Source organism: Podarcis muralis, chromosome 10, assembly GCF_964188315.1.
Source record: "Podarcis muralis chromosome 10, rPodMur119.hap1.1, whole genome shotgun sequence".
NCBI classification, from domain to species: Eukaryota; Metazoa; Chordata; class Lepidosauria; order Squamata; family Lacertidae; genus Podarcis; species Podarcis muralis.
In genome coordinates, this window is record NC_135664.1 from 57,221,343 (window position 1) to 57,341,831 (window position 120,489).

Sequence of the window (120,489 nt, forward strand, 5' to 3'; positions counted from 1 at the left end):
TGATTTTAAATTGTATTCCGATTCCTTCTTATACCTTGTATTCTATGGGATTCAAATGGTAATGCAACAAGAAGAGAAACAGGAGAGGCACTAAAAATACAATTAAAAACCTTACAGCATCTAGCACAGCGCATTGCAATTGCTACAACAGGCAGGAAAAGAATTCAGGTGGTCCGTCAAGCAAAATTTCACGCGTTTCGGGAGGCGGCTGAGCACCAAACCAATCCCGGCCTTGGGGTGCCGAGCCTCGCTTCGTGCGCCAAGCGTGGTTTAAATGTCCCGCCGAGGAGGCGGGGCGGAAGCGGGCCGGTGTGCTGCTTCTCCCTCCCGCGGCGCGGCTTAGCGTCTGACCGGCAGGGGGAGGCGGCAGAGGCGACGGCGGGACGGTGCCTAGCGGGGCTCGAGCGCCGGCTGCAGCCTCAGCTGACCGAGGGGCGCCGCTGCCACTGCTGTTGCCACTACCGCCGGCGCCGCGTCCTCGTCTTCCTCCCGCTCGGCCGTGCGCCCCTCGGCGAAGGAGGCCGCCACCCGGGCGGACTTGCGCCATGGAAGGAGCGCGGCTGCTGGTGCTGCTGATGCGTTAGCGGCGCTGCCCCTGCTGCTTGGGATCCTGCCCGAGAAAGATCGCGGACGCCGGCGGAGGGATGAGCGGCAGCGCGGCGCCCCCCGGGCCCGGCTCGGGCTCGGCGCCCTGCCGCTTTGCGCACTACTTCGTGCTGTGCGGGATCGATGCCGACAGCGGGCTGGAGCCGGACGAGCTGGCGGGTAAGCCGAGGAGGGAAAGGGAGACAAAGACGGGGGCTGGGGGGGGGGAGGGTCTGATCCTGTCCCCGTTCCTCCTTTCGAGGCACACAGCCCCTGCTCGGCCCCGGTCCGCCGCTGCCTTGCTCCCTCTCTCCCTAGCGCTGATCCTGAGGATCGGGCTGCTGCTCCGCTTGCGCTGCGCCCACCCCGGCGGAGAGAGCAAAAGACGACTCGGTGGCCGCGTGCGCGCGGTCTCCATCTGCGCCCGGGTTGGAGCACGGGGGTCTGCGCTCTGCGCGGCGACATTGCGCCGGCCAGGCCCCGCGCACACGCCGCCCGAGGCTCCATTGCTGGAGACTTTACTTATTGTGTTCGCAGCGCCCTTTTTGTTTTTATTTCCCTCGCCCGCTCCCGCAACAGCTCAGGAGGAGCCCTCCTCCAAACACCCCGATGGTGCTCCTTTCCACAAGCGCCTTCCGCATTGCTTTTCCATGCACGGATCTCCAGATCTGAGTAGCCAGCCTGGCTCTCCCTGCCCCTTTCTTCTTCTTCGTCCTCCACCCGCTTCCCAAAATCGTGATGCTTCCAGACTGCAGTGGCCAGGTTCGGTTATGTCACTGCCAGGAGGAAACCACGTTTCAGTGCAGTCCTCCTCCTCGCGGCTCAGGCTTTATTCCCTCTCCCCCCCCCCCCCAGTGCCCTGTGCTGCGACCAGGCCTTAGATAACGTGCGCTTGCGAAGGTCTTGAATGTTGCAATCGCCTCCCCTTCGAATGACCGCTATATCTTGGGTCCAAAGAGCAGGGAAAGCTACCTTTGTAACTACTTTGGGAGACTGCAGTGCTTTCTTCTGTTCTCTGGAGGGCTGGGAAAGGGTTGCTTTAAGCCACTCTGCGCTGGGATTAGATAGCCAAGTTAAAACTCCTTGTTGCCAGCAGACAGAATGATGCTAATTAATATTTCAGTTTTGTATTTTGGCTGGCTAGATAGTTACAAATGGAAAAACATATCTTAAGATGTTTTGTTTTATTTTTCGTACCATAGCTTTAGGTTTCTTTAAAATATATTATTCTTTTTGGAAGGGCAGTAAGAGGTATTTATTTACACATTTTGTTACATTTTAATTCCACCTTTTATCCAAGGAACTCAAGGTTGTTTGAACCCTGGTCTCCCAGGCCCTAGTCCCAACTCTTTAACCATTACAGCACACTAGTTCTTTACATAACAGCGTGAATTATGCATTACAAATTGCAGGTAAGCTTGTGATACTGTTTGGGCCCATGCTGAGGTTCATCGCTGCTAATATTACTCATTCTGTGCTAGTCATTGTATCAGGCAACCTACAAAAGTTGAGAGACATGGCTATGTACACAAGCTTAATCTAGAAAATTCCGGTGAGGAAATGTGTTTAAGAGACGTCTAGTGAAAAATTTCCGCCCCCCCCCCTCCAGGCTGTCATCCTACAATCCAGTGAAATCAATAGTTCCTAGTAAAAATCATTATTTTGCATTAGCTACCAATTTGACAAAGCCCCCCCCCCCCTATATTTTTATCTATCCAAATGCCTACAGACAGCAGACCAGTCTCTCTCCCCCTCATCAGATATCTGGGTATATTGTCCTTTTAGCTGGAATAGTTTGCTTGAGAATGATTAAAAAAACGAGTCTCTCCATCATCCCTAATCCTGAAAGTGTTTGTTGCATTCGGCTAAAAATACTGCTCATATGATTGAGTGATTTCAATAGGATTTGTCAAAAATAAATTGTAACTGGTTTAAAGCTGGAGAGACGCCAGAGGCTTTTCTCCGCATAGCTAGCTGTGGAAGTAGGAGAAAGTCTTTCAAAATATAGAAAGGGGGTTGTAAGAAACTACAAAGACACCTTTTAAAAGCAACCTGTGCTGGATACATGGCACTTGCATCTCTGAAAATAAAGTAGGTTAAAATTAAATTGTGCATCTTGTTCAGAAAACTCTCCAGATTCTGCAGTATGACGACTAGCCAATAAAGAAAAAGGGAGAGCTGTATTCAAACTGAATCGGGATCCATTTGTATGCGAAATAAAAGTAGCTGACTATTGTTGCTAAAGTGGTAATTCAGGTATAGAGAATCTGTGGTCCTCCAGGTATTGTTGAACTCCAACTCCCATCAGCCCCAGCCAGCATGGCCAGTGGTCAGGAATGATGGGAGTTGTAGTCCAGCAGCATCTGGAAGTAAACAGGTCTGCCCACTCTTGAGCTATTTACCTGCTTACCTTTTGCATGAACATTGTGGCCAATTCTGAAGCTGAATTTAATAATTTTAGTAAAGTTTTTGGAATGAAAATAGCTTCTGCTCTGTACTTGCCTTAATTCAGGGTTATTAACTTGACAGAAGGAAATTCTGAAAGGCTCTTAAAGATATTTGTCTTGAATAGCCTGTCTCATGATGGTGAACTGTTCTTAAATTTTCAGAAGCAATGGATATAAAGAATTCTTCAGCATTTGTTTGAAGTTGAGATCAGCTTCGTTTAAATTATTTGCATGCTCTTTAAGAAAACTAATTTGCCACTTATTGAGTGAGCTGGTGGGGAGTTTTCATTTAAAGTCATAATTGTACACTTGTCGTGTGGATGACATTTTTGACTTGAAACAGGATGGTTTCAGAGTAGTAATACCTGGTAAGCAATCAAATGATTAGGGCCATAATCTTTAACATGTAGCCCCTGATTCCATTGAGAGGATCCATGCATAAACAGGAATCCTTACCTAAATATAGATTTCACCTGTGTTCATTGCATTCAGTTGGATTTGATATTGGATAAGGGGTGATTGTGTTAATGTACCAGCACAGAAATTGCTTCCCCATAGTCTTCATTAGAAAAAGTTAGAAGTTATTTGTGTTTTGGTGCAATTACCGAAAGTTGCATGTAACTTTGTTTTTAAAGCACTGCTGGAGCTGAATCTGGGTTATGTAATTGAAGTCTCATTGAGTTGTTGTTTTTTAAAAAAGCAGTAATTAACAAATTGTTTCTATATAATTTTTAAACTTTACAATTGATTTGACATTGCCATTTTGTATACTTTGCACATTGTAACTTTTAGTAATTTGATGCCCATTTATGTGATTAAATGATCTAATGTAATGTATACATCTGTGACGGAATTGAAGCAATTGTAATAAGGTTTTGGTTTCCCACCTGGAGCCTGAATGTGTGTGTTGGTCTCAATCTCAAATATGGCTTCCGTTTACATACATGCTTGTTTCTGAAATAGAACCCTGCTGGTTCCTCTAGCATTGAAGGTGCACCAGGGTTGATTTGCATAGTATGACCTTTGGGAGTTTTAACTAGAGTAATTTCCAATTCCTCTTTCTGAAAATAGGGGCATTTACATGGTGGTGTTGATTAGGAAGTTCTCACTGCTTGTAAGTGTGAATAGTCTTGTTGCTGTTTCTTGAACTGCAAAAGAAGATTTTGCAGGCTAAATGCAAAGAAACACAGCATGTATCTAAGTTGGAGAACCATTGATCTAAAGTTACCTTTTATATGCTAACTTCTTTCAAACTGATGAATAGTAAAGATGCTGTTAGATTCCCCCCCCCCCCCCCCCCCCGCTGATTGCCTTTGCCAGGTTGGCTTATCAAGTTGGATATTACCGTTTTGCAGAATGTGTACAGATGTCATTAAGTTCATTACATTCCAAAACTTTATAATAGTTGGCCTTCTGAAGTCAAGTCAAAGGCCATGATTCTATCACCAGCTGCTTTTGAAGTTCAGTAAATGGTTTGTGCGTCTGACTGCTCTTCAAGATTTCTTTCCATCATTTGCCCACTTAACCTGGCAGTAAGCTCCATTGAACTCAATAGGACTGACACCTTAGTAGACTTGTACGGGATTGCACAATTAATAAAGTATGTGGTTGGTTAATTGAGAACAAGAAAAAACTTCTCTTGAGCCCGAGAATTTGGGGGAATCTCCCATTAGTCAGAATAGGAAAAACTGGGCTGCCTTGACCAGTGGTTTGACCCTGTACAGCAGTGTTTCCCAAACTTTTTTGGGCAACGGCACACCTGTTTACTGAAAAAAAATCTCACGGCACACCACCATTAAAGCCCCGCCCCGTGACGTCAGCGCGCAGCGTCACGCCGGGAGGGACGCACGAAAGTGAAAGTTTTTTCCCTCCCCCTTGCCGGGGAACCTCCAAGCTTTGGGGGTGGGAGGAGGCAGCAGAGCGAGGGACTGAGAGACGGCGGCAACTGAGGCGGCGGCGGCTGTTGTGGTGGTGGCGGCGATAGCGGGCGGAGGAGGGGGCGGCGGCGGGGCTTGAGGAGCCGTCGCCGGGAGTTGCTGCTGCTGTTGTTGCTGCTGCTGCCCGGACATGCCGGCCTCCTCCTCCTCCGCTGTCTCGCGCTCCTCCCTTTTGCACGCGCTGCCCCGCCGCTCGGCACCACCACCGCGGAGCCGCCCCCGGCTCGACGCGGATCCTCGCCGCCGCCGCCTCTCACCGCCCGACTCGCCCGCCTCCCTCCCACGGCACACCAGCCAATGTCTGACGGCACAGTAGTGTGCCGCGGAACACCGGTTGGGAAACACTGCTGTACAGTATAAGACAACTTCATGTATTCATGTTCTTGGTCCTCCCACCAAAACATCAGTTGCTTACAACTGGGCTGCAAGCTTTAATTGACTTAATTGGTAGATTAATCAACTAAATGGTTGCCTTTCAAGGAAGCTGTAGACGAGCTTGCTGTTTGCTTAAAAGTACAGTTTTAAAAATATTGTTTAGCTATAAATGCTTTTAATGTATTGATAGCCACCATGAGAGCCATTCCTAGCTGGTTGGCAGGATGTCAATTTCAGAATGAATGGATGAATAAATAATAAAGCTCTAGTTGATTAATTGGCCTGGCAAATTTAATTGGCGGGGTTGAGATTCAAGGGCACGCTTGGGTTTGTTTGTATTTGCAAGCTATTTTTGATTTATTATTGTGTAATGGGGGATTAAAAAGGGAAATATTGAAAACTCGCTTCCAATAGAAGTGTTCATATTAATGTTTTCTTTATTGCATATCTTCCTCAATGTGCACGGTGCTTTGCAAGCCCTAATGGACAGGTTCCTACATGAGAGGGCTTGCAGAGCAGAATCTGACATGGGAGGCAGTGGAGGAGAAGGAAGGGAAGGGAAGACAGTATAAACAAGAATAGGTAGTTATTTCAGCTACTGATGAGCACAAGGGTCCATCTGGGAATGTGTGTGTGAATCCTTGGAAAAACTGCCACATCCAAATCCCTGAGAGCTACTGGTGGCCAGGGTGGGAGGTGGACTCTTCTCTTCCCTACCCTTTCATTGTTCGTTCAACTGCAGTGGTTGGCATAGTTTCAGGGCATGTTTGGCATCATGCTGGGGGAAGAGGAAGCTGGGTCTGGATTTGGGCCTTCACTGCCTGCAGATCATGGATGGTGGGACTGTGGCGGAGAGCTGTGCTTTGTGCCAGGGTCCCTCTGGTGGCCCTTCTGCTGAATCCTGTGTAGACTTTCAGCTGCCTGCCCCCCCCCCCCCCAGCATAGGATTGGCCTCATTTATCATTTACATCCTTTCCATGAATCCTGGTGATTATTCTAGATAATAAATAAAACAACAATGAGACAATTAAAAAACACCAAAGGGTTATTCTCAAAGCAGGATATGGGGACTTAAGGGGGTTAGAAGGTTAAAACAGATCTATTTTAATCTACTTTTGTTGGCCAGATGAAACGAAAATCTTGCTCTAATTCTAATAGACCTTGCACAACTTTGGGGGACTGTGTTATAATGTGCTTGGAAAGGAGTCGTGCTTTGACACTTCAGTTGCTGACAGGCAAAGTGAGTCAGCATTCCTGCGTCATCTTGAACCGGGTGACCTCTGCCCTCCATGACTGAGGCAGTGAATGGAAGTTCATGTTCTTCTAGCATTGTCATTTGTATATGGGTAAACAGAAATTTACCCATTATGGGACGCGGGTGGCGCTGTGAGTAAAACCTCAGCGCCTAGGGCTTGCCGATCATCAGGTCGGTGGTTCGAATCCCCGCGGCGGGGTGCGCTCCCGTCGTTCGGTCCCAGCGCCTGCCAACCTAGCAGTTCGAAAGCACCCCCGGGTGCAAGTAGATAAATAGGGACCGCTTACTAGCGGGAAGGCAAACGGCGTTCCGTGTGCGGCTCTGGCTCGCCAGATGCAGCTTGTCTCGCTGGCCATGTGACCCGGAAGTGTCTTCGGACAGCGCTGGCCCCCGGCCTCTTGAGTGAGATGGGCGCACAACCCCAGAGTCGGACACGACTGGCCCGTACGGGCAGGGGTACCTTTACCTTTACCTTTTAAACAGAAATTAGCACTTAACTTTTGAAGGAAACCGAACGCCTTGTTTGAATAAGAAATCCAAGGTCCATTTTGCAGTTAATGTTTTATGAACCTACAAAGCTGAATCACTGGAGCATCTTATGAGAGGCAGCCAGCATGGTGCCCTCCAAATATTGTTGGATTACAGTTCCGATCATCTCATACCATTGGACGTGTTGGCTAGTTGGGTACTCCCACTGGGGTCTCTTTCTTCCCCTGATACCAGGAAGAATACCTGAGAATATTTCAATAGGGGATTAGAATTGGGAATTTAAGCATGGAAAGTATATATTCTCCCACTGAGCTGTAGTCCTTTCTCCTGACATATGGTTTGAAACCTGAAGAAAGAATTACAAAAGATTATAGTGTCAGTCTGTGCTGGCAAAAATAAAATTAAAATGTATTATTCAAATAACTTTATGCGATTTTCTGTTGATTTCCCATCCAGGGTCAGTTAGCTTAACTTCAGCAGTAGAATTGCATCATGTTCCTTCAGCCTCTTCACAGCTTGCATCATCAGATGCATTAAGTGGACTGTGGACTTCTGGGCTGCAGCACCCTGGAGTATAAACAGTGGGGGCAGGGGGAGAAGAGCAAAGGAAGTAATGAGAATGAAAATACTGCATCCTTATGGTTCAAGTGTCAAATGTGGTTATTTATCTGACTTCCCTACTGCCTCTCGATCCAGAAGGATCCCCCAAACAGCTTACCTAAAATAAAACAATACTGTACAGTAAACAATGGAACTGCTTCTGTTCCTTCCAACATATGGCATGGCTTTCGCGTAGCATATTTTACACCCCTCCACACCACTTTTTTTTATGTCCAAGGGCAGAGGAGGAGGAGCCTTTGGCAGTTGCCAACCCTTGGATAGATTGCTGAGTGATTGTTAATTTATTACAATGCTTGCAAGGTGTGAGCAGGGACAAAGTCTTGCAGCATTTTAAAGACTGAACACATTTTATAATTAATGCCTTGCTTCTTTTATTTAAAAGGCTTATACGCTGCAACTGTCGTATGACAAAACTGTCTGCAGTCACCAAGATACAATAGTTTTTGTATTTTAATCATTTTTATAGATGTATCTAATTACAATAAGACCAAATAACCACAGACTAAAATAGGCTAACACTAGCATTGGGTGCATGGTCCAGCCATTCTAACTGAACTGTCGACCTTGCATTTTCACCCCCAAAGTCCTTTGATGTATTAACTAGCAACAATGCTTTGCCTTGGTTATCACTTAATGATTTTCAAAAAATGACCTACAGGTTGCTCAGAGGTGGGGACCCGAACATATGTTCTTATGTTCTTACAACCTTATGTTCTTAGGACCTTGTGGCCCTCCAGATGTTGTTGGACTCCTGTCAATCCCAACCAGCATGACCAATGCTTTGGGGTGGTGGGAATTGTTGTCCCACAACATCTGGTGGGCAACATGTTTCCCTCCCCAGGTAGCTCATGCTTGCCACCAGAAGGGATGGAAAATGGATGGCTAATATCCTAATAGAATGGGGGAAACCATTTTGCAAATATATATGTTGTTTGAATATCAGAAATGCAGTATTCTGAGTTTCAGGCCCCTTTTAGTCGAAGTTTGGTTGGAGGAAAATTTAGGATTGGAGCTGAAAGAGGAAGTGGGAAAGAGACCACTTTTCCAACTTCCTCCTTAAGTTCTAGGAATTTTTCAGGAGACCAAAAAGTAACCACCATTGCCAACTCATAACCAAGATGGAAGTCATTTTTAAGGGAAGGAGGAACAGGGGCCTTGTGGGCACAGGAGTTCCATAATGGGGAACTCTGCCATAGATGCTGGGTATTGAACTTGGATGCCTTGAAGTAATTGCAGGTTTCTGGAGACTTTTTGTCTAGTGCCCAGTTGCTTGCTTCTGTGCTTGGTGCTTGTCATACAAACATGGTGTCAGTGGTACTTTATGCTGTCAGCACAGAGAGCATCACTTATTGGAGGCAGTTGCTATTCAGGCTGTCTTACAACAAAATTACTTGACCCACATATAAAGCGGCATCTCTTGTTCAGAAAGCTATAAATTGCTACGACCAGACTGGGAGGAATGACTGCACCTCTTGCTGTTCCATTTTCATCAATAGGATGTTGATTCTTGGAGCTCTTAGCAGAATCAATAAAGATGCTGATAGAATCAGACAGTGTAATACATTTCTTCACGCTTGACATGTTGTAATTTAAGAGTGAAATGCCTGTACCTGCAGTCTGCTGTGTTCTTAGTTTGAGGAATTCATTTTACCTTCTGAGTCTGAATTTGGAACTGAGTTCAAAATTTGGAGTAGCAGTACCGCTTTCATTGAACTCTTCTTACCTGCATCTTGGTCATCACCAGGACAATTGTTCTGTCCTGAATTAGTGTGAACTTATACAAATACCCTTCTAAACTGGGTGTCCTTAGTAGTCTGGTATGTGTGACTTGTATGAACTCGCATGATCAGAGCCATGTGACTGAAAATGTGGACTAGCACATACAGAATAATTTTCGTGTGGCTGCTCTTTTCAGGTTCCTTTCTCTCCTCTCTTATCCCAGGCCTCTTCCTCCCCTCTTGCTGGCTTATTTAAAATAAGTGCAGTGAATTCCCATAATATTACAGAAGTTCCTAGTCTGGTCTCCAAGCCAGTAGAACAGGGAGGGAGAACCAGTGGCTATCCAAATGGTGTTGGGCTCAGTAACTCCCATGATCCCTGAGCTGTTAACCTTGTGGGCTGAAGCTGATGGGAGTTGGAGTTCAACACTAGTTGGAGAGCCGCAGATTTAAGAGATTGGCTAAAGGCTACTGGAATCTATGTCACACTTGGGAAATCTGAGTTCTCCCTGTCTGATCATATTAAGAAAGCGTCCATGTCAAAGTCACAGTGAATTTAGCGGGTCTTGCTCCTAAGCATTAAAGTTCCATGGGGTTGTCTTCATCTGGAAAAATGACCTTGCTGAAATTCCATTCAATCCCTTGACTCAGCTCATAAATAGGCATGGAATGAACTTCTATCTTTTTAGCTTTCTTCTAAAATTTGCAATTGAGGTTAGGCGTGTGTTAACCACCTAGAATGACCTCAGGTAAAGGCACTTGAGGGGATTCTTTTGCACTGGCCACAAAATGATACTTTGTCGGTGTTGGTTGCTGCAAGTGTTAGGATGGCTGCAGTCTTTCCCAACCTTGGGTCTCCAGCTGATTTTGGACTACAACTCACATCTTCCCTTGCTAGCAAGGGCAGTGGTTAGGGATGATGGGAATTGTAGTCCAAATATAGCTGGAGACCCAAGGTTGGGAAACACTGGATTAGAGTGTGGTGCTGAAAACACCAAGGTTGCAGGTTTGATCCCTGTATGCGACAGCTGCATATTCCAGCATTGCAGAGGATTGAACTAGATGATCCTCTGAGTCCCTTCTGACTCTGATTCTGTGACCAGCAATATACATTTGCTTTAAGAAGAACAAGAGTTTGGATTTGATATCCCGCTTTATCACTCCCCTTCAGGAGTCTCAAAGCGGCTAACATTCTCCTTTCCCTTCCTCCCCCACAACAAACACTCTGTGAGGTGAGTGAGGCTGAGAGACTTCAGAGAAGTGTGACTGGCCCAAGGTCACCCAGCAGCTGCATGTGGAGGAGCGGAGACGCGAACCCGGTTCCCCAGATTACGAATCTACCGCTCTTAACCACTACACTACACTGGCTCCTTAACAGCCATACCGGAGGTGGAGTCTAGCTTATAGTTACTGGGAAACACTTTACTAGGGCACATTGACATTGCCACCACTGTTCAATAACAGGTTCTCCTTGATGCTTCAAGCAGGTGATTGGGGCGGGGGAATGTGGAGCCGCTTCTTCAAGATTTTTTCATAGTTCAGTTGTTCTGTTCCCAGCGGTGTTTGCTCTGCATACCAAGTACGTGGCGATTAGTTTGAAATGGGCACCTTCCTTTTCTTGTGCATCCCAAAGACATCACTTTTGATGCTCTTTTAAATCTCTCTTCAAACTAATTCCCCGATTAATAATGTCGGGAACCTGTTAACACAATGACATATCTGAAGAGTGAGCTTGAAAGGTATTTTCTTGCCAGTATTCCTGCTATGTAATATAAACATCAAGGATAACCTCGGTATAAATGCCTCTGCTTTGAAAGAGTTTTTGAAGTTTCATTTATCACTGAGGCGGGATGCTTGTTCTTGGAAATTCCTGAGAAGAAATAGTGTCTCTATATAGAACTTTTTTCAGTGCTCGTGTTTTACAGAAATATTGCTGGAAGGGGAAAATGTCATTTAGAAAGAAGAATTCTTAGGAAGGTAGAAGCCTAGTTTCAATTATAAAAGGGTCTGGAGAGTTATCATAAAGATTCCTTTTTGTAAAAAACATAACAAGCTGTGACATGTTGGCCAATTTATGGTGGGATTCTTGGGTAGTAGAATCCCCTTTTTTTAGGCTTATCGTGAGTTGTGTGTTCATAGCTTTTGTGGGCTTTTCACATAACAGGGAAACTTGAGACCATGTTGTATTGATGGAAGATGAGAAATAGGTGGCCTGGGGAGTGGTGATCTTTATCTGGATTTTTTTGAGGATTATCAAGACTCAGATTTTAAGCTGACAACGGCTCCTGTTGCAAAAGTGTTTCAGTTGCATCTTAGGTCATCAGGTGCCATCTTAGGTCATCTACAGATACTTTCATTGGCAGCGCAAGGCCTGCCCGCTGGGAATGTGAGAACTTTGCTGTTGATAATTTATTATTATGCAATGATGAAATAGATGCTGTGCATCTAAAGGCCATTGGAACACACAATTTGAACATCCAGCTTCTGGAAAATGGAGGTCTGGATAGGAAGCAAAAGAAGAGACCATCTGTAGTCAGCAGGGACTTGTTACCTTAACTAGAAGAAGAGTTTGGATTTGATATCCCACTCCTAAGGAGTCTCAAAGCGGCTAACAATCTCCTTTCCCTTCCTCCCCCACAACAAACACTCTGTGAGGTGAGTGGGGCTGAGAGACTTCAAAGAAGTGTGACTAGCCCAAGGTCACCCAGCAGCTGCATGTGGAGAAGTGGGGAAGCGAACCCGGTTCACCAGATTACGAGACTACCGCTCTTAACCACTACACCACACTGGTTGCTCTCACCTGTGAGCTGACCTCACCTGGAATCTTTACATGTCTTTACTAAATAAATGAAATGTATGGGCTTGTGGAGTCACCTGGGAAACTCTGACCTGTTGGTGTAAGGAGAGTTCTGTAGTTAATATGACTGACATCTGTTCTTTTAGCTGGTGAAATCCCTGTCTGGTATCCCTCAGACCGTCAGTTTAAGACTTTGTATGGGTTAATTCATCACAGCTGTCAGTTCTGGTGGGTGCAGCCACAGACTAACCATGAGTCACTACTGCAATGTGGTGGCTGAAATGCCTAATGCAATCCTAGACTGCATCAGCAGAAGTATAGTGTCAACAGAAGTAACAATACCGCTGCCCAATCCTCAAAACCCCCATGAAATTGCAACAAAGATCTACATTCAGCCCTGTCGCTGCAGGTTGCCCATCTGTGGTCATCTAGAAGAAGATCTGGGTGAGTTCAATAGAATTTTAGTAACTATCTGCCTAAAATAAAAGGTTGTGTAGATGGCAGATCAAAAGTTATATTAAAAGGGATTGAAGATTTCCTTCTGGGACTTTTGAAGATAAATATTTAACAACATAAATGGAAATCAATTTAAATGGTTCACTTGGCAGATAGTGGGTTTTTGTTTTTTATGTTGCTTTTTGGAAACTGTTTATCCAGAATACTCAATATTCAGTTTCTTTGTAGACCAGGCATAGGCAAACTCGGCCCTCCAGATGTTTTGGGACTACAACTCCCATCATCCCTGACCACTGGTCCTGTTAGCTATGGATGATGGGAGTTGTAGTCCCAAAACATCTGGAGGGCCGAGTTTGCCTATGCCTGGTGTAGACATTTGATATTTCCACAAAAGTACTACATTAGTAGCTTCTGCACAATTGCCATTCATCTTGATGGACACAAAGCACAGATTTCCATCAGATTGTTCTCAAAATACCTTCCTAACATATCTGAGTTTGTTTAGGTTCCCTTTTTCGTTCTCCAGACTTTCACGGGTCTGTCACCGTACAATGAATGTTATCATTCAGTAAGGGACATTTGACTCTTTTGTTACATGGAGGAATTATTTTAGGACAGCTATAACCTGCTGTTTAAGTAAATGTTAGCAAAACAGCTGTTCTGTTTTGAAATTGATTTAGTTTAGGTGTGGGGGACCTTTGGCCCTCCAGATGTTGCTGAACTGCAGTTCCCATCAGCCCCAGCAAGGATGGCTAACAGCTAGGATGAGAGTTGTATTTCAGCAACATCTGGAGGGCCAAAGTTTCCCTGCACCAGCCTTAGTGAAATCAAAATATATCCATTGTATGTCAAAAACACTGTCCTTTCAAATGCACATGTTTGTGGCCATGACCTATATGGCATTAAAGGTCTGAATATTGGAAATAAAATGTGCTTCCTTTTTCCTCTTGGGTGTGTTTAAGTCTTAAAACATTTTCATCCACTTCTCCAGATATTAAGGTAAAGGTAAAGGTACCCCTGCCCGTACGGGCCGGTCTTGACAGACTGTAGGGTTGTGCGCCCATCTCACTCAAGAGGCCGGGGGCCAGCGCTGTCCGGAGACACTTCCGGGTCACGTGGCCAGCGTGACATCGCTGGTCTGGCGAGCCAGAGCCGCACACGGAAACGCCGTTTACCTTCCCGCTAGTAAGCGGGTCCCTATTTATCTACTTGCACCCGGGGGTGATTTCGAACTGCTAGGTTGGCAGGCACTGGGACCGAACAACGGGAGCGCACCCCGCCGCGGGGATTCGAACTGCCGACCTTTCGATCGGCAAGCCCTAGGCGCTGAGGCTTTTACCCACAGCGCCACCCGCGTCCCTCTCCAGATATTAGAAGTAGCTTATTAATATTGCTAAAACAAATACAGTAAGTAAATGGCATGATCCATAAGAGATCAGGCTCCCATCCCCCTATCATCCTATTGTGTCTCTCTATCTGCCTGGGTGAGACTCCAGTGCCTTGTAAAAGGCATAATTACCACTTTATGGCAACACAAGCAAAACTACTTATTAGCTTGAGATTATGATGATGTGCATAGTCTACTGCAAGGGGGGGGGGCAGGAAGCGTACTTTAGTGCTTTTCTATAGTGACAGCCTGTTTATAGCCCTATGTACAATGTACAGTTAAAGTAGCATCATACCACTTTAAATAGCCATGGCTTCCCTCCCCAGCTTCTTAAGGGTCATGAGAGTTGTTTGGAGTCCCCTACTCCCCTCACAGAGCTACAGTTGCCAGAGTGGCTTTACAGTCCATCCTTCTTCCCAAGCTACAGTTCCAGGACTCATTGGGGGAAGTCCTGAATGTTGAAAGTGGCAGTTGTTGGCATCCATTTGTCTCAAGAGATAATGGAGTGCACCTCCAGGGGTGAAATCAAACTGCTCCTTAGCAGCACCAAAATGAGCTCCCTGGGGCACAAGCCTGGGCAGTGAGTATGGAGGTCATATGACAAGACCCCCCTCTCGGCATCACTGATGTGGTCCAAAGGAAAACGGCAATATCTTTGGCACCAGCATGGCTGCAGGAGTTTCCAGAAGGAAGGGGTACAAGACACCATCCAACCATCTTAGGGACTCCACTTTGGATTTGTGTAGGGTTTACTCCTTTGCCTTTTCATCTCCCAAAGGTATCCTGCAAGGCAGCAGAGGTTTAGGATCAGAGTTTCGCTTCTCCTTGATGGGCTGCCTTCCCAGGTTGTTGAGCCCCATCTGCCCCTCACTTCTTCTACAGCCTGTGCAGAAACCACCTTCTTGACCATTGGACTCACGATTGGTCTTGTCCACTCATTCTGCTGGAGCTTGTCTTTGCATGCATAGGAAGTCCCTAACTCACCAAGTGTGTCAGACCAATCAGCTACCCAGGCCATTTCATAGAATCATAGATTCATAGAGTTGGAATAGACCACAAGGGCCATTGAGTCCAACTCCCTGCCAAGCAGGAAACACCATCAGAGCACTCCTGACATATGGTTGTCAAGCCTCTGCTTAAAGACCTCCAAAGACGGAGACTCCACCACATTCCTTGGCAGAAAATTCCACTGTCGAACAGCTCTTACTGTCAGGAAGTTCTTCCTAATGTTTAGGTGGAATCTTCTTTCTTGTAGTTTGGATCCATTGCTCCGTGTCCGCTTCTCTGGAGCAGCAGAAAACAACCTTTCTCCCTCCTCTATATGACATCCTTTTATATTTATATTTATATTTATATTTGTATTTATATATTTGTATTTATATTTATATTTATATTTGAACATGGCTATCATATCACCCCTTAACCTCCTCTTCTCCAGGCTAAACATGCCCAGCTCCCTTAGCCGTTCCTCATAAGGCATCGTTTCCAGGCCTTTGACCATTTTGGTTGCCCTCCTCTGGACACGTTCCAGTTTGTCCGTGTCCTTCTTGAACTGAAGCCTTTCCTGGGGTGTGTGCTGCTTATAGGAGCCACAGGTGAGAGCTGAGTGCAGGGTGCGGACCAAAGGGGGGACAAACTACCCCAGAAGGAGCATGACGTGTCCCCCACCAGAGATACTACCCATCCCCTAACACCCCATACAAAGAGGCATGATACTGCTTTAAATGTATAGTGCAGATGGGGCCTAACTGGAGAGAATTTCCTTGTCTTCTCTGTGGCCTTTTTAGTGTCTAATAAAGACTTTTTTGTTTATCCAGGCTTTTAAATTGTATGAAATCTAGGATGTGTTATGCTTTCTTGGTAATATATATTGCTGCCTTTATTAGTTGGTTTTTAATCAAATGACATTGCATTTTTAGCATGTTTTGTTTTAAAGCCACCCAGGGGCGACCCAGGGACAGTGTGTATCTCCAAAACAAACTGATTTAAAAATAAAATAAAAACAAACTTGGAATATAATTGCCATTCCTTTAAAGATTCAGTTTGGGGACGGGATGTGTGTTTCCCCCACCCGTTTCTTTTGAATGTGGGGAATCCTGGCTGACATGTTCTTAAGCATGGAAGTAACCTTTTCAGGACAGATGTCTTGGGTGTACAAATACATAAAGCCAGCTCAGTCTCTTGCTCTGCCCTTAACAGCAGGTGCAATGCTTGTGAGAGAGGTTGTCCTCCCCATGACCGCAAAAAATGTAGTGCCCTGATTAATTCGACTGTTGTGCCCTCCAGGAGGAACAAATGTCTTTGTAATGTTTTGTGTATTCTTGGTAGATTCAAGACCACATCAGAACTAATGCAACAGGGAGCTGTTTTTTTTTTAATAAGAAAAAAGTCTTTGAAGCAGATGGGGAAGGAGAAATGTGTCCTTCTGATTTCCCCACCCCCCCACCCCGCCTCCCCGAAGTAGAAGTCTTTTTGGAGGTTGCCAGGTCCTTTGTCTCATTGTCACTACATTATGAATATTCATAGTAGCACTTCATTGCCTAAAAGGATGCTGCCCACAGTATTTCAGGAGTTCACAGGAAGTGGCAGTAATTAGTAATCTTTCCTATATTTCAAATATTACATTATTATTTATTTAATAGATGTGACTTAGGGATGCAATCGTGCAACCAGGTTTGTTTCAGAATCCGCGCAGTTGCATAGCTGAAAGGATTTTGAATGTACACTTTTACAACAGTTTTATGCATGTTTACTCAGAAGTAAGTCCCCAGGAGTAAATGGTAAATAACTCGTTTGAGGTCTTTTACCATAAAGCAGTGTAAAATTTTATGAAATAAGTAGGTAGATAGTCCCAATGTGCCATCATTATTCCCCTGTAAGTGTGTTCTCTGTAAGTACTCTCTGAAGCAATATCCTGTTCATGATTCTCATGTATGGCTACACTTCTTAAGTTGCTGATCTTGTGTACAGGACCATGTTTGGGAGATTGAGAAGTGCATTGTTTGTACTGGGCTTTAGAACGAAACCTGGTGATATAATCTGGGCAGAAATTTATCTTTCTGCTTGCATTACTCTGCAATGTGCAAGTCGTATTGTTTGCCCTCATATGGTGTTCTTCAATATTTGTTCCCCAGATGTGGTTGCACTATAATTTCCATCATCCCTTTCTGTTGGTTGGCAGGTTGGTTGCATTAGAGCAGGCATAGGCAAACTCTGGCCCTCCAGATGTTTGGGACTACAATTCCCATCATCCCTGACCACTGGTCCTGTTAGCTAGGGATGATGGGAATTGTAGTCCCGAACATCTGGAGGGCCGGAGTTTGCCTATCCCTGCATTAGAGTTGTAATGCAACATGCATATGAAGGATACTACTATGATATAAACTCTTACTGAAACTGAGTGAAGATAACTAAATTACTCCTCCCTGTTATCCCCCTGCTTTCCCCCCATCAGAGTGCTTTTTCTGACTGAATATATTATATACTCATGACTTTCTGCTACTTGGCAACATACTCGTCAGTCTCTGATCATTGTGCAGACGTTAACACTTAGCCATGGTTTGCACTAACCATAGTTTGTTGTAATATCTTTGGTTAAGATCTTCCAAGATACAACTAGGTTTTAACTTGCTAAGCCAGTCTTCCCCCTGAAGGGTATTATAGAGTGAAACCTAGGCTTGTGCCTTTGGAGGCAGAGAACCGGGGAAACTCTCTTAATCATGTACTGAAGAACCATGGCTTGCAAACCATGGCTCTGCATTCTAAATTGCAGGTAATCCTTAACCATAATTTTATGTACTGTGGTACTTGGTTTACAACCATAATCTGTTCCGGAGGTCCATTTGTAAACCAAAACAGGTTGTAACCCAAGGCGTGCTTTTGCCAATGGGGCCTCCCCCCCAAAAATTGGTTTGTAATCCAAAAAAAGGTTGCTAACTGGGACACACACTTCCGGGTTTGACGTGTTTGCAATCCAAAACGTATGCAAACCAAGACATGCAAACCAAGGTACCACTGTATTTGGATGGAATGTTTAACCATGGTGAAGGAAAAAATTAACTATGACTGATTGTTTATGTCTGCTTTGGGTCTGCGTGTTTATTCCATGCAGGACTGAGTTTGCCTCTAAAGAACCAACTTTCAGAAACAAATGCTCTTAACTACTAGTTGCAGCATCTCATGAATTGTGTTTAGCCTATTACCCATGATGTCATGAGTTCAGCTGTGCTGTTTAAGATGGAAACTCAATCTGTCAGTGTCTGCAGCTGCTGTTCTAAATAGAACGTCGTTGTCATGTGATGAGCAGCATGGCTGTCAAAACATGTCGAGAGAAACGGGTAACACAAATAGTCCTTGTACATAAAATATTTATGGAGGGAAATGCAAACTTTTGAGCAACCTGGCAGGCAATTGGCATTGTGGAGATTAAAGCGTTGCAGCATGAAGGTTAAGGAGAATGTAGTGTGTAATTTTGTTCAGTTCTGCTCCGGAAGAATGGGTGTGTGGGAAGGGGAGGAATCTGCATGCTGATTTCTGTTGGGCCTTGACTCATTCAGTTTCAACTCACAGCCATTGCCTTCCACCATTGTTTTCCCGCTGGAGTCTTTGTTTTCGAGTTGATCACGTTGCCTTCTGTGAGTCCCTGGACACGTCTGTATTTAAGGCAATAAACTGACCAGGCTGCCAAAGCGGTGAATCCTTCTATGCATAATGGTAAACAGGGATGCCATACCATTGATTTATTTCTTTACATTCACCCTTCAAATTGCTAGTTCAGTGGCAACAGCTCTGTATTTTTTTGTAGGAAGGGAAGGAATCAAATACCCCAAAAGGAATCTCCTTTAGCCAACAAACTTGGAAGTCAGATTTTTAAATCTTACTACAGACAGACAAAGGTTTATTAACTCCATGCTTATATAATCACAAAGAACTTAAAAATGCATTTTACGGGGATAACACTGGGCCAAATGCATTGGGTGCTCAAATTTAATAGAACATGATTAATGGTTGGGGATACTGGGGGTTTATAGTCTAGCAACATTTGGAGAGCACCACATTGACTACACCTGGCGAAGGCCACTTTTGAAAGTTCCATGGAAGTGAAAGGGATGGCCAGTTATCCACCAGCCATTTGCCTTTCAGCGAATTTTTCTTGGTCACCGTTACATCAGCTGCTGTTACCTTCAGAAATGACTCCCCCTCATTTCTTGTGTGGCTGCCTTTCAAAGTGAGATTCTACCACTGAGATGATAGCCATGGAACTTCTGTTTCATCTAGGAATGGTGGTATTTATTCTTACACTTCATAGTAAGGACATAACCAGTTTATAGGAGGCTTACAGCACAGCAGAAGGCAGTAGAGGATGCTCATTACTGCATCCTCGACACATACCTCTCTGATGTTCGCACGTGGAATATTTTGTGTGTACAAATAGGAATAAAAAGCAAGCCCTGAAGCAGTACTGTAGTGGACCGCTGTCATTGTATCCTGCGTTGCAGCAGATCCATCAGTGAACAAGATGTTGGAGTAGAGGACTTCCAAAGTCTGTATGAACCTTGGATCTATTAAAAAAGCCTGCTTGCTTCCAGCCTTATCAAGTAAGGGTTGGCAACTGCAGATCCCTGAGCCAAATCCAGTCCTCTTAGAAGAGCTTTGTGACCCAAGATACTACCTCTGTAGGTGCATTCTCTCACCTCAGCCCCGGGACAGGGGGAGAGAATGATGCACAGGAAGCATGCAGTGCTAAGCTAAGACAACCATGGCTTAGTCCCAGAGTAGTGATGCAGCATCAGGACTGATGGAGGTGCGCTGTGGCTGCAGTCTTCACTCCAGGAACCCTCGTTTGTTTGTTCATATTAAGCCATGAGGATTGAGAGGCCGGAACTGTTCTTCTATGAGGAACGGTTACAGCATTTTGGAGCAGCACAACTCTAGAAAAATATAAGTGCATCAGTCCAGTGGCTGTTAAACTGGGTTTGAAGTTTGGTTATGGTGAACAAGCTTCACTGAAATATTGTTTTCTTGCTGCTTTTGATTCCACCACCACCCTGCAATGTATAGCTGCCAGGAGAGTGTCTGGGTGTTTTCTCTAGGATGCCGTCTGTCTGTGCAGAACAGTCCTGAGGCCAAATGGTTCCTGTCCAGTGCTGCTAATGAGGCAACACATAGATAACATCTTCCAGCAACTATCCTTTAAAACCCTTACAGCATTCTGAGTTTTTAAATTGATAACTAAGCTGTTGAAGAAACGAATTGAGCATTCTACAAGCTGAAAAATGTAGGAGCTTGATTTCAAAGCTCTTGCAATGCCCTGTGCCCCTGGATAACTTGCAGACCAGATAACTTTGCAAGCACATTCTGCATTTTGCAGCTTGCAGGAGTTTTAAAGGTTTTTCTTAGTCTCCACACTTGTTATGCCAGATTCATTTGTCTGGTTCAGCATAGTAACAGAAAGAAACAAAATGAATTTGTTAGGGTCAGTGCTTCACAATGTGAAGCTTGACTTTGATAGGCAACGCGGCCGAGTTTGCACTCCAAACAAAGCATCTGTAGGACTTTACAGGCTGCCATCTGCTTCTGAAAACCTTTGTTAGCAAGGAGCGATAAAGCAATCTACACACAATTCTTTCTCCCCCCCCCTTCCCCGCTTGAATGTGGGGAGAATTATTACTTGTGAGTCTTTGTCTGTATGAAGTAAATCTTAACTGAAGACTATGCCAAGGGGGGGAAAACTCTCAGAATAAAAGAGAGGGAGATTTGTATTTGGTCAGTTTTGCTTGTAGTTAGGTACTCAATTTACCCTCGTCCTTTTTTTTTTTTTTAAAAGCAACAGTATATAGCATGCTCTAAAATAGTCATTTGAAAGCTGCTCAGTTAACATACGGGGGGAAACGATCCTTTTTCCAGGCCACACCCGAGATGTCTTCCCAAGTAACCTTTGCACAGGTCTAACATGAAGCCAAACCATGGTTTAGCAGGAACAAGTCAGTGTGTGGGTACCCAGAAGGAAGATTGCCTCCATTTTGCTCCTTCCCAGGTGCTGTTGCGCTGAGACGTAATTCAGCTCAGTGTTGCTTGCAAAACTGGGCTCGTAGTTTTTCTCATACAATTTTGGGGAGAATAAGGTTGTCAGCGGCAGCTACTCATGATGGTTCTATGCTGTATCTGGGATCAGACAGGATGCCTTTGAATACCACTTCTCTGGGTAGAGGGTAGTGGCAGTGGAGGGTTAGGGCAAGTGTGGGAAGCATCAGTCTGCTGGCTGAATGTGGCTTTCTAAGCTTCTCTGCTTGGCCGTTAAGAGTCTCTCTAGGCCACACACCCTGCTTGGCCCTGCTTCTCACCCTCCATGAGTGTTTTGGCCGTCTGGAATGTGCCCTTGAATTCTGATAACGCAGCTTGCATTATCAGTGTGCCAGTGTTACAAACTGGGATAGAAAAGTTGGGAGCCAAATGGCTTCAGCCACCTGGGTTGTGGGCACCAAAACAGAATGTCTAGTCACCACTTTGGGGGGTGGGGAGATCAGCAACACTTTTTATTTATTATTTTGATAAGCGTGAATGAATACTCAATTCACGTAATTAACACATTATTAATATCACATTTTTAGCAGAAATTGTTAATGCATGTTTAATTTGCTGTTTACAATAAAAATATTGATACGATACTTCAGTTTTCAAAACACTCTTACTCTTTATTGTTAAACTCCTTAACATATTGTCAGGAATCCTTGAGTATCAGCCAGGCGCAAAAAACGGCACCCAGACTTTTTGAGGTGCTCGCAATATGGATAATCTTTAGGCCTGGTGCCCTGCTAATTTCGAACCCTAGCATGTGCAGAAGCTAGCCTGCCGTACAGAGGTAATGTTTACATCCATTGCTCCACCTCCTTTTGTCTCTGGCCCTGCACACCATGGACATGTGACCCCTGGAAGGCAATGGGACCTTTGGGGTTAAAAAAAAAATTCTCAGTCCCTGGGCTAGGGCATCCATGCCTTCCTTTTTATGCCTTCCCTGGGCCTTTCGTCTGCTCTGGGAAGTCAGAGTTCTGGTCTGATCTAGCAGGGCTGCTCCTAGGTCCTTAAAGAAGGGCCATTTCTTAGTTCAGTTACACAGATTTTTAAGGATGCTTCCACCCAAAAGAGGTGGGCATTATGTTTTACCATGCAATACAGGTAATGATTCTTAAAATGAAATGCTATGCCTTCTCTAATAATATACTGTACATTATTTTTGTGACACAAACTGGCTTAGCTCCAGACATGGGAGGCTGTTGCAAAGAAAAGTTTCCCAGCATTTGCTGTGGAAATGCACAGTCTTTGATTTAAAGTCTCCCTGGGGAATGGGAGTTTCTATTCCCAACATTTACACAAATGTGCAGGGCGGACACACTCGCCCCCCTCCAAGGCATGGGAGACCTTTTGTGCAATTACACAAAAGGTCTCCCATATTTTGTGCAATTACATTGCTTCTATCACACAGTTCATTGCTCCAAATGCTGAAGCAATCTAATAATTACTCAGTTATTAAATCATTGTTGGTTTACCACAAATACGTTTGAAGGTAAGGGGAAGTTGCATCTTGTAGCTGATGCCCAATAATCGCGTCCTCAAGATGATAATTTGAAATATTTCCTTCCTTCAGTCAAAATCTCTGTATCTCATGGATGAGAAAGTAAGTGATGTGGCTCTCGCTAAATGTCTAAGCGGATTTGTCTAGATATGTGCCGTGGAGGGATTAGCCCATATATTAATTCTTCTGTGCTTAGATAGTCCAGTGCTAAATCTTTGTGAAGGTTGAAACCATTCCTCAATGGGGAGGAGGGAGGAATTCCTTTTTCTGTAGTGTGGCAGGTGTGTGTGTGTGTGTGTGTGTGTGTGTGTGTGAAGGGCCACGGGTTCCCAACTCCTGAGCATGACAGGATGTTGCTCGTTCAGACAGAAGAGACTAGGAATCCAGTTTGCCTACCTTTTCACCGGGTGATCTGTGAATTCTCATCTCTGAATCAAAATGGCACAGTAAGTGGAACACATTTAAAAAAGAGGAAACTCTGACAGGTGTTGCATTAGAATCAAGAGCTTGGAATTTCCAAGGTCGTATTTCCCCGAGTTTATTGTTATTGGTGAATAGTAACATGGTGCTTTTTGCTTTTTTTAAAACCTTGGGTATCAAGGAAAGATTTAGGCTAGATAAGGGCTCTTAGACTTTCTATCCCAAGGGCAGACTTGAAATTGGTTGGAAAATACTGAGGCCTACCTGTCACAAAATGGTGGTGCAGAGATAAAGCTAGTCACAAAATGGTGGCAAATGGAGGCAGAATTTGGCACAATCAACTGGCAATTTATTGCTATCTAACCCATCTTTGGAAACAGCTTTTTTTTTTTGGCCACAGCCTTTTCCATGTGGCAAGGAGTTTCATGGCTCAGCCTTCCTCAAGCTAAGGATGGACCTTTGTTCTGGAGGTATTTTGACTCAGCCTTCCCGGTTTAGGCAGAATTTGCTGATTTAAGACTCTTAAGTGGATATGGCTTTTTCCTCCCACCTTACATGCCTCTCAAAAATATTGGCACAACTGGGGGCAGGCCAGGCCAGTGGTGAGGCTACTGGGCAGGCTGTGGCACTGAAGCCCACCAGATAGTGGTTCAAGGCCCACCGGTGACTCCAGCTTCACTGTTTGAGAAACACAGGGCTAGATTATGGGGTGTGTTTGAACCCTATTCTGCACTTTCACAGCTGGCACTTGAAAATCTGACATGCTACTGCTCTGCACCGACACATCAAATGCCTCTCTTAGGCTACTGTCCACTGTGGTAGCTGGATGAGGACTCTCGGATGTAATTCGATCTTCTCTAGCCCAAGGTAAAGCTGCAGTCCCATGGAATTCAGATATGGATCAATGCATTGCTTGCAGCATGGCAGGGGAATATGAAGTCATGGTTTCTTTCTGTATTCCTTGTGTACCTTTTTAGCACGGCAAAATCTGGCCACAATAAGAGGTTTTAAATCAGCTTAGTGAAAGCAAGGCTGTAAATGCATGTGGAAAAAACTATGGATTGTAGCTTTTTCACATATAGTCAATAAGGGACAGGAAGGCTGGCGACATGGATCATCTCCATCACTTAGCTAAAGCAGAAATGCAATTACAAAAATGTTACCCATGGGAGCATCATATGGCTTTGACAGTCCTTGGAGGGCATGAGTTCGGAAAAGAAAGGATGGATTACTTTGTTCCATAAATCTAGCTTCTGAAGTGTGTTATTGATCCTTCACTTAACCTTTTTTTTCCAGAACTCCCATATCTATTGGAAAACAAATGTGGCAGAATGGAAATTACTCACTGAAAGCAGCAGGCAGTCGCTGTGACGTCTTGGTGGGGTGGGATCTGAGTCTTCCGTAATATATGGCTTAAAGCATCTTGTCTGCCTTTTATCTCTCTTGTTCTGATGGCTCTAATTTAAGGGGTGAAACACACTGTCAAGTTTCTTTTTTTGGTTTTCAAATAGTCGCTTGTGATCTGAGCTAGTGTGGTGCATTAGCTAGAGAGTGTCAAGCTACAGAATGAGGACACCTGGGTGAAAATTCCTGCTCATCTGCAAAGCTTAACTGGGGAATCTTGGCCCAGTCACTGTGTCTCACAACTCTTTGTTGCTGTGAGGATAAGATGGAGGGCAATGACCATGTGTACCCATTTATTTGGGTTTTCTGGAAAATTTTGAGTGAGCTTTCCACAGCCCTAAATCCAATGATGTTCTACTTTGACTCATTTCCTTAGTTCTATCTACTAAATGTATATGATTTTAATTGCACATACTGTGTAAAACAGGGGTCAGCAAGGTTTGCCAGCCATGGGCCAGATCACTCTCCTATGGAGATCGTCTGTGGGCCGGACTGGCGCAGCGTGATGCCGAAAATCGCACCTGCACAAAAGCGATGTTCGGCATCTGGACATGCGCAGACATGATTTCTGGTATCTGTGCGTGTGCAGACGCCATTTCATAGAAAGTAGAACATTGTCCAAAATGTGTCCCTTTTCCCACCACAGTCTTGTCGTGATTGGAACAGTGATAGCCAACATGGTGCTCCCCAGATGTTGTGAACTGCAGCTCCCATCATCCTTCACCATTGATTGTGTTCGCTGGGGCTGATGGGAGCTGAAGTCCACAAACATCTTCAGAGCACAACTCCTGGGTGTATAATTCTTAAGGGAACAGATTCCTTCTTGGGAACTGGACCTGCAAACTCAGCATCCAGTTCTTTGCCAAGAAAACCATGGATCACATGAGTGACTCTCATATTTTCAAAGTTCCGGAATTTCTGCCTGTGGCTGGGGAAGATCCTGTCGCAGAACAGACACCCCTCTTTCCTGATCTGATGACCAGGAAACCAAGATCGCCATACACTGAAGTTCAGTGCCCTCCCTTCACTGTGAGGTAAGCACAGAGTGTTTAAATATCTTGGCTCCAGGGCTGTCTTAAGTACATCTGGTGCCGTGGTGCAAACATCCCTCCAGCCCCCCTCCCCGTTTCCCAGAGTTGCCAACCTTTTTACGGCCCTGCTGGCAGCTTTGCAGGGCTGGAGGAGGCAGGCAGCGGCTGGAGGGCGGCTTCTCCAGTGGGGAAGAGGCGGAGGCTCCGGGCGCGGTGCTGCTTCAGCGAGGCGGGCAAGGGCGGCGAGCTGATGCCGGGAGGCGCCGCGTCCAGCTTCCGCCTCTTCCCTGGCGCTCTCCAGAACTTGGCGCCTCTATGGGCAAGACGCCCCTGCTTGGCTCTACTGTAGAACCAGGTTTGGCCCCTTTACTCCCTCACTCCTTGGCATTGACGCCTATACATGTGTGTCATCCTCCTCCTTGTTGCATCACTGGGTGCTAGAAGGCAAGGTGCAGAAAGGCAAGTATCTGGTAACCGAACTGGTGCTGCAGCTGTTCCTTGGACAGCCGTGATCATTCTAACCACTGTTAACAGACCAGAAATGCTATGCCTGCACCAGGCTGCTGTTAAAACGGCAGTGTTTCTCCTTATGGGGGATGTTTAATCGTAATTAGTATAATATATGCCAAGCTTTCCTCCCCCACCCCCACCCCCAAAAGCATGTTTTGATACAGATGCACAGATCTAGATATTAATGCAAAGCTGTTATATCTCTGGATGCACTAGAAATGTTGACAGCCAATTTTCACTCTTCCCAGATTGACAAATAAATGTCAACGAGCAGCTTCCCCCTCTTCCACTCTGCTCCATAGAGGTTTAGCTTGTCAGTTTGTACATGACAACCAGGAATGTAAAAGCTGCAATCAGCATAAATGTAGTTTAGCTTTGGAATTAGAAGAAGTACAGTGCAACATTTTTAAAGCATAACATTCTACCTCTAAACATACTGATTGTGTTGGTCACATCTAGGCAATGTAAGTTCCTTCTGACTTGTAAGGAAATGTTTTTGCTTTCAGAAGATTCTGTTTCTAAAGTAGTTTGTGTTTCTTGTTTCTGTTAACTTTTAATTTTATGAAAATTTAAAGCCTCAACCATTTCAGTTAGTCCCTTTAAGTTCTGTTTTTGTAGTGTATTACAATTGGCACTTTGAAAAGCATGGTTGATATAAAAGTGTCAAATTGTTCTAATAAGGAAGTTTAACTTATCCATTGGCATTGCTTCTCAGATTTTAACTTAATGTGCAGCATCTTTTCACCTACTAAAGGGAGATGGGGGGCAAGAGAGAAAAGCGTTTAAGACAGGAAGTTATCAGACCATGCCAGCATGTCCCAGGATCGCGAGTGATGGGAAACAGAGCCTAACAACATTTGAAGAACCATGGATTCCTCATTCCTGACATAAGGCAATAGCTTTGTGATCTTGTCCTTGCAGGGCTAACTTTCTAGAGACTATGAATCTTGAGCAGATGTCTGGTGAAACTGTGGCTGAGTCGCCACAGCAGTTAATACATACGTATAACAGATGCAGGGACGCGGGTGGCGCTGTGGGTAAGAGCCTCAGCGCCTAGGGCTTGCTGATCGAAAGGTTGGCAGTTCGAATCCCCACGTCGGGGTGCGCTCCCGTTGCTCGGTCCCAGCCCAGTGCCTGCCAACCTAGCAGTTTGAAAGCACCCCCGGGTGCAAGTAGATAAATAGGGACCGCTTACTGGCGGGAAGGTAAACGGCGTTTCCGTGTGCTGCGCTGGCTCGCCAGATGCAGCTTTGTCACTCTGGCCACGTGACCCGGAAGTGTCTCCGGGCAGCGCTGGCCCTCGGCCTCTTGAGTGAGATGGGCGCACAACCCTAGAGTCTGTCAAGACTGGCCCGTACGGGCAGGGGTACCTTTACCTTTACCTTTATAACAGATGCAAGAGTTGCTTGTGCCTACTCGCTCACTATTACGGTTTCAATATTTAGTTGGGTAATTCATTAGACTGCTCAGTTGAAAGCATAGCGACTGTTGAAAAAGGTGCCCCATATTAATTGCTCAGCAGATAAAAACGCAATACAGTGGTACCTTGGGTTACAGACGCTTCAGGTTACAGACTCCGCTAACCCAGAACTAGTACCTCGGGTTAAGAACTTTGCTTCAGGATGAGAACAGAAATCGTGCGGCGGCAGCGGGAGGCCCCATTAGCTAAAGTGGTACCTCAGGTTAAGAACAGTTTCAGGTTAAGAACGGACCTCCAGAACGAATTACGTTCTTAACACGAGGTACCACTGTAGAAGCACAAAGTGTGTATTGGTAAACACAGATAGCCAGTGTCATCTTAAGAGAGGTTTGCAGCCCTTGTAGAACAGGAAATCTGTATTGTTCTCCAAGATGCTTCAGTGCCATTTGTTGAATAACATAAAGACTTTATTATTTATTCCATTTTGATGGAAATTTCCTTTTCATACACCAGCAACTTGCTGTTTGTTTGAATGACAATCAGTTGCTGTTTCTATCTCTGAGAATTTGCCTCTATCAGACTTGGGAAGATTTGCCCTTCAGTTAATCCTGACCTTTCTATACTTCAGCCTGGTCTAAATGCGCAGAAGAGAATTGTACATCTGGCTTCTATTGCTGTTTCTATGACAACTTTGGGAGGTTTCTAGACATGTCAGGAGTGCCCCAAAATTGTATCTGTATTGTGACTTGATATTCTTTTTAAATTGGAGTGTTTAAGGTGTCTTTTTGATTTGTGACAATAAAATGAGTACTCTTTTTATCGAAGCCTCCATCTAGCATTCCATATATGTTGCACTGAAGTAAACATAAATAATTGTGTAGGGCTTGGTTCATGCATTTTCTCTGTATGGGGCTGTTTCTACATACAACCCTTGTGCATAGTTGAGTTCTGCATACTTCTTCAGCTCTATGGGTAATTACATTCCCCCACTTCTAGCCTGTGTCATTCACACTTACATGGAGAAGCATCCAAATGCATTAGGGAAAGCTGACATCTTGAGAACAGACCTTTTCTCATTGGTGGAGAATGCAAATATTCCACACCTCTCCCGGCTTCTATCAGTTTGAATGGATGTAGCTCAGCAAGAGTGCATCACGTGGTTCCCCTGATAATGTTATCAGCTTGGATATAATTGGGATTTTTTTCATGCACCATGTAAGCTGTCTGCAAACAGGTTTAGTTTCCCCAAAATTTTAATAAAATGTGTGCTGCCTTTTTTTTTTTAAGCCAGCATCAATTGGTGCCTAATTTACTTCTTCACTAACTAGCTCAAAGTTGCTCTGTGGGCATATTGTAGTCCTGCACAACTGATAGCTTTGCACACATGCACCCCCACTTTTTAATCCATACTTATTGCTGACAAGCAGGGTGGGGAGTGGCAATGAAATTCCGTGTTTTGATGAGAACATATTGGTACCTACTGTGATGCTGCCTGCATGGGCTTCCCTGTAGTAGTAGTAGTAATTGGAATGCTTTGCGCCCGCATTTCAAAGTGAACATATGTGAACTCTGTAGGCTTAGGAATCTTTCCAAATCTAAATCATGGAAAGCAGCTTGGCTTGATGTGAACTAATCTGTTATGTGTGTGGGATTTCTTTGTCACATTGGAGTAAAAAAAATGTCATTTCTAGGTTATTTACATTTGGAAAAATGTGATGTGCATACCCCCCCCCAACCAAGGGTCCATCTTATTCATTATTCTGCTCCCCCAGTGGCCAACCTGATGCCTGTGCGAAACCCTCCCTGTAGCAGCAATACATGTGTGAAATTATGGGAAGAGCTTTCTGCTCTGCATGCAAAAAGTCCCAGGTTCAATCCCCAATATCTCCAGGCAGGGCTTGGAATGTCCCCTCCCTTTAAAAAGCTGCTGTCAGTCAGTGTAGACAGTACTGAGCTAGATGGACCAATCGTCTGATTCTCTTTAAGGCAGCTCCCTGTGTTCCCAAGTTCTGCAAGTACATGGACTGAGTTGGTGGTATTTATCATTCCTGTCTGCTGGGTATCTTCTCTCCTAGCAGAATCTCAGTGTGGTCTGCAGTTAGGGAGAGAGGGCTGGAACAACATGCCTCCACCCGCCCAAATTTGGGGTGGCTCAGTGTGGAAGCAGCTCCCCATACATACATCTGGAGAAGTGCACGGGTGAGGTCTTGTGCTGGCAGTACTTCCATTTGAAGGGTCAAAGGAGGGGTGTACAATAATGACATGCCTGTTGTGACAAGACTAGGAAGACATTTTTCTGGATTTTTCCTCCCCTGAAGGAAAATCAGTTCCTCTGTGTGTATGAGCTGTTCCGCTGCCGGATGTGTACCACTCTGCAAAATCTATATATTTGCTCAATTCGTTTGAGGGCTTAAATGTGATTCGACGACTTCTGCTGTCAGATACTTGGGTTTTATTGTGTTTTATTTGCACACCGCTGCTAGCTGAAGATTCAGTCTCTTGGTTTTCATCTGTCCGCTTTTTAAGATGTGCCTTCACTTGCTTGTGCAGGCTTTGGTTAGAGAAGTAACACCATCATAAAATCAGTCTGCCTTGCCCTTGACTACTGCTTGAAAAATTTAATCAAATCTAGAGGATTCTCCACACCCCAGACTACTGGAAAAACTATATGCTTTGGTCTCTGCAATAGAACAAGGTATATGTTGCTGGGTACCAGACAATGGCATTGATATGCAACAGGTAAAGTTCACTACCCACTTGGTGAGGGCAGTTATCTTTTTCTCCCTTGAAAAGTACCTAGAGCTGAAATAGAAAGTTGGAAGCGTGATGCACTTTCCTACTTCCTCTTTCAGCTCTATGTGCTTTTTAAGGCTCAGATTAAGTTCTGTGGGAGCCAACTTTTTCCTTGGAGAAGAGAAGTGCCCTTTTCCCTTTTCTGTCCCAGGGTGGAGTAGGGCTGATGTGGCAGATTATGAGTTTCATTTATTTAATGAAAATATTAGATTTAAAAATCAAGATATCCAAGCAGTGTGCAAAAAAAAAAGTTGATATAAAACAATAAAATACTGTATGCAGATACTTTACAGCACATGGCTTCCCTCAAAGAATCCTGGGAACTGTAGGTTGTTAAGCTTTGTGATGGGGAAACTACAATTCCCATGATGCTTTGAGGGAAGTCATGTGCAATGGATGTGCTTTAAATGCATGGTGTGGATCTGCCCTAAGTAGAAGTGTGCTACATCCGATTTTTTTCTTTCATCCTTTCCTGTTTTATAAGTTTATAGTGTTGTAGCTGCCAACTCTTTGTAGGCCGATGACTACACAGTTGCAGCCAGCTAAAGGGGTGTGTGTCTGTCCTCTTTTAGAGGCATGCTTTGGGGGGGGGGCTCACGAGTGCAGTGACAGTGATGGGGACCTTCTGCCAAATAAGTTGCATTGTGCTTATGTATTTGACTGGCAGCTTTCCAGAAGACCAGTGGCAGTTCTGCTTGTTGCTGTCTTGGTAGATTCCAGTGGCTTCTTTCTCTGTATGCCTTCTTGAATATCTTCGCTTTCCTTACTGAGCTTTCCCTCCTTTCCTTTCTTAAATGTACACATTTTTGAACCACTCATTAAACTTTTCTTTGACCCATCTGATCGGTATTAGTATCCTTATTAATTTATTAATTTTCAACTTTAATTTATAAATAAACAAGATAGGCGTATCCCTGAGGAGACAAGCTTTCTTTCCCCCTTCCCTTCCCCACGACATAACTCTGCATGATGCTTGCAGCCGTGAAATTTCAGAGAACCATGTTGTGTTTGTAAATAGTTGCAGAAGAACTGCCATTCATTCTAACACTGTTCCCACTGGATTAAAGCCAATGGATGTTACTTTGTGACAGCGCTCTTCTTATCAGTTGTGCTCTCTACACTTAATGGGTTAGTTTATTTAATGCATTTTTTTTTTGCTAAAGTGTATACTGTAAATACCCTTTAGCAAAAATAAAAAATAGTATACTGCAAATGGGACGTGGATAGCGCTGTGGGTTAAACCACAGAGCCTAGGGCTTGTCAATTGAAAGGTCGGCGGTTCGAATCCCCACAACAGAGTGAGCTCCCGTTGCTGCCAACCTAGCAGTTCGAAATTACGTAAAAGGGCAAGTAGATAAATAGGTACCGCTCCGGCGGGAAGGTAAACGGCATTTCGCCAGAAGCGGCTTAGCCATGCTGGCCACATGACCTGGAAGTTGTCTGTGGACAAACACTGGCTTCCTCGGCCTATAGAGCAAGATGAGCGCCGCAACCCCAGAGTCGTCCATGACTGGACCTAATGGTCAGGGGTCCCTTTACCTTTATACTGTAAATACATTAAATAAATGAACTCATCAAGTGTAAAGAGCACAACTCATAAGAATAGCGCTGCCACCAAAGGCCGCTTGGAGCACCCACCAGAAATCAGTCGCAAGATGGCCCCTACTCTCAGGTTCACAATCTAAAGAGACGCAGCACACAAGGAAAAAAGAATGGGAGGAGAGAGGGGAAAGCAAGCTCAAGCAGAAATACTTCTAAGTTCCTGTTCTTTTAACAGTTATATGGGCTCTGGGTGTCTTTCCCTTGATAAAGAATGGTTCTTCAATGGAAGCACTCTTCTCTCCCAGATCAGATCCAGGAGCAGGGCAAGTGACCGTGTCCGACCCTGAAGAACAAGGCAGCTCCTGCCGCACAGTTCTTCCGCAGGCAGCTGCCTTGATTTAAACAGCCTGTGCCCTAAGTATCAGCATCACAAGCCTCTTGGTGCTATGGGAACTAGCAGTGAGCTGCTGCCTTACCCAACAGCTGGCTCTGCAGAGGGGGGAAGCTTATCCTTGACACGGATCACATGCTTCAGGGCTTTCTTCTTTAGATAGACGATGGCGCAGAGCCCACGCCTGTGTTTTTAGACTTCTTATTTGCAGGTCTCTTTAGAAAACAAACCGTCAAATAAAAGATTTTCTATTCTGGGCGAGCACTTCCAAGGTGTGCAGTGAAATGCCTTCTCTGCCCCTCACCCCCAAGGTTTGCTTTTAACTTCTGCCGATTATCTCTCGCCCCAGCGACCTGACTCCTAGCACTTTTCAGCTAGGAGCCCTAGTTCCTAACTACTACAGCATTTTCCATGTTTGTTGCCGTCCTTTTGTCTCTAATTTTAGCCCAGGGTTCTTGTGCGTGGAGGGCGGGGTGACGGCAGCTGTCGGTCTGGCCCCCCATCCTGCTCATTCTCCTTCCTGGCAGGGACCCTACGCCCAAATGGTTTCAGGACTAACCTGGCATTAGGCCAGATCTGGAGGCTTGCAATTGCACGGCGTCACCAGCAAAGACTGGGGAGAGGCAATCGCATGCATGAATAAGGGCACTGCCTTGGATGCAGCTCTTGTGCATCAGCTGGAGGAAGGAAGGTCGGGTGCTGGGCACTGCTGGAAGTATTTTACTCTGCCTGCCTGCTCTTGAGTTGCCAGACCTCTGCGGCTCCCCAGTGGGCTGACTCATAAACAAATATAGCCTGATCTGTGGGGCACGGCAAATGGCAGCACCTTCCACAAAAGGGCAGCTTTCTGTTTGGAGAGTGTTGGCCTCTTCCACTTCAGCTTAGCCTCTTGTTTGGTGTGTGCCAAGGGATGGCACTTTCGGAATGTAAATTCTAGCCTTGCACTTCCTTCTAGTGTGCCAGTGGAGCTGGCTGTGCCAACCGAGACTAGGATCTGGGCACAGAGGGAATGTTGCGGCTGGGGATAGACTATTAGTACGGATGTTTCATGGAGGGATTAAGAGGACATACTAGCCAGGAAACCATACACTGTACAGTAATGATGCTGTAGCTAAACCAGATGCCTCTTCAAAATTTTAAGCTTGTACTTTTGAAGAGCATGAGTTCCCCCCCATGATATTTTAGCAGAGAAGCTGGTAAATTGTGGGCTGGATGATGTAACTGTTGGGTGGATTTGTAGCTGGTTGGCTGACCTAATCCAAAGAGGGCTCACTGATGGCTCCTTGTCATCCTGGGGAAAAGTGACAAGTGGGATGCCGCAGGATTCTTTCCTGGGCCCATTGTTGTTCAATGACTTGGACAACGGCATTGAGGGGATGCACGTTCAATTTGCAGATGACACGAAACTGGGAGGGGTAGCTAATGTCGTGGAAGACAGAATTGGGATTCAGGATTAGAGGACTGAGCCCAAACTAACAAAATGAATTTCAATAGGGACAAATGTCAGGTTCTACTCTTAGGATGAACCAGCTGCACTGGCTTCTGTTCATTGCTCTTTTTCTTTCTTCCACAAGCACCAATATTTTTATGGTTTTCATGTGAAGCAGCGTTTGCCAACCTGGCACCCTCCAGATGTTTGGACCATGGCTCCCCGCAGCTGATGGGAGTTGTGGTTTAAAACATCTGGAGGATGCCAGCTTGATATAGCTGCCTTATAAGGTAAAGGTAAAGGTACCCCTGCCCATACGGGCCAGTCTTGACAGACTCTAGGGTTGTGCGCCCATCTCACTCAAGAGGCCAGGGGCCAGCGCTGTCCGGAGACACTTCCGGGTCACGTGGCCAGCGTGACAAGCTGCATCTGGCGAGCCAGAGCTGCACACGGAAACGCCGTTTACCTTCCCGCCAGTAAGCGGTCCCTATTTATCTACTTGCACCCGGGGGTGCTTTCGAACTGCTAGGTTGGCAGGCGCTGGGACCGAACAACAGGAGCGCACCCCACCGCGGGGATTTGAACCGCCGACCTTTCGATCAGCAAGCCCTAGGCGCTGAGGCTTTTACCCACAGCGCCACCCGCGTCCCATATAGCTGCCTTATAGCACTGACTTATTATCATCCATCTTGACTTCTTTCTTGCTTTCACTTCTAGACTTTTACACTCTTCTCAGAATTATTCATTCTATAATGCTCTTTTAAAAGCGTACAGCCAAAATCTGCATGTTGCGGTGTGTTTTATTTTTTCTACTTAGACTGTACAAAATGTTTGAAGGTTGACAGCTGTTCTAGAGCCTACCACATTAGCTTATCTGGACATCAACATGCACCTAGGAAGATGAGACTTGACACAAAGCTAGACATTTTAAACAATACTCTACTTAACTGGAAGCAAATCTGATTGTAAACTGGTCCAGGCCTGGTGTTCACAGACCCAGAACCAAGCTGTTGACAATCACTGGCTATTGACAGTCACTTCCTTTTCTTTTGAAAGAGCAATTTAGCGAAAAGAAGGGAGATGCTCCAGCAACAGGGGTGTCTGGTGACAGGAAGGGATTGGTTTGTTTAAAAGGAGAGGTGCAATTTGGTCACACAAAGCACAGAGGTGCCTCCCCGTTTGAACCCTGAAGCCTTCTGCAAACAATGGTATTTGCAACAGATTTACAGTTATGATATGAGACTGCATAATTTGTAGAGGCTTTGGGATTCTTTGTACATTATTCCACCCCCCTGCAATCAGTGAAATATATCACCAAGCTACAGCATGTTGCTCTTGTAAAAGCCTAGTGTTTTATGGCTGCATGTAATCTACGTTTTGATAGAATCTAGCCTTCATAGCTAAGTTCAGCATTGCCCTTCAACTACCAGCCTGAGTCTTCTTCAAACTTGGGCTTTTGGTGTTGTTGGATTCCAGTTCCCATCATCTCTGATATGTGGCTAAGCTGCCTGAGCATGACACGAGGGGACCTAAGGCAGAACAACTCTGTGATACATCGAATCATAGAGCTGGAGAGTTGGAAGGGACCACAAGGGTCATCTAGCCCAACCCCCTGCAGTACGAGATCATGCGTCTCATGCTATACCAGCTGAACTATCCACATGTTCTTTTAATTTTTTGAATAGTCCTCTCAAGTTCTAAACATGAGCAGAACGGAGTAAACTTTTCCATCCTGCTGTATTTGTTTGCACAACCTGATTATTGAGTGCAGACTCTTTAAGTGCGTTTTTGTGTGTGTTTAGTTTTAGCTGTGGCACAGCACCACTACGTAATGGTATGCCTTACAATCAGCTGTGTGCACCGGTTACCTGACCATAAGTAGCTACTGTAGCTATCAACCATTATTTATAAGCACACTGATTATAGTCATTACCTTGAAACACAAATGATAATCACTGTAATAGAAAGCTGGTGCAACACAGTGGCTAAGAAAGAGTGAAGGAATCCCCATCTCCTGACGAATGGGAGATCTGAACTTGCCCTGTGACCGTAGGAAAGCTCTGTTCTCAAGGTTGAATCCCTGCCTCCCGCAGTACAAGGTTGGTAAAGTGTGCCTACCTTAATAGCTTGTTTGTAAGGATTGGGGTAATCGTAGAATTTCTGGAGTTGGAACGGGCGTGTTCAACCCTGCAATGATAATGCAGTTCTCCTTTAATCTAGTTTTTAATAAGTCTGCATTTTGCTGTTGCATGTGGTTGAGGGACTGCTTGTTTATCAGGGACTGTTTGTGTGTATAGAACTCAAGAGTTTGTTTAGGCCCTTTACAGATTTCAAGTTGCTTCATAAACATTTATTGCAGTGGTCCATGTGTCTTGGGAGTTGTGGGGGTCATTTCACCAGTATTTCAAATATGTGCCGTCCTAGTGATATGCCTTTCTGTGCTCCTCGGGGAAGGCGCAACATATTGTGTTGTGCCCCTGACGTGTCATTTTATAGGGCAGCTACTACTGTTTTGGCTTTAATTGTCAGGAGGCAGCCAAAGGATGGGCAGATGGCTCATAGTGTCTGTATTTAGGTTTCTTGGCAGCGAGCCAAACTTGACAGCTCAGTTTGTATTAAAAATACACAAAGAGTTTCAGATCTGGGGAAAAAAATATCTCACAGCTGCAAAGTCTGGGGCAGTTGTTGGAACTGATAAATATTTACAGTGCTTTAGAAGCTTCCCCCATGTGTATTGTGCGCGCACATAAATGCGTTCAGGGAACAAACAGGCAAATCCCTGCAGTCAGTTCTATACCCAGACAGTTTAAACCCAGAACTGTCATCTTTCAGAAGACGGTGTTTAGATTTCCATCAGTCTTCCCCTCCAAGCTTCCTGTTGTGCAGAATCTAAGACCCTTCTCCAGGAAGCTTGGGGGAGAATGACAAGGGAGGGAGCAGTTTTCAGTTGTGGCTCCCCCTTTGCTGAACGCTGTAGCCCCCAGTGAGGTCTGCCTCATGCCTATACAGTGGTACCTCAGGTTAAGTACTTAATTCGTTCCGGAGGTCTGTACTTAACCTGAAACTGTTCTTAACCTGAAGCACCACTTTAGCTAATGGGGCCTCCTGCTGCTGCTGCGCCGCCAGAGCCCGATTTCTGTTCTTATCCTGAAGCACTATTTCTGGGTTAGCGGAGTCTGTAACCTGAAGCGTATGTAACCTGAGGTACCACTGTACTGGCATGTTTTCAGTGCCAGGTAAAAACTCACCTCTTTTTTCCTCAGGTTCTTGATTGAATAGAACAATGTTATTTGCTGCTAGTTGTGTTGCCCAAGATTTTGCTACTCTTGTTGGGTGGATTTTTATGAACTGCATGTGTTGTTAAAATAAATTATAATAAAAAACATTTTTAAGAGCAAGCAGATATGTCACTTAGAGACCTTGTTTGGGTAAGAAGTGGCAGGTTCAATAAATAATAATAATAATAATCACATGTATATATGTGGTAACATTTTTTAAAAGAAAAACCACTTGCCTATGCAGAGTTCTTAGTGGTCCAGCATGTTGTCAAAAGGGTTCTTAACCCCAGTGCTAGCCCCTTTGTTGTCCGCCTGTCAGCAGTCTTTGTCCTAAAGAGAAGCTGTGCTGCATCAAGGCAAAGGCCGGTCTAGGTTGCATCCTGTTTTCTCAGTGGCCATGCAGGGCCTAATGCAGTCACCCTCTCCCTGCTTCTGATTCTGAGCAACTAGTGTACAAGAGGTTTACTGTCTCTGGCAACCCAGGGTTCCCAAACTTGGGTTCCCAAACTTGGGTCTCTAGCTGTTTTTGGACTATGATTTCCATCATCCCTTACCACATGTCATGCTAGCTAGGGATGATAGGAGTTGTAGTCCAACAACAGCTGGAGACCCAAGGTTGGGAAACCCAGAATTCTAAACGAAAAGTCCCGAAATAATCTGATACTAGGTTATATTAAAGATTACAGGTTCTGCTGCATGTCCCAATTGCAGGACATCATATGGCTTAGGGCAGGGTAGGCAACCTAAGACCCATGGGTCGGATGCGGCCCAATCGCCTTCTCAGTCCCGCCCACGGGCGGTCTGGGAATCAGCATGTTTTTACATGAGTAGAATGTGTCCTTTTATTTAAAATGCATCTCTGGGTTATTTGTGGGGCATAGGAATTTGTTCATTTCTTTCCCCAAAATATAGTCCGGCCCCCCACAAGGTCTGAGGGACGGTGGACTGGCCCAAAAGGTTGCAGACCCCTGGCTTAGGGACACTTTGGTCATAATCTATCCGTGCTGTAGACTGCCCTCCTCAGAGAGACCTGCCAGGCCCCTTCCCCTTTGCTATGCTGAAAAGGCATGGCTATTTTTTTTATAGAGCATTTTGTGGAATTCACTCCATAACAGTGGTTTGCTGTATCTTACACAGCTCTGTTGCTGGTGGTTTTTAATGTATATGTTGATTTGCTTTATTGAGAGAGGTGTTGTTGCTTTCCAAAAACAGCAAGGCACGATACAAACATCATTGAAAAACAAACTTATTTTTAATCTGTCTGGCACTTTGTAAATTGGTTGTTTCACATTCTCTTTTTATGTGAGGCTCCTTTGGAAGAGTTTGGTATTTAAAAGCAGGATAAAAGTGCCTTAAATAACTAACTAAATGATATAAATAAATAAGTAGGTAGTCTTGCTGCAAACACTTCACTTCTGCTACCTACACATTAACCATGAATGAGCCACCCTAAAAACACCCCGACAGTTCATGATATCCCATTGTGATATGTCAGGTGAAGGTGTGAATGGGCTTTGTGGGAAGTAACCTCTGAAGTAACCTGGTTTCTTGTTTCTCGTATCCCACTACATTGGTGGTTTTTAAAATGTATTTTTTATTAATTCTTTGGGGAATTTTTTTTTATCACATACATAACTCCAAACATGTTGCACCCCACTACATTGTTGACATCTCCTAGGATTTTTTTCCTAGATGAGTTGAAAGGGCTTGACAGTCATGCCTAAGCTCACACCCTTGATTTTAACTGACATGCCGATGGAGGGGAGGAAACATTGATATGCTGGCTGCTAGAATAAGCAGTGACTGCCTTGGAAAAATGGTTCTTGAAATGTAGACTTAAGAAACAGGGTGTGCTGGTGGTTTTTTTTTGGGGGGGTCATCTCTAGGCTGTAAGCCTTTTGCAATCCTGCTTGATTGTTCTACGCAGAGATTGGATAACATTTGGGGAAGGGCTGTAGCTCAGCAGTTACATAGCTGTCAACTTACAGATTTGAAAATAAGGGACCAGCAGCCTTGAAAATAAGGGACCAGGAGCCTTGAAAATAAGGGATTTTAGTCGGCCAGCTCCCGAGCCAAAGGCAGAAAACCCAGCCAGTCCAGCAGCCAAACGAAGCCTCAAGTGGTGGTTCCCACAGCGCAGCAAACCGGCAAAGGGGGTGCAACAAGGAAAGCCACCATCACCTTTCCGCTGGGAAGCGCTGAGCAAAGGCGAGTCCCCAGGCAACGCGGCCGATTTGATTGGCACAAGGCATGCAAGCTCCACCCCCCAGTTGTTCTTAGACTCCTTATTGGGTGAGCAACACAGCCAAGAAACACAGTTGGAGACTCCCTCCTCCCTGGCTGGCAGGGAGGGAGGGAGAGGAGCTGCTTCCTTTTAAACCAGGGAAATTTAAGGGAAATCATCAATAAGGGACAACAGCAGGACACTGCGCTGGGATAAGGGAGTTTCCCGCCAAATAAGGGACAGTTGACAGCTATCAGCAGTTAGCATCTGCTTTGCATTTGGAGAGTCCCAGGTTTGATTCCCAGTGTCTTGGGAATGTCCTCTGCTTGAAATGCCGGTCAGAATGGACAATGCTGAGCTGTTAGGTAGCTTCCTTTGTTCCTCATGCTAGGGTTATTTCTACTTTATTCCCATATTTTATAACCTGCTTTTGCCCTCTAACTGGAGCCCCCAGGCATGTTTATGAAACCACAAACGTATTTTCTGAATATTGAATGCATTCACTAACACGTTGGGCTGAAAAAGTGGCTGTATTCAGAGGTAGTCATTGCATCTTGCTTGCAGCCAGGGCTGTCAAACTCAGCAATGCAGACCATGGTTAGCTGTGAAAATGAAAGGTGGGAGAAGAGGGGGAAGAGGAAGGAGCATGTCAGTTCTCAGAGCAATCCATGGTTTGCTTTGACAATGCTACAGCTGCACAGTTTCTCCGAACTATAACTTCCCTCCTCAAATATAGATTGGACAACGTTTTAGCATATTTAACATGTTTCTGTAGTAGAATTTTAAGCACCAAACCATTTCATTTTCATGAGTGTTGTACATCATGTACCTGAACTGCTTACGTAGGTGCTAGGATTACCAATGGTGATAGATAGCATCTTTTGACTTCCACTTCCATATTTCCTCTGTGGCTTTTGTCTAATCATAAACGGAAAACAGAATATATGGCTAGTTTGGGTGTGACAATATAAGCAAGTTTCTCAAGCCTGTTATACAGTGGTACCTCGGGTTACATACGCTTCAGATTACAGACTCCGCTAACCCAGAAATATTACCTCGGGTTAAGAACTTTGCTTCAGGATAAGAACAGAAATCGTGGTCCAGCAGCGCGGCGGCAGCAGGAGGCCCCATTAGCTAAAGTGGTGCTTCAGGTTAAGAACAGTTTCAGGTTAAGAACGGACCTCCGGAACGAATTAAGTACTTAACCCAGGGTACCACTGCATTAGGGTTTGAGGGGGGTAGTGGGTGGTGTTGTGAAACGGTGCTGGACCTGGACTTCAAATCCTTGCATTTATGTTTGAGATCTGTTTACAGATCCATTCTCTGCTTCGAAGCACATTAGGTTGCCTCCGACAGAGTTGGGATCCTTCTCCGCCTCAAGCTACCTCTTGCCTTACTGTGAATATAAGGAGGGGAACCAGATGTGATCACGCTGAGCCCCTCAGGAGGAAAGGCAGAATCAGGCTTTGGGGGATTAGGTCATAGGTCAGCCAGAGGAGATGTGTTGATGGCAGCCTCATAAAAGCTAGTGTCATTCTTGGATTGGAAAAATCTCCACTTGGAGGTGGCGGTGATAAAAAGGCCACCACTGTGAGCATTAACAGTCTGGAAACATTTTGAATGGATTTATGGCAGCCGTCCAGAAATGGCCTGTGCTGCAATTTTATGGTTCATGTCAACAAAGACGATCAGTTAAATGAAATTAAACCCTGCTGTTGACTCATAGCTGTATAGTTCTTCTGAATTAACTGTGCATGCAAAAGATTGCAGGTTCATTACTTGGCAATTCTAGGTAGGGATGGGGGAAGGCTGTAGCTTGGTGGGGGAGCATCTGCTTTGCATGCAGAAGGGCTGGCAGAGATTGTGCCTGAAACCCTGGAGCGCTGCTGCCAGTCAGTGTAGACAATACTGCACTAAATGGACCAACAATTTGGTCTGGTTTAAGGCAGCCTGCCCATGTCCATTCCTTCTTTCCTATGATACAAGATAATAAGATTAACTTCGGGTTGTTCCAGGTGATCATCCCTCACGAACTTGCCTTCTTGCCAGGGTGACAGTGCTGTCTCTTTTAATGGGTATGTTTGCTGTATCGAAGCTTCAGTCCGTGGGTGTGCCTTAAATAAAACGTTAGCAATCCTATGCTTAGAATGCTAGGACAGAGAGGCAACAGAAAGGAAATGTCTCAATTCCATGCGTGTTTGGCGTGGAGAAAAGAGAGGCTCGGGGCGAAAAGAAAATTGCTCTCTCCCATGCTTAGAATTCTGAAAATGCCAGTTCTGCACCTGCTTACTGGTGCCTTTTGGTATAAGCCTTGCGTGTGCCAAGAGTATTATAAAATAGCTTGCAGCTAGCAGTCGAAATGCAGTGGGGGGGTGGGGCGTTGAAGCCAATATATGCATGAAGTGGAAGTGATCGTATCTCTGAAAATTATGCATATGATACAAACTGTAATTGAGCTTTTAGTTCCTCAAGGCAAAGCACAGTTTATGTATGTTGGGTCTCTATTCTGCAAGCAGCCGTGTTGTTTGTGCTTGTGTGTGGCTTTCACTTGAATATTGTTCAGCTGGAATCTTAAGGGTTGGTCTACCTTTCAGATTGCAACACTGCCCCCCCTTTGAATGTCTTTGTTATTCTGCTGGCATTTGGATGTGTAGCTATATTAAGAAACCAAAGCTGTTGGTTGGTATAACGTTACTCTCCAGGCAGACAGTGGAGATCCTTCAATTGAGGTCAGGAGGTGGAGGATGGGAAGGAAGTCTAGAATAAAACACCCTTTCTCAGATTGTATTTTTGAAAAGCTGTTGTTTAAAGCAGTCAAATTATTCTCTGCTGGAGACAAAACACACACACGGAGAGTAATTTGAAAAGGATTTCATGTGCTCTGTGAATTGTGTTATAGACCCAGCGAATCAAAATATGAAGAGTTTTATTGTACTCTGTGAATTAATATTCATTTTAATGGGTCTTGCTGATCAGTTTACTTCAGGGATTTGCATAACTTGTAGACTCAAGCAATCACAGCGAACTCCTTGCATTAAGTGCATGAATACTTCATAGCAAAATGGGGCAGCCCCTTATTTATAAGCCCAGTAGACCAACATTTGATATAACCGAGCTCTTGGGGAATGAATGAAGGAGCTTTATTTGAAAATATTTGGGTGTCTTGTTCCTAAGTGTATTTGTAGGTCTTGCCTGTGTGTGCCTCGGTTCTGTGTAGAAGCTAATCAAAGAGGAATGGCTTGCGGTAATGAGATCTCGGAGGCCATATAAACACAACCGTTTTTGTCTGTCGTTATAGCACCATTAGTATACTGCTTGTGTATTCATTTCTGTCAGCAGTGCAGGTTGACACTTCTAAGTGTTCAACCTGTTTTGTCTCTCTCTCACTTTTCTGTCTTTTTTGCAGAGCAGATGATCTCCAGTTTTAGAAACATGAAATGAATTAAAAAGGGCTGCCCAAATGATTAGTCTGGCTCTAGCCAATAAACTTGACCTTTAAATTTTAAGTGTTCATATTACGTAATCAAATCAAGGAGTATTTTTTTTATAATTCTGAAGGAAAGGGACAATTTATTTAAAAAAGGGGTGCCTATTTGCCCACTAAGTACCACTGAAACAAAAGGTCTCTGTAAGCATCATCTCAAAAAATCTGGAATTCACAAGAGACTGTTTACGTTGGCTCAGCCTCTCCTACACTGAACGTGCCCCCTTCAACAAGCCCACATTTCATTGGATGCGAGAATCAGACACCCACCTCCCATCCATTCTAAGCAGGTGGTTTCAGGTTGCTGCAAAGATGTGCAAATCTCGTGGGCTGCTTAAATTTCTGTCAGAACTTAGCGCCATAGTAAACACAAATCGTATACCAAAGAGAGGTTGAGTTGGCAATGTGTCTAAAATTATGCATATTTCTCCTAGCTTAACCCACATCTTTAGTACAGGTAGTGCGTTCCATTTCTGCCAGTTGTGGCGAGGAGCAAAATGCTGCAGTAGGTGCTGAAGCTCTGTCTCTGACCACGGAAAATATAATGCTCTGTTTCTCAGGTTTTACTGGGCTTTGCCCTCAAATTTTCATGGCTACGTCTTTTTGCTGCTGTTGCAAACTAGAAACCTTTCTTCCAAATGGAAATCTCAGGTTCTCAGATTACTCAATTTTCATGTTAAGCTGGCCTGTATGGAATCGTGCAATTGGTCCAACTAGCCTAACACTGTATATGGCGGGGATGAGAAATCAGGAGTCCAACTCCCGTAATCCCTGCCTGTCAGCCATGTTTTGTGTTTTCTTCGTTTGGTTTCTTGTTATTGAAAAATTGAATAAATACCAAAAAGGGGGAGAGAGAATGGCATTACGTGTAGAAGCTTTCCTTGTTCTAAAATACTAATTCCCTTTCATTGCTGATTTTAACATCTCATATTTTGTTTGTAGATGGGGCAGTTCAGGTGTTGGCATTGCCCATGGTGGCAACCCACACATGTTGAGAGTGTTGCTTTTAATACTTACTTCCAAGCACCATCCAATCGCCAGCTTCCAGAACAATGGGCAGGCATCCTTCTTGCAATTTTGAGATCGCCCAGTTAATGCTGCCTCCTGGCATCCAGCCCTTCTGTTTAACCCTGTCATTCAGGCCCCAGGGATGGAGAACCGTCCCACCCTCCACACATTTGGGGCTGCAGGGAATGCTGTCTTGGGGAATCCTTGCACTTCCTTATTTTCTCACAAGGTCAGGGAACCTTTAGATTTCCAGACTCCCACCAGGTCTAGCCAGCATGGGAAATATTCATGGATGATTAGAGTTGTGCTCCAACAACACTTGGACACTCAATCCTGAAATGGCTTTCCCATGTTCTGGCCAAATGCTGTACGTAAGTAAATATTCCCAGGGTATTTTTGGCCACTACATGGTAGTTTGATTGCCCTAGTACCTTTCTCATAGTAGGTGTTCCTTTCGTCCAGGCATAGAGAGTGTGTAGCCCGCCACGTGTTGTTGGACTACATCTCCCATCATCCTCAGCCAGCAGGGCCAGTGGCAATGGTAATTGTAGTCTGGCAACATTTGGAGGACCGCAGGCTTTGTATCCCTGCTGTGGATGATGTCACTATTCTGTACATTGCTAGGGATGGCGAATCAGTGCCTCATGGGTGGCTGCTGACATACTTCTAGCATTAACTTCTAAACTGTACTGTACTGCACTGCACTGTAACCTCTTAGAACACAGATTAAGGATCACTTGCTTAAACTTTATTGAATGCTTCCCCTTCAATGATGCTCGTGTGGAGGCAGCGATATCTGAACTACCCCCTAGTGTGTTCCATTGCTGTTTACTATCACAGACAATGCACAGCCCATTTGGAAAAGCAGCACAAATTTGAAGTGATTGAGCACATTTTAAAAAACACCTATTGTTTGTCTCAATTGGGTTCCTGCAGGAGACTTTCCTGGTGGGCTGAGCTTTGTGTGGATATGTGTGTGTGTGTGTGTGTGTGTGTGTGTGTGTGTGTGTCCCCGTCTTAACATGCATTGTTTCATTCTTTTGCTTTCTGGTCAGAAGCAGCAGAAGGAAATATTGCTACTTCATGGTGCATGTCTCCTTTTCTTAACCATGTTTTTGTGTGTGTCTGCACTTTCTGTTCATTTTGTTCATACGTGCTTTTTGTTTCTGTTATGTTATGTAGTCTTATACCAGTGGCTAGAAGCCGATCGTCATGGCAGGAGCTCAGATACAGCAAACAGAACATCAGGTAAAAAAAAGAGAAAAAGATGGCGGGTGCTTACTAATTTAATCTCCAGATTTCCTGTAATCACATCCATCTTGCACTTTAAATTCAATAAATACTTTAAATACTCTTCCTTTGATTGGTTCGATCTTGATTGATTCCTTGTAATCAATAATCAATAAATCTATTATTTCCCCTCCCACCACCCTGTATGGCAGATGTTATATGCCAGAAGAAGACAATCTTTTTCTTCGGTCTGGAAATGTCCCCTACAGCTACCCTGAATAATTTTTAGGAATTCCTGTGAAAGGTCATAACAAGTTTGTTTTGCTTTAATACTGTCCTCCTACCTTCAACACAAGTTCCCAGAGTGGCTTTCAGTGCAAAAAAAAACTGAAAACAGCATTGAATTAAGAGCAGCATCAGTTCTAGCAGAACAACAGTTGCCTGACTAGATAGAAATTGAATCAAGATTCCCCACCCCCCAAAATTCTGGTACCAAAAAGATTACAGATTTTGGTACCAGGTGTACCTCTCCGGGCGAAGAGTTGCTAAACTTGGGGCACCATCAAAGGAAAGGTCACATCTCCAGTTGCCACCTGCCTCGCTGACAGTAGTGGAATCTGGAAAAGAGCCCTTTAGGCAAGCATCTGAGTTTATAGGCAAGTTCTTGTGGGAGGATGTAAGGTGCATAAAGTAATGTTTTATCTTCTGGAACAGAGATGGCATGCCAGCTACTGGGGGGGGGGGGACCGGGGGAGATGGAAATTGCTCTCACAGTTCCTAAGGAATGGTCTGCAGTAATAACTTTAGACTCCAGACTTGATGGTCTTCCACCTGCCCCCTTTTGGTGGTCTTGTCTATTACCGCACTAAGCCAGCCCTGTTGTGTTTGAGTAACCTCTTGCCCATTCTGCCAAGTGGGACCCTGGAAGTCTCCCCAACCCCATCCCAAAGTCCTGTGCTGATGACATTTATAAAACAGTACTGTTCCCAAGGCAGCAAACAATGCAAAATTATATGCTGTATTGAAAAACTTGCCATATTTCCTTTTTAAAAAAAGATTTAAATACTAATTAGCAATAACCAGACTAGACCGTAGGTCAGATATGTGGGCTGCTTCAGAATCAACACTTCTGCCAAATGCCATGTGAGGAGGTCTGAGGGCAAACATGGAAACATGGCTGCCCCCATGGTTCTCTGGAGGCAGCCATGTTCCCCCCTGTAGAATCATCCCAAAACTGGCAGCGTGTCATCATAGCCCATCACTTCCAGGCAGATTTGCAGAGCCACATTTTCAGTGTGTGTGATAGGAGTCATGCTTTCTAGCTGTTTCAGGTGTTAGTATGGGGGGATGGAGGAATGGAGCTAGTCAGATGTTTCTGATCTCCACTTATTGTAAGTGAAAGAGGAAAGGATGCGAGAGCTGCGATTCATTCTCATAACAGCAAATCATGGTTTGTTCCTTTTCTTCTTCCTTGTTTAAATATTATTGTAATTTTATCTGTATAACCCAAATAACAAAATAGAACTTCCGTAAAACAAACACATGGAAAACTAAACTAAACCCAAACTAAGGTTGGCATATAATGTTACACTCACAAGAAGAAACGATAAAGCTGGTTATCCGGATATTTGCGATAAGATACAGACAAAGTAAGTGGAGAGCACTGTCATGAAAAAATGAGAGAACTTGGTTTGTCTAGGCCTCCACTGAATACTCTTTGCTGTGTTTTTATGTAGCCCAAAAGTTTACTGTAGTGAAAGAGTAAATCCATTGAGAGAAAGTAGATTCACCAGGATACGCTGAAACAATTTAATTAGAATTGTCAGCTGACAGAGATGGCTGCCATGACATACAAGTCCTGTAGAATCTCCCTAAGGCGGGCAGAGATATAAAAACATATGTGGCAAAGGCACTTCAACAGAATTCGTAACTAGCTATAACTGAGAGTGTTGGAGTCTGATAAGTGGACTAGAAGGGTTTGCTGCTTTTAATTGGCATCCTATTCCTGCATTGATTACACATTTCAAATACTCCCAATGTCCAGGTTCCCAGTATATTTTCAAACCCATTTGTTTTTGGGAAAAGTGAAATATTTTAATGTTAAGCATATTTTAATCCTAATAAATATATTGTCTGCAATATTCTTGAAGCACTGTTGGCTACTTATCTAAGAACACTATATGATACAACTTTAATTTACAGCTTAATGGAGACCACTTAGCTCCCCATATAAAACAGAGAGGTGCTAATTTAACAGCAGCATCCATAACATTTAGTTACACATTTGTAAGCCTAAATTGCCCTAGATTTTGCAGGCAGACAAGAGAAACGAGTTAGCCAATTATAAATGTTTATTTTGTTCATTCTTGCATTTACATCCTTTCTTTCCTCCAAGGAGCTTGAGGTAGTATACCTGGTTTTCTCCCTTCTCATTTTATCCTCAAAACAACACTGGGAGGTAAGTTAGGCTAGAAGACAATGGCTGGCCCAAAAGACAGGGTCTTGGGGAATGCTCACTATGCAGAAAAGATGAGCCCGACGTGCACATAGGACATAATGTTCTTTTCATACCCCCTGCACATACAAAACTTTCATATTGGCATCAGAATCTTTAAATAAATGATGATCTTGCAGTATTTTGCAGTGGGAATGACTTATGGCTGCACAAAGTTCCTGCCCACCAGCCCCCTTCAGAAGGATGAATAAAATATATGCACATTCAGCTGAATACAAGGAGGTTCTTCCACATTGGTTCCTGAGCACACAGAGAAGCCTATGTTTGTGTGCTCAGGCAAACATGGGTCGGTTTCCCCTTCAGACCTTTTGCTTAGCATGTGATGGTCAGGGTGGGTCCCACGAGGACACTGGAGCCAGGGCATGAGGGCTCCCCCCTCCATGTGTCCTTAATGCATGGAAGAATAAGTTCAGAAGGTGGATGCTGACTAACAGTAACAAGTATGTTGCATCTAGGAAAGTCTTACTTTAACAATGAAATCTGTCTTGAAAGCTAGTGTAGCACAGTGCCTAAAAGTGTTGGACTTGGACCATAGTAATGTGTGCAAATCTCCATTCATCCTTGATGAAACTTTAAAGGACACTCAAAAAAATGAAATGTTACACTTGTAAGCCAGTATTTACCTTTATTGTTAGTCTAATTTTGCAACATTTGAGACTTCTAAATAGGAGAATCCACAACACTGAGAGCTTGTAATAAAACATACTGTATGATATATATTGTCAGACATTCACAGTTCTGTTTTCTGGAGTCTCATTTTTAGTAGAGTTTTCCCTTCAGCTTTATCTTCATATATTCACGAGGAAAAAATGGCAACAGATTAATAAAATACAACTTTATTGCATCACACGCATTATTATTTCTTCAATAATTTCTATCCCTGTTGCAGGTCTGCGTTGGGTGAAATCCTCTTATTGTTTTATGCTCTGCAGTTCCCATTAGTTTGCATATCACTCACAGAGTGCCACTGCAATGGTAATTTATTATAGTAGTTCTCTCTTGGATTAGGACGTAAAGGCTTACTGCCATAATACTGCCTATTATGGGATTTTAGAATGAGTGTGAGTGGGACACAACAATATTTGCAAAGGCTTAAAAGCAAATAAATTGCACCATTTTCTGTATTTCAGAACATGAGTTTGAGTGCATGGCTGCAATCCTGTGCACAGTTATCTAGCCAGGTAGTCCCAATGAGTGCATTCAGACTTGCTTTTGGCGAATAGTTTTTCATTTCCTGCATCTTGCCAAATGTGAATTAAAATAAGTTACTGAGCTAGTGCAGTTTATAAGTTAATCTTATAATTATTAACTTATGACACCCCCAAGACATGCATTCCTCACCTTTGCAGGTGCTTGAAAACGTCTTTATTTTTGCAGTACAAAGTAAGCAAAAGTAGAACTACTGGAACTCTTCTCAGGGTTTGGCTTTGTGGATTATAATTTTTTCAGCTGAGAAAGTAATTAATTCCAGTGATAGTTATCCAGCAAAATGAATTTTTTTTATCTTTAAAATTTCAAAATGTGCATGTCTCAAATACCTAGAAAAACCTACAATTATATATTAGACACCAAGATCCATATTTATTGCTATGAAGGTGATGGAGCAATTCTCATATGAGTTTTCCAAACTTCAAAGCACTGGCTGCCCTACACCACAACATATGCACCAAGCAGATAAGTCTACATAACTATACAATGTTGCTCTACAACAAGCAGTAATCTGCACCATTTGTTGCAGCGTTTTCAGTCCTTTGATTGGCAGCCTGTATACACATGTGTATTTCTGTGTGTTGTGTTGTATTTAGCCCTCCTTTGCAATTGCTTTTCAAAACTGGACCTCACTACACATTTCATCTTTTTGTGTTAGTAGCTATTATTTTTTCTAAAAAGCAAATGGGGATGAGCAGGACATTTTTGTCCAATTTAAAGCAGAGACAGGAAAATGTATGTAAATGTATATGTGTATATGTTCTGGGAAAATAACAAACTGAGAATGGCTTTTATGAGTCTTAAAATATGTTTACTGTATTAATCTTTTAGGTGTATATCCTAAACAGATATATTGCTGAAAAAATGAAAGTGGTGAATTTGATGAGACTCATAGCTGGAGATGTGTTTATTGTACATCTTTGCTAGATGGGAAGCTGTTTTATCGTGTTTTTAATATTCTGTTGGGAGCTGCCCAGAGTGGCTGGGGAAACCCAGACGGATGGGCGGGGTATGAATAATAAATTATTATAATATATTAAATTACAGCCTTCCCCTGGCACAAGTGTATTACAAGATAAACATTGGCTTGCTTCTGTGTAAAGTTTCAAAATGATCCTAACCAGCAGATTGTACCTTGCTGAGTTGAGTGAGAAGTTCAGCAGTTAACGACAGGCCATTCTGTAAGGGCAGGTATGGTTTACTAGAAGTTGCTAGACTACAGTTTCCATCTTCCCTTCCCATTGGCCATATTGGCTGGGACTGATGGGAGTTGGAGTGATAACAGCTTCTGGGGAGCTGAAGTTTAGCCACATGAGCTATGGGGCTTGAGGGTGCCTTATCTCTAAGGTGCATTTTTAATGTAGTTTTTATGATGCACGAGGATTCTGAGATAGACTTAGGTACTCCTGAAGAAATGTGGAACTACCCCAACAGAATCTTTCTTGTAGGTGATAACAAATATTCATTGTTTTCTATCTAGCATTTTATAGTAGGGATAGGGAACCTGCAGCTCTCCAGATGTTGTGGGACTCCCAATTCCCATCAGCCCCAGGCAGCTGGGACTGGGCACAGAAGTTAATTCAGGGTCTTGCCATCAACCCAACCCTTTAAAGCAGAGGAAGGGTAAGCTCCGTTGCATAGTAGAAATCTGTTCCACTAGCAGAGAGGGGGGATCCACCAGGACCATATAACACCGGTCCTAAAGGATCTTCACTGCTCTCAGTACGTTTCTGAGCACAATTCAAAGTGTTGGTGCTGACCTTTAAAGCCATCAATGGCCTCTGTCCAGTATACCTGAAGGAGCATCTCCACCCCCATCACTCAGCCCAGACACGGAGGTCCTCCTCCGAGGGTCTTCTGCTGGTTCCCTCACCAAGAGAAGTGAAGTTACAGGGGGCAGAGGACCTTCTTGGTAGTGGCACCCTCCCTGTGGAACACCCTTACTTCAGATGTCAAGGAGATAAAGAATGATAAAACTTTTAGAAGACATCTGAAGGCAGCCCTGTATCGGGTAGTTTTTAATGGTTGATGTTTTACTATGTTTTTATATATGTTGTAAGCCCCTAGAGTGGCTGGGGAAACCAAGCCAGATTGGCAAGGTAGAAATATTATTATTATTATTATTATTATTATTATTATTATTATTATTATTACTACTACTACTACTACTACTACCACCACTACTACTACTACTGCTGCTGGTGGATATTCTGCTATACTTTTGGGGTGGGTGGGGAGTGAGGGGACAGCATTGAAACTGATGGTGCTAAATTGAATGCCCTTTGCCTTGTTTCTCAACCAAGAAGAATGTAGTGGTTCACTTTTCCTTTCTGAAGTTCCCATCTCCTGAGGTTTGGCGCTATCACTGTCTAGTGCCAGCCTGAGATATTTTACCACATGAAGCAGGTGACATAAAGCACACTACCATAGGCAAGTCTCATGTGCAAGCCCAGTTGAGATAAGTTGTGGTCTCCTTATTCATCTTCTATTCAGTTGCGCTTTCCACTAGAGAACTCTGGTGACGCAAGAAGTGCAAACAGCATCTGCTTGTGGTGGGCTGATAATTATCACAATCCTACCAAGTGGCTAGAGAGAATTCAGTGCTTTCCTCCCTAATGGTGCCAATGGGGCATTTCCTGGGTTTAAATCACCTTGGCTGCTTGCTAGGATCCTAATACTTTTCAACCCCTTTCCCTTATGCTTTTCTGCATTAAAAACAACAGGGCTGCATGGTCAGTGCATAGATGCAGTTAACATGATGTCTGTTATGGTCCTTTGTAGAGATGCTGAAACGTCCAGGTCTCACTGAGCAGGAATTTTTTGAAGTGCCTTGGTGGACCTTTCTACCAGCTTTTTCTTAAGTAGACAAACATGAGCATTCCTCCCTTGGTGATGGGGAGCTGATCCCTGGATCACATTTTTTCACATTTGTTTCTTATTGCAGACACTGTTGTATGCCATGCAAGTTCATGTGTCGCCCTTCTTCCGCTGATCTTTTCGCCACTATGCTGGAGATTAGACTGAATACATTAAACTTGGGCAAGAGTATTAAGTTGCCAGTTTGGCTCACAGCCATTCTACAGCAGCCCCTAATGACGATTGTGGGTTTTCAGTGCTGCTTTTAGTAGCTTTAAAAATGCACCCACATCAGTTCAAATTACAGAGCCAAGTTAACTGAAGGAAGAAACGGCTGAATGCATCCATCTTGTGCACGTCCTAGACCTTCCTTTTCTAAAAGCCGATGAAGTAAAAACATACATGTCCTTTCCCTCTGCATTTTCTTCTTTGATCAGATGTTGAGCGGGCCAGATGTCTTGCAAACCAGTTGTTGTAACTATTGTGGCTTTTTTTTTTGTTACAGGAGAAAACTTTGACCAGAGCCCCTTAAGAAGAACTTTCAAGTCCAAAGTCTTGGCTCACTATCCCCAGAACATAGAGTGGAACCCTTTTGATCAAGATGCAGTCAACATGGTATGTAGAGAAGACTCCTTCCAAAGAGAGGGCTCCTCCTTCCATTATTTCCCCCATCTCTATAGGAAGGCTGGTTTCTCTTGCATGCTTCAGCCTTACTCTCTTCCTATCTCCTTCAGCCACAGTGTGAAAAGTAGGCTGGGGGAAAGTAGCAGCGTAGGATTTTGGTGTAGTGATTGTTTAAGGCTGCATATCAACTTGCAGCCCCCCCCTTTTTTTTTAATGCACCGAGACCCACTGAGTTCCATGAAGCTTAATTTCCAAGTAAACGTGCATAGGATTGCTGCCTAAATTTAAGCTGAATTTAAGTTTCCTTGTTGGCTTTTAGGCTGTCACACTGAACCGGTTTTCTGCTTGAAAGTATTCCTTTCAAAAAGAGTACGATTTTCAGATTATCCTTTGTCAACTGTTATTGGTGGAACACTCGTTTTGCCAGTGAATATTACTATTGTGTAAAGCAGTATTGGGCAGAATTCAGGCTTGGCAGAACCTACTGTTTTGCTTTGTTTACTAGATCCCAAATTTAGAGCTAGGTACAAAATAGTGGCAAGGGATTTATTATTGGAATTATGGAGCAATCTGTCTGTGAAGCTTCCTCCCTTACTTCTTTGTGTCCCAAATGCATTCAGAAATTCAGCATGCCTCTTGTATTCAGAGCCACCTGGTGATCCCATCTACATTTCAAGGTTAAGGCTCCTCTTATCAGCAAGCACAGCCATAGAATCATAGAATTGTAGAGTTAGGAAGAACCCAAGGGTTATCTAGTCCAACCCCCTGCAATGCAGGAAAGCACCCATGACAGATGACCGCCCAACCTCTGCTTAAAAACCTCCAGGGTTTGTTTATTTATGCTCCTGACTCTTAAGCAGTCTACTGCCCCAGACTTTACAAGCCTCCTTCCCTCTCTTCCCTGTTTTCTCTCCCTCCCGTTGTCCCCTTATATAAGCTCTCAGTTCACCACATTCATGCTCATTTCCTCTATTCTTGCTTCAGTCAGTATCTTGTTTGTTCCTTCTCCTCCTTCTCATGCTCACTCACACATTCACTCTCTCTCTCACAGGCTTTCATTCATTCATTCATCACTTGTTTTGCTCCTGTTTCCCTTCTGGGCTCCACACCCGGGGTGTCCCTCCCTCCCTCCCTTTACCCTCTGTCAGTCTGAGCAGCGCTTTATCTCCTTTACCTGTAAGTCACTTCCTGCCTGACCTGCTCACCTCTGCATGTTGGAGAGGAAGCCTCTCTGCCCCTCAATGCACTTGCTCGATGCAGAAATTTATTCTTAGTACCAGAACTAAGCTCAGTCCTGTCATACAGAACTGTTGAACACCTTAACTTGTAATACCCATGTAAACACAGAAGTTCACTGTGTAGTTTTTATTCTGTGCAGAATGGTCTACAGCAGGGGTCCGCAAACTTTTTCAGCAGGGGGCCGGTCCACTGTCCCTCAGAGCTTGTGGGGGGCCAGACGATATTTTGAAAAAGAAAGAAAGAACGAATTTCTATGCCCCACAAATAACCCAGAGATGCATTTAAAATAAAAGCACACATTCTACTCATGTAAAAACACCAGGCAGGCCCCACAAATAACCCAGAGATGCATTTTACATAAAAGGACACATTCTACTCATGTAAAAACATGCTGATTCCCGGACCGTCCCCGTGCCGGATTGAGAAGGCGATTGGGCCGCATCCGGCCCCTCTGCTCCTTATCAGAACCAAGTCAAAACCAGAACAGGCTACTTTAGGCCTTCTTCACTTCCTGACCTATTAATGACACCATTCTATATGATGATGGGGTGAAAACAATGTGCTAAGATAAATAATCCTTATGGAGCTGCTTCTGCCCCAAATCTTGTTTGTTGTAATTTTAAGGGCTGGGGAATAAAAGCCTCACTTCAGAGAGCATTTCTCTGTCCCCCGCTAACAATAACCATAGGCAGTTGCTAGCTTTCGTTGCTCTTTTTCTTTCAGTATTAGTTTTGTCATTGCCTTGCATTTCTGCCTGCCTTTTATATAAATAGCAATTGGTGGTCTTCCTTGGAGGCGAATGCACGAGCTTTTTTGAAGGTTAGCCCATGGGGGAACTTTCTGGGACTGCTGGATGCTAAACGGATTGCAAATGGCTTCTGAGAAATCTAGTTCATGGAAAAGGAGATAGGAAGGGGGAATCCTTTTACTAAACTGCAGCTCTCCATTTGTACTGAACCATGCAGGATGTAACACACATTGAAACCTCTGTTTTCTCACATACAGCAATGGCTGCTTTTCGTCCTGCACTTAAATTATGGGGGAAATCCCAGGTGACTCATGTCCTTATCCATTGGCAAATGTAAATGTTCCCAAGCTGTTGCTTCTTATCCTTTCTTGCTTATTCCCCATCCCTACCCTGAGAATTAGTATTAAGTCCTTTCTATGTGACTATTTTAGGATCTATGCACCTGGAAACGTAAGGGTGAGTAAGTCATAGCCCTGAAAAATGGTAAATCCTGCCGCAATCACTACCCTTGCTTGATCTACTCCCTACTGGCAGAATATTATTGGCTAGAATTGCAGTCTAATGAATATATGTTCATTTAATGTATTATTTCTTGGTTTGATTCCATTTGTGAATCACATCCCATATAATATCTCAAAGAATTTTCACAGGAAAAAAACATCAATGAAAACATGTGTGTTTATGAATAGACACACATTTTCCTAACTTGTAAGTGTGCTTTTGACAAGAAAGAGCTGATTCCTCACTCTAGACAGTGACAAGACCCTTCTGCAAGTCCCTTTCACCACAATACCTCAGGAGGACCACAAACAGAATTCCTTCCCCATCATTAGGATTGTGTTGTCTGGCACTAGAGGAGGTGCACATGCAGGAACTTGTGCCCTCAAGCTCTTTAGGGCTTTATAAATGATTGTCAATACCTTGAATTGTGGCCACTAGCTTACAGGCAGTCCTTGCTTTGCACATACTAAATGCCCAACAAGACTCAGTCTCTGGGTTGTGGGTTCAAGCCCCACGTTGGGCAAAAGATTACTGCATTGCAGGAGGTGGGACTGGATGATCCTCATAGTCCCTCCAAACTACAGTTCTGTGATTTTGTATGTGTGTTTACTGTGGACGTACACATCCCACAAGGGCTTGTGTTACACATGATCTCTCTCTCACGTGCATACACCCAGGCACACGCAAATTATATATAAATATTTTGAATCTCCCGTTAAGTGGCAGACAAGCCCACATCATATACCTCAGTGAGGCATTTCCAAATTTATGCTTCCTTCCATAGATGTTGTCCAATATACCCCAAATGTATTTTGTTGTTGTTGAATCAATCTCAGTTTTAAATCTAGCCTGGAAAATCTCTGATTGCAGGATGTGGTGGCAAAAATGCTGCTCTGTGAGCATTAACAATCTGGAAACATTTTGAATGAATGCGTGGCTGCCATCCAGAAATAGCCTTTGTTGACATGAACCATAAAATTGTAACACAGGCTATCAGTTAAATGAAATTAAACCCTGCTACTGAGTCATAGCCATACTGTTCTATGCATTAACTGTAAAAGGGATTTTGAGGACCCAGTCTGGATGACTCACGGTGATGACAATACTAGATCTACACTTGTAGGTCTCACTGTTCTGCTTCCGGTGCCAATGGTTGAGTTGCATTTCACATCTGGTAAATCAGTAATTTTAGTGTTCTCTGTAGCTAGCGGCATTGAATGAGAATAATGGAATTTTACCTTGTTGGCTGCTAAATACAGTTATGCTTTGCCTTTATCTTTACAGTCAGTGGTGTCCAAACTTTTTTCAAAGAGGGCCAGATTTGATGAAGTGAAGGGCTTTTTTTAGGATTGAAGTTGTTGAGGTTTTTTAGGATTTTACCCCAGGAAATAAACTGCCAGAGGCCGGATTAAACCGACGGGCGGGCTGTATTCGGCCCCCGAAACAGACTTTGGACATGCCTGCTTTACACCTATGCTTCCACTACCAAAATTAATAAGAACATACATTTCTTTGTAACTTGTATAAAGTTGCTGCAGCTATTTGTTCCATGGGGAATCCTGGTTGGGTTTTCCTTTTTTCTGATTGCAGTTTCCTTGAACAATTCAGCTTTTGCTTGCTTAATTTTTTTACCAGTAAATTTTGCTCCCTTTTAAGAATTATGTATACTCCACATAATTCTGACAAAGGAAATAGAGGAGCTCTTGTTCGCTGCTTTATGGAGATACTCACATTTAACTCATGAGGCTGTAAATGAATTTATGAACGGTGGCAAATGGCCGTTGCAGTATAATTGTGCAAAGTCATTCCGTTTGCTTCATAAAAAATACAAATTAAAGGCAATGTCCTTTTGTGCTTGAGGCTGGGAATCTTATTTTCAAGAGTGCAGATTTTTTTAAATTAACAAGATGGCTTTCTCCAACTTCTTCTGCCAGAAGCATCTCCGTGAGCTCCTGGGCATTGCATTGGGGCCTGCACAAGAGAAACATCCTTGTGGGTTATACCAGGTGAAATTAGATGAGCTACTGATGTGCTGTGTCCCCCCTCCCCACTCTTCTTGCAGTTATGTATGCCCAAAGGGCTATCCTTCAGGACTCAAACCGATAACAGAGACCCCCAGTTCCACTCGTTCATCATTACCCGGGAAGACGGTTCCCGCACTTACGGGTTCGTACTCACCTTTTACGAGGAGGTCACCAGCAAGCAGATTTGCACAGCTATGCAGACGCTTTATCAAATGCACAACGCAGAGCAATGCAACAGCGTCTGCGCCTCGTCGTCGTGCAGCATGGACTCCCTGGCAAGCAGCCTCGACGAAGGGGACTCCACGTCGCTGGCCAAGATGCAGCGCTACAACTCCTACGATATCAACAGGGACACGCTCTACGTCTCCAAGTGCATTTGCCTCATTGCTCCCCTTCCTTTCATGCAAGCCTGCAAGAAATTCCTCATCCAGCTTTACAAGGCAGTCACCTCCCAGCAACCTCCACCTTTACCCCTGGAGAGCTACATCCATAACATTCTTTATGAGGTGCCCCTTCCGCCTCCAGGAAGGTCTCTCAAATTCTACGGGGTCTATGAGCCTATCTTTTGCCAGAGGCCTGGGCCTAATGAACTCCCGCTATCCGACTACCCTCTCCGGGAGGCCTTTGAGTTATTGGGCTTGGAGAACCTCATCCAGGTTTTTACGTGTGTTCTCCTAGAAATGCAGATCCTTCTTTATTCTCAAGGTAAGCTGACTTAACTTTTAGTTCAATCGGGTTGCTGAGTTTTCGTCTAACTTGCCCACACGAATGGTAATAGCGGGTGGTGTTTTTTTCAGAAACAGTGTTTTTAAAAGAACTAACCTGAAACAGCCTAACAATATCTTTTAGAGCCAAATGCATATATCTTAACAGAGTGCTCTGCATTCTCCTACAAATTTAGTCTAAGCACCAACTGAAGATTCACCATCGTTGCAAAGGCTGTGAGTGTCTTCCAAGAAAATTATAACCTTCAGGAGTACAGCAGTTTCTGTGGAAAGACATTGTTTATTTTTGGGTGTTAACCCTTTTAACTGCTTAGCTCAGAGCATTTCACACCAATATTTTTCTTAACATATTTTAAATAGTTTGCAGGGTCTTCTGGACTGACTTTTAAAAGCAATTACCTCACTTTTTAATTTTTCTTCTGTATCTGAATTTCTGTGCTGCCCCTTTGAAGGCATGTGTGTGTGTGCATGCATGTATTTTATTTGCTTATATATCATGTGTGTGTCATGAATATTGTGGGAAAGTGTGTGTTCCAACATTTTCAAACTTATCCTGTTCTGAGGCTGTTAGTACAGCTTCCTGAGGATAAGTGACAAATGCTACCAGCACAAGATTGCTACCAGAGAGGGGTGAATTAAATTGTTAACTCTGCAGAAAGGAGGAAATCTGTTTCGGATGTGTGCCTGCAAGCAATTTAAAGAAGAGTTTGAATTCTCCTGGCCTTGCAATTTAAGCCTTTTTCTGTTCATGGGCATTTATTTGTTGTTATTTAATTTAAAGATTCATATTCTTCCAGGGCAGTTTATAAAAACAAGATACTACATAAAATTAAAACATAACTAATAACTAGGGGGGAGGGGAGAGGATTTTGTAATTATAGAGGGGAAAGTTTTAAGATTGTAAAAAAATGTGGAAGAACAAACATTTCTTTGCCTGCACTGAAAGGACAGCAATGTTGGTGCCAGATAGATGAATTTAAGCAGGTTTATCTAATGTGCTGCCATCCAGATGTGGGGCTACAGTCCCCATCATCCCTGTCTATTGGCCATGCGGTCTGGGGACACTGCATTGGCTACCCCCTAATTTATTTATTTTGCATATTAAATGTGTAGCCCATTCTCCCTCCCAAAGGAGCCCGGAACTGCAACCACCAGAAAGTTAAGATAGAATTAAAAATAAAACAACAACAAAATAACTATGTTTTTAAATAGCATTTAAGAAGAAAAACATCTGAAACAGTTTTTACAACAAATAAGGTAATATATACATTAAAAAACAAAACTCTCCAAAACTTTTTCCATCTTTTCACATTTTGGAACATTTTTCTTTTATGAAATTGGTGATAAGTGTTCAGGATATGTGAGGAAGAGTGTGCATGATTGTTGCTTGCCAGACCTTATGGGAGGAGCCACATTTTCACATTCCGCCACTGGGGAAAACTCATTTTGTGGTTTTGTAAGACAGAGCCTTCTCTGTGGTGGCACCCTGTCTTTGGAAGGCCAGTATTGTCATCCTTCTGGTGCCTGGCTAATTCTTTTTAAATTTTCTGAGGCTTTCAAAGTTTTTGTATGTATTAATACATTTAGATCCTGCCTTTCCTCCCAGGAGCTCAAGATGGCATATGCAGACCTCACAACCACCCTGTGAGGTAGATCAGGCTGAGAGACAGTGCTTGGCCCAAAGTCACCCAGTGAGCTTCGGGGCTGAGTGGTGATTTGAACCCTGGTCTCCCAGGTCCTGGTCCAGCACTCTTAACCACTACACCACCTTGTCCCTTGATTAATGTTTAGCTGATTAGTAGTTCAGCCTTCTCAGCTATTTTTAGGCGGCTGTATTTGTTCTGATGTTGAATTCTATTATGTGTTATTTGTATTATTTGGTTGTTTTATAACCTGTATAGCTGGATTTATTTTCAACAAATAATTAAATTGTTTATTTGCTGTTCCCTTTCAAAAAGTACATTTTCCTAAGCTTCCGCCCTCCTGAGAAGGCTTCATTGTGCCAGAGATAAAGAGGGAGTTTGGGCTGCCAGTGCCGCCCCTAGCAATTTTAAATTCCTGGCTGAATACTGATCAAATTGTTTTTCTGTGCTGAAAGCCTGGCAATATACTCTGATGTAGATAAGGCATAAAAAGAGATAATATACTTGAGAGGCAGTGGTTTTTATTTTGCTCATTAACGCTCCTCCAGCAGAGAGGTAATAAATAGGAAGCTATTCAGCTAATGGGAGGCAGTATAAAAGTGTAGAGATGGCGCACATGCATCTAGAATGGATTTGACCTGTGCTTTCCAAGCTAATACTTCTAGAGGCCATTCGAAATGTAGTTTACAATGGTAGCCTCCCTCTTCTAAAGCCATATTTACAGCTGTGTAAAGTTTGGACATGGGTGGCGCTGTGGGTTAAACCACAGAGCCTAGGGCTTGCCAATCAGAAGGTCGGCAGTTCGAATCCCTACAACGAGGTGAGCTCCCATTGCTCGGTCCCTGCTCCTGCCAACCTACTGGTTTGAAAGCACAAAGTGCAAGTAGATAAATAGGTACCACTCCGGCGGGAAGGTAAACAGCGTTTCCATGTGCTGCTCTAGTTTGCCAGAAGCGGCTTAGTCATGCTGGCCACATGACCCAGAAGCTGTACACCAGCTTCCTTGGCCAATAAAGCGAGATGAGTGCCGCAACCCCAGAGTCGTCTGCGACTGGACCTAATGGTCAGGGGTCCCTTTACCTTTACCTTAAAGTTTGGGAACGGAATATTTGAGAAGAGGGTGCGTTTCCTTCCATATGGCACCCTGGTGTAGTGCTGTTAGTAAACATTTCAGTATTTCTTTTGACACCTTTGGACTATGTGCTTGTAAGTCATAGGACTTGTTCTGTTGTGGGAAAAGGCATAAGACCTGTCTTTGTTAATATGACTGTGTGTGTGTGCTCGCACACGCACGGGCACACACACAAAAAATTAATATAGTGGTGCCTCGCAAGACGAAATTAATCCATTCCGCGAGTCTCTTCGTCTTGCGGTTTTTTCGTCTTGCGAAGCACGGCTATTAGCGGCTATTAGCGGCTTAGCGGCTATTAACGGCTTAGCGGCTTAGCGGCTATTAACGGCTTAGTGGCTTTAAGAAAAAGGAAACAAACTCGCAAGAACTTGCAAGACGTTTCGTCTTGCGAAGCGAGCCCATAGGGAAATTCGTCTTGCGGAACGACTCAAAAAACGGAAAACCCTTTCGTCTAGCGAGTTTTTCATCTTGCGAGGCATTCGTCTTGCGGGGCACCACTGTAGTTGTGAAGGAGTCTAAACTGTGGGAATCCATTCTTAATTAACCAACTAGAGTTAATATGAATACAACTGTTCCGACTCAAGAAGAGAAATTTAATCACTGTTAACTCTGGTGAGCCACTTGATCATTTTCAGTTGGGATATATTTTACATTCATGTTAAACCTTCACTTAGAGCCCCCTCCCCTTCAGAATCATTTGCACTTTCTCATATGGAAGAAGTAGTCAAAGATCAGATTGGAATTGTTGGAACAGTATTGGGCAGCATGAAAAGAAGAACACTTTATATCAGTTATTGTAGAAACATCCTTTCTGGCTAGAAACTTAATAGAATACACAGGAATAAAATGCTGACAGGGTACTAGTGAGTTTGAGAGTACTGGCTTGGAATCTTGTTTTAAAAATAAGTCCTAGGGTGCATTTCACGTTTGTGTAGTTAGTTCTGATTTTCCGTCAAGGTGGATTTGCAGGCTGCCTCGCTTCCTGGAGGCTGCTAACACGTGAGCTGAAAATTCAGCCTAATGAACAATTATGAGCAAAAACGGGCATGACAGCAGTTGCTCCCCTTGCTGTTGGTTCCTTTCTTGTCCCATCTGCATATTGCTCTTCCTCTGGCAATTCAACAGAGCAATGTACATAATTCCGCTTTGCCGTTCTCCTGGTGTTCATCTTAAATTCACTTTTTAAATTTTGTATCATAGCTGGATGTGTCTATTAAAATTTCATAGCTTTCTTTGTGTAATAGTTCTGGAGTTAATATTTCAATCCGTTTTAAACAAGCAGCGAGCTCGTGCCGCACACTTAAATCAAGCTGACGAATCGCCGCAAAACGTGCTCTGTGGGTTTAAGAATTGCTCTGCACTTGCCATCTGTCTAATGCTGAAGTGTTGATGGCTTTTTAAGAGGAACGATATAGTAATTCTGTCTTGGTTTGCTCTGTTTAGACTACCAGCGACTGATGACGGTTGCAGAAGGGATCACCACGCTGCTGTTCCCATTTCAGTGGCAACATGTCTACGTCCCCATCCTCCCAGCCTCTCTCCTGCATTTCCTCGATGCTCCTGTACCTTACTTGATGGGCCTGCAGTCGAAGGAGGGAACAGACCGTTCCAAACTGGAGCTTCCCCAAGAGGTGACTGTTGCACACTGCTGAACCTTAGGACTGTGTTCAGTGCTGAATATTGGCAACCTGAGTTCAGGATGCCTTCTTTTGTTGTTAAAACTTGCCGTGAGCTATATATAATTCCACATGGGTATTCCTGGTTTTTCTGTGCATTTGTAGCAAACCCATGGGCTCTGTATTTGGACATGGATCCTCTCTGGATAGGAACATCAGAGTAAGGCTTTAGGAATGCAATCTAAATATTGTATTTTTACTCAGTCCAAGAACAAGATTTCTTTAGGTGCAGCTGTGGCACAAAAACATTTTTACACTGTCATTGTTTACATGTCCTGGCACTTCAGAAGTTGTTTTTTTTTTTTTAATGGTCTTTCTGACTATTGGGCTATGAAGAAGCATATTCCCTGACTAGTTTTGTACCATTTGTTGTGTGGAAGTAGCTCCATCTACCCAGCCAAGCCCCAGTAGCATTGAATTGCCTTTTTCCAGTTTGTGTGTGTGTCCCATTTATTAGTGCTGCTGGCCATCACCAGTCATTTAATTTAGTTTATTACTGTTGACAGCTGTTTCCCTGCATCTCTTCCTGTTTCTAGCAAGGTGGTTCAAATATATATTCATGCCACTTGTTAGGATTTTATCTCAAGTGCACAAAGGTTTTATTTTTAGCCACAAGAGTGTGGCGCTTGGCCTGAACAATGAAAGGAACACTGAAATGAACCTTTGTTCACCAGTATTTGTGTGCCAAAAGACCGAATGGTTTTACCATCTTGTGGAAAGCGCTGTTTCAAAATGCCACCATTAAATGCAGCCCCTCAGCTTCTCCCCTTCTCTGTTACCTAGAGTCATTTTTCAGTGGGTGTAGGAGTAGAAAGAAAAGACTAAAAATCAGATACCATTAACAGTTTCAGTCTGCCTTGCATAAAAGACTACCTCACCTCCCTAGTGTATGGGAATGTGCAACATGGAGTTGAGCTTATCTTGTAGATCCTCCTTGTACACTCAATTTATTTTGGCATTTTATCTCTCCCATGTTATTATTGACATAAGGGTCGACTATAAAATAATAAATGCAGGTCCTCATCCTCACAATATAATATTGTAAAAAGAAAAGATAAAGCTAACGCTCAAATAAACTATAATGTAGTTTTATAAAATCTCAACACCTAATGCTTGGGAAAGTAATTAAGCTGACACCGAAAAGATAACACCGTAGATGCCAGTTGAACTTCTGAACCTTGCAGTCCTTCCCTGCTTCATGTCCTGTGTTTAAAATATATCTTTAAGCATATGAGGCAGCTAATTAATGTAATTTGGGGATTTAGTTCAGATTCCTGCCTTTTCCTTCCTGTGAGAAGCGCATTGCAAGTGGACTTCTTCAACACACCCTAGAGAAAACAACCGAGTGCTGGTACCAATTAAATATCAGTTCAAAGACTGACTAGAGTGAGTTGCCGTTGCCCTTGTGAATATCTAGGTCTCCTCTGTTATGCTACTTTGTCATGGTTGGTACATCTGAGGCCTCAGCTCTCTTGCGGGGAAACAAGCTGGATTCAGCACAGCAAATTCATGAGCAATGAATTTCAGACTCAAGCTGAGTCGTGGGGGTGGGGAATAGTAATCTCTTCCAAGGCACCACACTTTATTTTGAGGGTTTACTGGTTTATGTAAAAGTTGGGTTACTTTATATTTCCAAACAAAAGATCCCCGTGTATGTGGTGGAACCACTGTGTATATTTTTGAAGGCAGCCTCACTGTTGGACAGGCGACAAACATTTGGACACTACTAGAGGGGAGCCAATGGCTCATTCTTGGGTTTTCTATATTAGTACATAAGTGGGAGAGAATATTTGGATTAAGCTGCCTCTGGCATGGATATTTTGCCCATACCCCAATCAGTTGGAAAGGTTTGTTTTGTTTTGTTTTGTTTTGTTTTGTTTTGTTTGTTTAAAGTCTTCCCAAGGATTTCCCTGTAAAGACATCCCTGCCTGTTCAAAGTGACTTCTGAATATTTTATGTCTGCTGATGGGTTATCATTACCTATGTATTTCTTATGTTGCCGTTGTTGATGTGATACTTGAAGTTGCATTTTTTAGTGTGTTGATGATTAGTATATTTCAAACACTCTGTCTCCAAGAGACTATTTCTGTATTAGGCAACTAATACATATAATAATAATATTTTGCTTTCCCCCCTCCAGGCTAACCTCTGCTTCGTGGATATCGATAACCACTTTATTGAGTTACCAGAGGAACTTCCTCAGTTTCCCAACAAGCCGGATTTCATCCAGGAAATCTCCGAAGTTCTGCTTCAGTTTGGTATTCCCCTTGAGGGCACCCTCCATTGTAGCGAGAGTGCCACCAAGTTTAAGAACCTAGTCCTCAATGACTTGGCCAATGACAAAAAAAATGGGAACGTACCAAGCAACACCATCAACATGTATGAGTTGCTCAAGGGCAATGAGACTATTGCCCGCCTCCACGCTTTGGCCAAGAGAACAGGGGTGACAGTGGATAAAATGAGCATCAACATTCCTCTGGAAGAGAAGGAAAGGAATGTTAAGCTCCAGTGTGAAGACGGGGAGCTGAGGGACTACAAACTGAACGTTCAGCTACGAGAGGTCTTCGCCAACCGCTTCACGCAGATGTTTTCTGACTATGATGCTTTCGTCATTCAAGCGGCGCAAGACAGGGAATCATGGCTGACCAACAGGGAACAGATGCAAAATTTTGACAAAGTAAAAGCAGCCAAATATTTTCATTGTAACAGTCAGTTCAGTTGCCTTGCCTTTTGAAGGCTCGGTGCTCAGTGGTAGAGCACATGATCTCATTTGCAGCGTCCTAAGTTCAGTCCCCTATCTCTGGTTTAAAGGATCCCCAAATACTTTTTGAGTTAGAGAATACTGAGTTAGATCAGCCAAACGGTTTGGCATTAAGGCAGCTTCATGTCGATAGTTATATTATGTATTTAGATTCTCTTCCCATTCAAAGAGCAAAAGCTCTTTTCTTTTTGAATTTTGGCACCACAAATTGCTTAGCAAGTGTAAATGGGGATGGCTGTTATTTAGGTCAGGAGTGAGGAACCTATGGCTTTCCAGATGTTGTTGGGCTCTGTTAACATCCAGACTCCCACCCACTCCCACATGGCCAGTTGTCAGGAGTGATGGGAGCTGTGGTAAAGCAGGTCCCCTCACCCATGATTTAGATGCAGCCTGGTTTTGTCTAGGCCTTGTTAGGTGACTGGTTTATTTTTCTTACTAGAAAGTACTTCAATTGCATGTTGAGTAAGAGGAGGAGTACTTGAGGAGGCAGATGATGAAATAACTTCTCAAATTGATCCAAAATGATGCTGACATGGATTCTTCTCCTTTTTGAACCATAGATTTGGTGTGGAAAATTTATCAGAATCTTGTGGGATTTCTTTATTGGCAGTAATGGCAAAGGCGTCCTTCCTTTGTTCAAAAATATATATATTTATGGAGTAGTCTTTGTGACCAAGTCAAAGCTATCATTTCCTTGGGTGAGATATTTGGCCCTGAGTATCTGCCCTGAAAAGAGTGCCTCTCAGCCAACTATGGTAACCATTCTGTGTAATAAGAATAAAAAGTAGCAAATAGGAACTCTAGACTGGTGAGACATTTTGGACTGGAGATCTTGGTGCAATGATGTTTTTTATTTTCTTATCTCTGACACTGTTTGTTGTGTCACATTAAACCATAGTTTAAAATAAACTATGGTTAAATGTGAACAAGTTCCCATGATGCTCCTCCCTCTCCTGTTGAGGCTGCTACACTGCAGGCGAACAGACCGTTGTCTGGCTTGTGTCCTCTGAACTTGGGCTTATGAATTGTTTCCTCCAAAGAATCTTGAGTATTAAGACGAGAACAGATCTTGGTGATTGCTTGTAGCTTTATGGGAGGAAACAAACCACAAGTCTGGGTTTGGATGACGTCGTAAGCCAGACTGCAGGCTGTTTCATTCGTAGTGCAGCTTGAGCAGGGGAGGAATGCTACAGAACTGCCTGAGCTCATTGGCATTAAACCATAGTTTCTTTTCAATTTGGTTTAGTGTGACGTGCCAACTAGGTCACTGTTTGCTATTGGGCTATGCATGCTCCCTGTGAAAGTATGCTTGGGACATAATTGGACAATTACTGAAATGGAAAACAAGTATACTGCAAGGTGTAACTTTTTCTTTTGGGTTCCCTCAACTCTAGGCTTCATTTCTCTCTGACCAACCTGAGCCTTACCTCCCATTCCTCTCACACTTCATTGAAACTCAAATGTTTGCAACATTCATCGACAATAAAATTATGTCCCATTGGGAAGAAAAAGATCCATTTTTGCGGGTGTTTGATTCCCGAATCGAGAAGATAAGGCTGTATAATGTCCGGGTTCCTTCACTAAGAACGTCTACATATCAGAAGTGCAACACACTGAAAGAAGCAGGTATGTACAGGTCTATCAGTTGTCAGTGTACAAGCTTCAAAAGAGAGAGAGAGAAAGAGAGAAAGAGAGAGAGAGAGAGAGAGAGAAAGAAAGAAAGAAAGAAAGAAAGAAAGAAAGAAAGAAAGAAAGAAAGAAAAAGAAAGACTAGCTACTCAGAAGTTGTATTTTACCCTATTTGATTTAGTTTATGATATTCATTTGCTTTAATTTATATCCCTCCTTTGAGTCCCCTTCACCACCTTTGAGGCACCTTACAGTGCAGTAAAACAAAAAGGAGCAATGCAAAACACCTCAAGAAAAACAAAGCTTTAAATTGGGTTAGTACAATCTGAGAGTTCATGGAAACCAGCAGGAGAATCTGAATTAAAAATCTAACTTGCCAGCCCACCCACTAAAACCTTCTACAATAAAAAAATGTTGACTGGATCCATTTAGAATGTAGAAGTCCCCGTGGAGGGATTTAGCTGTGCAATTCCTTTTTACCTGTGAAAGCTATGCTAGTGTCACTGAAGGTATTTATTGCAGCTGGCTAGATACGATCTGTCAAACTGTGTTGTTTTTCCATTTTCTTTTATCTTTAGAAATGAAACACTGGGATTTAAATAGCCAAACAAGAAAGTTTAATTTGTGTTTGACACCATTTTAAATTTTCAGGTCTGCTTTTTCTTCGGAGGCTGGTTTCGGTTGATATGGTGGCACCAGAACCTCGTGCGCTTCAAGTTGATAGTAGTATCAAGCTTCCTTCTGATCTCTTAACCCCACAGATCTGAATCCAACACCCAGTGTTTGTTTGACTAACACACAGGCATGGAATCTTGTGTTCCTTCACCTCCAGCGTTTTGCTCCAGTTGTTCACCAAGGAACAGAGTTGGTTTTGAATATGGACATACTGATATTTCAGCCCGCGTTTTGAGAAGCAGCTTCCCTCATTCCCATTTAGCAATGATGACTCAAGCGATATGCTGTCGGTGAACATATTTTTTATGATTCCCTAATAGTAAGCATGGTCCTGTCTACTAATGGCCTTTTCTTTTGAGGAATCCTATTCGGAATAAGGGAATTTCCCTTAAAAAAGGGAAAAGTTGACAGCTCTGGTTCTTGCCTCACCTGTATAGACTGACCACAACTTACCTCAGGTGTGCTGGCTCCAGAGATAGATCCTGCCTGTGGAAGAAAAGTTCCTTGGTTTCAGTTAACTAAAAAAGAAATTTGTGTGTTAATTACTATTTTCAGCTCAGGCCATTGAACAGCGGCTGACGAAGATTGATCACACTGCAATCCACCCTCATTTGCTTGATATGAAGATAGGCCAAGGCAAATATGAACAAGGCTTCTTCCCTAAGCTTCAGTCAGACGTGCTGGCAGCTGGGCCTACCAACAACAAGTAAGCGTTTGCAACTGTAATAACCCCTTGGAATGCATGGGAATAGTTCTTTCAGTGTAGTCTCTACGCTGCTTTGCCGATTTAGGATTCTGTTCCCTCAGTCACTGAAAAAACCCCCAGCGATACCTAGATATGAGCTTGTCCCTTCCCCTTGGCAGCATTACTCCAGCTGTTTTGGGCCTACAATTCCCATCATCCCTGACCACTGGTCCTGTTAGCTAGGGATGATGGGAGTTGTAGTGCCAAAACAGCTGGAGGGCCAAGTTTGGCCATCACTACATAGTGTAACTTCTATGAGGCTTTCCCATGAAGAGTATCCAGTAGCTTCAGGTGCTGCAGCCTGTGCCATATCACTTTGAGGATATATTGCAGAAACCTAGTGTTAAACTCACTTGGTAGCTATAGGTGACCAGAGATTTCATGTAGCTAAGTTCTATGTGGGTGAGTGAGTAGACTGGCTGCAGTGGAAGAGAAAATCCTCCAGCCTCAGCCTAAATGGAAATGCAGGCTAGCTGTAAAAACCGCCTTTTAACCAAGTAGGCTAGCAGAAGAGGGACAAAGTTCAGGTACAGGGCTTCTCTTCCTCTGTGGAAACACAAGCTTTTATAGCATCTTAGCACACTAGGGGAAAAAATTACAATTTAAATGCTAGTTGCTATGGGCTTATTTACAAGGCTATATTATTCTAGTATTTTATCATCTGCACTGACGCTTCCTGTCATCCCCTGGACATTGTATTTTGTTCTTGCCAGTTACAAGCTTTGTATTTAGAGTAACCTGTTACGAAATGTTGATTTTTCGAGTTCCAATCAGAGTCTCCAGATTCTCTTTTTCTGGTAACAAAAGGAGTTATAATCAAGCAGGAGCAGACATCTTCATTGGGTTTTCTTTGATTGATTTTAAACTGCAGGTTAACTTAGAGGGAATCGGAACACGTATGCTGTGAAATCAAAGTAATTAAATAAGCTCTCTAATACACTAATCTCCACTGATTATCCTGTAATTCTTTGTAATTACTTACAAAGGAGCATAATGCGTCACATGTATTGGTTCTGTAGAGCAACCAGCAAAATGAGCACAAGAGCCATTTACATCTCTGAATGTTTTTGCAAATGGAATAAGAAACCCTGGATTTTTATCTTTAGCAGTGTCCTCTACACTGCACACGATAGAGGATGATTTTGATACTGGCACCCCAATTGTGGAGCACCCTTCCCTTGCCGGTTTAATGGGCACTGTTCCTGTTGGGCCTCAGCACCAGTTAAAAACGTGCTTGTTTGCCCAGGCCTTTTGCTAAATTATTACTGATGAAGATGCCCTGACTGATTTGTTGTGTTAAGGTTATATTAGTATTTTTATATAGCATGGTTTTATTGGGTGGTATTCAACCAGGTTTTATGTTGAGTAGACCCATTGAAGCTAATGGGCCTAACTTAGTCATGTTCATTAATTTCAGTGGTCTGCTCTGAGAAAAACCTAATTGAATTCCACCCATTATGTTTTATGCCTCTTGTTTATTATATTGTATCCTGCCTTGGACTTGGATTTAATGAAGAGTGTGATGTTTGGGGTGTGTTCATTCCAGTGTAGGAAAGTGTGGGGAAGGGGGAGTTAATGGAGGGAGAAGTTCCTGCCCTCTTTTTCTTTTAAGGAAACCAGTAAGGGGCACATTCCAGTATGAAGATTTGGTAGTATTGACTTTCTGCCCTTGAAGAAAACTTGTTTCTCCTTACCAGAGCTGAGAGCCAGTGTGGCCTGGTGGGTCTTTGAGCTTAGGTATTCTCCTGCAGCTGGACAGGGGAATACCTAAGACAAACCCTTTCCCACCTAGTTGGCCTGTGGAAGTCTCTTCCAGTTGGAATTCATTTAATTGTTCAGAAACAGATGGGAGCGGGGGCGTCCAATGCTGGCACCCAGCGAAATGTGGGCATGAACAAGTGGGCGTGTTCAGGGTAGGAGAGGCTGAGTCAGTGCAAAGAGAAACTGAGCAGGAAGACCAAAGAGTCTCCCATGTGCTGTGGATTTTTGAGAGGATATTTAGTGAGACTTTCCATGGGCATCATAGGAGACTCTGGTTGGGCACATTGTCATTGGAAATGCCACATTGGCAACCTCTGACCTAGCCAGTGAAGAGTAACTTGGAATGTCTCCATGGCATCCTCTCTTCTCTTCATTTTCTCTCTGTCACCATCTGTCTAGTTCATGGGTTGGCAAACTAAGGCCTGGGGGCCAGATCAGGCCCAATCGCCTTCTAAATTCGGCCTGCGGACGGTCCAGGAATCAGCGTGTTTTTACATGAGTAGAATGTGTCCTTTTATTTAAAATGCATCTCTGGGTTATTTGTGGGACATAGGAATTCATTCATTTCCCCTCCAAAATGTAGTCTGGCCCCCCACAAGGTCTGAGGGACAGTGGACCAGCCCCCTGCTGAAAAAGTGTGCTGACCCCTGCTCTAGTTTGTAATGGACCCTTTTGGAGTCACGAGGCTTGTATTAGAATATCAAAAAATAAATGGGTCTAAGTTAATCATGTCCATTACATTCAATGAGTCTGCTCTTGAGCTAGTACCCGTGCTAACCTTTTCCCCCTCCAGAGTTGGCATGTAATGGTTTCTTACAACTTTTCCTTCCTTCCTTCCTTCCTTCCTTCCTTCCTTCCTTCCTTCCTTCCTTCCTTCCTTCCAATACCTCAGTCGGTGGGTGAGTCGAAGCGCTACAGCACAGCGCAGGAAAGATCGCCTCCGGCAACATTCAGAACACATTGGTTTGGACAATGACTTACGAGAGGTAAGTGCTGTGGTTAATAGCAGAGACACCCAATACTTGTTATCCATTTAGGGTTTGGCTGCATTAGCTTTGTCAAAACTTAAGAGCAAGACCTCCGCATAAAGCATGTACGTCTCCCCACACCAAAGAAAAAAATCTGGGATAGGAGCAGATAACAGGGTCCAGGTTCCTGGAAAAAAGAATTATAGGGCCTCCTTAGGAGAGGATCAATTCAAAAGCTGAGATCCCATCTTCCAACCATTTCTATCTAGAAAGGATTGTCCTCTCCCCGCGCACGGTCCCTGCAAGCCTAACATGTAGACTGGCTTCCTTTCTTGCTTCCCCAAGGGTCTGTTCTCTCAAATCAGAAATCATTGCTCTCAGCCGGTTGTATTTTGAGATAATTGTTAGCCTCTTCCTATGGTTGCACTCACTTGCTCTTCCAAAATGCATCAGTATGGCTTCAGGGAAGAAGAAGGAATGCTTCTGGGAATGGGAGATGATAGGGATTTAGTTCCCAGGAGGAACTTGCTTTAATGTCCTCCCTTATCCCATAAGATCGCTAAATCCATTCAATTTAACAAAAGGCTCAGTTTTCAGAAAGGATTACAGACCCCCGCTGATCCGCTTGTCCAGTGTGCTGAACATCAAAGCAACTCCTGAATTATGCATTTAAATGAATGCTAAGCTAAGCTTCCATCAACTTAATTATGGCTTCTAGTTGTACTGAGGGCCCCGTGTGCATATAAGGCTCCTCAAACTGCCTCTAGTTGGCAGAGCCCCATAAGCGCATGGAAGTCTTCTTCCCATCCATAACAGTTCTTGGGTAAGTTGTCCTTGGGCATGCAAGGTGGTCTTACAGGACTTTGAGGGGTCTCTCCTTTTGAGCTGTGCACAATGAGCTTCTGATTCCACATCCAATTCTGTAGACAGGAGGAATGCTTGACATGAAAGGGCACTCCCTTCCTGTGCAGAGTTATAAACGCGTAGAACTCTATATCAGGGTGGAAGTGAGTTATGGGCAAAGTGGGGGTACCATCAAAAGTGTCAAACTGCATTATATGTACTGATTGTGATATTGCAGCTGTGTGTGTTTTTCCCCAACCATGTTCCGCATCATTGGCTGGTGGTGGTGTGGAAACACACAGCCTGGTGACATGACAGTGTAGGAGAAATCTTCCTGCAATTTGTGGGTGAGACGTAGCAGGCCTAGGTTGCCCGCAATGAGTGGCTCTGCCCTCAGAGCCCCAGATTGCAGTTCTTTTCTGCCTTATACTTAGCAGTTGACTTACAGAAATAAGTCTTTCCTGGAGATTAAGTGCTTGAGCAAAACAAGCACGTTTTGCTTTGGTTTCATCCCAGCAACCTGTGTGCGAGTGGCATGCTGCTTAGCCTTTTAAACGGGAGCGTGCTAGATTTATAGCTGCACCTGAAGGTTAGGGATTCCTGCGTGGCTTGTTAAAACACCATACGTCTTTGTCTTACTCCTATTTACCTTTTTTTGCCCATTTGAAACAAGCAAGAACAACACAGGGTTTTCGCGAGGACCAAAGTCACTGTGCTTCTTTCTTTTTAGTTACCTTTTTATTCTTAAGGCCATTTGGTCCTTGTGACATTGCTGAATTCTGCATCCAGTTCAGTGAGTGCAGTTTTAGGGAGGGCGAGAAGCCCTGCATTTTATACATACCCAAATGTGAAAGCTTATTCTGCTGAAACAAAAGGAATGTGTTATTTGTGAGCGTTGATGCTATCGAATGTGACGGCTCAGAAGCATTTCCTTGTGACGTTTTATATGAATTGCTTCCATGCTTTTTGATTTCTTCATCCCTTTACTGTATTTACTCTTTCTTTCTGTTTTTGCTTTGACTCTTATGCATGCATGTTCTGCCGCCTCCTTTTTCTCCATCTGCTGCTTCTGCCATTCGTTGCATCCACCTTCCTCTTAGCCTTTGGAGGAGTTCTTGATCCGTCAGAACTCACTGGCATTCTGGGAGTGGGATCAGGGCCCACCTCCTCCTGCACGACCACCTAAAAAATCATTCTCTGAATGTTGTCTGGTATGTTTTATTTAATTTTGCCCAGAGCTGCTTTCCTTCTCACGCTAACCGCTGCTTTTTTGGGTAGAATTCTGTGCACCCCTCTATAGCAGCCCATAAAGCGTGGTTCTGATCAGGCAGGTGATTCTCAGGCAGTGCTACGGGGCCCTGCCTTGTGTTGGTTTTACAACAGGAGGCCTAAGAAAGATGTTCAAGTTCAGCCTCTCATTTTCCAGTACAGTTTGTTGGACAGGCAAAAAAATTGAGATGCGGGGCCAGTCGGGTCCTGGCAAATGCAGAGCTTTTTGTTACATCTAAAATCCTGATTCCCATATTAATATTGTCAAGGTGGCTTGCAAAGACCAAGGCCATATAGGTGGTCTTTTTCTGCTACTTATCTGGCTGGAACCACACTTTAAAAGATGACTACCACCTTTCCCCGTCCTAATCCTCACCCTTTTCTCTAGCTTGTCGCTACGTTCTCTCCACTGTTATTTTCCCAAAGCAGTTGCTGTTTGATCCTTGCACAGTCACTTTATTTTGAAAAAAATAAATACTTAAAATGGTTGTTGCAGAACCTTGCTCAGGGTTGTGAGCATTCTGATCTTCCCTCTTTGCATTTCTCCTTTGCATCTCTGCCATCAGGGATGCAAAGGAAAGGGGGCAGAGGATCATCAAGAGCTTTTTCAAAGCCATCCTGCTCTTCTTCTTTGTTCCTCCAACGCAGGCATCTCCAAACTCAGCCCTCCAGATGTTTTGGGACTACAACTCCCATCACCCCTAGCTAACAGTGGTCAGGGATGATGGGAATTGTAGTCCCAAAACAGCTGGAGGGCCGAGTTTGGGGATGCCTGCTCCAATGTCATAGGTGCAAGGTAGAAGTGTGGAGAGGATGGCAAATCCCTTTCCCCCAAAAGGATTCAGGCAGAAGCCTTACTGTGCTCCCCCTTTCATCCTCCAATGATCAGGGGTGTCAGATGTGTCCCAAGAATATGAGGGTCCATCTCTCCCACCCCCCAATATGGCCAGCCCTGCATTTCATCAGGCATAAGCAGTGCAGTTCAGCAGATCTGGGGGTTCAGTTGAACAGCAGTAATATCTAGGATATCTTGTAATATCTTGTGTGTGTGAAGATGTGGGCTTTCTGCCTCAGGCACCAAAATATATTTGGTAGTCTGTTGCATCCGACTCCACTAACAGGCAGAAAACAGATGTGAGCTGTGTAGCCAGTTTGACAGCCCATGCAGTTCAACTGCAGGCTATCCTTCTCTCCCTACCTGTGTATTTATAAGGCTGATGCCTGCTGAAAACCATCTACACAAAACTTACTGTTTGTGCAGGTATTATTTCCACCTCTCTGACCTCTCACCTCCACCTTCTTGACGTTTGAGGGGATGGGGGGAATCACCTTGGCCCCACATATTATTATTTTTGTTTTATTTTTTAGTGCAGAGTTAGTTTGTCAATTAAGGAGGGCAGAGGTGTTTGTGCTGTGCTTTTTGTGTTCATTCTAGTTGTTTTTTAATTATCATTGGATTAGAAGTACATGCAAGAAGCAAGGACCTTGGGGAAAAATCTGAGGCAGCCCAAACTCTCCGATCTTTCTCCTGCTGTCATTGCTCAAACAAACTGGAAATTCGTAGAAGGTTTACTCAAAGAATGCCGAATGAAGGTAAGTATTTTGAGCGTGTGTGTGTGGTAAAAATGTGGTTTGCTGAAAAAAAGACATCTGTGTTGGGAGGCGTGGTTCCACTCCCCTCAATCAAACCCTTCACTGTGGAGTGGCAGCATTGCCCTAAAAGAATGCCCAATTTCTTGCGAGTGTATTATAGTTTCCTGTCAAAATGTGTGGGAATATGGCTGTTTTTATGGTTTATTTACTATGAATGGGATAGGAAGTGGTTTGCATGTAGAGGACTAGTATTTTCCCCTCTTGTGTTAGACTGCAGAGGATTATCCCTTGGGAGAGTCTACAAATCTGATCATCTCACTGGTTCTGCACATACTAAGAGGGAGTCCTGCTTTGTAGCTTATTTCACATAATGATTCAACCAGCCTCAGTGAGGTTCACATCACTAGAAATTAAAGCAAAGCATGATAGATTATCCAGTTGCTGTTTCGCTGCTTTTTGTTTACTAAGATGATTCTAAAGCACCTTTTGCCAGATTTGGGCCACTTGCAAAACCTGAAAACAGATCACAGGAAGAAAGGCAATAAAGCAACAGAGACAGCAATTAAAATCAGCATAAAAATCAGCTCAGTGGATTCCTTGGGCGGCTACTGTGTTGAGTTTCCATGCTTTGCGTAATGATGCTTGTAAATCCCTTGCTTGTTGCAGACTAAACGTATGCTGGTAGAGAAGATGGGCCATGAAGCTGTTGAGCTTGGACATGGAGAGGCCAACATTACGGGTCTGGAAGAGAATACGCTCATTGCTAGCCTTTGTGACTTGCTGGAAAGAATTTGGAGTCATGGACTACTGGTCAAACAGGTCAGTGACTTGGAAGACACAAAGACCCTCAGCTGCTATACTATTTCATACCCCCTTTTAGGACTAAGCTGTCACTCATCTTAGAGTGTTTCTGGGAGCGTATGATGTTCGTCTTACACTGCTAGACAATTGATTCACCTAGCCCAGGACTGTTTTCTGCTCTGTCAGTGGGTTGCTGGAGCCTCAAGCAGTTACCTGCTTTAGCCCTGATACCTCGTGACTGGATGAAACCATGCATGTTGTTACATGGAACCATCTCAGTAAAGAAGTCTTGAATCCTGAGTCAGACCACTGGTCCACCTAGGTCCATATTGTCTACAAAGATTGACAGTATATTTCATCCTCTCGATCGGAAATGGTTGACCTGTACCTATCAGTAAAGTATTACATCTTTGGAGGCAGCTGTAAGGTGTTTGTTAGTGCTAGTTCTGTTTTTATACCCACAGCAAGCTTATTAAAGCATTTTGGTCTTTAGTATCTAATGGAATTCAGATATTTTATTTATTTGCCAAGGTTTCAGGTAGATGCCTTCCCCAGCCCCTGCTACCTAAGATCATTTTAAATGCAGATACTGAGAGCTGAACATAGAATCTCTTTTTATGCAAAATGTGCTTACCCACCGAGAGCTATGTTTCTTAATTGGTATGGGTTTGGGGCTTTTTCCTACATGGGAGTGCACTCTTTAGGAAAAGCATCATGCGCAAAGCAGCCCTTGCACCTTTGTAGCATGGGTATCGGTGAGTTTGTGATGCAATATAAGGAATATAAGTACTTACATGTGCAGCTCTAACTCTGTGGATTGGATGAATGGATTGAAGTACCTAGAACCATAGAACTGTAGAGTTGGAAGGGACCCTGAGAGTCATCTAGTCCAACCCCCTACAATGCAGGAATCTCAACTAGATCATACGTATAGAATCATGATCAGTCAAGTCAATCAGTCAAAGTGTTATAGGTTAGCTGAATGCCATGGTGGTGATTGGTTCTGATGCTGGAGTCCAGATATGCAGGGCTCCAAGCCCCATGTAATTCTACAGGATAGAAAGGTGCATTTCAGAGTGTGGCCTGCGTAGTTCTTCCATTCATAGTTTCACTTGCTGCGTGGCAAGAGCCATTGTGGTGTAGCAGTAAAACTGTTGGACTCTGATACAAGACTCTCGGGTTCAAACTTCTGCTGTGAAGCTTATCAGGTGGCCCTGGGGGAAACCACTCTCTTTAATCCTAACCTGCCTCGCAGGCTAAAATGCAGTGTTTTGCTCTACAGGGAAATATAAAAGTGACACCATAAAACTGATTTAAGTATATCTGCACTGTGCAGCAGGAAAAAGCTGCAAATGGTTTCTGAAAATCTGTTTTGTTTTTAAGGGGAAATCTGCATTGTGGTCCCATTTAATTCAGTACCAGGAGAGGGAAGAGAAACAGGAGCAGCTTGCAGAATCCCCAAGTGAGTACAGAATACTTTGGTCAAGTGGCTTTGTGCAGCATCAATAGCTGTACTTTATAAAGGAAATTTTAACTCAACTACGGGTGATGGCCAAAGAAGGAAGAGAAATAAAAGTACTCTTAAAATTTGCTAACACCTGCAGAGATCCAAATAGTTGGCGGGCACACTGTTTTGCAGAGTGACTCAGTTTTTGTCTTGGTGTGTTTTGTAGTAATTTCTTCTAGGACTTGATCCTTTGGATCAAAAACTGCTGAGTGCGTTATCAGTAAAATATTACAGAAGCAGTTTCATTATTGTTTGTGGGTTGGGTGGTCTTGTATACCCACAGCAAGCTTATATGAGAATGTTAACTTGTTCTGAAGTATTTAATGGCATTTAAATAGGCTGTTTAGTCCCACAATTTTGAAGATGAGTGTTTGCTTCTGCCTGGTGCTGATGAAAGTTGGGAGTCCTAACAACCTCTTGGAAGGCCACACATTCCTTCTCTAGTCTCTTCCATCCTTGATGCTCTTCCTCTCTCTCCTACTAGGAAGATGGGAAGGAGTTGTCCATATTGGCTGGGAGAGGGACAATGGCATGGAAAGATGGCAAATTGGACGGGGAATAAGAGTGGAGGAGACAATGGGTTGCGGGATGGGGGGCGATGATAAAAAAAAAGAAGACCTAAGGAGGAAGGATTGGAATGAGAAGTAGAGTGTTCCCTTTACTCCAGCTCTAGCCTGTAAAACTTCAATGACATATTTCTGCTTCTAATGTGTAAAGTTTTGTGATGTGTAGCTATTTAATGCTTGGAGCTAGCCAGACTGATAGGGAGGGATCTGTGTGTTATTCATGATAATGAAAAGGCTGAAGAGTAGGCACTGAAATTAGACTACACAATTGGGCATAATATGCCTTTTACATGATGGTAATAACTTGCATAATTCCAAACACTTTATCATTTGCATTTCGATTGCAGGAATTGGCATAAGGATTTTTCTCGTGTGTAAAAAACACACACAACAACGTTTGCACGGAACAGGCTTGTGTAGCTTTTACAATTGTAAAAGTGGAAGCATTTTTTTCTTGATTCTTCTTAAATCTACAGAGTCTAGCTCTGGATTAACTAAAGGGAAAAGTAACCAGTAAGCTGCCATGATGTAAAACTGTGGCAGACAAGTAGAAATGTCTTTGCATGACATCCTTCTGCTCCTGGTGGAGTTCTGAAAGAGGCTTAGGATTATTTCTGCAGCTTCCTGATAATGTGTCGCTAACAAATTAATGCAGCTTTCCTCCCCCCCCCCCCCACTCCACAGTTGCCGTAGGGCCAGAACGAAGGAAGTCTGACACAGGGCTTATGTTACCTACTCTGAGAGTCTCGCTTATCAGTGATATGAGGTATGAGATTCAATATGTAAAATGTTGGCTTAAAATGTTGATACCACAGCCTAAAACTGAATCCTGATGCATATTACAGCTCTATGGCCATCAAATAGATTTTGCCTTGGGGTTGTTGTTTTTTGCAATACTTGAGAGCATGAAAAGAATGAGTCAGGGAGAGGAATCTTTTCCCGCACAGCTTCAGGGATGTGATGTGATATGTCAGTATGGTGTAGTGTTAGATTAGGCCCAGGGGATATAGGTTCTGATCCCCACTCATCCATGAAGCTCACTCAGCAAGTCCCAATTCCCTCACTTACTGGGGAAGCCAATCTGTGGTTCCATGTGAGGTGGGGGTAACAGGCACCCTTTTCTGTGACTTGGGGGGGGGGTATTTGTGCAAGCTAGGTAAAAAAAAAGGTACCCCTGGATGGTGAAGTCCTGTCAAAGGCGCCTATGGGGTTGCGGTGCTCATCTCGCTTTCAGGCCAAGGGAGCTGGTGTTTGTCCACAGACAGCTTTGCGGGTCATGTGGCCAGGATGACTAAACCACTTCTGGCACAACACACCGTGACAGAAACCAGAGCGCACGAAAACACCGTTTACCTTCCTGCCACAGCAGTACCTATTTATCTACTTGCACTGGCGTGCCTTCGAACTGCTAGGTTGGCAGGAGCTGGGACAGAGCAACAGGAGCTCACCCCATCACGGGGATTCAAACCGCCAACCTTCCGATTGGCAAGCCCAAGAGGCTCAGTGGTTTAGACCACAGCGCCACCCGTGTCCTACAGCCAGCTGGGCAGGAGAGCAAGGGCAGGACTGGTCTCTAGGGAGCCAATGAGAATCCATTCCTGGGCTTCTGTGGGCAGGGCCTGGGAGTGACAGAAGACATTGCTCAACCTAGTCTACTCCTAGGGCTTAAAAGGAGAGCCCCATCTTGTTCTCCTCACCTCAGTCCATTCCAGATAAATAGTCTCCCTCCCACACCAGAACTACTCAGTCTTTCAGAAAAAGAAACGCCCTCTTTGAAAACAGAAGTCCTTGAGCTAACAGAATGACTTTGCTGGGATAACCCATTGTGTCTTCATCCTGAATATTTAAAGCATCCTTGCCAAGGGTCTGAATGTTACCATCAGCCCCAGAGCATAAGATAGCTCTAATACGTTTCAGTTTTGTGTTATCATCTGTTGTGTCTAATCTGCTTCCCTGAGCATATCATTGCATGCAGAGGAGAGCATGCTGGGAACAAAGTTTCCACCCTTTGGGTCTGAGTGGAAACAGCCGTCAATGTCCACCTCCATTTTCTTTGGCAAGGTTACGGAAATTATTTATCTGCCTTTAGTGTTTTGGTGCTTTTAAATGGAGCTCATGATCAAAGATGGGAACAGGGAGGCATCCGCTTTGATATAGTCCCCTATCAGAAGGCTTTAAATAGCTAAGCTGAATGTTTCAGCACGATGCGGGTGAATAATGTGTGTGCATCGCATTTCTCAAGGACTTCTGATCACATGCCCAGTTGTGTTGTGCTGGGAAGCCTAAGAGCTGCCTGTCAGAGACTGAGCCAAAAAATGAGGGGGCTGCTTTGCAGCAAGTGTTGGGAGCGCCAGAAGCAAGGCTCTTTTGTAGTTATTTGGATGGTTGCAGTGAGTCACTGCTCAAGGAAGGGGAGGCTGTGGGAGTTGTTAACAAAGGACAAAGGGAGCTGTAGGGGATTATCTCACTGCTTTGAAACAGCCTGCCGGAGTTTCAAGGGCTCGCTTTAGGTCTTAATTGTGTGAGGAGTTGGGAACCACAATAAATTTGTGTCATCTCAGGCAAAACTATTAACTGAGGTCAGGGATGTATGCGGAGCAAATCCTGGCAGGCACTTTGTTTTTGAAAAGCTGCAGGAAGCAATGCAGTGTTTGGGGCTGTGCAAATATATTGTAGCGTATTGCAGTTCTGGCATGTGATATAAGCAGCCTTCTCTTCTTAACTGTTGCAGCTGCAGCAGCAACACAGCTCCTACCCATGCCAGCATTTATCCCTTCTGGAACTGGGGTAGTGATGGCAGAGGGAGCAGCCATGGTGTGTAGGCTCCTGGTGTGTAGCCAGTGTGGTGAAGTGGTTAAGAGCAGTAGACTCGTAATCTGGGGAACCGGGTTCGCGTCTCCACTCCTCCACATGCAGCTGCTGGGTGACCTTGGGCCAGTCACACTTCTCTGAAGTCTCTCAGCCCCACTCACCTCACAGAGTGTTTGTTGTGGGGGAGGAAGGGAAAGGAGAATGTTAGCCACTTTGAGACTCCTTCAGGTAGTGATAAAGCAGGATATCAAATCCAAACTCTTCTTCTTCTTCTTCTTCTTCTGTGTGACCTAAAGCTTCTCACATAGTTATGTTATTCCCAGCAGGCCTTGGTGCAGCCTGGTACCTGCACAGCAACTAAGGAATCTCATTCAGAGGTTTGCTACCTCCTCCCCTATTAAGTCTTTCTAAGAACTGGGAGGAAGCGTGTAACACCTGATCTGTAGTAACATAGATGAAAATATGTAAGTGTACATGCAGGTCATTCTAGCACATGATTATGGGATGGAGAAGGTAATTGGCTCAGTCTCTGAACTATCATTTTGCATCTGTCTCTGACCAACTTTGGTTCCAAAAAAAGAAGGAAAGTATCTCTCTCAAGCTTGAAGTCTTCTCACACCAGTCTCAGTTACTTAGCTGAAAATCCTGCAACATATAAAAAGTGTGTTTCTTTCTTTCTTTCTTTTTAACTTGTGGGTTTCTTTATTTTCCTTCAGGCACATTCAGAACATGAGTGAAATTAAGACTGATGTTGGCCGAGCTCGAGCCTGGATACGGCTGTCCCTTGAAAAGAAACTTTTGTCTCAGCATCTCAAGCAGCTGCTTTCCAACCAAGCCCTGGCAAAGTAAGCAACGTGGTTGTCATGGATTAGTCCTTTTTAGGGCCCTCATCTGAGGCAAAAAAATTCTGGGTACATTGAACTCAATATATAGGCTTGCTTCTGGATAAACGCACTTTGGAATGTGTTGCAGAGCTCTTTGGTTTCACCTGGGTACTGAAAGCTTCTGTTTTTGTTGCTTGGGGTAGCATGGTTTCATGAGAGTTGGACGTCCCTGTTCTAGATCATCAGCTCCAGCAAGCATACCCAATGACAATGGGACTTGTAGTTCAGCAATACCCAGAGGCCAAAAGTTATTCATACCTGCTCTAGATGCTTAACGCTAGCCCAACATTGACCAACCCGCTGTCTTCCATGTGTTTTCAAGTCTTCAATTCCACAGCCATAGTAGGAGTTGTAGTGTGAAACATCTGGAGGGCATTAAGGTGACAAAACATGTTTTGGTCACTCCACCACCCTGAACCATTGGACATGGATAGCAACCAATTATGGGGAGACAAAGAACTCTGCATTTTAACAGATGTGGGTACAAGGCTAACAAATGGCTGCTTTACTATATATATATATATATATGTGCCACATACAGTGGTACCTCAGGTTACATATGCTTCAGGTTACATACGCTTCAGGTTACAGACTCCGCTAACCCAGAAATATTACCTCGGGTTAAGAACTTTGCTTCAGGATGAGTACAGAAATCGTGCTGTGGCGGTGCGTTGGCGGCAGGAGGCCCCATTAGCTAAAGTGGTGCTTCAGGTTAAGAACAATTTCAGGTTAAGTACGGACCTCTGGAACAAATTAAGTACTTAACCTGAGGTACCACTGTATGGCTTTGGATCAAGGTACCTTAAAACCCTCTTGTTGTTGTTGTCGTTGTCATCATTGTCCTTAATAGTTCCCTAGACAACATGCAGTTTAATCAATAAAATCACTTAATGAAGCATAAAGGCAAACCATTTCTCCCATACAATCTACTGTGCGTTGTAAAATAATTCAAACCCCCCCCCCACCCCACCACTTTAAATGCCCTTTTCAAAACAAGTTAGGTGGCTACAAGGAATAAGACTGTACCTAGTATCAACAGAAAGACAGAGAAAGCCATATATCAAGAACTGAATCATCCTTAAAAGTACTTGGTTTAGAGTGGTCAGTAGCCCAGCTTGGTATAAGGCCATTTTAGCCCTGGCTGTGCAAACATTTGCTTTTTTCCTAACAAGCTCGCAAAACTTACCTAAATTATTGCATGCTTCCTATACTGGCATATTAAAGAAATGAAATAATAATAATAATAATAATAATAATAATAATAATAATAATAATAATAATAATAATATCTTTATTGTCATTGCCCCGGAACTATTGCATTTTTTCATTATGTCTAAGAATTAACAGAAGAAGGAAAGAACATAGACAGGTGGTTTTGTTTAGATGGTGCAAGGACAATTAATCTACTTTCGCCTTTAGTTTTTTCTCTCCTCCAGCACTTCCCTAATAGAGTTCTGTTGTTCTCAGGGGCTTCTAAACATCTTCCCTGTTACTTGCAGGAAATTGTACAAGCGTTATGCCTTTCTGCGCTGCGAAGAGGAGCGGGAACAGTTCCTCTATCACCTCCTCTCGCTCAACGCTGTGAATTACTTCTGCTTCACAAGTGTCTTCACCACCATCGGTGAGTAGGGTGGAATCTCATCCTCAGGCTGAGCTGCTGCTGTGTGATAAAGGAATAACTGTGGTCGTCTAACAAAGCCTGAAGTCATGGCTGTTGCGATCAGCACTGATCCCCATCTGGTGTCAAGTTGCTATCTCTTTGCGCAAACTGTAGGCGTACACCTCCTTTGCATGCACAACCTTCCAGATCATGATAGAATTCAACTCATGGGAGTTGTGGTCCAGCAACATCTGGAGCGACCCAGGTTCTGCATCCCCGTTTGAGGTCCTCTTCCACTGTTGTTCCCACATTATCTGGGATGTGTGAGTTTTGACCCATATTGTTTGCCTTTCCTGCATGTTTACACAATATATAAGTGAAAGAGGCATTGGTTGCCTTTGACATAGTGAACTGCCCTGACACCTCTGGGTATAGGGCGGTGTATAAGTTGAATTAATAATAATAATAATAATAATAATAATAATAATAATAATAATAATAATAATATCAATTCTGTAATTATGGGTTATATCAGGGGCAGAGAGCTTGAGACACTCCAGATGTTTTTAGACCACATCTCCCATCAGCCCCAATGACATGGCCAGTGGACAGGGATGATGGAATTTGTATTCAAACAGTTATCTGGAGGACAGTATTAGCAACCCCTGCCCATGAAAGATGCTATATTTGAGGCACTGTGAGAAATTTAAATGGCAGTCCCTTGACCCATCTGCCTAACTGGAGCATCAGGAAAAAAATGTACTGAAAGGCAGTTCAGGTTTGATAGCAGGATAGATTGATAGGCACATGTGGGGGGGGGGGCAGGTGCCATATACATCTCAAAACTGCACCAGTTTTATGACCGTTCCTTCAATTTTGCCAGAGAGATGGAGGCACCAAACTTGGATCTTTACACTAATGGCAATATACAGCAAAGCTCCATGGAAATAGAACAGCAAGTATGAATTTATGCCTCCTGACATCCACCCTGCCTTCTAAAAATAGCAGCTAATTCCTAAATTTGCTTGCTCTTTTAATTTTGGTTGTGCAGTAATAGCAACACCTAGTGGCTACTTGCATTATTGCATGATAAAAGCTGAACATATACATAGCTAGTTCTATGCTGAAATCAGCAAGGTAAGAAGCACAACCTATTGACTGTCCGTGGGAGGGGGAAATAACCAATCAGAAAACTTTGTCACATTTTTATTTATTTATTTATTACCAAAACTTGGCACGTTCCCAAAATACTGTAAAAGAAGACCCCTGCATTTTAAACCCCACCCCCCAAATTGAACAGCAACTAAAGCTCAAATCAGAAATGGTGCTGATTTCAAGAATGCAATTAACATGCATGTTTCTTTGTTATGTAAAGAGCAGCTGCAGGGAAGCCTGAGCAAGTTTCTCCTTCTCTCTCCTTCCCCACCTCCCTGCCAAAGTTTGCATTTCAAAGGAGGCTCCATTGTTGCCAGTGGAGGCTTCCCTTTAAAATGCAAAAAGCAGCTGCAGAGAGAGAAGCAAAGGAAGAGGATTAAACCTGCAGGAGCCAAGGGCAAAGTGTTGGCTTACAAAGAAGAGCAGAGATACAGGATGCTTCCAAGTGCTTCTGAACCCAGGAATGTGTTTTCATTTAAAAAGTTGTTGCTTAACAACAGGGAGTTGGAAATCCCTGCTGATCTTCTGAAAATCCCAGAGATTTACCTGGAGATCCCAGTCAGCCTATCTCTGCAAATGACACTGTTCTCTTTAAAAAAACAACAGCAACAACCTTGATGTATGCATCCTGCTACATATTTAGTAGCGGCCGTATTGTTCCTAGTGGGCCTGCAGTACTGAATTTATAATATGAAGCCACCCTTTTAAATGTTCTTTCTTTGCTATTTGCAGTGATTCCATATAGGACGGTGATAATCCCCATTAAAAAACTAAGCAATGCAATCACCACGTCAAACCCATGGATTTGTGTTTCGGGAGAACTGGGAGATACTGGAATAATGCAGATCCCAAAGAACCTTTTAGAAATGACATTTGAGGTGAGTTTCGTGCAGGGGTAGGCAACCTAAGGCCCAGGGGCCGGATGCAGCCCAATCGCCTTCTCAATCCGGCCTGCGGACAGTCCGGGAATCAGCCTGTTTTTACATGAGTAGAATGTGTGCTTTTATTTAAAATGCATCTCTGGGTTATTTGTGGGGCATAGGAACTGGTTCATTCCTCCCCCCCCCAAAAAAAAATAGTCCGCCCCACCACATGGTCTGAGGGACGGTGGACCGGCCCACGGCTGAAAAAGGTTGCTGACCCCTGGTTTAGTGCAATGCACTTCCACCCTGTTTTCAGATGTTGGTTGCTGCCGCTATCAGGAAACCCTTGTTTAAAATTGTGACACGGGTAGAATTTTAAGCAGCACCCAGTGGTGCTTTTTAAAAACCTGCAGGAATAACTTGATGACCAGCAAAAGCATGAAGCTTTTTGCTGCAAAAAGGAGCCTGCTTTGCTCTCTGAGAGACAACCACAATATATTCTGGTCTCTCGGGGAACAGGGAAGCTTTATAGCTCCTTGTCACTTTCCTTTTTAAAAGCTCGGTAAGGATAATGCTGGCGAAGAGATCTCCGTTTCTCTGCATTGCTCATAAGATGGCACTCTCTCGTGATTCTTTGGGGACCCATTATGTTTTCATTGAGAGTTATAAACACTGGAAATGATTAAGGGCTCACAGCGAGCTTCCTTTTGTGATGGTGGCTGGTATTGTATTGCAGCACCAATTTTCATAATAAAAGAGGCTGAGTTCCCTGAGAGTACAGGGAGTTTTCCCCCCATCACAACTGATAGTGCATGATCCCTGCTTGGTGCATGGCATTTGGCCATGGTCAGAAGTGCCTCACCACGTACATTTTTACCGTCCTGGCCTCCCCTCTCCCTCCTGAGAAGCAACAGCAATCTGTCTTCTAGAAATCTAGCAGAGCAGCTATGGCTCATGTGGCGAGTTGCCTCTTGACACAGCCCACATTTATCACATTCATTTTGGTATGTCCTTGATTACCAGAGGTGTGTAGGGCACCAGAGTGTAGGGCCCCCAAATTAGATGATGATTACTTGGCTATGAAACACACTGTTTGATCTTGTGCCAAGTCACTGTCTCTCAGCCTAACCTAGCTCACAAAGGTTGTTATGAGGATAAAAGTTTATAATGAAATGATTTTAGAATGTTGTATTATTTTATTGTTGTTAGCCGCCCTGAGCCCGGCTTCGGCTGGGGAAGGCGGGATATAAATAAAAATTTATTATTATTATTTGTTATTAAAATGAGTGGGGGACAGAATTATGTATGTTGCTTTAGAGCAGTGTTTCCCAACCTTGGGCCTCCAGCTGTTTTTGGACTACAACTCCCATCATCCCTAGCTAGCAAGACCAGTGGTCAGGGATGATGGGAATTGTAGTTCAAAAACAGCTGGAGGCCCAAGGTTGGGAAACACTGCTTTAGAGTCTTTGGGTTTACAGTGGTACCTCTAGATACGAACGGGATCTGTTCCAGAGCCCCGTTCACATCTAGAGGTAAATGTAACTAGCGATGGCACGTCTGCGCACATGCGTGTCACTTTTCGCCGCTTCTGCGCATGCGCGTGACATCATTTTGAGCATCTGCGCATGCGCAAGCGGCAAAACCCGCAAGTAACGCGCTCCGTTACTTCCGGGTTGCCGTGGAGCGCAACTCGAACGTGCTCAATTTGAAGCGTATTCAACCCCAGGTATGGCTGTATATGCTTGATAAATAAACTGACTCCATTGCAAAGCATAGTGTTTGACATACATAAGGTTGAAATGAGCATTGTATCTGTGCTGTTAGATCAGCAGTGGTTCATTCACACACTTACAGGTCATTGCTTGATATTGCAGTCTTTTAAGTTAAGAAGATTCATATGTGGACCAGATTGCATTTGGTCTGATTATAACATTTAGTCATGCTTTGATCATCTGCAATATACATCCAGGGACTTTGAAATATAGAGACCGCTTCGAGGGAGCAAAAGCTGCCCTATTTTGCTGCCTGATTTGAGAAATGAAATAAAACGGGATGATTTTGGTTGTGTTTATGCTAAAAGTAATTAAGCTTGTCCTTTTCTCTTTTCAGTGTCAGAACTTGGGGAAGCTAACTACTGTTCAGATAGGTCATGACAACTCAGGACTGTTAGCCAAATGGCTGGTGGATTGTGTCATGGTCAGGAATGAAATCACAGGGCACACTTACAAGTAAGTCTGGAAGAGTGAAGGAAAACATTATATTAAAGGCAAGCAAGGCTAAACTCCTCTATCTTATTTAAAGTTGAGATGCTAAATATATGAATATGATCGCTTTCACTTACTGCTTTGCAGATACATGTCTACTCAAAAGTACAGTAAGTCCCATTGAATTCTATGGGGCTTACTCCCAGGTAAGTGGGTATAAGACTGCAGTCTTCATCATACTTGCAAATTAGTTCACAAGTTTTTTTTTAATGTGGGATTACACTAGCCCTACAGTGACCCCATTCATATGAACTGATGCAACAAGAAATCCCAAAACGTGTGGTTTAACTGTACGTTAGAGCTTGTGACCTACCTATCTGACTAGAACACTGAAGCCAGTTTCAACGCCATTTTGTGACCCTTAGGTTCCCATGTGGAAGATGGTTGGGGAAGGGTGTTGATGATGGTAGCCTGGAGAGGATTCTCATAGGAGAGTTGCTTTCAACAGCATCGGATGAAGATCTTGGGAAGCAGTGCCGAACCCCACCTCAACAGAAATCCCCAACGACAGCCCGGAGATTGAGTATCACTTCTCTCACAGGGAAAAATACAAGTAAGACATAACTTCCTGCGGTAACACCATCTATGATGACATTTTTAACAATTCCCTTCAAACCTTCAAATCTCTTGAGACTGAATTCTGCCCTCCTTTCTTCCCTCCCACTCCTTTTTTCTGCAGAACCCAATGCAGGACAGATCCAGGAGGGGATCGGGGAAGCTGTGAACAATATTGTGAAGCATTTCCACAAACCTGAAAAAGAGGTACCTTCCCAAACAATTGCAATTATATTAACGTTTCCAAAGGGGATGTTAGCAAACCTCTTCCACTGGCTGCTGGGGTGACAAGAGGGTTATGTGGAAGAGGCACAGAATCTTGATCAAATTATAACGTTATGAGATTTCTGGATTCAGATTCATCATTGTGGCAAGCTTTGGAGTTCACTACCTAACTGCTGGTTGTTGTTGCTGCTCATGTGATCCTGCTCTTGAAGCAGACTTTCTGCAACTGCCATTACCATCCCACTCTTTTTTTATAAATGTGTTCAGAGTTTCCTGGTGGAAAGTATGAAATTATGATGGTATCTGTCTTTCAAGCAGTTCAGAACCACATTGTTTTTGCCCACAATATTTGCAGTGGATGCAAAGGGTTTCTGAATCCATTCAAAGTTTTTAAACCAGGCCAACTAGCATACAGAAAAGGAAAAGATTAAATATTTTTCTGAGACCCATCTAATATTTTGTTAATTTAGTTGCTGTTTTGCGTAAAATCTTTTACTGTTTTGGTAAGAAGCAAGTTGCACTTAAAACGTCCTAACTCAGTTCCCGTCTGGCCAGTTAGGCCAGTTGTGTTCCATTAAGTGTTTAAAATTTATTAGATGGCTTAAAAAAAAAAAGGAAACAGAAAATACAGAAAAGGAAAAGCAGAATTTAACAACCCCAGCATTTGACATGATGTTCAGATATTTGTTCCCATGTGAGCAAATGGGATGTAGACTTCATGAAGCAACTTTTGCAGCACAGAGATGAACAGGCAGGGACTTGGCCATAGGTCACTGCTGTAGCAAATCTCTACCCAACTCTAGATCCTTCTTTCACAAGTATAAGAACATGCAAGTAGCTCCTGCAACTAAACGTTGGAAGTGTGGATTGCATCTGCTCACTGTTTTCATTCAACCAGCCATGCCTTCCTCCATATCTCTGGGCAGATCAACACCACATGTTAAAAACACATCCAGTGCACTTTAAAACCCCATGACCTCCCCCAAGGAATCCTGGGAACTGTAGTTTGTAAAGAGTATTGGGAATTGTAGGTCTTGGGGGGGGGGGGACTACAGTTCCCCCCTCTCTTTGGGAGAGGTTGTGTGCTTTAAATGTGCACTGAATTCACTTTAAATGTTTGGTGCAGATCAGTCCATCCCCTCTCTCTGCCCCCAGCAAACCCACCCAGTTAGCGTCTTGTGGTCACTGAGCACACTCAGTCCTTACTGGGCTATTTGCTATCCCAGCACTCCTCCCCCCCCCCCCCCAGTCACCCTGATGCTTTGTTAAAGAGGGGTGTTTTTTGTGTACTTCTGCAAACTCAAGGTTCCTCAAGTCCACTGACACCTGTGTTTGGGTGGTGTAATTTTGGCTAAATAGGGACCAGTACTCAGAATACTGAGGTTGTTATTAGTATATATGAGGAATAAAGAATTTGGGCCAATGCCAATTGTTCTTGCCTGTCATTATCTTCTTAGCCCTTGCACCAAAGTAAATCTTGCAAGTATCCAGAAAGGGAGCTGCATCAGCAACAACGCTCTCCCTCACCCTGGTATCTGTTGGCTCCAAAACTGACTCATGAAATGCAGCTTTTGCAGTTCACAAGTGCCCCATCTCTGAACCCAGATCACATTTCTGTCTAAGGTGCAGACATGGAAAACCAAGTTGCACTCATCATAACAAGTCTTGAAAGCTGAATGAAAAGCATCCGTAGCTAAGGGGGGGAATCAGAAGTAGGTTTTGTTGGTATGCCAGTGTTCACAACCATTATTTCTCTTTCTGTAGAGGGGAAGCCTCACTGTTCTCTTGTGTGGAGAAAATGGTCTGGTTGCAGCACTGGAGCAGGTCTTCCACCATGGTTTCAAGTCTGCTCGTATCTTCCATAAGAATGTCTTCATCTGGGACTTCATAGGTAATTGGCACATTCAGTTCAATTGGGGTTTATGGGCCCAATTTCCTGAAGCCCACACGTTTGGACTTCATGTCATTCTGGTGAAATTGAATGCCGCCCATCTCTAACTGGTGGCTACTTGCTGAGAGAACCATTCGGCCAGCCCTACTGTTAGACCATTGGACAATGTAGAGTAGTTCACCTTGGTCAACAAGTCGGGGAGCTACTTACAGTCCAGCAAACTGGCAATTACTTTGTTTCGCTTTTAAAGTAATAAACAGCTCAGTAAGGGGGGGGGGTAAGTCTTGTACCATCTCTTGCCTTATTCTCACATTGCTTTCATAGTGTGGGTCATGCTTCTTGATGGACAGGTATCTTGCCACACTGGTAAGATTTTAAATGGGGAAGGGAAATGGCACACATAGTTGACTTGGATACTTCCCACACCACAGCTGCCACTCCCTGAAATTCACAAAGACATTCCATATGCAATGAAAATTGGATTTTTCTAGGCAGGTCCATATCTTCCTTTGTTTGAACAGGCCTGTATTTGCCAAGTGACCCTTAACTTGCAAGACAGTGTAAAGCAACAGAATGTGCAAAATGCCTTCAAGGCAGTCATTACCTCTGAATTCATGGATACTGTGTGTTAATGTGTTAGGAATGCACTCTGAGGCAATAAATTAGCTGTGATTCTGGAACTGCCTAGGCCAAATTGTCACTCAGGAAATCACATAATGACAAAATGGTTACTTGAACTGTTCCTCATATAATAGTAATTTCAAAGTCCTAATTGCCATGAATCTGTGGCTTCTAGACGCTTAGTTACTGAAGAAGTTGTGCAATCACACTCAACTTGCACAACTGATTCAGAATTGTTTTTCATGGTGCAGGTTTTGGATCAAGCTGGGTGTACTTAAAAGTTTAATACTTTTTTAGCACAAATACAGCCCTGCCTCTAGTTACATAGCTTCAGTGCTATGTGTTATTTGCACTTGTGAATCCTAGCTTCTGAAGGGTGTCACTCAACAAAATGGCAGGTTGAAAGGGCTGAGAGATTATTTGCATTCTACATTCAGTGAGCTTTTGTTCTCTCTCTCTCTCTCTCTCTCTCTCTCTCTCTCTCTCTCTCTCTCTCTCTCTCTCTCTCCTCCCTCTCCCTCTCCCCTCCTACCCTACCATCCACCTTCAGAAAAGGCTGTTGCCTACTTTGAGACCACTGACCAGCTTGGGGACAATGAAGAGGATGTTCTTCTTCAAAAATCCTCCTGCAAAACATTTTGCCACTATGTAAATGCCATCAATACGGCACCACGGAACATAGGGAAGGACGGCAAATTCCAAATTCTAGTTTGCCTTGGAACTCGGTGCGTATGTCGTTTGCTCACAAATGTCTTCTAAGATGCAAAAGTCTTGAAAGCTGTTCTCTTCCTTAGCAACACTCTGAGGTCATGTAGACCATTTCCAGCCCCTCAAAATGGGCAACTGAGACTGCATGTGGCTTGCCCAAAATCATGGTGGCATCATTAAAAGCTGGCTTTTGGAGCCAGGATTTTTCCAGTAATACCTCTAATATTTTTGACTGGAATCTACCATATTTTTCGCTCTATAAGACGCACCAGACCACAAGACGCACCTAGTTTTTGGAGAAGGAAAACAAGGGAAAAAAACAAGGGATCGCTGCGCAGTGAAAGCAGCAATCCCTCTTGCTGTTTTGGCTTCTGGGATAGCTGTGCAGCCTGCATTCACTCCATAAAACGCACACACATTTTCCCTTACTTTTTAGGAGGCAAAAAGTGAGTCTTATAGAGCAAAAAATATGGTATTTTTAAGCGCCTCCTCTGTATTCATTTGTTAGATCTCTTTTGAGTTCTTTAGTCTGGATTTTTTAGCAGATTTGAACAGATTTCTGGCAGCTACCAGAAGCTGCTATAGCACTTACTGTAAACTTAAACTAGCTTGTCACCTTCAGCAATCTTGCCTTTTATATGATGTGCATAGATTATTAGGAAATGTATGTTAATTGACAACCATCTCTCTCAGTCCATACAACAGATACATTATTTTATTTTATTTATTAAATTTATACTGCCCATCATCCAAGAATCACAGAGCAAGAATCTATGTCTCAGTGGCTTCTGATTCATCCAAATGTAACCCCCCCCCCCCAGTTCACAAAAGATGCTGATCTCTCTTGTGGCCAGCTTCAGCCACTTTGCATGAGCAAGATAGAGTCCTTAACAAACAGTTTCATTACACTGGGAGAATCAGCAGTTAAACACTCTGATTTCTTGGAGATGAGTCTTTCTGACACTGGCACAAATAACTTGTTCCTTGCTTCTTCGTGGCATTTGATTTCTTTTTGAAACAGGCCATCTGTTTTGAGGCAACAATAATGCAAGTGAAATGGGTCTGCAACTCAACAATTGAGCCCTTCAGATCCCACCCATTGTTTGGTCACATTCAACATAATTTTCAGAGGCTGAATCAAACATCAAATATTATCCTCTGATTTGGAAAAATATGCAAGTGCTCTTAACAGCAGCTGCTGCATGATTACTTTCAGTTTTGCTTTTCTGCTGTTTTCCTTTCATCATGATCTCTTTTCTAGCCCGATGTTTTCAGGCGCTACTTTTGGGAACTCTTAGCGCAAGGTTGGGGAAGCTGTGGCCTTTCAGATGCTTCGGGACTCCAGCTCCCATAATCCTGCATTCCTGGCTGTTCTGAGACTGATGGGAGCTGCAATCCAGCAACTGAAAGGCCACAGCGTCCCCATTCTGCTCTTAGTGGAATAGGATACATTGGTTTTAAATGCTTCTTCAAAATGATTCCTGCATTGTAAGGGATTGGACTAGAGAACCCTCGGGTCCCTTCCAACTCTACAATTCCACGATTCTGTGATTCACTGATATTACCCTGTATCTTCCAACAAAACCAACATTCTGCAAGTAATTACCTAGCAAATGGCCTTCAAAAGTACTGCTGCCCCCATCTGTGTTTGTTGCTGCAACCCTGGTTTAATATGCCAGTGTGCAGTGAAAGCATCGTTTGGCTTCTCAAGCTAAACTTGTTGGGAGATACCAACAAGGCTTGCTTTTCACCTTGCACAAAGATTCGAGAGGTTGGGGAAAGTGCCTGAACAGTGGTTTGCAATGGAGATGTAAGCTTACCATGGTTAATGAAAACGGTTGTTGGAAGCACTGCTTCAAACCATGGTTTCGGGTCCTGTTTGGCTGCCCATCTATAATAACGGTTGAGGGATTTGCAGTGGAAGAAAGGAAGGAAACCCTTGATTAAATGTTATGTCTGCATAAAGTATCTGGATGTACCATAAATTGGCTGATGATACAATCTTTTTCTGCAGGGATCACTTCATCCCACAGTGGATTCCCTTACTGGCGGAGTGCCCAGCCATCACTCGGATGTACGAAGAGAACGCTCTCCTGCGTGACCGCATGATGGTGAATTCTCTCATCAGAGTCCTACAGACATTGCAGGACTTCAGCATTGTCTTGGAAGGGTCGCTCGTCAAAGGGGTGGATGTGTAGTGTATGGCTTTGCAGACCCGCTCTGCCTCTCTCTTCTCCCAGGCAAATGGATGTGTTGAATTTGGGAGAGGATGGATCTGTTAAAATGCAGATGCTGCTGGTAGTGCCCCACTGTGTGTTTCAAAAAACAGCTTGTTGAAATGTGAGAGTAGGGGTTGTGGGCAGATTCTTCGCTTGTGTAGTTTCCTTACTGGTCTGCCCCAAAGCCGCAAACAAGCTACGCTGCAGTATTGTAGTTTTCAAACCAGAGGTTTAGTATAAAATAGAGTATTTTCGTGTGTTCATTGTGTGTAAATAGGCTACCTTACTTCAGAAATATTACCAATATGGAACTTTTCTTAGAATCAGTGTTCTTGGGGTTGGGGGAGGGAAGGAAATGTAGCCTAAAACAACTTTATAGGGTTGGGTGAAGGAGGGAAGCATTTCTTGCAAGTATGGGAAAAAGCCACTCCATCTGTAAATATTGTACAAACGTAGCGCGAGGGGCTTTTTTGCATATTGCAGAGGAACAACTGAAGACTCTCTGGGGTAGCCACTGCTGTATTCTTCTTGTGAATGTATATTGTTTGCTCTGTTCCCTGTATGTGTTGGGGGGTCTCGTTCTTCCGTTTAGATCCAAACCTTTGTTTGTGTGCATCCAATAAGCTGTGAATCATAGGATTCTGGAACCCCTCCCTGACTTTCGTCAGTCAGTGCAAGTGGTGCAAAGGAAAGTCTTCACACTGGACATGAGGAGTTCTTGAGCTTTGAACAGGGATCCACTGGATTACAAAAAGAGGATAAAAGCTATACTAGAGCTTTTAGTGGTTAACTGGCCTTTCAACACTCTCTCTCTCTCTCTCCCTCCCTCCCTCCCCATTTGGGGTTTGGAGTTCTGTTGCAATGCCTGCTTCAGGAGAAATTTTTGAAAGGGGAGAGGAAGGCAGTCTCTTATCACAAACAGTTTCTGCATGATTGTTTTGGAAGGTTTAAAATGTCAGCAGCGTCCCTGCCCTGCAACTGTCTTACTCCGATGGGAGGCTGCTTATAACCTTTTAATGCTACAACTCTTCCCATGTAGACAGAAAGGGTCCGTATATAGCAAGGTGCTCTAGGCAAGACGACCAGGATGTGTGGAGTTGCCATGTAGAAATAACCTCCCATGCAGTTAGATATAGGCTTCCCTAAGGGATGATGCTTATGTTGCCTTAGTGGTCCGGTAGCTACTTCAGCCTTTCTCCTTCCCATGCCACTTGGATAACAGAGGAAGCCAGTAGGAGCATGGGAGGGCTTGGCAATGGTACCAGCGTAGCCCTACCTGGGAGCAATGGTGGCACAGGGAAGTAGCCGCATGTTGGCTCCTCCCTTGTGAACTCAGCATTGCTGTGATGCCACAGTGGCATGTGAAAGCATCCCACTGGAACAGCGGTTTGTGCACCTCGTAACGTAAGGCATCCCTTGGTTTTCTGCAGAGGCAACAGATACCCAAATCCAGAGGCTATCCTGACAAGTGGATAGATGCAATATTTTGAGAAGCAAAACAAGTTGCTTTAAGCAGACCAATTTAAGTAATATTCTGCAAAAGTTAGTACTGGATAGTGAGGCAGCACAGATAGCAGATGTATCGTATAATATTCTATTCCCCCACCCTCAACTGAGAGAGTCCAAGAGAGAGGGCCCCTTAAGGCTGAAGCAGGTGGAAAACCCTGAAAGCAAAATACACTGTATTTGGGAAAGAAAGCAGCTGAGAGCATAGTGTGCAAAGCCTCTATTTATTTCATTTAACAGATTATATTCCTAAGTAGTACGCTGACAGGGAATTCTCTTAGGGCGTGATATTAAGGGTGAGACAGTATGTTCAGTGACAAACGCAGGGCTCCCAAGGCTGGGGTTTGCCATCAGTGTGCAAAGTGGCAGAGGGAGAGGGGCATTTGCAAGGGAGAAATGGCAGAGAGTTGCTTCTATCAGAAACTTGCATCCTGCACGCAAGTCGAGGAAAAATGGCAAGGAAAGGATTTGAGGGAGAACATGGTGGATGGAAGAAGGGTTAAGTGCATACCCAACTGCTGCCAATTTGTACTTCAACAGCAGCCCTAGCTTTGAGAACCCTGTATTTTGATGTGCAATGTGTCTTTCTGCCCTTTTTCTGGTAATGATACCTGGGACCTCCAAAGGCCCTTCACCTGTGAATTTGTTATCCAAAAAAAGAGCGGAAAGTTGGGAATGTTAACCATAAACCGGAAGAAGATTCTGAGCCAACAAGTGGCTTACACGCATCAAGATATTTCACCAATACCTCTGCTCCCTTGAAAAGTTAGGTGGCACCTTTGGCCACAACATTTGCTGAAATGTTCATGAATCCCAATGCATGAAACTTGCCCTGGCAACATGACCATGAACGCATTTGAAAATACTCACCAAAATTTCAGAACACATATTGGGGGTGGGGAGAAATTTCCAGATAATCCTTCTCAAGCAAAACCAGCTTCCTTTTTACCCTAACCATGTATTTACCTCACCAAGTAACCCCAGTCCGATGTTGATGGAAGACACGTTCCTGCAATCTCGGACATGATTTTAAATATTTCCAGAGCTAACTGTTTTGTGGAGTAACATGCAACCCCATGAAAAACTGGAGAAGTTATTTGATCTTTCATTCCTTTTCAGTTACTCTGCCCTAGTTAGAAGAGAAATGGTTCTTGCATTGAAAATCCAAGTCTGTACAGTTACTAGATATATTTGACCCTTCCTCGTTTTCCTGTAACTTCCAGATAGCCAATACAATTTGGCCTCCACTCCTGTTTTTCTCAAGAAACAAATGGTGGATTGTTTGTAGTTTTATCTATATTTTGCCTGTTGATATTTCTGAAAAATTCCTTTGTACTAGAGCTAAGAAGACTGAGCTAAGAAAAATGAGGATCTGGTACAGAACCGAACAGGAGAATAAAGGAATTGTCCAGATATCAATGTGCTTTGCTTTTACATGTCTCAAAACTGGCCCCAGTCATGGAAGAAGTCCCACGTCTTGTTTTACTAAATGACAGTAAATAAAAAGCAATATGTTACTTGGATGGCTCCATTCATTCCAGAAGAATCTGAGACCTAGATTCCTTAACTGACTACCATCTCCCCCTGCATCTACTGGTTTTCTGTACTTTCCCCTTTCTGCTTTGACATTTATTTCATGACATGGGGAAAATAACCATTGATGCAGATAAAGAGAGACACCCGATAAAAGTTTTCCCCCCTGAAATTCACAGTGGGTCTCTATCCACCTCTAGCATGTGGCTCTCGACATCTTGCTTCACAATATAATTTCTTTCTGTAAAGCATTTCATTGGAACTGGTGTGAAAGGGACACTCTGGGTGTTGAGTTTCCTTTTAGGCAATAAAGCACTGTATAAATGTGTAGTATTATAACAACCTTAAGGTATTTCTGAAGCATGAGATTGATCTCTGGTAGATTAATTCTATTTGACATCTTCAGGAGTGCAGTTCTTCCGTTACATTTGTTTTATTCCTGTTGTGTGCAACTTTTTTGTTTAAGAAACAATTTTGATCACTTGAAACAGGTTCCCCACCCCTGTTGCGGTTTTCAGAAACTGTTCCAGTTTCTTTAAAAGAGTGAGGAAGACTTTAGTAGTCGTGGTTCTCTGGAATTTAATGTACCTTTTGAACATCAGTATTAATGAGCTTTTGTTGATTTTGAGAAACCCAACTTTTTAAGGCAACTAAGGCTTTCTGGTAACTTACCAAGTAAAAATTCTGTGTTCAGGAACAGCGGCTCTCGAAGCACTGTACATTCTTTATAGCATTGCTAAGCTAACATAGTAAGAACATTTGAAGCTATGAAGTAGAATTGCAAAGTAGATCAATAATGTAACACAGTTTATGGGTCTTTGAGGCAAACCAGAACGTGGTTGTCTCAGAGCAGAGGAAACCCCACCACTTCATCTTTCTAATTAACACTTTAGCAGCCCATTTACTTGGAGGTAAATGCCATTATTTTTTAATGGGGATTGATCTCTGAGTAAACATGTTTGGGATGGGGCTGTTAGCTGCTTTTTTGTTTAGAGCAAGTTTTAAGAGGTGGTGCTGTGACATAATTAACATTGATTTTCCTCTTCCCAATCAAGTGAAGGTGCATTTCTCATAGGAAACATCGTGTGTTACACTTGAAATGTATAAATATACCTGACAGAGTTTATTACAGAACTTCTTCTGCCCCCACCCTTAAATATCTTCAGAATATGTTGCTGTTTTATCTTCACGTTATTCATAAATTAATCAGGACTGGATAATGTTCAGGAAGTGAATATCAGTAAAAGTATTGTTATTTCAAGCACTTTAGCATACATATCACAAACTGACGTGGGTGTTTTTTTTCCAGGGTTTGGATTACTATTAAATGCAGCTTTTCATGCAATGGTATTTACAAATAAAACTGAGAACAACAATGTGTCATGTGATGCTTCATGGGGGGGGGGTTGGCTGTTTCCGTTTATATTTTGATTATGTATTTTGTGGTTTTATATTGTAATTTTATCTTGAGATAAACCCACCTTGAGACCTGCGGGTATTGGATGCTATGGAAATTATTGTTCTTATATTTTATTTTAATTAAGGCCAATAAAATAAAAATACTTTGTAGAATTTAATAGGCTGAACTGTGGAGGTATAGCATCAACACTATTTTTAGGGATTGGGGTATGCTGTCAATATTTATTTTTCTCGTTTAGGCCCATTAAGTTCATTTTCTACTGTCCAGAGTCTCAAAGATGTGTTCTCCCAAGTCCATATGCCTGGCATCTTTGCACTCCTGTCACAGCGACGTCTACGCTGGCTTTGTCATGTACACAAAATGGAAGATGCCAGCATATGAAACAATAGGCAGGTATATTTAGAGGGTGAAGGGGTTAAAATGGCAAATGCAGACAATCCATTTGGGCATGAATAGAGACAGTAATTTCCTTCCCATTACAGTTGTTAATTGACATAGTGCAAGTTTGGTTGTGTTGTTACCAGTTACTACTTTTGTGAAGTAGTCTGCACCAGACCAAAGTGGAAAATATTGCAGAAGTAATACCAGCTGAACAAAAGGCGTCTTGTACCCTAGCTTTGCTATTACTTCTCACTTTGAATTTTATTTGCAAGTCTTTAGGGTTGGCACTCTTGTAATATTTGACTGGTTGATTGACCAAAAGGCTGCCTAATATTTAAACACAGTCTTACTTTTGTCTAATTTTCCATTAAGCTGATGATGCTTGTAGAATTGGTCTGCTACCTACTAAGTGCAATTGCCTTTAAAAAGTGGTGTTTAGATTTTAATGGTTGCATTAAATTTGCTTTTTCTGCTCGAATTTCATTTTTTTAAACATAATGTAAACTAGGCTGGACTCCATGTTCCAGAATAAAAGCCAACAGGAAAATCTCTGCAGTTAATTGTTCACAATTTATGTAAACCCTACCTATCCATGTTATAGTTACAATAATACCGTAGTTTTCTGTAACTAGCATGCATTCCAAACCTGTCTGTCAGGGACTGCCAACCTTTTTGGACCAGTGGGCACGTTTGGAAATTTAAGAGACTGCAATCCTTTACATCTACTCAGAAGTATACTCCACTGCATTCACTGGGATTTACTCCTTATCTCTTGCCCACAAGTCTCCTTGTCCTTGCTTTCCAAAGTCCCGTATTTTTCGCTCTATAAGACGCACCTAGTTTTTGGAGGAGGAAAACAAGGGAAAAAAATATTCTGAATCTCAGAAGCCAGAACAACAAGAGGGATTGTTACGCAGCAAAAGCCGCGATCTTTCTTGCTGTTCTGGCTTCTGGGATAGCTGCGCAGCCTGCATTTGCTCCATAAGACGCACACACATTTCCCCTTACTTTTTAGGAGGGAAAAAAGTGAGTCTTATAGAGCAAAAAATATGGTAATCACACTTTCCCCACCCACCTACTTAACATGATGGTTGTGATAAAGTAACCAGGTTGACTTCTCCCACCACCAAAACACAACAGCAATTCTTGGGAGTGGACATGAAAATACTTGTTGGAAAGATTTAATTGTTGAGTTGGAAATGGACCCCAGAGGATCATCTAGCCCAACCCCCTGCAATGCAGAAGTATGCAGGTGGCCCATACAAGGATCGAACCCTATCCGTTGGCATTATCAGCACCATGCTCTTAATCAACTGAGTTGTTAAAGGAAATGCACACTTTAGAAGCACAAGTGATAATAAAGCATCAACCATCTCAGTTTATTTGGTACGACTTCAGCTCTAGATAGTTTTGGTAGAATTTGAAGTCTGTATGCAACGCTTTTGATGGCCAGACTGGGCAGGTAGTTCTTTGTGCCCCAAGGGGCTTTTAAACTCCTGTTTGGCAAACGTGTTTCACAAATGTACCTGCTGCAGAACAGGTGAAGCGACTGTATGATGCTAGTAGACAGAAGACTTGAAATAGCTAGCTAGCTAGATCTTTAACACATTTAGAAATGGTTTCTCCTTGATATTAAAATTAAGAGGCCGTGAATCAGGACTGGGTGACCGATGTCACAGACTGGCAGCTATTAATTAGATATCCAAAGTCTGTGCTCCAACACTACTTGCCTACATGCACAATTATGTATTTTATTACATTTGCATCCTGCCTTTCCTCCAAGGAGCTCTAGGTGACACATGGTCTGCCCATTGTCCCCTATGCAGTAGGCTGGTCCGAGGGATTGACTTGTCCCAAGGTCAGCCAGTGAGCTTCACTGGCTGAGCCGGAATCCCAGGTCCCAACACTTCAGCCGCCACGCCACACCTAAGTGAGAAGGCTGGGAGCTTGTGACTGTTATGAAACTAAGGCAAAATGGACCTCATCATTGACTGAAGGGGAGGCTACAGGAGAATCACACTTGCTCAGTGATGGCCGGTGTGTATCCGGGAGGAAATCCTACACAGGAAGCGTTGGTGCGCTCATATTCCAAACCAAACCTTGAAGCCTCGCATCTGTGCATGAAGGGTAGAAAATGGGCTGAGAAAGGGAAGCGAGCTCATTCATTCATTGCCCTACAAGAAGATGAGCAACTGCAGCAAGAGACGTTCCTTCCTTAGCTTCTCTTAGAATCTCCCTCCCGCAAATCTAGCCCCGCGTGCGTGCAACGTCACTTCTGGCGTCACAATGACGGGGACCTCCCCCGTGCTTTTCCTTCCCATGCTTTTCGCTAAGGCCCTTTTCTCCCTTAAAAGGACAATGGTACGCGCATGCAAAAGAGCTCGATTGAGGAGTACGGAGTCGTGGGAACCGCGCATGCGCACACCGCCTGGAAGTTAAGCCAATGACTCCAGAGCTTGCATCTCTCCAGACGCAGGAGCGAGACAACGAGACCGCGCAGAGGAGGAGGGGGGAGGAAGATCGCTCCGCACAACCCAGCACGCTATTGATTCGTTGGAGGTAAATCCTTTTAAATGTTCGTCGTTTCCAGTTGGGAAATATAGATTTAAAATAGTAGCCGTACATCTGAAACATGGGGAGCGGGGTCGGACAAGTTTTGTGCTCTTTATTTGTGCGTTTTAAATTTTTTAATTAACCTGCCTTTCTGCAAGCAAACTAGTTATCAAGAGGATGTCGTATATACATGTAAGGGGGGTGTTTGTAGGTGAGACGGTGTGTAGCTGGCGTTATTCTCTGGAATGCTTTGCAATTTGGAGATGTATCCTGTGGCGGAAGAAACGGGGGCAGCGGAACGCTGCTTGTATTGTTGTAGGTCGAGCATGTGGCGGAGTGGCGACTCCAGCTCCCCATGAAGGAAAACAGTTGTAGGATGAGTTTCTCTATCTGTTCCACTACCCCTCCCAATTGATTCCGGTTTGTTCGACCCCATCGTCAAGAGAATTTGGAAATCGCTGGGTGTTTTAATGCAGTTAATGCTTTGGACCGTGGTCGGGCCCCGGAGCGGGGAGTTCCCAGTTTAAAAAAGTTGTTTGTTCGCTCCTCTCTCGTAACAGAAAGGAAGCGAGGTGATTGCTGCAATCCCGGCTACCCTTCACAGTGGAATGAAAGTTAATGGGTTTCTACTTCCGAGTAAATAACATGTGGGATTTGGGGCAGCAATTTGCTGTGCACGGCGTGTTGGCGGCGGTCAGATTTGTGTTGTCCGTTACAGCTATGGACGCGGGACCGGCGACAATGGGAAGCAAAAGGGAGGGGGAGGGGGAATAAGGTTTGCAACAAATCCCTCGAGGTCGGCTAAACCGGCTTAGGATTCGAGGCGAGGTTTGGAATGTTGGCGACGCGGGCGTTCCATTTCCGAACGTTCCCCGGGGTCCGTGTTCCTTTCTGCGAGTGATACACCTGTAGATCGATTCCGCGAGGGGAAAGTTGCACCGCGTTGCATGGCAAGCGGGTAACAGCCATGGCGGTGTCGGGGTATGTTTCCTCGGAGGATTGGGAAGACAGCAGGACAGAGGCGGGGTGGGTTACCCTTGGGGTGGTTTGCCCATGCCTTTTAGAGGTGACTCCAGTTTCAGCCGCAACTGAGTTGCTTGAAACGAAGGGATCTTTTGTTTTTGTGCAATCTGTCATGACACGTGCTCCAAGCTACGCAAGTCGTTTAAAATTGCAATCCTAAAGCTACTTACCAGGGGGTAATCCTTATTGAACAAAACTGGACTTCCTTCTGAGTTGACATGGTTAGGATTGTGGTGTTAATCGCGGGTTTTTTTAATATAAAAAAATTAAAAAGCTGTTTATCAGACTACCATGTCATTAACCATCTGAGTTGGGTGGGTGGTAATGCGGACTGGAAAGGGGGGGGTGTATCCTGCCACTTTCAAAGCAGACACGGTTAAAAGTACTGTATACAACTTTGATCGGAACTTTTATTTTTTAAGAGTCGCCTCGCTGCACATCCGCCCCTCCCCGCCCGCGCCGCCGTGCAATACGAGTCTTGTTTTCCTTTAAAGTCGACCTGGAACCTTTCCTCCCTTTCCCGCGCGTCTCATAAGTGTAATCTTTTGTTTTCGAATTCCACTCCGCGGAAGCAAACAGCCCCGGCTACTATCTTGTTTGCCGCATGTAGGCAAAACAAAGGGCTTATATTATAGAGCATGTGGCTGCTGGGCTTTGCAAACGGCGCGGCGCGCGAGAGGCGGGGCGGGGGGGGGAGGCGGCGGCAGCAGCGCTGCTTTCTATCCCTTCGACACATAAACACGCACGAACCGTGTTGCATCCGAAATCGGAGCAGAGAAATACGCACGAGGTCGCAGCTGCTTCTTGAGGACTTTAAAAAATAATTTCAGATACTGCGTGCGCCCCCAGTGCAAGGTACCAAGCCGCGTGCAGGGAAGAGGCGGCGGCGGAGGCGTGTTTAGGTGGCTCAGAGGCAGGAAGCGCCTTCGAAGGACTGAGCGGAGTGTTGGAGCAAACACACGCTCTAGTTGCTGCCTGTCCCGGGCTGTAATGTCGCTCGGTCATTAATTAACTGGGAAAGTGAGAGAGCTGGAAGGAATAGATGTCACGTTTGCCTTATTGGTACACGCTTTTGTGCATCTGTGCGGGGTTAGAGCGCGCTTCGCTCTCCCCTCGTGGCGCGTGTTTATGGGAGGTCTCGCCGATCCCGCTTTGAAGTCGGAACTGTTGCCATGTTTGAATTACGTCAGGGCAAAGCCATGAGGAGGAACCAGTTCCTACCATCGCGGGCAGATCGCGCGCTCACACCCACCCGATGTGCACGCAGGAGCTTAGCGGGGCGCCGGTGGGGGGCGGGCGGCATTAGTGAGCAGGAAGTGCTGCTGGTCGCGGCGGCGATGGGATGGAGGGGGCGGGTGGGAACCTTTAGCGTCTCTTTTGTTCTGCGAGAATGCGGAGGAGTAAAACTTTCCCTGGTTACTTAACGAGGGTCCATTCCTTTGCTTTCCATCTCCCACCGTTTGTGTGTGTGCGCGCAGACACACACAAATTTGGTGAGAGCGCCAGCGCAACCTGCTGTTTCTCATTATAGTTTTAATAAAAAAGCGTTCGAAACTCAAGTCACTTCGCCTGGGATGCCACTTTCCCTCTTTCTGCGTGGGAGGCGTGCTCGTGGGAGGGTGGAAAGGTGGGCAGGCTGTGCTCTCGCGCATTATATATATATATCTATATAGTGTGTGTGTGGAAAATCCGTGCCAGTAGCTATGATGACCCCGATCTCTCGCTCGCTCTCTTCCAGCCCCCCCCCCTTGCGCAGAGACTACCACTAGTAGCACTCGGAGATTAGGCGGCCTCTGGAGGGGGGAATGTTATGACGCTTCCTTCCATGGCAGCCCCTTACTGCAAAGCTAGCCGAAAGCGGAACAGGAAATGTGGACAGCTTTTGATTGCCTTTTATTTGGTGTGTGTGTGTGTGTGTGTGTGTGTGTGTGTGTGTGTAAGTGTAATGATTTGCAACGCCTATGCATGAGTGAGTCCCTTCTCCCACCTCCCTCCATTGTTGGCTTCTTTTAACCATCAGATCCTACCAGTAAACAACAACAGTATCCTCTCTCTTGTCCAGTTGCACGTTTGGGAGAGACCTCATGGCAGTGGCTGAGCTTGGCAGGTAGATTGGCACATTCTCCTCTTACATAAGTGTAGCTGTGAGTGTTGCTGCTTCGTCTTTGCTGCTTCTAGGGAGTGTGTATACACATTTTGTTCCCGGGTAAGCAGAGTTCCTTGCACCTGTGGCTAAGAGAGACCTCAGAGCTTGGTGTCTCTGATCATTACGGCCTGTTTTGAAAAGTAGGTCGTCCTTGGCTGAGGTGGGTGTGGGTGGGTGGTCTTTCCTGGAGGCAGGGCTTGCCTCTCCACGGTGAGTGGCGTGGTGATCTTCTTTTGCACAGGGTTTCGTTTAAAAATGGCTTAAATGCTTGGAAACGCTTTCCTACTTTAATCACTTTATATATGCACGCACACATCTTTCAGTGTATGGACGGAGACAGTTGAGGGTCTTTTAAAACATGATGCTCAAAGTCCCTTTGTATTTTCCCACCTCTTTTGGTGTTCATTTATAATGTGTAGAGGGGTCTTTAAGAAGCTCTCCTCTAGTTTTCTCCCTGGCACAGAGAGGAGCATTCACATGTGACTTTCTATACTACAACAGAAACTCAAAGGTCATATTGAGTGTTGTGTGGAAAAAGTACTGGAACAGGTTACTTCTGGGTTTCGGCGTTCACACATGTGCAGAAGCGCTAAATCGTGCTTTGCACATGCGCAGACACGGCGCTGTGGGTTGTGAACGTGCCTCCCGCACGGATCACGTTCGCAACCTGAGCATCCACTGTATTTATTCATACAGTGTGTAGCTAAAACTATGGAACTCCTGAAGGGGGTAGTGATTCTCACCAACTTGGATGGCTTTAAAGTAGGATTGGGCAAGTTCATGGGGGATAAGGCGATGCTGTCAGAGGCAGTAGGCCTCTCGATACCAGTTGCTGGGATATTTGCAGATAGGCAAGATGCTCTTGCACTCAGATTCTGCTTGAGGGTTTCTTACAGGCATCTTGTTGGCTACTGTGAACAGGATGCAGGGCTATGTGGTCCAATAGGCTCTTCTAAGTTTGGGATTAAGGCTCTTTGAGCTCACTGGAGTTTCATCGCAAGTAAACACGTACAGAATTGGGCTCTATGTATGCCCTCATCTCCAAGTACTAGGAACGGTGTTTGCTTAGGTTCATCCCATTTATTATCTTTGGATTGCATCCAACAAAGTTGTCCCATTAGTGCAAGGACTTCCACCAGTGTGGTGGGACTTCCTTGCCCAGCACGCTCCCAGAATCTGCTCTGGAGGGTGTGTGGGGAGGCACCACTGAGAGGGAGAAGAAGCCCCATTAGGCAGACAGAAGACCTTGCTCCAGGAGGACAGTGTCATCGGATGCAATCCTTTCCGTTCTCTAGCATCAGAAATTAAATTGTCAGTATCTCAGCAGAGGCACCTGGCTTGCTTTGCATTTATGTTACTCCATGGAGATAAAGTGTGGGCAACCGGCACCTAATTTCAACAGCCTTCTGCAGGCAAGCAGTTCGGACCTCTGGCAAGAGCAATCTGTCTCCTGATGGCCCACCAGGGAAGGAGGGAAGAGAAGGGGGCACTGGAAAGAGAGAGAGAGAGAAACGAGTGGACCCACCTATTTTTTCCACTTTTGTCCCTTTGAGCTCCTGCCCCACCCCTCACAGATTACTCCCAAAGGAATGCAGGAGAAAAGTGGCCCACCCTGTGTTTTATAGGCCACACCAATACATTGCAAGGAAGTATTGCTTAAGCAATCACAGATAATCATTCTACACCCATTTAAACTTCATTGAATAAGCGAGAGAGAGGCGGTTATCTTTAACAAACTGTGTGAGTCCAGAGTTTTAAGAAATTGTTCTTGCTACTAATAGCATTACCTAGCCGTGCAGTCCATGCTTAATTCCCACAGGATCAACCTTGTGAAGTAACTTGCTGTTGATTGAAAGGCTGAGAGAGAGAGAGAGGCTTTCCTGTGACCACCCAGGGAGTTTTCGATAATGAAGCTTGGTAATCTGTTGATCTTTCGCAACTGAAAGAGCAAACTTGGGCCAGTGAAGAACCTGGTGAGAGTTTTAGCAGCACATGGGTTTCTTGATCTGCAATGGCGCATTCTCTCCTTGGGATGCTCCTTTTAAAGCAGGGCTAGTCTGATTTGATATATATATATTTTTTACTACAATCCCATTGATCCACCTTGGAGGTCTCTTGAAGTGAAAACACGGCTGTGTTGCATGGTCCTGAGTGTGCACTCTTGAGGAAGGATGTAAGCGTCTTGCTGGATCAGCCCATGATCCACCTAGTGGCAGAGTATGTGCAGGGCCCCATATTTGATCCCTGGTATCTCCCATCTGTAAGGGACACAGGTGGCGATGTGGATTAAACCACAGAGCCTAGGACTTGCCGATCAGAAGGTCGGTGGTTTGAATCCCCATGACGGAGTGAACTCCCGTTGCTTGGTCCTTGCTCCTGCCAACCTAACAGTTCGAAAGCACGTCAAAGTGCAAGTAGATAAATAGGTACTGCTCTGGCGGGAAGGTAAACAGCGTTTCTGTGTGCTGCTCTGGTTCGGCAGAAGCGGCTTAGTCATGCTGGCCACATGACCCGGAAGCTGTACGCCGGCTCCCTCGGCCAATAAAGCAAGATGAGCGCCACAACCCCAGAGTCGGCCATGACTGGACCTAATGGTCAGGGGTCCCTTTATCTTTACCCTTTATCTCCCATCTGTAATGGTCTGGGAAGGCCTCTTGTCTGAAATCCTAGAAAGCTTTTGCCGGTTGGTGTGAACTCTTAAGCAGCAAACCCACAGCATAGGATCAGAATCCTGCTGAAATAGAAGTGACTTATCTTAGTCCTAGAATAGGAAGCCTTCTATATATTACAGGATTTTACCCCACCCACTAGTATGCTGACATTGCTAATTTGTTTGAGGGATGGGGAGGGGGGAAATACAGTAATAGTCATTGATGGAATTGGGAGAATCACAATCCCGTATTGAGATGGACTGTGTGTGTTTAAGAAGCATTGCTTAACATAGTTTTACAAGTATTGCATAGAGAGCATTTAGATTTGCATCAGGCATAGTAAAATACTGTTTTCTTGGACAGTCAGTGAATTGGATTGCATGTATCCAACCCAGATGGTCATGGGGATGGAGCAATTCCCCTGTCGAGAAAGGTTGCAGCATCTGAGACTTTGTAGTTTAAAGAAAAGCAAAGAAAAATTATGGATAGAGAAGCCAAATGAATTATACATTCTTGTATAATGTACATTATGCAAGAAATAGCAGGGTGCAATTTAACTAGGAATTCCTGCAAATACCTTCCTTTGTGCTATTTGGACAGAAGTAAAACAAAACAAAAAACCCTGACATTCTGCTATTACAAGTCTACTAATCTATGCAAAAATAGTCAGAACTGGAAAAAGGACAAAACACCTGTAAAGAAATAGCTAAAGAAAGTATGTGACGCTACTTAACTGAATTATCAAAGATGAGAAATGATTAACTTCCAAGAAGATAAGTTTACAAAAAGATGGGTCTTACACTTCTGGAACAAACTTAATTTGTGATAATACTACAATTACTACTTTTTAAAAACAGGTAGGAAATACTGGTTTAAAAGAATATATAAGTCTGTACAGATGCATATCTTTTGTAAACTTCCTTCTGTTGGAAGATAACGAAGTAAATAATTTCCGTGCCTGGAGCCAAGGAATTCTCTGTCAAAGGGGAGGTTTGTACTGTGGCTTGAAAATCAGTAAAAGGTTGGTGGGAGGGAAGGAAATTCCTGAGCCGAAGGTTGTCTATGATATTAGCTGCAAGGGCTCTGCTCCTTTTATCCACTTGCAGATCTTACGTCCAGCGGTTTGGGGCTGTGCTCCAGTTTTGAGGGAGAAATGGGAATAAAAGTGCAGGTAGATAAATGACCGGCAGCTCTATGTCCTGCCTAGTATGATTTGAAGTTTGGTGGAGATTGGCCTTGCATAGTGTAGGCTTAAGTTAAAAATAGTCATGTGCCAAAGGAAGAAGGGCCATCGCTTGCCAGTGGGAAGCAGCAGGTTCTGTTTCTGTGGCCTCCAGTTGTGGTTCAGTTTGTTCATTGTTACCCTTCGTTCTCAAAAGAAAGGCTCCAGGTGTTTCCACACATGGGTGTTTTTCTCCCAGGCAAACTGTATCAAAGCTTATCATCTCCCAAGGTTGCATTGCAGAAGGTTTTTGGCAGATGAATTGGCCTTGTGAGAAAGCAGATTGTCAGAAGGGGGTGGTATATAAGGCTCTTTCATGTAAGCATGACTCTTGCAGACTTGAAAGCAATAGTAAGTTTTGGAATTGCCCCTAAACGGCTGGATCTGGATTCTGAAATGAGCACCAGCATTCAACCCAAATTCCTAGTTATGGTTTGTTTTTGTTGCCTGCAGATCACTTTGAAATCTAAACTTGGCATTACTCATGTGTGTGCGATCATAAAAAAATAGAATGGCATTACTCATGTGTGTGCGATCATAAAAAAATAGAATGGCCCACGACTGGGCTGTTATGAATGAGAGAAGGATTATAAAGCACTTTGGGAAACTAAACATTCCACCGTAAAACCACCATAGAAACCAAATATTTCTTTTACTACCTTTTCTGTTTTGAAGTCCATTGGCTTTTAGTCGCAATGCTTAATAGCTTCCCAAGATGATCCACCCTTACTTTCCAGAGATAAATGGCCTTAATGTACATCGGCATATTTGTTGCTTGTCCTTTGTGGTACACACAGGTGTGTGGGGGAAATCATAGAATTGTGGAGTTGGAAGGGTCCCAGGGGTCATCTAGTCCAACCCCCTGCAGTGCAGGAATCTCAGCTAAAGCATCCCTGACAGATGACCATCCAACCTCTGCTTAAAAACCTCCCAGGAAGGAGAGTCCACCACCTCTTGTTTCAGGCTGAAAGGAGCTTGAGAATCTGTTCTGACCATTTGCATGGTCACTCTGCCAAAATAGCTGCGTCTCTGCAAAAGGTTGTAGGGTGATTCCAGGCACTGGGGAGCTTAAGAAGCTTGCCTTGCACTGAGACAAATGCTTAGCCCATCCAGTTCAGTATTTTCTACACTGACTGGCAGCAGTTCTCCGGGATTTTGGACAGTAGTCTTTCCCAGCCCTTTGTGAAGATGCTACAGGCTGATTTTGGGTCTGTCTGCAGGCAGAGCCTGTGCTTCAACTACAACCCTTCTCCATAACTGGGTGGACAAGAGAGTTTAAGGATTTTGGAAGTAATTGTTTTGTCAAGAAACCGCAGAAAAGTACTGGTGGCTGCAGAGATCACTCTGGGACTCCCATTTGCCCTCTAGGAGTCCTGATATTAAAAGGTATGAGTTAAATTTCCTTGCAAAAGTGTGCCCAGAGTTCAGTAGAGCAACACTCAGTAGAAGTCTTAGCAACTGAGGCATGGTATCTTAAATCAATTTCAGCCTTCAGTATTAGCTGTCAATTTAAAGTGCAATGTCTTCAAGTGCTGGTACGACTTTTTCTTTTGCCTTTTAAACTCCTGTAAAATGCTGTGTACATTGATGCCTCTGTTTTATTAATAAGAACAGTAGCAACAGAGATTAGTAGAAAACAAGTGATGTGCTGTATTTTCCTCTGCATTTTGCGCCGCCCCCCCCCAATTTCTAACACTTGCACTCTTAAGTGTGTTTGTTTTGTTCTGTACAGCTGGATACTTGTAGCTTCCTCTTGTCTGAAGCAGCACAGGGCATCAAACTTGGTTTGAGATCCCTTTCTGAGTGAAAGGGCTGATTTCTTTTGTAAGAAGCTAATAAGGTTTTTTAAAAATGATTTTAACATTTGAAACTTACACTCCTATTTCTTGCTCTGCTCCAACCTGTTCTGTCTAGCCCAGCTCCTATGCAACAGAGCAAGCTCATGGCTGCCTACACCCCAAAGAATCCCGGGAACTATAGTTTACCTGTCACAGGGCTGCAGTTCCCAGGCAATCTTGCATGTAAACTGGTTCCAAGCTGTTAAAAGTAAAGGTAAAGGTACCCTTGCCCCTTACGGGCCAGTCTTGACAGACTCTAGGGTTGTGCGCCCATCTCACTCTAGAGGCCGGGAGCCAGCGCTGTCCGCAGACACTTCCGGGTTACGTGGCCAGCGTGACGAAGATACTCTGGCGAGCCAGTGCCGCACACGGAAACGCCGTTTACCTTCCCGCTAGTAAGCGGTCCCTATTTATCTACTTGCACCCGGGGGTGCTTTCGAACTGCTAGGTTGGCAGGGGCTTTATATACTTGAACTTGGCCCAGTAGCAAGTCGGCAAGCGGGCAGACCTCTGAGTAAAGGGCTTGCATGCTGACAGGGTCTCACTCCTGGCAGCGAATGTGCCGCAGCATTCTGCTGTATCTGCAGCTTCCGGTTCCTAAATACGCTTAGTTGGAAACAAGTCCTCCTGACTTCAGTGGGACTTGCTTCTTGATCAAAGCATGCTTGGAATTGCTGCCACGGGGCAGCAGCTGTGCAGATTCACTGTGGACAGCAGCACCTGATTCAGCTCCCAGTCTTTGCCAAATCATCCCCTCCAAAAACAAAGCGAAGAGGGTAGGTATAAAAGGAAGTGGGGACTTTTCCCCCAGCCCAGATGGCTGCTTTGCCTCCTTAACAAATTGGGAGTGGATGGAACCAGAGGTAAACATGAGCTGACCAAGAAATGCGAATGTTGGTTTTTGCACAGAAGGCTGGTTTCTTCGCTCTCCTGTGTTCCTCTCTATCCTCCTCCTCCCAGATAAGCAAGAGGCATATCAAGAGTTCAGGGTCACCTCGCAGCTGGGCAGAAACACTGGAAAGGGGGAGGTAAAGCAGGGCTGCCAAGGGCTGTGACTTGGGAGGGGGTGTGGGATGGGGAGCGCTACAAGGGCCAGGCAGAGACCTGGACCCCATTCAGCCCCTGGGCCTGAAATTCCACATCTCTGATAGAGCTGGCCATAAATTCCAGGAGGAGTCAGCCATCACATAGGGCTTAATTGCATGCAAGGAGGGGGAGTCCGGACTCCAGAGGGAAGGGAGGATAAGAGGCCCCTTGCAAGTGTTCAGGGTGGACTTGTACCCCTCCCTAGTAGCCTGCTGAGTGGGGAAGAAGTGTGAAAGAGAGAATGGGGCTCCAGGAGAGGAAATGGGGTGGCACCACCCACCACTGGCTTTGCCCCTGCCCTAACAGTTGACATGCAACACTCTTGGCACAAAAGGGATTCTTTGCCAGTGGAGTAGTTGCTGATGAAAGCGAGATAGCTCCTTGGAAGAAAAGGGGGTATATAAATTAAAGAAAGAAAGAAAGAAAGAAAGAAAGAAAGAAAGAAAGAAAGAAAGAAAGAAAGGCCACACCCACAGGCTGCTTTCTGGTTTAGATTCTGGTGTGAACTGCAGACTCATTCCTGGCCAGATGAAAACCCAGCCTTGTGAAACTGGATGGAAGCTTTTCTTACAGGTGCACAAAGATTAGACCTGTCAACAACAGAAAGCCTTGCCAACTTTGTCCTTGGCATCTGTGCCTCTTCCTCAGTGCCCCCCACCCTCTTGCCAGTCCTCTCTGTGACCAGGCCCAGTCCTTGGATGAGATGCTATAGCTTAGTCGTGAGGCACATTCCTTGCATGTTCAAGGCACGAGAGGCGATGGCTGGGCTTCCCAGCTGATGGAACTGTGAGGTCAGCGTCCCTTCAGTTGTGATGGTACATGTTAAGGAATGTGCCTCTGGCAAATAACTGGGCTTCTGTATTCTTATTTAATATTGCACTTCTGTGAAATCTGCCGTGCAGCAGCAAGGAGGATGATACTGCCCAACATGTTTGGTGGGAGATATGTAGCGTCTAAGAGGTTGGATTTACTGTTTGCGACAGAAAAGGGGGGGGGAGGTAGTAGAGCCTGAAAAGACTTATTGTTTTATATTTATTTTATTGAGTCATTTTTATACTGTTTCCCACTTCAGTCTCGAGGCAGTGCACAAAAATTAAAGACCCATGTAAGCACCAGCCAAGGCCAGGGGATATAAAAGTATGGTTTGGATACAGTCCTGATCTTCAGAGGCCCCAAAGGGTCGTCAGTGATGGGCACTTGTGCAGGTCCTGAGGGAAGTACAGTGGTACCTCGGGTTAAGTACTTAATTCGTTCCGGAGGTCCGTTCTTAACCTGAAACTATTCTTAACCTGAAGCACCACTTTAGCTAATGGGGCCTCCTGCTGCTGCCGCGCCACCAGAGCCCGATTTCTGTTCTCATCCTGAAGCAAAGTTCTTAACCCAAGGTACTATTTCTGGGTTAGCGGAGTATGTAACCTGAAGCGTATGGAACCCGAGGTACCACTGTATACCTGTTTGGGGCCATCCTGTAGCACAATAGCAATAATAGCACGGAAATGTAGTTTTTGGTTTTTTTTCCTTAACAAAACAGGAACGCTATTGGTGGGCATAGATTCCCAATTTGATTGGTTTTCTTTTGAGTGGTGTATGCCTGTTTTCTCCCTTCCACATTTGAAGCCAACGAATCTACCTGAAATAACTTTTGAGACAAACTTGGTGACTTAGAATGCACCTTTTTACGGGGCAACTTCCCCCTTTTTTCCCTGCATTAACCGCAGCCGCTTGGGTCACCTTGTTACATGCCTGGCTGAATTCCCTGTGGTGTCCTCTGCGTTGAACGAGGGGGCGACACAAACGCACGCGCTGCTGGCGATCGAGAGAAACGGAAATGTGTCTGAGACACCTGTCCTTATGGGAAATGGTGTGGGACAGGGATCATGAATAATGGATCATCTCCCACTGGGCATTTCTGACTGCGATGCGGTGTCGGTTTGCAGAGTTGTACATGGCAGATGCGGGGGGTAGAGACCACAGCTGCCTTCTAAATGTTGCTTACTCTTGTTCCTTTTTGAAACTTGATCACCTCCTTTCTTTTCCTTCCCAACCTCCCTCATCCCAACAGGCTAAAGAAGGGAAGAGAAGATGTTTGGCTTTCACAAACCGAAGATGTACCGGAGTTTAGAAGGTTGCTGCATTTGCAGAGCAAAGTCTTCCAGTTCTCGCTTCACTGACAGCAAGCGTTATGAAAAGGACTTCCAGAACTGCTTTGGGTAAGAGTTGCTGCCATTCCCGTACTGTGTTGGGTTTTCTGAGCCGAAGGCTGTTACAAAATTCTGTGAAGCCTGAAAACCAAAGGTGTACCATGTTGTGTCTCTGTTGATCTCCTTCTAGTACAGGGGTAAGCAACCTTTTTCAGCAGGGGGCCGGTCCACTGTCCCTCAGACCTTGTGGGGGGCCAGACTATTTTTTTTTGGGGGGGGGGAGGAATGAACCAGTTCCTATGCCCCACAAATAAGCCAGAGATGCATTTTAAATAAAAGGACACATTCCACTCATGTAAAAACACGCTGATTCCCCGACCATCTGCGAAGGCGATTGGGCTGGATCCGGCCCCCGGGCCTTAGTTTGCCTCCCCATGTTCCGGTTTAACCAAGCAATTGAACTATTTTGTGTTCTTCTCACAGTTTGCACGAGGCCCGATCAGGAGATATTTGCAACGCTTGTGTGCTTCTGGTGAAAAGATGGAAAAAACTGCCAGCAGGATCAAAAAAGAACTGGAATCATGTGAGTTTTCCATCTCTCATCCTGTATCATGGTAGGAGTAGCCAGCCTGGTGCCCTCAAAATCTTGCTGGACTAGACCTTCCATGATCACTGATCACGATGGCTTGGCTTGGTGGAAGTTGTTGTCCTGAGCGTTTCCTTCTTAATAGCCATTGTGTGTACAACATGTGTAGAACAGCTGGTATTATGGTTCTGCCATTGCCTGCCTTAATGGATATTATGACTCATAAGGCATTAATATATTCGATAAATAGGACTGGGAGGGAGAGTTGCATAAGCCACAACAGGCCCAGATACAGTTGGACCACAACTCCTCTGATCCCCAGTGAGCTTAGCCACCGATCAGGAATTGATGGGAGTTGTAGTCCAGCAACATCTGAAGGGCACCAGGTTGAAGGACACTGGTTAGCTATTCCATCTGACTAGAGGTATGCTGCACATTAGGTGTAGGAGCGGATAGATAAGAAGCAAGGGGCAGAAGCATCATCTCCTAGTGCATCAGAGCAATTCAAAGGCGGGTGCTGATTTCTGGGTTGCAATTTAGTCAAATTTTGCTCCATTTGTAAAATGTATACAGTTCAGAACATCCACCTTTACTTGGCACTGAACCTGAAAGGTCTTGGGTGCTGAGCCTGAGCAATGTAAAGCAAACTCTTGCATGCAAATCAGCACACAGCTGCTTTCCCCATTAAAAAAGGTTTTGCAGTTTTTACACCATTTCTTATTGCTACAATTCATCAGATGAGAGTCGATGAAACAAACTTTTTTTCTTGCTGTCCTTTTCCAGGTGGTGGATGCAAGAGCTGGACCGAGTCTTAAGACGACATTGAAGCCAAAGAAGATGAAAACCCTTTCTGGCAGCAGGATGAAGAGCAATCAGATAAGCAAGCTGCAGAAAGAGTTGAAGAGACACAGTATGTTAATCCTATCTGCTTTTTCCATTAATGGGCTTGATTTGGTGCAGCGGGCCTTGACTCTGAATGGCTGTACTATATATCATAGGAGAGGGCCTTTGGTGTATAGAGGCAGTATGAAATTCAAAAAATCTACCATGCTGGCTACCCTGGAATACTCCCTCCTAAATCTCTCTAAGAGGCTGGCTTTAAATCTTGCTAGTTTCACAGCACTACAGTATTTTTTTACAGTATGTGTCTTGCTTATTCTTGGACCTGAGCAAAGGAACATTACTGGAGGACTTTGAAAGTATCGTTTCTGCAGTTCCAGTGGCTTAGTTGCAGCGTAAAATTGGAAATTCAGTCAAGCTGAAAATCCCTCCCAAACCTGGCTGAATTTGAGACCTCAGGGATAGACACACATATATATATATATATATATATATATATATATATATATATATATATAATTTCAAACCATTTTTATCATAAATGACTCCCATTTGGCTTGTCACTATCTCCCACCCTTTGTGTATGTACACAATCTTATCCCAAAGGAATAATTCATACTGCAGTTGTTTTGGGGATGGAAATGGGATGATACCACCCTTAGCAATCCAGAGAAGAGCAAGATAAGACATTATTTTAAAAAATAGCAGCAACATCTTTACTTATTTAAGTTATTTATATACCATTTAATTACCAAAGTTTCTAAGTCAGCCTGGTGCACTCAAGATGTTTTGGACACCAGCTTAGCAAAGGTTGTTCTAGTCAGTATACATAAAAATTAAAAGCATACAATGCATAAGATCAGTTAAAATTAATAATCAGACACATTTTAAAATCCCTGCTGAACTGGAAAAGTCTTTGTCAAACCTCTGACATTCAACAGGAAGTGGGCAGGAGCCGTTTAATCTCAGCCAGGAGGGAGTTCCACCAAATTGCCCTCAAAGTACTGAATGCAGGCCTCCTGGTGGATATGAGCCATGTGTCTTTAGTCAATGGGGACCACTGGCAGGGATTCCCCCTAAGATCTCAGTGATCCAGGCAGGTCTATAAGAGACCAGGAGGTCCTGAACCCAAGTATCCTGAACCCAAGTTAAGGGCATTATAAATAATAATAAAAAACCCTGAATTTGAACAGCCAACCTTTTGTGGGCAGGTGTTAAGTGCTGGCAGTAGTCTGTCTAGCAGCAGCATTTTGCACCAGCCAGAGCTTCGAGGCCATGCCCAAGGGTAGCCCTACATAGAACTCGTTGCTGTAATCAAGTCCCAAGTTACGTTTGGCCAGCTGTCCTTGTCTGAGAGTGCTAGTAGTTAGTGCACTAGCTGTTGCTGGTAAAAAGCACTCTTAGCCACCGAAGTGACAAGGGTGGATCCAGGAGCTTCCTCACCCACAATAGGTAAATGGCACGTTCCAAACTTCCAGAAGTATTATCAAATGGTTCTCTGCAAGATTTGGGGTAATAAGTACATGGGGGATTAAATACTAACAACCCTGAAGAGAACCTAGGAGAAGTGTAAGCATAACTCAGGGGCGGAAAACCTTTTCTGACTGCTGGGCCAGATCTTTCTCACTCCGACCCCTAATGGGGTACATTTTCAGAGATTCAAAGAGCAGCACAGGGCTGTTTGCAAAGGGGGGGCATGCGTTCAAACAGCTCTATGCGGCTCTTTGAACCTTGCTGCAGGAAGGGGAAGTGGTTTCCATTGAAATGGCTGTTAAAATGGAGGGGAAGATGTCAGTGGAAGCCACTTCCCCCTTCCAAAGCATGATGTGCCCTCTCTGTCTTGTTCAAACAAAAGGAGACTCAGGAGCTCAACTTTACACTCCCAGTTGTTTCTTTGAAGCCATGTCAGTACCTGCTGCCCATCTGAGGTCACATATTGTGTCATGGGCCAGGTGGATGGGTGTGGTTTGGGGAAAACAGCCTTGTGAGCCAAATTGGGACCCCTAGTGGGCCACATGTGGCCTGTAAGCAAAAGTTTCCCCACCCCGGACACTGATAGTAGGTGGACACTTGGGTAGTCTCAGTAGTCTGTGGAAATGTGCTGTACATTTTCTTCATCATATGGACCAGAAACTTGGAGATTTTGAAAGTTGATATTCTAAAGAAATAAAAGACGTATGCAAAACTAGTTAAATACACTGTTTTCCCTCTTCCTTACAGACTCTGATGCCCACAGCACTACTTCAAGTGCCTCTCCAGCCCAGTCTCCCTGCTATAGCAATCAGTCTGATGACGGCTCAGACACTGAGATGACCGCTGGCTCCAGCCGCCCTCATGTCTTCTCCTTCTTAGATCCCATTTACTGGAAAAGGTAAAAAGGAAGCCTGAAACAGAATCAGCACACTCCTTTAATTCATGGTAGAAATCTGTACTATTTCCGAAGCACAACTAGCGACTGTAGAGCTACACAAACATGACTCTTTATAAAAACTTTTTAAAACAATGCTTACAGCAAGACCCTGCTTGAAGGCGGCTCACAGTCTTAGTTTTTAGACAAAGGGGAAAGTAGACAGCGGGAGGAAAACACAGGAAGAGGCAGAGGTTAAAAATGCACATAATTGCAATAAATGTAATCTTAATTACAAGGCTCTTTTGCTTCCGTTCGGTTTAGCAATTAGGGAGCACTTGCAGACAGCTGATGACTCAACATGGTGTTTAGGGATGTAAATAAAGTAACTGGATAGCATGCAGAGCATGAAGTGGGTCACAAGGCATCTTGTTGTTCTCTTGAAAGCAAAGCCAGAGTCCTGGGGCTGCCCCCCCCCATTAATCCTCTCTTAGAGGGAAATGATGGATGCCGTGACAGTAGCCAGCAGTTGTATTGATCTCCAAGTATCCCTCTTGCTTTAGGATTAGCTAGTTGCTGCATATATGGTGTAGGCTTGTATTGCCTAGCAAAGATATGTATAACAATCTGCGATCTAGAAGTCTGGGAGTGCACCATTGATTTATGGCTTTTGCTGCTGCAGGGTGTGGTGATAGCCATTAACTTGGATGGCTTTGAAGGGGATTTAGACAGATTCGCCAAGGGCAAGGCTATTCGTGGCTATCAGGCATGCTTGCTAGCTGGAGTCTTCTTGCTCACAAGCAAGTGTATTATACCACTTGGAAGTAAGCAACAGAAAAAGGCAACTGAAATGATCAAAGAGGTGGAGAAAGTCCCCTGTGGAAAAAGGCTACCGCATTTGGGACTTTGTAGTTTAGAGAGAAAGTGAATACGAGCTGACATGGTAGATACTTATAAAATTAAGCATGGCACAGAGAAAGTGGATACAGAGAAGTTTTTCTCCCTCTTGTGTAACACTGAAACTTGTTGACATCCATTGAATCTTTATTGGAAGATACAGGACTGAGAATAGAATGTACTTCTTCATGCAGTGCATATGGAACTCGCTTCCACTGGAGGCAGTGATGGTCAGCTGTGAAACCTTTCATTGTTCAGACAAGAATTTTAGGAGTAACATTTTTTTCTGATTTTCTGGTTAAACTGCTTTGATCCTTTGTAATCTCATTGAACACTGCTTAGATTTAATGCTGCTTTACCTTGCTGTGATGGTTTCATTCTAATCTGTTAGCTGATTTTAATTATTATTACTTGTATTTTTGTATGCCACATCAAGTCCCATCTTTTGTCAAAATTAAGACATGTATGAAATGAAATCCAAATTTATCTTCTTCTTTTCTCTTGAAGGCAAAAAATTTGCTGTGGAATTATTTACACAGGCCGCTTTGGAGAAGTTGTTATAGATGCTCACCTCTTCAAACCCTGCTGTAGCAACAAGAAGTCCACAACTGAGAAGCCGGAGCCACAAGGTCCCCAGTCTCCAACCATCTCCAACCAGGAAGAGTGGTGACTTCCACAGCAGTTGGTGTAAAAAAGAACCTCTTTTTCTCTCTGGAAAGGCTTGAAAGTGACTTTCTCTTCACTTTAGAAGCCTGCTATGCTGCCAAAAGACTCCCCCCCCCCCCCCCCCCGCGTGACCTTCAACGGTTTGAGGATTCCATTTTATACTGCTTCAGCTCCACTAATTCAGAAACCTGTTCATATCTCTCCCCCCACCCCCAAATGACTGTAAATAATATTTAAAAGGCTCTAAAATCCATAATTGAGCTGAATGCTGCTGCAAGTCATCTTGGTTCAGCCTCTTTCCCCACACAACTCTTCTTCAGATGAAAGGCCATAAAAGAGAATTAAAATATGTAGTGTGTTTTTCTGAAAGAGAAGTAGTGCTCACATTTTGGCATGTTAAAACTTTTAGCCAGTAACCTTTTCTCCCTGTGAGGAAAATACTTATTACTCTTAGGCATGGACCTGGGTTTGCTGAAGTTTGTACAAGACTTCCCTGCTCTGTATATGTTGTAAAGGTGGGGAGCTCTTAATTTTTACTACTGATGCTTTAACAGGGATAAAAAGTTTTGCCTGTCCTGAACCCCGAGGCCAAGGGCTCATCTTTCTGGCCTAGTAAAAGTTTGTATGTGAAGGGACTGAGCATGCAGTCAGTCTTTGGCAAACAATAAAGTTTTGAGACTGGCCCATTCATTACCTTGGTACTGGACCAAGTTAACTTTTCTCTCCCCCCTGCCTGTTCCATTGTGCAGTCCATGTATGATTTATGCATTAATATTACAGACAACGTTCAGGGAGATGAGGGGCTCCTTCATGGTATTGAAGGGACACCCTTTACAAATGTTGGCCAGTTGTGTAGGGCTGTGATGATAACACAGTATGTATACTAAGTCCTTGTTTTCAGTACCTTGGTATGGGACCAATTAAGTGTATATTATAATTTGTGATTGCTCTCTTTACCTGTCTAGTTCCCCACCTTGATAAGGACTGAGTAAAAATCTGTCAAAAACTAGTAAATTGCAACTGGGAATAGCAGTCAGTTTGTGCCTGGCAAGGTAAGAGGAGGTTTTATAATCCCAATCCAACAGCAGAATGCAAACAATGCGGTAATCACTCTTCATTTTATACAAATTTAATTATTATTAATAATAATAATTTTGAAGGCCAGTCACAAAAGCAAGCCCATTCTAGCACAAGCTCAGGTTTAAGATTCCTCTTCTGTGTTTCTGCGCTGTTTGATTAGCTTGGTTACGCACTCAAGGAAGGAAAATTGCAATAACAAACCTACCCACATCCTTATTATAAAGTATTATCTAAAGAGAGAGAGTTCTAGGTATGCACGGCATTTGTTGGCAAATAAGAGAAAGCGTTTTTATTTCAGATATATACTCTGTGTGCGTAAATTACTGTGACTTCTCTTTTTTAAAACAACCACAACCGCCTAGTATTGTCTAGTTAGAGCTATTTCCCAAGTTCACGACACTAAATGTGTATAATAGCCTTCATGTATGAAGAACCGTCACAGGCTGTAGTCAGTGTCAGTCTTTGTCTATGATCTACTGGTCCCGGCTGCAAGTCCTTCCTGTTACCCCTCCTTCTCTCCTAATCTCCCAGAAGTGCCTTCAGTCCTTGTTCCTACTCCTCTTGTCCCCAGCCTTCAACACAGAACTGCACAGTTAATTCCCCCCCATTGCCTGCTTGTCCCCTATTTTGGATTTGCTTCTTCCTAAATGCTGCCCCTCTTCAGTATTTCATGTGACAAACTTCCCTGAAGAGGTGGTGAGCTAATTCTGCCCTACCACCTATGGACAGGCAGGCCTCTCCTAGAACTCCCATGTTTCCCCCCATGCTTTCTCAGTCTGTACTGTGAGAGGGGAAAAGGGTTTCTTAAGCGTTGTCACTGTAGTGTATTAGCCGTAGGACAAGGCACTTGGCTGAATTCAGTTTTCCCCTGAAATCTCAGCCAGCATAAGAACTAGAATATTGTTTGTTTTGTTTTAAGATGAGATTCCCAAGATTCTGATAAAATACGCCAATTGACCAAGGAAAGAGTTCTATCAGCTTTGGCAAATAATGGCTTCCGCTGTAAGTATGCTGCTGTATTTAGCTCATACGGATTTCTCCATTTATTTGAATAGCATGAGAATTTCGACTTGTTTTGTGCAGTGCACTACTACAAACATAACTTTGTCCTTTTATACTTTTTATTAAACAAAAAAATCCTAAGCTGATGCATTAGGAAAACAAAATCTGAGCTATTGTCTTCCTACCTTGTTTTTAGGGTTCCCTTAATTGTGTCCCCCCCCCATTTGTAAATAGGAGAAATATTCTAAAGGGAGGATAAGATAGGTCTTTATTTGTAACTGACTAGCTACTTGGCAGTTTTGCTGGGTTGGTAATCTCTGAAGGATTCATGTGGGAGTCCTAGATATTTTTTCCCTCATCAATTTACACGTTTAAGGTTTTATTTTGTTGTTCGTTTCTGGGTTGTTGTTTTTAGTAAGCGTCAATGGTTCTGTGCATTTACAGCTACAGTATGAAACAATGTACTATGATATGGATCATCTCGTCTACTTCTGTATTTATTTATTTATTACTACAACAGCAGACTGCTTTTCCCTCAGCCTCCTTACTCCTCCTTCCTATGTAGTAATGCAATATGAATTGTATGTAGTTATGCACTTTGTATTAATGTAGTAGAAATCTATGGAACCTGTTTTTATACTTTTTATATTGTTCATACACTTGTAATCCAAACTTTTTTTTTACACTAGGGTAATTAATAAAAAATAGACTTTATTTAGAAAAATAAGTATTTTTCTTCCTGACTTAAAAAACACACACTTTGATTTATTGATTTCACCATTAAAGTGGGTGGGAATTGCAGGAGAATAGGGGCTGTATAGATTCAGGGGCAGATCAAATGCTAATGCTGTTTTAAGAAGTTGTTCATTTTCAAGGATGGATGGAATAAGGAAGAACATCCCGATTCTTCATTGGTAGCCATGGGAAGTTAAGAGAGAACTTACTATGTAACATCATAAACC

The 120,489-nt window shown here is 43.9% G+C and overlaps 2 protein-coding genes across 10 annotated transcripts; both read left to right on the forward strand.

Annotated features, from left to right (window-relative positions):
* The first annotated feature begins 356 nt into the window (after window positions 1-356).
* Window positions 357-97,024, forward strand: DENND5B (DENN domain containing 5B). Of its 9 annotated transcripts, none has more exons than XM_077935103.1 (24): window positions 357-765; window positions 44,756-44,821; window positions 51,889-51,998; window positions 56,558-57,224; window positions 61,463-61,650; window positions 63,836-64,372; window positions 65,851-66,082; window positions 66,737-66,811; window positions 67,316-67,466; window positions 70,159-70,252; window positions 72,178-72,288; window positions 73,808-73,939; window positions 74,606-74,758; window positions 76,124-76,202; window positions 77,498-77,579; window positions 80,341-80,469; window positions 82,008-82,129; window positions 83,996-84,141; window positions 86,236-86,354; window positions 86,756-86,943; window positions 87,070-87,152; window positions 88,935-89,061; window positions 90,233-90,407; window positions 92,405-97,024. In XM_077935103.1, exons 1-24 carry the CDS (start codon window positions 645-647, stop codon window positions 92,586-92,588), a joined length of 4,071 nt encoding a protein of 1,356 aa, XP_077791229.1. In that variant the 5' UTR covers window positions 357-644; the 3' UTR covers window positions 92,589-97,024. The 9 variants fall into 9 exon arrangements, with proteins under 9 accessions (XP_077791229.1, XP_077791230.1, XP_077791233.1 ...); XM_077935104.1 differs by having other exon boundaries at window positions 66,737-66,808; XM_077935107.1 differs by lacking the exon at window positions 72,178-72,288.
* A 2,823-nt stretch (window positions 97,025-99,847) lies between these two features.
* On the forward strand, window positions 99,848-120,241 carry SINHCAF (SIN3-HDAC complex associated factor). Its single transcript, XM_028745859.2, has 6 exons — window positions 99,848-100,008; window positions 112,031-112,178; window positions 112,593-112,692; window positions 113,479-113,605; window positions 115,756-115,906; window positions 117,287-120,241. The coding sequence occupies exons 2-6, from the start codon at window positions 112,051-112,053 to the stop codon at window positions 117,447-117,449; spliced, it is 669 nt and encodes a 222-aa protein (XP_028601692.1). The 5' UTR covers window positions 99,848-100,008; window positions 112,031-112,050; the 3' UTR covers window positions 117,450-120,241.
* The last annotated feature ends 248 nt before the right edge of the window (window positions 120,242-120,489 follow it).

What these genes read in the sequence shown, in the direction of transcription:
- SINHCAF (XM_028745859.2), top strand. Translation starts at nt 112,051, where the DNA reads ATGTTTGGCTTTCACAAACCGAAGATGTACCGGAGTTTAGAAGGTTGC. An exon ending in GACTTCCAGAACTGCTTTGG is followed by an intron (nt 112,179 to 112,592) that starts GTAAGAGTTGCT and finishes TTCTTCTCACAG; the next exon opens with TTTGCACGAGGCCCGATCAG. An exon ending in CAAAAAAGAACTGGAATCAT is followed by an intron (nt 112,693 to 113,478) that starts GTGAGTTTTCCA and finishes GTCCTTTTCCAG; the next exon opens with GTGGTGGATGCAAGAGCTGG.
- DENND5B (XM_077935103.1), top strand. Translation starts at nt 645, where the DNA reads ATGAGCGGCAGCGCGGCGCCCCCCGGGCCCGGCTCGGGCTCGGCGCCC. An exon ending in TCGCTTATCAGTGATATGAG is followed by an intron (nt 77,580 to 80,340) that starts GTATGAGATTCA and finishes ATTTTCCTTCAG; the next exon opens with GCACATTCAGAACATGAGTG. An exon ending in TCTCACAGGGAAAAATACAA is followed by an intron (nt 86,944 to 87,069) that starts GTAAGACATAAC and finishes TTTTTTCTGCAG; the next exon opens with AACCCAATGCAGGACAGATC.